This window comes from Adiantum capillus-veneris, chromosome 6, assembly GCF_014529385.1.
Source record: "Adiantum capillus-veneris isolate H3 chromosome 6, ASM1452938v2, whole genome shotgun sequence".
Classification (NCBI taxonomy): domain Eukaryota; kingdom Viridiplantae; phylum Streptophyta; class Polypodiopsida; order Polypodiales; family Pteridaceae; genus Adiantum; species Adiantum capillus-veneris.
This window is the reverse complement of record NC_140936.1, coordinates 5472524-5616702: the sequence shown is the minus strand read 5'-3', so window position 1 is coordinate 5616702 and position 144179 is coordinate 5472524. Positions and strand designations below refer to the sequence as shown.

At 41.1% G+C, this 144179-nt stretch overlaps 1 protein-coding gene and 2 pseudogenes across 1 annotated transcript; 1 reads left to right on the top strand and 2 right to left on the bottom strand.

Moving 5' to 3' along the window:
• The first annotated feature begins 36132 nt into the window (after positions 1 to 36132).
• On the top strand, positions 36133 to 39649 carry LOC147455087 (ABC transporter G family member STR-like). Its single transcript, XM_086515195.1, has 4 exons — positions 36133 to 36878; positions 36968 to 37147; positions 37536 to 37804; positions 37891 to 39649. The coding sequence occupies exons 1-4, from the start codon at positions 36318 to 36320 to the stop codon at positions 39452 to 39454; spliced, it is 2574 nt and encodes an 857-aa protein (XP_086371321.1). The 5' UTR covers positions 36133 to 36317; the 3' UTR covers positions 39455 to 39649.
• A 12264-nt stretch (positions 39650 to 51913) lies between these two features.
• On the bottom strand, positions 51914 to 52336 carry LOC147455086 (guanosine deaminase pseudogene; annotated as a pseudogene).
• An 18282-nt stretch (positions 52337 to 70618) lies between these two features.
• On the bottom strand, positions 70619 to 128130 carry LOC147455085 (uncharacterized; annotated as a pseudogene).
• Positions 128131 to 144179: the final 16049 nt, after the last annotated feature.

Sequence of the window (144179 nt, the reverse complement as noted above, 5' to 3'; positions counted from 1 at the left end):
ACTGTCAAATTTTCCTATATAATGTGCGTTCACCACAATGGATTGAAAGTAGCCTTTATAGGCCTTACCTACACATGTTTTTGTAACTTTACAAGAATATAAATTCCCTTCTGTTGAACACATGTGCTATGTTACATATACTTTAGTGAACTCCCAAGGTCAAAGGCCTCACAAATTTTGTGCACTCAGAACATTTAGCACTAGAAATCAACCAAACAAGGAGCCAATTTTTACTTCCTTGTGTTCACCTCGTGTTCTTGGGAATGTTTTGGTTAAGCCATTTCTTTGGTATTTAAAACCACATGTGACCCCTATTGTTATAGTATCCGACCAAAGGTTTCTTGATTAGCAGTTATATAGGTTCGAGCGATACATATCTTCTATGTTAACAATGCATGTATCTATAATTTATGTTTACACTTTCTCTATCCAAATGAGCTACATAGTAAAAATTAAATCCGCAATTCAACAATTAAGTTCACAAGGTGATAGCTATTAGTATGATCTTTAGCAATACCAAATAAATAGCTACCAATAGCGAATGAATAGGGATATTTAAGAAGGTTTGATACCAAAAACTTGCCAACACTACTCAAAAAGGTGGAAACTCAAAGGCTTTATAATATATATGATGAAACAAGAATCAATAATAAGTCACCTCTATATATCTACACCTCCATCTCAAGTTGTCATTTCTCTAAGTCAAGCTTGGCATAGGCATAGTATGGAAACAATAACATTTTGGAAAGCAAGAATTTAGCTTTCTCAACTTTTGAAATGTTGCTATTGATATATATTCAACATCCCCAAATGAGGACATCTTGACAAAGGTTATGATCCACTTAATAAGAATAACCATTAGTGATTAAACTGAAATCAAAATATTGCATGAATTTCTTCATGGTGGAATGATTAAGACTTGAAACTTCAAACATCTTACAAGCAAATTAGAATATCCAAAAAAATCAACAATATTTCTCAAATCTGTATGAAACTCCACTAATCTAAATAAAATACTCTCACTCAGTGCGACACCATTTAACAAAAAGAAATATTTATATTGCATTTATAGAGGAATCCACCCTCATAAAAATAATTACAAATGGAGACAATGTTGTTGCTGTTAAGCTTCTCTTACAAGTATTTGTCTTTCTCATCTAGAGATTCATATACACGAGTATTTGTGTGTCTATGATACTAGGGAAGATAGTAGTACTATAGGGATGGCTTTTCTAAGAGCTCCTAGAGAGTACCTATTGGTTCAAGATTCTACAAAAATCCTACTATTCTTATCAAAATATTTTAACACGGTAGTGAAAGGTTCCTCACGGAACAAAAATAGGGTGATTTCCATCTCTGCACATGGTTGCTTGCTCATGTCCTCTCAAAACAAGTTGACTCTGTAAGTAAACAACAGATTATGTGAGCACAAAGTTATAAAGTACAAAATGATATCATTCTAATAATCTAATGACAACTATACAAAGAATAAATTATAAGAAAAATCTTTGATGACTCTCCATAGATAACACAACTTACTTACATTGTGAGACTCAATCACATGCTACAAAACTATAGATGGCGCACCAAAGCCATCAACAAAATAGCACCACCCAATGTGATGAGGTGTGAAGCCTAAACATTGAAAGCCATAAAGAGGTTAATTCCCTCCAGCATTATAAACTTAAAGATGGATATGATCTTATAGCTCTGAATGTAAGCTACAAGGGTAGTTTTCTCACCATTCTATCTTTATGTTGGAGATGAATCCTTGCAATGCCCATGCACTATTCACACCTCCTATTCTTGTGGTATGCAAGTCATGTGAGTTGATGCTTTTTCCACCTTCAGGAGTAGAGGTTTCCATGTAGTGCGAGTGAATGAAAGTAGAAGGAGGAGAATCTTGTTTCATGCTGTAATGGAGGTGAGAGAAGAGAGAGGAGCTAGCTTGGTGTGAAACTATGTGGTGGGCAAGGGGAAGAGATGGGGGAGAAGCTTGCTTGGTGCTACAATGGAGATGGGAGAAAGCTAGTAGAGAGATAATGTTGGACTATAGGGGGTGCATGTGGTTGTTGCAGCCATGGAGAGCTTGGAAAAGGGTTTGTAGAGAGAGAAAATCACTTTTAGCTATAGAATAAGTTTGGAAAGACTTTAGAGGGTGGAAAATGATTTTTTGAATATTTTTGAAAAAAAAAGAATTTTTTGGAATTTTTTAGTGCACGTTTTTGACTTTTGGAGATCAAAAATACTTTTTTGACCATGAAATAGGTTAGGGAACCTTTTAAAGAGGGAAAACTTGAAATTTGAAATTTTGAAATTTTTAGTGTATTTTTAAATCCGGGCCAAAAAGTGGGGGAAAAAAGGTTAGAGTGCCCCCCCCCCCCCCCCCCCCCCCCGCCCCCCCCCCTCTCCCTTTCCCCTAGCCACCTCCCTTACCTTCTCACTAGGTAAGAGGCCATTAAGAGGTGTAAGGCTACCTTGTCCCCCTACTTTTTTGAGGGTATAGAGTGTGTCCACCACCCTCTTCCTATTGGCTGGCCTCTAATTAACCTTAATCCCAAAGGGCCCCTAGAGGGTTCATATTTTTCCTAATGCTTGAGGTGCTTGTCGTGCTTGATAACTAAGGTGTGTGCTTGACGACTAAGGTGCTTGAGGTGCTTGTCATGCTTGATGAATAAGGTACTTGAGGTGCTTGTCATACTTAATGAGGAAGGTGCTTGAGAAGCTTTCCATACATGGGGGGGTAAGGTGCTTGAGTCAAAAAGAGACCCTACAAACTTAATAAGGAAGGTGCTTGAGAAGTTTCCCATGCATGGGGGGGTAAGGTGTTTGAGTTAAAAAGAGATCCTACAAACTTAATGAGGAAGGTGCTTGAGAAGCTTTCTATGCATGAAAGTCCCAAAGTTAGGGGAATCTTTGACTTAACCTTCCACTCACCCAAAGGGCGTCCCTTTTCTCAAAGGGCACATGGGACACATGTCAGACTCTCCCTATGCTTAACCACATGGTGTGCTTGAATGCTATTGGTTGGGCTAAAGAGGGGTTCAATGAGCTTCTAGTTCCATCCAACAAATATCTAGATATTTTCAAGCTCTCTCTCTCTAAGGGGTAAGGAGGACACTTGTCCAAAGACTACCCATGTACTTGAATGCATGCTGCATGTGATTGGCTAGAGGGGAGAGGGTTCCAATGAGCTTGCAACATGTGTAAAAGCTACAACTCGCCCCAAGAAAGCAAGGGGGGTGCTGGGGGGATATACACCACACACGTGACACACTCATTTTGTGGATTCATTCTCACTTGGTGAAAGTTGAGGAATTATACCTCCTTCTCCAAGCTTGTGAGAAGTGAGAGCCTACACCAACACTCTTGGCTATGGAATGCAAATCCAACCAAGATCCATGCTCCAATGCTTAAGATTGCCATCTTCTCCATCTTCATTACTATGATAATATGTATGCTAGCAAGAAGAGTAATGATAAGTGAGAAACTATTTCTTTCTCCTATGGAATGTTTCTTCTTTCTCTTCCCTATCCTCATTCCCCGCTAGCTCTCTCCACCTTCGAAGGTGTTTGAGGCCTTGGGACTGAGGCTTGGGATAGTTATGCTTTCTACAAAGTTTATGTTATATTTGTGATGCATGAAGCTTTCCATCTTCATTGCATCACCTAAGTCACAAGGAACACAAATATTGTATTGTACCAAGTCTCTCTTGATGGAAGAAACTATAATACAAATGCCTATTGGAGGGGGGACCAGCTCCATATAAATCCGGTCCTCAACTATTGTCATGTTCTCTAAACTCTCTCTCTCTTGCAAAAGTATTGTTCATGCCAAGTTAACTAAGTACCACGTTTATGTTGCTACCATCAATTAAGTTCACCCGCTATGCTCACAAAATAATCTTACAAAAGTGCTTCACTTGATTTCCTAATTTCACTACTCTCAAAATTCATGGGCCATTTCCATTACATTGGTACCAGAGCATTTGGTTTCTCTTTTCTTACTTAAGAAGAGAGGTCCTTAAGTAGCCTATTAATGGTTGATTTGGTTAATTATATTAGGGTAAGTGGGACTAGGATCTATTATCGATTTTGTTGAGTCCACTATGTGGGATATGGTTCATACCTTTGGAGCTTTGGTCCGAATAATGGAGTCTTTTAGGATTGCCTACGGCCTTACCATTATTGATCCATAAGAAGTCCAAAAGGAGCTATCCCTCGGTAACTTCGCTATGCTAGACTCACTCCACTACTCTCTATTGTTTGGCAAACGAAGCTGCAGTTTCCAGAGAAGGAGTCACATTTTAGTGGGAAACCCTTGTAAAATTCTTTTGTAAGAGAGAATCTCTAAGCGGAGAACTTGTAAAAGAATTTATGATTATTTTTCTGGGAGCAATTGTATGATGGAGATCCAGTTAGAACTTTAAACCTTTTTGGCCGAACAAGCCATTTGTAAAGACCTAAACTATAAAGGTCAGTTTTGTAAGTTTGAACATTATCTTCTTTTATCAGAAGTTTAAGAAGACAGCGTACGTTTGAGAGCTCTATCTTGCTCCAACTCGTAATCTTCACTATGTGGCTACGATAATCCGAATTCATATTTGTTTATTGCATTGTGTTCCTCTTAATTTGCTCTTCCATTCAAGTGTAATCATTCAAGATTCGGTGTAGGTGTTCAACCACGAGTTTGAGACCTTAAATCATTGTTTTGAGTGCTTATATGCATATTTTATGTTGTTTTGACCCTAGGAGAAGCTTTAGGGACCCTAAAACAACCCTTTAGGATCACCTGTTCACTATTTTTGCTGACTTTGGGATGAACAATTTCGATCTTTGTACATCTCCAGAATGTTGTGACAGTGATAGGATAGATTCTAAATAGTCCCATGTAGCTCCCCTTCAAGTTTCGTGCGAATCCGACATGATTTGCATGGTAAACGGGCGTGATGACTGTAGAGCTGTGTAGAAGGACATAGGTAGATTACTTGGCTTTAGTGCGTATGATTTTCTTGCAGAGTTAGTAGTTGCATCTCATTGATTTCACTTCATTAGGAATGACACCCTAGTGAGTTTCCATGCATCATCGTGGTCGCTTCCCTTGTATTGATATTTTATGTTGATGCGAGAGAGCTATGCTATGGACGTCCGTCACGGCGACCCGCAAACATTGGCACCGTTGCCGAGGAATGCACCTTAGGTGATGAGTGATCGAGTGCGCAGCTAGCTTCCTTAAAAGAAGATCAATCCACAAATCCATTTTACACCTCAGTTAGGCTTCTAGACAGGGGTTTAGAGTTTAGTGGAGTCTAGAGTCTGTGGACCGGCTAGATCCTCTCTTAGGAGATTTAGGGAGTTGTGAGTGAGAGTGTTCAAAGCATTTTTTCTCTTCAATTTCTCTAATTCAATTGAGTACTGAAATCTCACCTGAAATCGATCTTGTTTGTTTTGTTTGATTCATTTCTTTATATTCTTTCATTTCTGTACTTAGGAGTAGGATAAGTAATTTGCATTCTAGTCAGATTTGGGGCAAAAGTTAGAGTCGAGAAACCAGGAAACCATAACTTTGGCAAAAAGGCCATAAGACTCTAAAATTTAGAAAGTCTGACCAAACAGGGTTGATATTGATTCAAATCACCAAGTGGTAGCATAAAACACTGTAAAACACTTGTCAGAGGGAGCAGACTAAATCTCATCAGATTTGGCTCTGGTACTACGATCGCGATTGGTGTACCTAAGTGCCATATTTTGACCAAATTTCATATGTGAGATCCTCAGGTGTATATAAACATAAAAGTATACAGGACCAAGAGCCAGAAACCTCAAAATACCTGTCAAATCATCTGAGTATTGATCCAAGTCGAAAATTAATATACTGACATAGAAATTGACTTTCATCACGATCATATACATCAAATTGGGTATAGACTATACAGAGGGAGATCCTGTACATAGGACAACCCCAGATAGCTTTCATATCCCAAAACAAACACCAAAATCAAGTCAAACTGAAAGATTCGAGAACAGACACTTCCAACCAAGAACTGGTAAAAGCTTGACTTTTTGGGGTTTGAATACAAAAGTATTTGGTGGATAGCCTTAAAATAGCCTAATGAACAAGCTGGTGAAGTTTCATCAAATTTGGGCACTGTACTACGATCGCGATCGGTGTACCCAAGTGCCAGATTCGACTCATTTTTTACATGTTCATAAACCTAGACTATTTAAGATATCAGGAGTTGTCAAAACCCAAATTGGACATACTGTCAATAATCTGCAAGCAAAACTGTGTTGAAGTCATTGTGAAATTGTTGAATCTGTTGAAAGTTGGAATGATACAGTGATCTCATAGCCATCAAGTGTATTCATTTGTAGAGACCGATTAAGTAACAATCCATGCAGTCGTGAGAGTTGGAAGATCACTCCATCTCCAGGTAAGAGGTTTGGATTCAATAGGTAAATTCCACTTTCTTCATGTTTTTGAGATCAAAAAAACAAATCAACAACCAAAACCAAAATTTAGCGGATCAAGCAAGTGTTTTATCAATGGAGGAGAGTGTAAACCAAGGTGTAGTACGACCGTTAGAGTCGATCCCTGAAGGAAGTATTTTCGATACTTCTTTAGAGAGATCTTACGAGTATGTCACGGAAAACTTGGGACATTTAAACCTAAGTGAAAGAGGAAACATGGCGGCAGGACCATCAAACCCTGCAGCCACAATGAAGCTATTGTTCATCAAGTATCAGTATGACAACAAGCAAGGTGCCAAGATCTACAAAGATGGTATGGACCACTACTGTGTGAAAATAGAAGATAGACCAAGTGAGTTCAAGGACTTAGTGCCTGTGAGCTATAGCGGAGATAGGTACCTAGATGACGAAGGTATCATGTACTTGGTAGTCTTAAATCCCAACATTGTGGACAAGTGGGGATTGATGGGCACGAAAGCCAAAGTAGATGAGGAACCTGAGGAGAAAGCACCAACAATGAGCTTCCCTAATGCGAGGTTAAGGTGAGAAAATGAAACTTTGGGAGTCAACACAGACAACATCTACATGGGGTTATACAAGTATAATAATGGAGAGGAAGATCTCTATTATAGATGCAAGGAAACCTACATCAGAGAGTTGACGGAGCGGAAAAGACTTTATGTCTTCACCTACACAGAGGGATCAGAAACAAAAATCGTCGCATACGACAAATATGGAAGACGATACGCAGCAATCGATAAAAAGGAATTGGAAGGATATACGTACTTTGGGGGACCACTCCACCAGTCTTATGTCACTCCAAGCCCACAAAGACCAGCACCTACAAATGTCATGCCAGACCCGATGGCAACAGGTGGAGAGAGGACTCATGTAGCTGATTCTTTCAGTCGACCTCAGTATTCTTTGCCAAACCCCATGGGAACACTACATCCCAAAAAGTCAATGGCTATGAATCGGGGTACTGCAGTTCCTATCTCTACACATACCGCAGTAGGTCTGACATTCGCAACCACACCATCACATTTGCCTCCTAGTAGTAGATTCGTGGTAGGGGAACCAACGAGAGCAACCCACAACATCCATGATGTACGAGAAGGATTAAGTCGAGACACGGGAGCATTGAGATTGGTCGCAGACCATAGACAGATGAGGCCATCCCAGGTAGCGAAGTGCATGCCAAAGAAGTATAGCGGATCAGGGGATCCATATGCCCATGTGTCGCTCTTCAAGCAAGTCTTAAGAGCAGAGCAGATCGCTGATTTTCATACTCAATATGAGGGATTCGGGCTGACCTTGGAAGGGACGGCCTTAACATGGTTTCAAACTTTGAACCCTGAAACTTGTCAAATATTGAACATGTATTGTGGGAGTTCGCGGAAGAATTCTCAAAATGGGGTATAAAGCATAATACTGTATCACAGATATATGATTTTAAACAAAAGAAGAACGAAAAAGTGAAGGAAGCATCCTTGAGATTCAAGCAATACATTGAGAGGTGACCAAGGAGAGAATTACCGCAGGACGAGAGATTGTCTGTGCTCTTCATTGAAGGACTTAGAAACGAAACCTTGAAAAAGTACCTTCACTTTAAAGCCTATAGCACATTTGAACAGGTTACAATGGAAGCGTTATATCTTTTTGATAACTACAAAGCATATGGGGAAGTGTCATAGGATACTAATTCAGTAACCAATGGCTCTTCATCTATTAAGAGTGAACCCTCTACCAAGAAAGATGCTCAGGCTTCTTTGATGCCGACAGCTGACCAAATGATAGAGGAAGTAACGAAGAGAATGCAGCAACATATGAGATCGAATCCGGTGATGAGACAGTCTCAGACTAGGAAATGTGACATATGTGGGGGGGATCACCCGACGCCGTGGTGCACACAACAGCCGAAAGCACCAGTTGCAAATGGACGAGTACTGAAATGGTTCGCAATAGAGAAAAAATGGACGAACCATGGCACGGATGAGTGTTTTTACAACAAAAACTATGTGAGGGAAAGGTCGTATGGACCTCCAGCAGGACCACCCCAGCCACCTCCTCCAAGATATCAAGTTGGGCCAAATGTGAATATGGTAGCAGGAGAAGACAGACCTCAACCTGTGTTGGGTCAACAACCTCCATTACCACAAGAAAATAGGGCCATGATTAGGTATGCTCAACCTTATGAAGCATCACTAGGAACAAATAATACACCTCAAATTTCTTATTACAAGGAACCGAATGAGCCTTACGTAACTGAACCTGAACCACATATGTACGCAGACGAAGCCTATCAAACGTGGGGAAATAACGAGGGTATGGCACCACCAACATATGTAGCACAACCTTCGAGAGATCAATATTCGATTGACGAAAGAACGCTAATGTTCATTGCGAACCAGAACTACAAACCAAGAGGATATCCTAATAGGGCGGGACAACCTATGGGACCACCTCCTCAAAATCAACCACCAATTGGACCATGCTATAACTGTGGAAGTACAGATCATTGGGAGCATAGTTGTCCTTTCAAAGGCAAAAGAGTGAAAATTTTTGGGTTTTGTGACGGTTGTGGTGTGAATCACATACTGCCAGATTGCCCAAGGAATCCGAACAACAAGGGAAAAGCAACTATGACTATTGTGGGGGTGTTACCAAGTGCAAGCAGTGGATCAGAAACCGAACCCATGATCTAGATCAATGCGGTAACCAGAGCCCAAGCCAAGGACTTAGACAAAAACAAGCCATTGGAAGAAAAGGTCAAGTTGTCAATACCCACAGAAAGCGAGAGTTTATCTGTGAGAACACAGCGGAAATCCTGGAAGGCGAAACGACACAGAATGAAAGCAAGAAGGATTAAAACCCAAATTTCCATGCAAAATGGATTACATGAAACGAAAGAGCAACTGAAACAAGAGAGAGATAGTAAAACTGCTGAGGACAACAACAAGCCGAGGAAAGCATCCTCAGGGGGATCAGTCTTGGTCGAGAAAGTGCTAGAGCCTTTAGATGCTCTATTACAAGCGTATGAAGCAAGGCTAAAAACAAACCATACCTTAGAGAGGAGATGGTCGACTTATCCTCAACCAGAAGTGGAAATGAAGCGTTTGGAAATGTGTAAACACCTTATTGAAACACCCCAGGCATTGATGGAACCTAATGCGATTAGAACCCCAGAACAAGAAGTGTTGATTCACAAAGAGCGAGAAAATTTGAAGATCGATGAGTCAGAACAAGTAAACGGACCCAGGCCTGAAACTATATTGTCATTGGATCACCGAGTTGTGCCGAACACAACTAATGATGCTAAGTCAATGACTATAATCCCAATTCCAGAAGTGGAAGAACCATGGCCACAACACTTATGGGAAACCATTAGAAATAGAAAGAACGGAAGCGCGATGTTACAGTCTGCACCAATTCCTGAGGTTAACATGGACAACGAATTTTATCCAGGAGATATACAATCGTTGTATGGAGACGTAGGAACGGAGGCTTCGATGGAAAGCAAAGCTCAATCCTTGAAAACCCTGTCTTCATTTATAGATGAACACGAGGCACAATCGCAGATAAGATTAGTTCCATCCCAGATGAAAGCTGTTCCACAAATGATTGACTCAAAAATTCTTCAAGAGATGTTGTCGACACCTGTAACATGCACAATCACATTGTCAGAACTCTTGAGAGTGAGACCACACTTATGGGAACACATGGGAAAACATTTTGAGAACAAAGGAATAAAGATTCCTCTTCAGACAAACCCTACTGTAGAAGAAAACAAACGGGAAGGTCAACCCAAAGCCCAACCTGTGCCCATAAACAAGGTCAGAGATTAATGTGAAGGTGAGGAAGGTAATACAAGCTTACCTGTCAAATATCAGGATATAAAGACGATAGCTATCCTAGACAGTGGAGCGGGAGTTGCGATTGCTACAAAGCAAATCTGGGAGAAATGGGGCAGTCCGGCTCTGAGAAAGACGAGAATGCAATTGCAACTCGCAGATGGGTATGTAGAGAGACCATTGGGAGTCCTGGACCAAATATTTGTAACTTTGTGTGGAATTAACTATGAGCACACCTTTGCCGTGGTAGACTTCGGAAAAACAAACAACTTTGACATTATTTTGGGGCGACCTTTTATGCGTCAACTCAAAATGATACAAGATTGGGGGTACGACCAAATTTACCTAGGGCATGAGGAGCTAATAACAAAAATCAACATGAAGGATCACAACTATAGAGACGTTGCAAAAACACCAGTGCAAGAATTTGATTCAACCACAGTGAATGAAAAAGAAATACCTGCGTGGTTACAAACGAAAGCACATCTCTGGATATGTGGAGCATCTGATTGTGGAGACTTAATCAAAGAGGAATGTGTGTTGGAAAGGTCACAGTAGAAGACGAGGCTTATCTCCCAGAACCTTTCCCTGAACATTTATTTGAGCCATTTGGGTGGACTCAAATATTGTCAGCCTTGGATGTATGTGTTAACGAATGCACACCTACAAAATTTTGTGACGATGAGGGATACGACCTATAAACGTTGCAAATGGCTAGCGTCATCCTTGAGTCAGGATCAGATAGCAAGGAACAAGAAGAACCACTATGTGAGACTGAGTGTAAAAGAATATTTGATGAGATATCTGTATTGGACGATAGGAATCGAACAGAGGAGGAATTCACAGACTCACTAAGCGATGAACTTCCATCACTGGGTTATGAAATCCAAATGATATATGTTGATGACGAAAGATCAAGTGGATCAGAGACGAATAGGAAGTATATGTTGAGACCAGACAGGTTTTATGAGTTTCCTAACCAAAAACCTAGTCGACAAGAGCGGTATAGATCAAAGACAACAAGGAAATCAAGAGCGAATAAGCATAAACCCATGCCTCTTGTCAATGAAAAAACGGGATATCTAAGGCTTGTAAAAACTAATGATTGTGTCAAAGACAAGGTCACTGGCTGGTTTATCAAAACTAAACCATGGAAAAACAACAAGAGGAACAAGCACGAAAAGAAAATGACTGGGACACATAAGGAGGGGGAAACAGGGTTTAGAATGACCAAAACAAAGAGGAAAACATAGTACAATAAGCTCAAATAGACCCTCCAAGACATCTGGATAGCTGAAATGGAAATAGATGAGGACAAGAAGTCTGACAAGATGGATGTGCCGTCCCATTATAAGAAATATACCATACACGATAGAAAAATCATAGTGCAACAATCGATGAGAGAATTGAAGGAACCTGGTACATCATACGACGGTTCTGAAAAAGCCAAACGAATGGATCTAGCGGAGCCAGGAGAAGATCCAAAACCTGCATATATTGCCACGGATCTTACTGAAGAGGAGGAAAAGCTTTTGATAGCTACTCTAAAACAGTATAGATATGTGTTTGCATGGTCATACAAAGATCTTAAGGGGATGCATCCAAGTATCTATCAACACATAATACCCCTTAAGAATGACGCCAAACCAAGAAAACAACGTCCTTATACTTACAATGAGACGTTTGCAAGGAAGATCAAGGAGGAGATAGATAAGCTGAAAGAGGCAGAGTTTATTTACGAAATTGAGCACACTGACTGGGTTTCACCGATTATGGTGGTCCCAAAGAAAAATGGAAAGTTGAGAGTATGTGTCAATCTCAAGAAAGTAAACACTGCTACAATTCGGAACAACTATCCCCTCCCCATTACTGATCATGTAATAGAAAGAGTGGCAGGAAAAGAAGCTTACAATTTCTTAGATGGCTTTTCAGGCTACAACCAACTCGCAATAAATCCAGAGGATCAGCACAAGACGGCTTTTGCAATTGAATGGGACATTTTTGCATTCAAGGTAATGGATTTTGGCTTAACGAATGCACCAGCCACATTTTAGAGGCTGATGGGTCATGCTTTTAAAGAATATCTAAGACAGCTCTTAGAAATTTACATGGATGACTTGTGCATTCACTCTCTCGTAAGATTGGAGCACATAGAGCACTTAACCAAAGTGTTCAAAAAATGCAGACTGTATCGAATTTTCCTGAATCCAGAGAAATGTGTATTCATGGTAGGACAAGGCAAAATATTGGGACATATAGTGTCCAAAAATGGTATTTCGATGGACATGGAGAAGATCAGCGTAATTGTTGATCTACCACGACCAGTAAAGGTAAAGGAGGTACAGGCATTTATGGGCCATTGTGGATATTATCGCAGATTTATCTACTCATACGCTATAATTGCGAAACCACTTTATGCGTTGATAACTAAATTTGAGTAGACAAATGAGTGCGAGAAAGCTTTTCAAACTTTGAGGCAAAGATTGATATCCGCTCCAATTTTCAAGGCTTCGGATTGGGAAAAGATATTCCACATCCACGTAGATGCATCAGCATATGCTATAGGATGCATACTTGCACAACCTGGAGAAAACAACATGGATTTTCCAATCATTTACTCTAGTAGACAACTAAACAATGCAGAGAATAATTACACAACAACTGAAAGGGAGGGTTTGGGTATGATCTATGCTGTGAAAAAGTTTAGACATTACTTACTTTCCAATAAATTTGTATTCTTCGTTGATCACCAAGCACTGTTGTACTTGGTAAACAAACCTTACAGTACGGGGCAGATTGTATGATGGTTCATCATACTGCTTGAGTTTGACTTCATGGTTGTAGTCAAAAAAGAAACTACACACCAAAGAGCGGATCATTTATCTAGAATGGTGCATGGAGAAAACCCTATAGGAGTTGATGCCAATTTGCCAGATGCATATCTCTTTAACATAGAAATGGTTCCAAGATGGAGTGAGGATGTAATTCCTTTGTTGACTATTGGGTCATTGAATTTGACAAGACAACCATCTACCATTGCAGCATCTAGATCATTGATAATGCTACATGGAAGGCTATACAAACAGGGATCGGATCAAATCCTTAGGCTTTGTGTTTTATCAAGTGAACAGGACTTGTATCTAAATCAGTCTCATGTACAAACAACGGGGATTCACAATGGGCATGCACAGACGTATCAAAGATTGATGAGAATGGGTGGATATTGGCCGAAAATGCAACAAAGTGTTCATAAGCATATCAAATCATGTATTATCTGCACTTTTCAAAAGCAGATAGAACACGCGACTCTATTCAAATTATCTGTAGCGATGGAGTAACTACATTGTAGAATACCTCACCACCGGGATACTGCCTGAAGGGATGAGTAGATAACGTATCAAAACGATCACGAAAGAGGCAGAAAACTATGTATTGATTGAGGATAATCTTTACAAGAGGGGAAAAGACAATCAATTGAGAATGTGTGCGACGGAAGAGGAATACGTTCTTATCTTAGAGCAAGCACATGGCGGACAAGTAGGTGGACATTTCTCCGCTGACAAAATGGCCAAATCAATTCTTATTGCTGGCATATGGTGGCCTACACTATTCATGGACGCCGAAGAGTTTGTGAAACGATGTGATGATTGCCAGAGGACAAAGATTCCTAGAGCACGAGATGACATGCCCTTGAGACCAATGATGGGGTCAAGAGCGTTTGCAAAATAGGGAATAGAGTTTGTAGGACCGATTGTGCCTCCTGGATATAAAACACACGCTCAATACATTATTGTGGCAACAGATTATCTAACAAAGTGGGTTGAAGCGAAAGCAACAACAAAAAATGATGCAAAAAACGACAGCACAATTTTTGCATGAGAACATTTTCACCAGGTATGGCTTACCAATAGAGATAGTGAGCGATAGAGGGACTCATTTCGTCAATGAAGTGATCGAATTCCTATTGGAAGAATTCATGGTAATTCATAAGAAGTCAGCTCCCTATCATCCACAAGCTAACGGCCAAGGAGAAAGTACGAACAAGATTTTGGTGACAATTCTCACAAAAATTGTTAGTGAATCGAGAGCCGAATGGGATCAGAAGCTGCATTCAGCTTTATGGACATATAGAGTAGCGTACAAAACCTCAATCGGGACGACTCCGTTCAGCATGGTTTATGGAATTCAAGCGATTTTGCCACTTGAATTTCTTATCCCCACACTTCGGGTAGCTAAAGAATGAATTATCCAATCAAATAGATATCTTGTAAAAACTGGATGACACTAGATTGAGAGCAGTTGCATCAATCTACGTGCAAAAATGAAACATGAAATCAGTCTTTGATCAACATGTTATCAGCAAGGAATTTTCTACGGGGGATTACGTCTTAATCTATACCCTGAAACAACATTTCCGAAAACTCAAAAAGCGAGGCAATGGACCCTATGTGATTCATGACATATCATCTAGCGGTGCCATTAAGCTTGCGACATTAGAGGGAGAGGAGATGCCTAATTGGATTAGTGGCTGCAGATTAAAGAAGTACAACCTACCACTAACCTCAAAGATGCTTGCCAAAATCCACGCTGCGAAGGAGCACAAGAACAAAGCAAATGAGACAAAGGCTCAAGCACAGGAGGAAGCCAGAATCAGGATTTTAAAGCGAAAACAGAAATTACAACAACAAAGACTTCCTCAACCAGCAGATACGGCTCAAATTCCTCTTTCTATAATTCACACTGACGAGCAATGGGAAATAGGAATGGATGTTTGCATCAATGTTAGACTTCCGAATGGCAGATATCAAAGAGCATTGATTGACACAGGGACAAGAGTCGATGTGGTCAACTTCTCCACTTACAAGATGCTTACCGATGAATCCCTAGTGCAATCCACACGAGATTTACAAGCCGCAAACGGGGCAAAAATACCAACATTGGGAATAGTAAACTTACCAATCAATATTGATGGAAATAGTTGTCCTCATCAATTTCTTGTAATAAAAGATAAAGGAATCAGAGAATCACTATGTTTGGGAGTTCCATGGATGAGAATGTACAATGCAGTTACCGAATGGTCAGAACATGCACTGATGTACACACACAACTCTAACACGTACATTACTCCATTCGCCAAAACAGATCACTCGTGGCCGATTATCCCCATCGACAAAAATCAATCAGCTCATCAGCCAGAAACACTGAAAACGGTTGTTCGGAAAGTATAGATAAAGAAAACCATCGTACAAAAAAAACAGAGACAACTATGGCTACCCAAGTCACAACTCCCGACAACAGCAACACCATATCAAAGACCTTCAAGAGCTAATCCAGAGTGCAAATGGCAACCAAAGCTGGCGACAACCAAAAATTCAGTGCCAAAGATCGAATGGAGACCAAAAAGTCAACCCAGGAAGCCTGAACTAACAAAATGGCAATGAAAACCTAAGAAAATTCAAGAACCTACATTAAAATCTGCAAATATGAAAAAAACTGAATACAAATGGGTTCCAAAAATAGTTGCCATCAAAAAACCAACAATCAAGGAGAGAGCAATTACATTGCAAGCCCTTCTGTTCCATAAACAGCTAGCCTCGCCATCCAAAGCCACTGAAAATTACATTCAGTCCCCACATCTTGCACAGCACTTTGTTTCCCAATGCATTGTCTCAAACATGAGGATAGGGCCACATTACACGGCCGTGCATAGACACAGATTTCAAAACCCATGCACATGCACACAACCTTCGTCCGGGACAACTCAGTTCAGGAAGGGGGGAGTAACTGCTGAATCTAGCAACAGTCAGGACCATTAAGGGGTCGAACGTGCATATATATACATAATGCGTGTGTTTTTTTTTCATTTTGTAGAGTTCAATTTCGAACAAATTTGATCAAAATCTGGCATTTTTTAGTGTTTTTATCATCCAACCAGCATAATAATGAGCTGTAATGACAAAATCTGGATCATTGGGATGCTTCTAGTGAAAATATATGCTTAGGGGTCGAATTTCAGCTTTAATGATCATGACCACATTTCGCCAGAATCAAATGGTCATACGACGCCAGAATGACGAAGGGTTCGACCAACAGATGGTATGCAGATTATATCGGGATCAAAGGTAATGAAAATAATACCTATGTCACGAAAACCTTGGGAAGATATGGGTCAGGTAGGCCAAATTCTAGCTCATTGATCATTTTCACATTTTGAGAGAGAAGAAGAGAGCTTCTTGACCTAGAGCGAGCTGCCACATTTCTACCCCATACGGACGTTCGGAGCTAGCATTTCATACCAGATTTCACAGGTATGTTCCTTATCAAGTAAAGATAAATTCTATTACGCATGCAAGCACGAATCACTGCACAAACGGGCGAATGGATCAAATCAAAGACAGATTAGGTCGGGTAGATCTAGGGCCCTTAGAGGCATCAAAACAAAACTTTTTCAAGCACAGAACATATCAATGTGTTCCCCACAATGTCAGGAACCAGACCATATGATCAGACCTCAAAATGGTGGTGGTACACCGATCACGATCGGTGTACATCACTGTCCAATTTGGCACACAAATCGCAAAAAGCATTCTCTCAGCTTCGCCAACAACCTGCAGGTGATAAAAATCAATTTGGGCTCTATGGAACGATCGCGATCGGTGCCCCCAGGATCAAATTTTGCAAATTTTGGCTTGGCCCAGGCTTAGAACTCAGTGAGGGATACACTCTCTTGAATTTTCATGAAAAATGCACAAATTTTGCTCATAGAATGGGCCAAATTTGTCAAACACACCCGAATCGGGAAAATTGACCTACAAACACCAAAATTCAACTGAAAATTATGACGGATGGTTTGAAAGGCATACCTGTCCGACTAGGAGTCAGCACGATAGTAGAAAACCCTGAATGGAGCTCAGAATATCCTACAAGGGCGGAGATGACCATTTCAGTCTCGAGTGATCACACAAGGGAAGAATTTGGCCGAACTAATGTCAAAGACTAAAACGCGACTTAGAGATGCCCAATTATCCCATTGGTATCCAAAGAATGCCTGAAAAATACCCAAGTCTGGAAAATATCCAAAGACGGGGTAAAAAGTGCTTGATCAAGTCAGAATTAGACAACGGAGTGGGCTGGTGATAGCAACACATCATGGAAGCAGTAAAAGCTCAAAAACTAACATCACCTAACTCCATGCTCCAACCAGAATTCATCAGGCAAAACCAAATATGGTTAGACTTAGTAAAATAAGGTCAAACAGTGAAAAATTGCTCTAATTTGTTTATTTTAAGTCCAAAACTTGAAAATAAATCATCAGTGGACTAGGCAGGCATAGGAGACTAAAGCCATTTAGTTTTCACCCAAAAAAGCCCAGGTACTACGATCGCAATCGGTGTACCTCAGCATCAGATTTTGACCAAAACCTAACAGATCCCTTGTACACATCAAGTTTCAAGCCAATTGGACATCAAAAACCAATGAAAAATCAAAGTCTAGTCCAAAACTTCCTTGTAACCCAAAATTGGGACTTATAGACTCAAAAGTGGTTCAAATAAAAGATAGAGTGGACCAAAATGACCCTCTGGCTATCAGCAAACCACTCATGTGATCAAATGTTATTTTGGCCTCTGTACTATGATCGCGATCGGTGTACCTCAGGCCCAGATTTGGCTCAGATTTCAATCAGTCATAGCTCTAATCTTCCTAGTCCCACTAGTGAAATATGGACAAGAATGGATGAGATTTGTTCAAGTTATGATTTGTTCAAGTTATGATTAGTTTTAACTTTTGAACTGATTTTTACTAAAAGTCTAAATGCTATTGGTTGCGAAAGGAAAATCCTGACAGCTTGTGATTCTAACGACACAGAATGCCTCGCCAAAAGTAAGCAAGGTAGTGGACAACAGCACCATATGAAGTGGATGAGCTCTCTACAAACGAAAAATCTCACATCTCGGATGAACACTAGATCAGATCCCTGCTCACATTTTCATCGCGAAGTTTAGGGATGCTGATGGTGACATGGTAAAGACGACTATCATGCCACGGGAAATATGGAATCTCCATCGAAGTTCGGAGGTCACCGAAGCCATGCGGGCTATTCATTTGGAGCAGTTTTTCAGATTGCAGCCATGGGGAACAGACTCCATGAGGGCCCACGATCTCATGAGCTCGATACAGTATGATGGGCAAGCAATGCTCATCGACAAGGATGGTTCAAAGGTAAAAGTAAAGATCACAAAAGACATCATCAATGAAGCTTTGCACTTACTTCCAGGACAACACGACTTACTGGCAAAGACCAAGTCACTGGACAACGAGAAGGCCTTTATCAAAGCAAAAGGAAACAAGTACAAGTACAATGATATGATATACGGTGAGCTGGAGTTGCCAATGAGGTTGATCTCTCAACATTTCAGGGTACAAAATCCTCCTCGCTACACCAAGCCGATCCTGCACATTGCAGTGGTCATGGCTCTAGCAACAGCTGAAAATAGAACCATCCGATGCGATTATGGTTCTTACATCTTAGAAAGCTTGGTCGAAGCAAATTTGAAGGGCTCGGCAAAAAACAAAAGCTACATGAGCGCTGGGCCAATGCTAACAAGAATAGCATACCAAGCTTTGGGAATGATTGAAGACCTGCCGGAGACCAGTTCTCAAGCGGCCTTGATTCAGAAAGCAAAGCTAATTGCTCACTCAGTAAGGACAACCACTACCGCAACATCATCGCCCTCGGTCAAGGCATCCAACGAAAGCTCAAGTGATGAAGAAAAGACAGAGACTGAAGATGAAGGAAACTCTCAAGGGTCAAAAAGGACCATCTGAATTTGAAGAAAGCGAGGAGGAAGACACCACCACACCGCTCGGGAGAAGAAGAAGGGAAAGAAGTACAGTGCCGCAGTCCGGACTTCAAAAAGTATATGCAAAGGCCCAACAAAGAATTGAGGAAAGAAGGACAAAGTTGCGGGCTGACAGAAAAGCAAGGGCTGTTGCAACACAACAAACAGAAAAACGAAGATTCGAGAAGGAAAGACAAGCAAGAATAGAAGAGGCAGCTCGAATACAGGCTGAAAAACAAAGGATAGCCGCGGAACAAAAGGTTGCAGAAGTGGACGTATCTTCTCATTCCACTGAAGGAACAAAGGAGAAAGATGTGGCTGAAGACACAAACCAAGCAGAGCAACTAAAGAAAGCTCAAAGAGAGAGAAATGTGGAAGCACGACAGGCGGCAGAATTGACTCGCTTAAGAATAATTAATCTTTTAAAGAAAAGAAAAACGGACGCGTTTGTTTCACAGCAAAGGGAAGATGCACCAAAGAAGAGGCACGTACAAGAAGTGGAGAAATCACCACCTCCTCCCTCGCCGAAATCACCTCCTCCTCCTCCTTCTCCATCAACCCAAAAATCACCTCGTCCTCCTCCTCCTTCATCCTCACAAAAAGAGTCTATGCCTCATACGGAAGCAATAGGATACCAAGAAGCCTGTCAGGCTATGGCTGATTTTGACTACAGGAAAACCTTGCAAGATCTAGAAACACAGTTCCGATGCCAGCACATGGTGCTAGAAGAAAAGGAAAGGCTAGTACAGGAGGCTCAACACATGCAAAAATCTGGGCAAGAGGAGTTAGAGAGCCTGCGGGCACAACTGGAGCTCACAACAAAGGAAAGAGACATTGAGCGACAATAGGCTCAGTCTCTGATCAGAAATCTCGTGGATGTCAGGACGGAGTTGACATTCAAGGAAAAGGAATTCCAAGATTTGACAGCAAGGGTAAAGAAAGCAACGGAGCAGCTTGAGTACAAAGGTGCACGGTTCCAAAGAGTGACAAGCTCATACAACACAGTAAAAAGCACGCTTACCACATTGCTGAAGAACCAGGAACCTGCTGGAGCATTGGTCTCCACATCAGACAATGCTGCAGCAGAGAACACCCTAGCGGCACTAAAAGAGGAGCTAGATCAAGAAAAACTTCAAAGACAGTTGCTCCTCTCGGGAATGATGGCCCAGACGGCGGCCAACGAGCAAAAAGTAAAAGAGCTGGAACAGCAACTCGCACAAGCAAGGGCCAAGTTAGAGACTCAGAAGAAGATTAGTGACACATTGCTGAAAGAAAAAGAAGCATTGAGTTCTCAACCGCAAATCAGAACAGAGGAAGCCCAAGTGCAGCCGCAACTGCTTCCAGGACAAGGAATGCCTGACTTGCTTGAAACATCACACCAAGGAGAACAAGAGCAAGGATTAGCAGAGGCAAATCTGGAGATAGGAGATGAGCTAACTCAGACCATCAAGGACATGCCAGAGGAACCAGCAAAAGATTACATGATATACAAAAAGAAGATAATGGAGTCAGTGGCCCTGGCGTTCTTATAGCCAGAAGAGCAGGTGGAGGGGTTTGGCCATGAGTACCTACCTTTTCCCTTGATATTCCACGAAGCAATCCTATGGAAGGAGAAGATGCGGCCGACCCTGCCACGAAACAGAGACGGGGATTATGAAGGTGTAGCACTGACAGCTGAAGAAGCACGGGTACTCATAGACGACCACCCAAAGTGGAGGTAGAAGTGGCTAGACAAGCGTCCACAGGATCTAACCAACTACCACAACGCTCCTCAACACATTCAAATAGATCCTACTTTTTGCCTAGTCCCTAGAAGACACACATGGAAGGAGTTTGCCACATGGAAAGGCTCAAGGCGGCAAAAACTCAACTACCCAGTCTTGACAGCGCAAAACCCTCCTACAATAGCATATGTAGTGAACACTCTCAATTCAACCATCACTTTGCTGCGGGATGTCCCCGACGTAGCCTGTCAGATGCTGGTAAAGATAGCCTGGATGATCGTCACCTACATCCACGTGTTCAAAGACACTGAAGGCGACGATCATCCGTGGAATCTGTTCCTGGAAGGGCATAGAGGGATCTGCTGGAATATCCAAGATTTTCCGCCACGACATATTCTGATGGCAATGTACTCAAGATTAATGTACCTTCCTTCACATTACTTGCTGACGTTTGAAGAGGCCTTCGTCAGGTTTCTTCAAAATCGACTCAAGGATCTTTCATCCTATGGCGGAGGATCTCAAGGCACGCTACATAGCATACCAGCACACAGTAAGTGAAAACTCTTTCAGACAGTACCAAGAAGACCTGGAGGCTGTACTCCGCAATCAAAGCTTTTCAGCAAAACTTGCCTCTTTGGAGCCCCATCAACGACCAAAGCTCTGAACATGCACGAGGATGTGCAAGGATAAGGAAGGGGGGAGTGTTTGGCGGACGAAGCTGTGGTTTCCAGAGAAGGAGTCACATTTTAGTAGGAAACCCTTGTAAAATTATTTTGTAAGAGAGCATCTCTAAGCCGAGAACTTGTAAAAGAATTTATGATTATTTTTCTGGGAGCAATTGTATGATGGAGATCCAGTTAGAAGTTTAGGAATTTTTGGCCGAACAAGCCATTTGTAAAGACCTAAACTATAAAGGTCAGTTTTGTAAGTTTGAACATTATCTTCTTTTATCAAAAGTTTAAGAAGACAGTGTATGTTTGAGAGCTCTATCTTGCTCCAACTTGTAATCTTTGCTATTGTGGCTACGGTAATCCAAATTTAGATTTGTTTATTGCATTGTGTTCCTCTTACTTTGCTCTTCTATTCAAGTGTAATCATTCAAGATTCGGTGTAGGTGTTCAACTACAAGTTTGAGACCTTAAATCGTTGTTTTGAGTGCTTATATGCACATTTTATGTTGTTTTGACCCTAGGAGAGGCTTTAGGAACCCTAAAACGACCCTTTAGGATCACCTGTTCACTGTTTTTGCTGACTTTGGGATGAACGATCGCGATCTTTGTACCTCTCCAGAATGCTTTGACAGTGATAGGATAGATTCTAAATAGTCCCCTGTAGCTCCCTTTCACGTTTCGTACGAATCTGACATTATTTGCATAGTAAACGGGCGTGATGACTGTAGAGCTGTGTAGAAGGACATAAGCAGATTACTTGGCTTTAATGCGTATGATTTTCTTGCAGAGTTAGTAGTTACATCTCATCAAGTTCACTTCATTAGGAATGACACCCTAGTGAGTTTCCATGCCTCATCCTGGTCGCTTCCCTTGTATTGATATTTTATGTTGATGCGTGAGAGCTATGCTATGGATGTCCATCACGGCAACCCGCAAACATCTATAATTAACCAATTCGAGCCGTGGGTGTAGATACTTAAGTGCCTATTTTCAAAGGCTAAGAGGAGTAGCAACTAAGGTTTTGAAATTGCCAAAGAATGCACTAAGTAAACATATAAGTTGAATTAAATAACCAAGAGAGTTGAATGAACATTGATAACTTTGATTTTGCAGATGAAGGTGCTAATGATGATGCCCCCATGTTTGTTAATTATCTTGTCACTAGGTTGCAACAAGATATGGGCAACCCCGCTTTGCAAGCCAAAGTTACTCAACAACTTCGTGCTTATGGGTTTTCCTTTCCTCTCCAAGATCAAGGAGAGAGAGCTTAGGAGGCCTCTTGATGAGACCCCCAAAAGAAAACTCTCTCCCATACAAGAGGAGGAATCCAAAGAACGAGAAAGTAATGACCCCCTAAGTTCCTCAAAAGATGTGGCTCCATGAAGACGGCGGTCTAGACGATTGACAACTCCTCCCAAGAGGAAATGGTCAACCCATAGTCCTTCTCTTTGTCACTCCGAAAGGGAAGAGAGGAAGCAAAGGAAGAAAACATGAAGAAATAGGTCACCCTCTTCTTCTAATTCTTCACCTTCCTCCTCTTTCGACAAAAGCTATGGCTATTCTCCTAGAGAATACAAGAGGGGGAGGACATCGCAAATCTTACCCTGCATGGTGAAGGTAACAAAAGGTCAAGAAGTTCAAAGAGGGAGGAAAGAGTATCTCTTTTTTTACCTATGATGGCACCTTTTGTGCTATCGACAAAGTATTGGCCTTCATCCAACAATCTGATGCGGCCTTTGGAGACGAGGGCTTCACGGAGTCCTCCAAGCTATGCCATGTAGCTATGCACTTCCAAATATCGGCTCATCAATGGTGGGCTAGCCTTTGTGGCAACGACAAATCCCCAAAGACATGGAAAACCCTACGAGTTTCCATCATAAAGTAATTTCTTGCAAGTGATGCAAAGGACAAAGTGCTTACCCAAATGTTCAAGTTTAAAGCTTCTCTCTCCTGAGTCTATCCACAAATATGTGGACAAGTTTTGGGATTTACATCTCAAGGCTACCATCTTTCAAAAGATAGACTTTGCCAAGCAAAAGCAAAAATTCAATGCGGGATTACATAAAGAGATGACCGAGTATGTCAACTCTCGACGGACTAATTCTATCACCAAAGTAATCCACTACACTATGGTTGCTTTGTGCATCAAATTTCCAACAAGGGGCTAGATGGAATGTCAAGCCCATGGAAAATAAAGACAAAAGCGATGCCAAGAGGAAAACCAATGCCCAAAAATTCTTACCAAGGCTATTCCAACAACAAAAACAACAATTGGTCCAAGAAGAAGGGAGTTTACAAAGGTAAATATAAACTCTCTCCTAAAGAGCTAGAAGCTTTTCGTAAGGAACACAACATTTGTAAGTGTGGGGAGTAAGGCCATGTTTATCGTCCTTGTCCCAAGATAATTGCCCGCAATGAGACTTCTAGAGCCTCTATGTTTGAAGCTCCAAAAGAAGATGCTCATTGCCAAGGTTTCTCCTTTCCTATGCTTGGGGAAAGATGCAAGAGCATGATGCCTTTATTTTGTTTGACCTAGTTCGACTCACCACTTCATATCCATGGAGTTGACCACTAAGCTAGGCATACAAGCCCACAATATGGGAGATGCATTGAAAGCCAATGGAGCTATTAAGGGACAAGATGTCTCAGTTACTTCCTTAATTGGAAAATTAAGGCTTCATGTCCAAAGCTATGTGGAAAAAAAGGATTTCTTCATCTCCCCTCTCAAACATGAGAATATTATCGTTGGGGCACCATGGTTTAACCGCATGGCTTCCAACATGAAGTTCCCTAAAAGGAGAATCTACTTCATCTAAAGGGAAGAGAGCATGTACATAGATGCTAATGAATCAGGGAACACCATATCCTTGCAATAAATGGAATCAAGAGGAATTACAGTTGTCTAATTTCCTAAATGGATCCCAAGATGTTTTCATTGATGACATCCCTAGTGAGCTACCTCTAAAATGAGGGATGATGACCATGCAGCTAAGCTCCTACCAGGAAGCTCATTGCCTAGCAAGCCTCCTTATCGAGTTTCACAAACTCAACAAGAGGAGATCATGAGGCAAGTGCATGAATTGGTGGAAAAAGGGATGGTGAGGTCTAGCTCCTCTCCATTTTGTTCACCATTGCTTTTAGTGCAAAAGAAAAACGACACATATCATATGTGTGTCGACTATAGAGCACTAAATAAGATTACTATCAAAAATAGATTTCCCGTGCCGTGGGTAGAAGATCTATTTGATCATTTACAAGTTTTGGCATGACGAATGCTTCAGACGCATTCAAACTCATGATGGACAAAAATCTTCAGGCCATTCAAATTCTCTTGAGGAGTACAAGCAACACCTCCAGGTAATCTTTCAAGTTGTGAGAGAGAATAAGGTTTTCATTAATCAAAAGAACAGTGAATTTTTTCTACAAGAGATTCAATATTTAGGTCACATTATCTCTAAAGATGGCACTCGTATGGATCCAACAAAGTTAGAGATAATAAAAGGAGGGCCTAATCCAAGGAATCTACAGGAGCTATGAAGCTTTATAGGTATGTGTGCATACTATAGATGCTTCATAGAAAAAATTCTCGCTAATAGCAGGCCCATTACATGACTTAACAAAAAAATAACGTTAAGTATTCATGGACTGCAAAAGTGCAAGAAGCTTTTGAGAAGCTTATCTCTCAACGTGTGCTACCACTACTAGATCTCTCAAAGCCATTTGAGGTACAATGTGATGCTTGTGGTGATTACCTTAGAGCTATTTTTGCTTCAAGAAGGGCATGCCATAGCATATGAGAGTCTAAGACTCGACTTCGATAAGTGAGTATTGGGAAAATACATAAAAGAGCTACTAGCTTTTCTATATGCCCTAAACACATGGAAACACTATCTTTCGGGGACTCCATTCATCCTACAAATGGATCACAAATCCTCAAGAACTTCATGACGCAAACCAAACTCTCCGACAAAAAAATGAGGTGGAAAAATTTTCTTTTGAATTTAAATTTCATATTGCACACATTGCTAACAAGCACAATCAAGTGGTCGATGCACTTTCACAACGACCAAGGGTAAATGTGGTGTCTATAGCAACTCACAATGATCTATCTTTTATGATAGATGAGTATGCTACTAACCGAGACTTTAAGTGTGTAATTACAGCCTTTGCATTAGGGAAGAAAAAAGAACCATTCACCTTGAGGGACGGTTATCTTCCAAATGGCAATAGGCTATGTGTTAATCACCCATACAATAAGAAAGTTGTGTATGAATCCCATACTTCTCCTTATGCGATTCAAAGAGGGATTCCATAGTCTACTCTTCGAGGAGTAGAAATGTATTTTTATTGGTCTATCATGAAAAGTAAACATACAAGAGTATGTTTCAAAATGCATGGTATACCAAAAGTTGAAATTTGATCGAGGGAAGTGACTTGGATTCTTTTAGTCGACATGCTTAGCAAGAAAACACACTCTATGCCCCTCAAAAGGACTATTAAGGCACATCAAACGGAAACCTCTTCAGATCTCAAATTTTCAAGTATCATGGCTTGCCAAGATCGATACTATCGGACAAAGAATGACCAGTATTTTCTAGAAGGGTCTCTTTTGGAATCTAAGAAGTAGATTAAATTTCTCTTTAGGCCTATCATCCACAAACGGATGACCAAAGTGAAATAACTAATCGATTCTTGAATCTACTAAAATCCTATGTCATGGAAGTAGATCAATGTTCTCAGTGATAGAAGTACCTACCTCTTATAGAGTATGCGTACAATGACATTGTACATACTTCTATGGAGAAAGCACCTTCAAAGTTAAAGAGGGAAGATCCAAAGACCCCTTACTACCACTACAAGAGGTTGTGTGCTCTTGTGATGCTGTTAGCGACGAAAATACACTGGGTTTTTATAACCCCCGGCGTCGCTAATAGCGTCGCTATATGCGACGCTATAGGCATCGCTATATGCATCGCTATATAGAGACGCTCATAGCGACAGTTATAGCGACGTTTACACAAAAGTCTATAGCGACGCTTATAGCGACGCTCCAGAGCCATAAATAGCGACGCCCAAGAGAAAAAAATTTTGGTGGCAGGGCATTCAACATATTGTACTTGATTCACTTTTTAAAAAAAGTGCAAGGGTAGATAATAGACCCAAAATAGTCACCCACAAGACGCATTGTTTGCAAAATTGACAAGCGTAAAATTGACAATTGTACACATCATAGGCAAAATGAATTGATTGGAAAATGTAATAATGACAATTGTATAACATCAATATAGGCATAAAGAATTGATTGGCAAAATGAACTGCGGTGACAAATGTAATAATATACATGGTTCAAAAAGACGTATAAAATCCGTCTCATGATACATAAGCTATGAGACACCCTAAACTAATGCTATCTAGCTATGGCTAAACTGACGTCATCTAGTCAGACGTCTCATCGCGTCCAAGCGGCGTATCTGTCGGATTCTGCAAAAAAAGACAATAAGACAGCTTTCAGTAAGTATAAACATATAACGACATTTATAAAACAATACAAAAAATAGAAAAGAGTAAACCCTAATACTAACCATGCCGCCGCGAGAACTGAGAATGTCCATTAGGGCATTTAAGCCCTTCCTGCCTGCGTACTCGCGCTCGTACGGTGTGGGATCACGTCCTGTCATCGACCACTGTCAAAACATACAAAGATTTCATTATGTTAGAATTAAAAAACTCATAAACCCTAAAATATCGAACATAAAGAGCAATGCAAAAACACTTACAAAATCGGCCTCAAATGATGCCCATCCACCGCTCCCCAAGTGGTGCGAGCTCCTTGCCTCTACTCGCGCTCTGGCTGCATCCTTTTGTTGCTTCCACTTGTCGGGATTCTCGCGCGCTGCTTTCTTTGCATTCTTCCAATCTTCTTTGGCCAACCAATCTGGCATGTTCCACCCATGCTTGATTGCTTTTTGCACTTCGGAACGCTTGTGTTTGCAGTATTCGCGCATTCGAATCTTCATCAAGTCTTCATTGAAGCGCTGATCCCGTGTTGGAACGAGAAACTCATCATGAAGTATGCTGATGACTCTGGCCTTTAATCACTTGGTAATTCACTCCATTTGTTTAGTCTGTAGTGTCTAAACAGCTGAGAGCAAAGACCACGCATGCGCGAGATCACCTTCTTGTCGTCATCATCCATGATGATGCCGCCGCTGAAGTCGACGGAGTAAGGACAGCCCTCTGGCCGGTGACGCGTGAACCTGGGTGTCCCGGCAGGGGTCTCTAGCAGCGTGTCGATGGGGGTACGGACGTCAGGTGTCTCCACCGGTGTCTGGGCCCCGAAGCGAGGAGTGTCGAGTGGGGTGGCTCCTGGCGGAGTAGGTAGAGGTGTGTAGCTGCTAGGAACAGTCAGCCGCGCAAAACCTGGCGTAGATGGCGATGTTGTGGCTGGTGTGGGGGCGGGCAAAGAAGGGGAGGGTAAAGAGCCTCGTCGAACACGAGGCGTTGTGGAGGCATCGGCGGCGGAATCCCCACAACAACCGCCACCGCCACCACTAGAGCGCCAGTGTCTAGACGAGTGTGAAGATCATCTCGTCGACACCGAAGCTTCGGAGCGCGCCGAATGCTCCGAAAGAGAGGGAGATGCGGATGGAGTAGGAACGCGCGATGATGCGCCAAAGCGATGACGCTCCACGTACCACTGTCTCTGCTGCGGTGACAAAGAAGAAAGAAACTCCTCATCATCCATACCTGCATTAAACACACGAATATTTAAACTTAATATTGAATGAATAGAGTAGACAATGATGCAAAGACCACTAAATACAATGACGTAATGACGCATATAAATACAATGACGCAATGAATTGAGTGATAGAAGGGGCAAGTCGAAAACTCAGAATTTTCAATCAAAAGATGTGAGCGCGAGTAGAAAAGAGCGTTATACACCATGGAAGGTACTTAGAGAGCCAGAGCTTTTACAACACGGAGCAAAATTGTTCAAATACAATATTTGTGGCTTTAAGAGATCTCTCTCTCATCCTCGCATAACTCAGCATAACTTCCTATATCTATATAGAGCTCTCCGTTTAAACACATATCCTCTGTTTCATTTTGTAGCTCCTCTGCATGCACCCCATATAGAGTAGTAGCATCTTGATGCTCGTCTGGCACCACCGCAGCGGCTTCTAATTGAGCATCTTCTCTGATCTCCTCCATTGATGCCGTTGTGATTGGCACATGGTAGCCTTCATACGTCCTTGCACTACGAGGGGCTACCTCTATGACGTACCACTAGTTTGATGTAGACTTTGTAGGATGAAATATTACCTGCCAGAGCCACATAACTTACATGAGAGCTTTCAAGCACATAACTTGTAAAAGGGGGATGTTAACTATTTACATACTTACTTGTTCACAATGCTCGAGTAGTACGAAAGTGTCTCTTAGGTCAGTCCATTTCTTAGTAGAATCCACCTCAAGAAAACCAGACTCTCCTCTACGCACAGTAGCGTTGCGACCCTCCATGATTATCTTGAACCATTGCACGTCGAACAAGTCGACAAAAAATCCTCTGTAATCGATCCTCAAAATCTCTTGTAGCGTGCCGAAGTAAGTGAGTTCCGCCACCACAGGATCTGCATCAGAGGAACGTCGTCGACTAGACTGTTCAAATTTTGCCATGATTCCACAATCTTGAGTAAAACGCTTTTTGTCGATCCGTTCCACCCTAAAATGTCGACCTTTACACCATGCTGTTGTGTATAACTTATACTACAACGAACAAAGATTATGAGTGGCCGTTCAAACGTTTAGAAATAAAGTTACTAGCTAGTCGTACATTGCAAACTTACCTTGGTCGCGCAACCCCGAGAGTACTCCCACTCTTCCTCAACCACTTCGTCACCGCATTGTTGTGAGCTTTTCAATTGGTTGTGCAACCATCTTAAGCTCATGAATGTTGGTAGGCTCTCCAGAACCGTCGGATAGTGCATCAGTGGTCGTCTTCCCCGTCTCCACTCGATTCGTGCCCTTTGTCGCTCTTGCTTTGCATCCTCATATTGTGAAATCCACTTTTGCATCACTGGATTGTGAAGCATGCAAAATCGGTTGATTTTAGCCTCTAGATCAACCGAGATTGCACATGACAATCTCAGATATGCGCTCATCATCTATGGTTCGCCATAGCGTGTCCCAGGCTTTATCAAATCCGTCTAGCCACTCTCCAATGTACACTAGGGACTCTGATACCAACCAACCTTCTGCCATGCTACCCTCCGGACGTGCCTTTTGACGCACATATCCCTTAAGCGTTTTCATGAAACGTTCTAAGAAGAACATCCATCTGGAATGAATTGTGCCAGCTATTTCCACCTCATCAACTATGTGAACAAGAAGATGCACCTGAATGGTTAGCATGGTAGTAGGAAAATGTTTCTCAAACATGCACACAAGCTCCGCAGCATTTAGTTTGGCGAATGGTATGGAGTCTACGTTGATCTCCTTTTGTGAGATCCATTGCACCAGCTTTGCAAGTTTGTAGATTGTGTTACGGATGTCGAGAGACAAACATCCCTCAATGGCAACCGGTAAAATAAACTGTAAAGTATGTGCAGCAATGATATTAAAGTCCACATTTTATACAATGATATTAAAGTCCACTATGAACGTACATGACACATTTTATGCCAATCGTGTGACTTCAAACCGGTAAGCTTTCCTTCTTTACTAAAACACGTTCGGAGCGAGTGCATTACGCCAGTGGGGGTCCACAAAGATCGAATGGTCTCTTTTACTTTGCGTTCTTGGGCTCCTGTGAAAATCCATGGTGCTTTAGCGAGTTTTATCGATCCATGAGACGCTGTTTGCGGCCAATATTGCTCCATACGATCCACATTTCTAAGGTCAACTCTAGCTCCCAAAGTATCTTTCTTGCCGGTCAGATGGTCCCATAGTAGATTACCCACATTCTTGAATATGTGCATTGGATCGAGCAAGTGATTGATCATGAGTCGGGGCCAGTATGGTAACTCGTACCATAGAGATAGTCTCTTCATCCCTGGAGGCAATCCGTCATCGCACATCTCCTTCTGCTCTAACCATGCTTGTGCAGACATCCTTGGTGGCTCTCTTCCCAAAAAGCCGTCGCGTAACACATGATTCTCTGGAAGATACGCTTGATGACCTTCGTAGATTTGCTTCTTCAGTGAGGGTGTCCTACGTGTATTCAGTCTAGGTCCACATGTGACACATGCTCTGTATCCACTTGTTTGAAGCCCTGCATGTATACACATGATAATAGATCAACTATGGGAAAAAACAAGATTTACAGTGTCTGAGTGAGGAGTGTCAATAGATCACCTGAGCATTCTGTTAGCCCGGGATAGTCATGCATGGTCCACATTAGAATGCCTCTGATCAAAGCATTCCGTCGTCCTGTGTGTCGGCTCATATCCACCACCTCTATGCCAATCCACAATTGTTGTAGCTCTCCCAATAGTGGACGAAGATACACATCCATATTCTCCACTTTATATCGCCCTGGCACAATCAAGCTTAGCCATAGGTGCCCCTTCTTCGTAGTCAACCACGGGGGAATGTTGTAGTTGACGATGACAACGGGCCATACACTGTGAGATGTTGATCTTTGACCAAATGGATTTACGCCATCCATAGCCAGGCCTAAGCGCAAATTTTGAGCTTCCCTGGAAAAATCCGACCATGTTTCATCTATATGTTTCCAGGCTGCGCAATCTGCAGGAATTCGTAGCACACCATCCGAAGATTTATTCTCCTCATGCCATGATGATAGGGCGGCCATGGACTTACACTTGAAGAAATGCTTGATGCGAGGAAGCAGAGGAAAATGTCGCAAAACCTTTTGTGGAATTTTTGTCCCGTGGAGATCTACTCGATATCTTTCGGAATCACATTTCGGACACTTCTCCATGTCTATGTATTCCCCTCTGAAAAGAATGCAGTCATTAGGACAAGCGTGGATAGAATTGTAATCCATCCCCAAGTTTCGCAAAATCTTTCTTGCTTCATCTCGGAAATCTGGCATCACATTGTCAGCTGGTAGTATGTGCTCTTTAAGCAATCTACACAACATAAAAATACGATACAGTCGTGTAAAAATCTATCAGATCATTATACATTTAGAGTTTTATTAAAGTAAACTAATTGTAATAGATCACCTGAAAAGCGCTGTGACGCTAGTGTCACTCCATCCAAACTTTGCCTGCATGTTGAGAAGAACCAGGAGTGCTTTCAATTTAGACATACGTGCTCCATTATACAATGGCGTATCGGCTTCACTTTTCATATCATCATAGATAAGCCTTTCTGAATCCATGATCGTCTCGATCATTTCATCAATCTCGGGCTCAAACATTGCCTCGTTGGGAATGTGCTCTGCATGATCATCCCCCGAGCTGTCAGAGGCTACATCTTGTGGCCTCACATATGCTGCTTGACCAAAGCGCCTGCGAACACGTCTATTGGGTTGCAAGATTGCTGCTTGTTGGCCAGCGTCAGAGTCCGACGAGTTATAATTGGCAACAACTCGATCTATAATAGATGGATCGAACTCGCTAAATTCGCGAACGTGCTGCAAAGAAACATGTCTTGTCCGTCGCACATCATGCTTGCATTGATTACAAGGACATAAGACCCTCGTTGAGAGATAGGTGTTTCGGTTGGACGGTCCCACATCCTCGTCACTACTCATAATGAGGATAAAAATCTTATAACCTGGACAACAAATTTAATATTCTATTGGCATTCTTCGTCTTATCTCTCTCTCTCTCTCTCTCTCTCTCTCTCTCTCTCTCTCTCTCTCTCTCTCTCTCTCTCTCTACCTCACATTCTCTAGTCATGTCCAATCCCCGCACACCTCGGTCTAGAGGTGCACGGAGATCAGAACCACTGGGTTATAATCTCGTCTTTATAGGTCAATACCTATATTTGTGGGTACAAGAAATCTACAGACCCACGTCTACATGATACTGCATGTAGTGGACAAAACCCCTTTGCCTCTTCTCTAGCTGTAGCACTTCACAGCATCTTAACATCTTTTCACAGTAGATCTTTTCACTGTTCGTCTAACTCTAAACCCTAAACCGTAAGTAATTCTTGCGTGGACTCGATCTAACGTAAATAAACGTAAATCTAACTAAAAATAAACCTAAATCTAATTTAACGTAAGTCTACATCTAACCTAATCTTTAACGTCTTTTGGGATAGTTTCCTACGACGTTAAAACTCTCTTCTTCTTGTGTGTGTGTGTGTGTGTGTGTGTGTGTGTGTGTGTGTGTGTGTGTGGGTAAACCTAAATAAACCTAAGTCTAGCTAATCTAATATAACATAAATCTAAATCTAACGTAAATTATGTTATATTAAAAACAAAGAATTAAACTAACAGGGATTATAAGAACCTTAAAACTGATTTAACACATAATTTTTCACATAACTCGGCAAGAGTTGGCATTCTCATCACTAAAGATGTGAGAGTTAACTTCCGGCGGTGACGCTGCCTCATCTCCATCCACATCTGACGACAGCAATTGGCCCTTTGGACCGTTCTTGCTCGACAATGACCATCTAGACAACCTCTAGTCATTCAACAGCAACTTCAAAGTTGTTACTAACTTTGAAGTTGTTGTTGAATGACTAGAGGTTGTCTAGATGGTCATTGTCGGGGATGTAGTGACTCTTGCCGCCCTGAAGATCCACCTTCTTCCTTATCTTCTGAAGACATTTCACCAGTACTTTTGGATCGACGGAGCCCACCATGAGTGAAGGCAGCAATACCCTATATTCCATTGAGGGCTTTCTTCACCCGCTTCATGCAGGCATCGCAGTCTATGGAGACCTAAATCTAATCTAATATAACGTAAATCTAAATCTAGCGTAAATAAAAGTAAATCTAACTAAAAATAAACCTAAATCTAATCTAATTTAACGTAAGTCTACATCTAACCTAATCTTTAACGTCTTTTAGGATAGTTTCCTACGACGTTATAACTCTCTTCTTCTTGTGTGTGTGCGCGTGTGTGGATGTGTGTGCCAATAAAAAGAGATAAATGGTATAACCTTTCTATCACCCATGCCAAGTATGATAGATTGGTTATGCCATTTCCCTCTTGAATAATAGGTCTTGAGTTCAACTCCTCGTCGGCTAGATCTTTAGGACTTTTAATTTTAATTAGTTTACTACGACGTTAAATTAGTTTCTCTCTCTTTCTCTCTCAATGTGTGTGCGTTTTTTAGTTTATGCATGTTTTCTCTCTCTTTTCCTCTCTCAATGTGTGCGTTTTTTGTTTATGCATGTTCTCTCTCTCTTTTCCTCTCTCAATGTGTGCGTTTTTTGTTTATGCATGCTCTCTCTCTCTTTTCCTCTCTCAATGTGTGTGTGCATTCTTTGTTTATGTATGTGTGTGTGCGTTTTTTGTTTATGCATGCTCTCTCTCTCTTTTCCTCTCTCAATGTGTGTGTGCATTCTTTGTTTATGTATGTGTGTGTGCGTTTTTGTTTATGTTTGTACTCTTTCTCTCTCTCTCTCTCTCTCTCTCTCTCTCTCTCTCTCTCTCTCTCAAAAACACTGTGTATGTGTGTGTGTGTGTGTGTGTGTGTGTGTGTGAGAGAGAGAGAGAGAGAGGGGGAGAGAAAGAGGGGAAGGGAACATGAGAGTGAGGAGAGGGAAGGAGCATACCTGGCTCTCCTTCCTCTCCTCGTGTGTGTGTGTGTGTGTGTGTGTGTGTGTGTGTGGAGAAGAAAGAGAGAGAGAGAGAGAGAGAGAGAGAGAGAGGGAGAGCGTTACCTGCTCCTTGTTTGAGGGCGCCGAAAAACTCAGATCTGAGATCTGAGTTTTTGGGCGCTCTCTGTTATTTTTTTTAGCCCAGCCGGCGTCGCTATGAGCGTCGCAAATTTACTTGTAAATTTGCGACGCTCATAGCGACGTCGGGAAAAAAAAAATTGAGCGTCGCTGTGTGAGCGTCGCTAATATGAATAGCCTCTTGTAGTGTATACTTAAAGTACATGGGAAGATATTCAATACTGAAGAATATAGCCGAGACCTACAAGAGTCTTTTCCAAAGATTAAAGGGGTTATCTCCATCTCACAGGACAGGCCAAAAGGGCTGCTACTAATAAGCATAGAAGAGCCTTAGCCTTTAAGGAAAATGATTGGGTCTTGCTAAAGTTGATCTCAAGGCTCATCTGAGGCATACTAAGAGTCCTACGAACCACCAAGAGTATGATGCTAAAGTAGCAAAAAGATACTATGGTCCTTAAAATTCTTAAGCCAGTTAATGAGATGGCTTATCAATTGGAGTTGCCCAACCATTGGCTCATGCACAATGTTTTCCATGAGAACCTACATAAGCCTTACAAAGGAGCACCATCATCAAAAGAAGCAATAGTTGCAGACCCTCTAAAAATTGAAGATCAAGAAGTACTTCAATCCAAGTCCGTCCTATGACATGAAGACAAGGTATTGAGAAACAGTAAGATTATCTGACGATATCTTATTCACAGCTCTCGGCCATTTGGAGCTTCCAGTTTTGATTCCCAGCTACTACAAGTTGAATCTAGTACTCCCACAGGTGTTGCCATTTACAGTTCAGGACATCTTCTACGGTGTTTTGGCTTGCATACCGATCACGACACAGCAAGTGTCTTGAGCTTTTGCTTTGTGTATGCTTTTGTGGGATAGTGGCTGGAGTTTACTCGCCATAGTTTGTGATCGAGCTTAGCTCTCACATTGGCAGGTTTACAGGCAGGTTTGAGGGTCATTTGTGAGCTGAATTTTTCAGTCATCGTTTCCTCTTTGCAAGTGCCTATTTACGGCTAAATTGTAAGCTAATTTGCGGCACAATTGTGAGGCCGCATGATGCAACATAGACTTTGGGCAAGACGGCCTGATGGGGCAGCATGAAGCTGATGCAATGGAGGGCGGCACAATAGGTGGTTAACGTAGAGGTGGGACAGATGGTCTTTTAGAGCAAACAACCATGTGTGAAGGGGGAAAAATAAGCAACACGTAAGGCGCAATGCAAAGAGAGAGAGAGAGAGAGAGAGAGAGAGATCAGCAAGCCTTGCTTGAAGAGGCCTCCTCCTCTGACATATGTCCTGCAGGCTGCAAACGCCGTCTCTCCATGCATGCTGTTTCATGTGACATGTCTACAACAATAAACTGTTTTTTCCCAATCATAAGAGTTAGAAATTTTCACATTGAGCTGCCTCCATCACATACGTGGCACTTTCCTCGACCCTTTCTCTCCATTATAATAGTTAGATTAGATTAGACGTTAGATGCAGCAATTTTGGAATAATTAAAAAAATAATGTTCCAGCAATTTTGGAATCACGCTTGGACCCTGCATTGGGGAGTGCTCTGAGGCTTTGATTGCTTCGCCCTCTCCACACTACTCTCTTCTGCAGCGCAACGGCGATCTCTCGATTGCAGCCCTTTCTTGGACGCTTCCTTCTTGTCAGGTCGTAGAAGGGGGCTACCTTTCCTTCCAAAACAACCTTGCGACCCTTCCCGCAATGCGGGAGCCAAGCAGCTATGAGCGCGCCCTCTCCCTCTCCCCGACACACACACACACTTCGTGGGCACTTTTAACTCGGCAATGAGTCGCTAGATATCTTACCCTGCATGAAGTCTGCCAGAAATGGAGTTCTTTGTATGATACAATATGCTGCAAGCTCCGCTTGCATAAGCTCTAATTTCCTACATCAGTGAAAGGGAAGCTTTCGGCACCATGTCGTTCACTCAAAGTTATACGCATAATTCATATCCAGGACCAGAGGGGCTACATCACGTGGAGCCGTACATACGCCATCATGCACAGCATCCTGTAAATCCTCAGCACAGCTACTTGTATCAAGATGGCCATCATAGCAACTACTCTGCGCATGAAGATGGCACTGGTTATGATTTTCGCCGTCCCCAGCCGCAACCTAATTTTGAGCATGAGAATGATGAGAGGAACTTGCAGACGTTGGGGACCATGATTACTGAGAAGAATCGGTTGCCAAGCATGTTTGAATACAACCAAACGCATGCACCACAGGGCAAGCCTGGAATGGGGCTTGAATTTTGGGACCTCTCTTATGCGGTCACCAAGAAAGTGAAAAAAGATGGCAAATGGGTAGGCAGGCAAGTGAACCTCTTGAGTGAGATTACAGGTCAAGCACTGAGGAGCCAAGTGACGGCTGTTCTTGGGCCTAGCGGCGCTGGCAAGTCGACTTTTCTCGACGCACTTGCTGGTCGCATTGCAAAGGGAAGCTTGCATGGTAGTGTCAGTGTGGAGGGGAAACAGGTCATTGCTTATCTTATCCGACCATCGATTCTTTTATCGCATCTAGAATCCAATCACCAGATTTAAGCCCATTGGTCTCTGCATTGCAGGTTTCCACCAGCCAAATGAAGAAGTTATCATCTTATGTCATGCAAGATGATCAGCTCTTCCCCATGCTTACTGTGCTCGAGACCTTGATGTTTGCTGCAGAGGTGCGTCTACCTCCAAGCATGTCACGGCTGCAGAAGAGAGAACGAGCATATCAGCTGTTGGAGCAATTGGGTTTGCAGGTTCTCTCTCTTCTGACTGAGTTCTTGTGTGCAAAGGGCTGCTTGGGATTGTACGTGCTACTTGATTTTGTCAGGTCTGTACTTGCAATTACTATAGTCAAGAAACCGACTCTTGCCAGACAAAAGATCTATATGAGATCGTTGATTTCCTCTCGATGAGGTGGTTGATTGTTGTTGCTGTTGTTGTTGTTGTTGTTGTCATTGGATGGTCCATTTCTTGCAAAAGTTGGATTCCCTAGTCTAAAATTAATGTTGAACGCATGCATTGAGTGGACATCAGGACATACTAGTTGTCATGATTCCAAATTGTTAATGTTCCATTTGCAGATACAACGTATATAGAGTTTTTTGGGTCATTTAACTGAATTTGAATGTGAATGCATTGCAGAGTGCAACACATACATACATTGGAGATGAGGGAACAAGAGGTGTCTCTGGCGGAGAAAGAAGGAGAGTCTCAATTGGAGTGGACATCATTCATGGGCCATCCTTGCTTTTCTTGGATGAACCAACATCAGGACTGGACTCAACAAGCGCGTTCACCGTGGTTGAAAAGGTGAAAGACATTGCAAAAGCAGGAAGTATTGTCGTCATGACGATCCATCAACCGTCCTACAGAATACAGGAGCTCCTGAATACTATGGTTATCTTAGCAAGGTGTGCCACTATTTGTAATTGCATGAAGATTATCAAATGCTATGATATGATTGGGATGCAATCATTGCTCTATTGTATTGTGGCAGGGGAAGGCTGATATATTTAGGTCCGCCATTTGAGCTAGAAAACTACTTGGGAGAATTCGGCCGGGAGGTGCCCGAGGGAGAGAATGGTATTGAGTATTTGCTAGATGTCATCAAGGAATATGATGAGTCTACTGTCGGTTTAGATCCTTTGGTGCAGTTTCAACGCTATGGCAAGAAGCCTACAGAGGCCATGAAAACCCCTGTTAGACGCACTCCCCTGAATAGGCGTACCCCCCTGAATTGGCATGGGCAGGATTTTGGCAATGCTGCAGTTCCATCTCATGGGGCTACTGATACCATTGTTTTCTATGAAGATGAAGAAGAGGAAAACTTCGATAACTCGCTCGATCGTCGCACTCCTCTCAATAACTTTCGAGATCCACGGCTCGCTTCAAGCTTCTACAGGAATTTTTCGGTGTGGCTATACAATGAAGTAGTGGAGTCTGTTCGGGGTACTCCCGGTCGACCTAATTGGGCACCCCCCTTGATGACCGCTACTCCAGGACGCACACCAATTGGCCCCACTCCACATCATAACCCTCCTGTCTATCCACCCACACCAAGTGAGTTTGAGTTTCCAATCGAGGCTGATGCTGAGGCAGACATTGGGTCCTATTCTCTGCCTTCCGAAACAGAGAGTCTCTCTCTTTCCCATGGACCCAAGTTCGCAAACCCCTGGCTCCGTGAAGTTTATGTTTTAATGTGGCGCAACATGCTCAACATTGTCCGTACACCAGAACTCTTTCTCTCTAGAGAGATAGTCTTTATTGTGATGGGCCTCATGCTCTCCACTCTATTCAAGCACTTGAACGGAGAGAACAACTTGGCAGCGGCGAACAATCTTCTCAATTTCTTCATATTTGCTGTGTGTCTGCTATTTTTCTCCTCTAATGACGCAGTTCCGGCATTCATACAAGAGCGCTACATCTACATACGGGAGACGTCACACAATGCATACAGGGCCTCCTCGTATACAATTGCTAATCTTCTTGTCTACCTACCCTTCTTTGCAATTCAGGCGATGACGTTCACAGTGCTGACATTCTTCATTCTGAAGCTGCGCGGAGAATGGTGGGTGTTTTGGATCATTCTCTACGTGTCTCTGATCACAACACACTCTTTTGTGGTCTTTATATCGGCAGTCGTTCCTAATTTCATCACAGGGTACTCCATGGTAATCGCAGCAACCGCACTCTTTTTCCTTAGCTGTGGTTTTTTTCTGAAAAGAACTCACATTCCTCCTGGCTGGATATGGTTACACTACATGTCAACCATTAAGTATCCCTTTGAGGCTCTGTTGATAAATCAATTCCACCCTCATGATGGGTTTTGCTATAGTAATTCATCCTTGCCTTTAGCAGGCCCTCTTGGGCAGGTTGTGCAGGCAGAGGGTGTCACTAGGCCCGAAGGCTGCGTCACAATCGGAGAAGACATACTGAAGACTATGGACATCAACCAAGAGAACATTCTCTTAGATATGCTTATTCTCTTGGCTTGGGGTGTCTTCTACCGCCTTCTCTTCTATATAATCCTGCGTTTCTACTCCAAGAATCAACGCAAGTAGCTGCCATAGTATAGAGACAGTATCCATTTCTGCCCTGGCAATTCAGTTTAAGCTTCTCCATGATGTGAAGCCTCAAGTGCTTGCATCTCCACCTCCTTCAAAGTGCTTGTATCTCCACCTCATGTGACATCATGGTAACACATTTAGTGTCACACAGGTGTTAAGTTTTTTTAAGGACTTTCCTCAACTTATAGAATGAAATGTATGCAAGAATACAAGCTCTCCTAGAGTAATACCCCACCCCACCCTTCTCTCTCTCTCTCTCTCTCTCTCTCTCTCTCTCTCTCTCTCACACACACATATTGGCTGCCTTTCTTCATGTCCCACTTTGGCATTTAGTAAGGATGTGGTCATGGAAGGTCATTATCAATAAGTAAGTTGTTACTGATACAACTATGCCAAAATCAGCATAGTTACAAAAGGCTTTGCATAGTTGCATATAAGACAAATAAGTAATGCACTTGTCACCATGCATGAGGCAACTATGCATCATTGCTTGACCACTGCCTAAATCCCTTTTATGAGGAAACTGAAAAATAAGATCTTGTTGTGTGATAACAAGTCAAACTTGAAGGACAACTATAGAGCATCACAGTTCCCTTACTTTATATTGTGAAAGTTTGCCTTGACATGGTACCCTTGAACGGTAACAAGAAGGGCAACAATAAGCGGGACAACTATGCTAATATCTCATGTAGCTAGCTCGACCTCAATGCCTCCAGCAAACTGATCATACTCAAAGTCCATGTGCTTGAGGAACTCTAGGTGGATGAAAGTGTCGGTGGCTCTTGGATCAAAGAAGATAAGTGCCTTGTGGCCACGGATCTTTCCGTACGCTCTACTTAATTCTTTAGAAGCATTGGGTACGAAAATGGAATGAATATTTGGAACAAGTCCCATGGAGGTTTTGCCCTTCTTGGCGGGAGGTTGCTTTAGAGGTTTATCACCTTTGTGGAAAAAATGTAAGAAGTGTACCCCATGTAGAAACATTTGAAGCGTCTTCCCTCTTATTGTAGAGTTTCTCATTGGCAGGAAATTGTCGCCAGTTGGTCATCAATTGTAAATTCCAATCCTCCCTTCATGAGTTTGTAGCCAACCCCAGCATGGTCCAACAGCTCTTGGATAGTCGAGACTTGTTTGGATAGACAATATTCCTGAAGTGGTGACGGCAGTCCCATGGTGTAGTGCTCATAGTGGTCCCCCAAGTTTATGAGCTTGAAGAAAGAGACTAGAAGGTAGATGTTTGAAAACTATAATTGTAGCTTTCGGTGACTAGCATTTTCAAGTTCCCCATCTTCCACTAGAAGTTGTACTTCAAACAAGGAGTGCATGTAACTTTGCACAAAAATATTCTCAAAGCTTTGTTAAGTCCTTGGAGGGTGAGGCTTTGTAGCTATAGAATTCCACCATTGCATAGCATTGTGTTTGAGAAAAGCATCTGCTTGAGAGATTTTGTTTTTTGTGTAGTTCCCTAGTGCATAAATATTGTCGAATTGTTGAAGGAACTGCAAAGCTTTCTTTGAATCTTTCAATCCAAAAAACGTGAAAAACTTTATTGTAGATCCACGATCCTTGAAGTCCATGGGTTGATTTGGTGCACGACCCAAAGGTGGATAATAGAGGTAGGCATATGGGCTAGTGCTAAACATAGGTGAAAGTGGAAGAGGTGGTCACAAAGGGGGTGGCACAGGGTAGAAATTCGATGGTGCAACCATAGTTTTGAAAACTCCCCCATTCAAAATAGAAGACTATGTCATTTGTCAAGAAGAGACCCTTGCACTTTCTAGTGCCAGAGCATGAAAAACCGAAGGCAAGAGAGGTGGCCACATGTGGTTTAGAACCTGCTAGAAGTTCTGTAGAATAGGTAGGTTCAGCTAAGGAAAGTGATTGTAATTTTTTCCACTAGAAAATCATTAGATCTTTGTTCACTTTTTATTTATGCAAAACTCGGGGCTATGGGCTTCGAAGCTGTATCAAAATTAGACAATTTGCCCGGATAGGTCACTTATTTTTTAAGCAGTTTTAATCCTTGTACATATAAGACCCTTAGCGGGGGTATAAAAGGAAACTTTGTAAAGTTTTGAACACACAATTTTTATTACAAAAAATAAGCAGATAAGGTTTTCTTTGTACGTCATGAACACTCTCTTGCTCTCAAGATTTCATCTCTTTGCACTGCACCACACGATTGTTAGATTTCCAAGCCCATAGGAACAAGCCTCATAAGGCATGCACATAAGATTCTCTTAAAGATGAATTGTGCATGGCAAATTTTGCTTTATATATGTTGTAAGCTTTACAAAGCATAATATACATCAATAATAGAGTGATTATACTGCAGTGTCGAGTTCTCTCTCTCTCTCTCTCTCTCTCTCTCTCTCTCTCTCTCTCTCTCTCTCTCTCTCTCTCTCTCTCTCTCTCTCTCTCTCTCTCTCTCGCGTTTTGCTGCATCTTGTCATGGCACCTACAGACCACCATCCACCATAGCCCACCTAACACCTGGTATCAGAGCTTTGTTGAGGGCCTAAAACTCGAAACACTTCGCGAGAACTAGCGCTTGCGGAGAGGAAAGCCATCCTGTCGCTGTGTAGAGATCCTCGCAAAATCGGCACCAAATGAGTCGCCTAAGCATGCATGTGAAAATTCGACACATCACTGTCTGCTACTACCGCTCCTCAGCCCGCGGTGAGCAAAACTCATTCAGCGCAGTTGGCCTGCGTCGCCTGTATTCGCTGCCACAGAGAGCTTGTTTGTTTTTATTTGGTTCGTATTCACACTGTCTTTACTTAAAGATGTCCTACATAATTTAACCCTTCAAGCAAAAGGGTGTTCACACCCCGCAGTCCGGCGCTCGTCGACTAGCAAGTGCTCTTGGAAGCTATCTGTCAAGCTCAACAAATTGTAAATTTCTAGATTGGCAGCATATTGCTAAGTTGTTGCTCAGAATTTACAAGCTACAGCATTAAAATAGAAGGATATCTTAAAAGTGACTCGCAATTTTGACAAGCAAAGGTGTGGCGAACTGCTACAAACTGCTACTAGTTCAAGAACATCTTGAGATGCTTCAATTGGCTTGGCAATGGTAATTGGACCCAACCAAAGGTGCTTCAATATGGCATCGAAAGTGGATAAGTTTAACAGATCCGGCTTCCACACCTGGCAAATCAAAGTAAAGGGATATCTAATGAGCAAGAATTTGTGGAGCGTTGTCAAGCCGATGTCAGCCGACGAATCAAGCACATCCGCTACAGTTACCAGAGCATTATCTGCCGAGCAACAACGCAAGGACGATCAAGCATTAGGTATAATTCTGACATCTCTCGAAGATGATTTTATTCATTATTTGGATGACATGCAATCTGCCAACGCTGCGTGGATACAGCTAGAGAAGGTTTTTGGTGCTAAAGCTAAATATTCAATGATGAGTCTAAAGATGGAGTTGTATTCTCTTGCTATGCGTGCTGATGAAAATATTACATCCTTAGTTAATCGGCTGAAGAGTATTAAAGCTCAACTTGTTTATGTCGAAGCCCTAGTACCAAAAGAAGATCTCATAGCCGTTTTGTTAAAAAGTTTGCCTGACAAATTTCATCAGACTGTTACTGTTTTAAAGGAGAAAGATCCATGCACTCCTTGGATGGTATCATCAATTCATTGCAGGAAGAAGAATGAAGGGTACCTAGTACCAATTCTACTATTGTTCCCAGTGCATATACAGTCTCCAATGCAGTATCCCCCATCAGTTCTTCTGATACTTCCAGTGCCTATGCAGTCACTAATTGTGCTGCTACCTCAGCTTCATCTCGACCATTCAGTGGAACCAGATCTTGTGCCATTTTTGGGCGCAACAATCATCAGACAAAAGACTGTTTCAAGAAGAATCCTTGTGTTCAGTACTGTGGTAAAACAAATCATGCATCCGTCAAACAGATGCTTTCAAAACATTAAAAATCAAATTCATACGATTGAGGGAGACATCGAGCCTACAATATATTCTGCTGACAATGATGTTCTTTATTTAAACTCTTTTCATATTTTTTGTCAAAATAAATTGTGCGAGCTCTAGACACTGCCATACATGAGTGGTAAGACCTCCCAAATTATCAGTTTTTTGTTCTCAAGTCCTATTCTGTTCTTGCTTCTCACATGAGGTTACTGGGTACACCTTAAACCCAAGGTTTGGTAGTGAACAAAAACTCCATCTATTGGTAGCTAATTTTTGACCTACACCCTATCTATTCAGGGGGGTTCTACTATCATAGCACCACGTTATGGATACCCCAGAAATCCTTGGTTGTGAGAGAACCTAAAACTCATGGTTGACGAGTACACCAAAAACTCAAGGTATCATGAGAGGGTCTGTCTTGTTCTTAGTTAAAGATGAGTTGTGCATGGAAAGTTTTGCTTTATATATGTTGTAAGCTTTACAAAGCATAATATACATCAATATGCATCTTGTCATGGCACCTACAGATCATCATCCACTATAGCCCACCTAACACCACGATTACTGTATCGACAAGCCGACAGCATCAGGTTAGCCTCAAGGAGCTCTTCACATCGAATCTACATTGCAAGAGTTTTGCGAGATCTGAGCGTCGACTCCCATGAACTTCCTAGTGACATATCTCATTATTTGAGTATTATTTTAGATTTTGTTAGTTGCATTAGATTCCCAATGCTTAGGAGTATCTATTAAGTGTGTCCAACATCAGATTCAGTGACATGCAATTGTGTTGTCGGGGAAAATCATAATTTTTCTCTGTGTGCCGATTTTAGCTTTGATGGTCCACAAGTGTTCTTGACGTAGTAAGGATTGTGCCTACCAAGTTTGGCGTTGATTGAAGTTGATTTGCTACTGGTTTTTCATGTGGATGTGTGATTGGATCAGAGGGGTAGAAATCAGGTTTTCCATAGTTAGAGAGTTCATGGATTGTTTTCACGGTGTGTATTGTCTTCAAAGAAGAAATTGACAACCTCTTGGCATGTCTCCATGCTCTAATAGAATCACTTGTTCCCTAGGATTTTCATTTTAGTCTTGGGACCATCTCTTTGTGAGATATGTCAGATGTTGTTAAAGCGCCCTCAGAAATTGGCATCATTGTTGGAGAACGAGTACCTAAATTAGTGTGAACACATACAAAAACGAGCAGAGTTACTTTAGATAGACTAGTTAGGTAGAGTAGGATAGGAGTGGAGATCGATGCATCCTTGGACTTTGCGTTTTCAGTGGTGAGTTTCTCGCCATAAGAGTAGTTAGAAGATATCGTAAAGTGTTGGGAATAGGTTTAGAGCTTAGTGTGTAGCTTTGTGGCTGCTATAGCAATGAAGTTTGCATTAGGCTGAAAAATGCAAGAAAAGAGATTTCAGAGTTCTTGCAATAAATTATTATTTTCAGATTTGTTTTCTCTTGCTTTAAGAGTAGGGTAAGCAGATGTATCTCTCGATGAGGTTTATCCGCATTTGGGCTGAGATCTGTGTTAGCATCTACCTCATGTGAAAATCAACAAAAAGGAGTATACAAAATTTTGCTTGAGAGGTTGAGTTCTTAGTGTGAGGAAAGAGGAAAATTCACCCAAGGAGTTCAATTTTTGTTGAAATTTTGATTGCTTCTGACACATTGGACCTAAAGTGATAGTAACAACCTGTGGAAAATTGAAATTAAAAAAAAAACTAATATTTTGCCTCTGCTGACAGGAAAAAATCACGTTTTACTCTTGACCTAAGATTCCAATGCAAATTTTTCAGTGAAAATTTTGCATAGAGCATCCACTGACCAAATCTAACACACTTTGTAAAGTCAAAAGTTTAAAAATCACTCCAAAAGTCAACCCTAAGTGAAAAGCGCGTTTTTCTTCCAGTACATACTAAAAAAAGAATTTTTGGCCAAGATTTGTTTCAGTGGGAGGCTTTCATGCAAGGATCGCCTCTATCAAGTCAAAATTGAAAAAAAGAAATACCAAAGGCAGAAGTAGAGGAGAAAATTACGTTTTTCTCCCAGGTACCAGCTACAAGAGACAAAAATTGATGACGCCTAGAACATAGATTCTTCTTAACCCAAGAAAGCAAGCCATCAAATCAAAAGTGAGTTTGGACTCATAGTATGAGTTTGAAGCCAAATCTCAGCTTTTGGAGTCAAAAAATTGCTAAAAGTGAAACCAGTTACCCAAACATTTTGAAGTTTGGTGATGTACTCTTGAAAGAAGGTAAAACACTTGCGAATTGGAAAAATATAAAAAAACTTTCCAAAAGCAACAGTAGAGGAGAAAATTGCATTTTTCTCCCAACTACCTACTAGAAGAAGAATTTATTGCCAAGATTTGTTTCAGTGGGAGGCCTTGATGCAAGGGTCACCCCTACTCAAGTCAAAATTGAAAAAACTTGTCAAAAGGAGTAGAAGAAGAAAATCACATTTTTCTCCTAGCAACCTGCAAGAAAAAGAATTTTTTGCTAAGCATTGGACCAGAGAGTACCTCACACTCATCAAGAGAAAATGGAAATTGGGAATTTGCATATCATGTTGGACCAAATCTCAGTCAAGAGTGCCAAAAAACGCTAAAATTGGCCTAAAACACTCAAAAGGGGGTCAAAACATAACCAAAATTGGTAGGTAAGATCTACAAAGAGTGGGGAACCTAACTAAATATAAAAAACTACATTTGGACAACTCTGTGTTGATCTTAGGAACAAAATTCAAAAATAATCATGACCTCGAAAATAGCTGAAACTTGGTGTGCTCATAGGCCTTGGTGTGAGAAATTCACTCACCTTTTCAAAATCTTGGATCACAGGTTTAACCTCAAGACAGTGTTAGAAAAGGACTTTGAAATTTCCAACCAGGGTTTATGAGACCTTATGAAACTCCAAATTGAACCAAAATTGGTGAGTAGGCTATTCATAAGGTGAGGAACATAGCCCAAGTGAAAAAATTTGAAAAAAGTTGTCAAGAAAGTATCTTGAGAGAGAAAATCGCATTTTCTTCCAAGTACTCCAAAACTTGTGAACTTTGTTGTGCTCATTCTTAATTGCATTTCAAGCTCATTGGTCTTTTAGATTTTGATTTGGACATTTTGGTAATAAGTTGTGTGTATATTAATACCAAAACAAACCAAAAATAATAAAGAATTAGACCCTGTGGCCAAAGAAAAACTCCAGATTGTATGAAACTTGAACTAACGAGTGTACTAACCCTACTGAACTAGAGGAGATTGAAAGAAAGTTTCATGCTGACCATTTTAGGAAAAAAATTGCTTTTTTTTTAGTACTCCTAAAGATTGTAAGATTGGCTCAAATTTGGTGTGCTTGTAGTATATGATGTGTTAAGTGCACAGAGTGTCCTTTGGCATTATGAAATTTTGGAGGTCTTTTGGAGGGTTTTTTAGAAGAGAGAGAAAAAAGAATTATAATGAGAGAAGGGCCAATGTTATGTAGAAAAATAGGTCAATATTAACAAAAAAATAAAAAAGACATCACTTTCTCATTCAATGATCCAACGGTCCTTGGAAACAGTCATCTTTTCATTAAATGCAAGTGTCTTTTTCATGAGGTAGGCGTGACGCTCATTTAATATGGCTTTGGTCATCAGTGAAATGAAACAAAATCACAAAATTATTAACTAATGTGGAAATTTAAAGATTTGGACACCGCCAATGCGTTTGAAACATCCAAAAGCCTGAAAATGGAATGTTTATTTGCCCTGTTCTGACACCCGAAGAGGGAACGAATGCCAAAAAATCAAAAAATGGGTTTTTGCCAAAGGGCATACGAGGGCCAATCTGATTGGGAAAAATCCATTTTCTCTCTCTCTTCAATGTCCGAACAGCCAAGTAGACATTCGATTTTTAAGTTTGTGGGCGTTTCGGGTGCACTAGCAGTGTCGAAATCTTCAAATTCTGAGTTGATAGTTTGGTGACTTTCTCCATTTCAGTGATAATGAAATCCATATTGCACGAGCTGTGTCAACCTAAAAATACACTCGCATTTAATGAAAATGTGACCGTGTTCAAGGAAAGTTGAAAAGTTAGATTCACTTTTTAGAGTATCTAATTATCATTTTGGATGTACGCAATAAGTGCAAATGCATTTTAAAAAAATTTTCTAGGAAGAGAAATAGAATTTTCTTAAAAGGCCCTCAAAATGACCTCTGAAATCTTCTAGTGATGCACATTGGGAGTGCATAATACAAGCAAAACAATCTGTCAAGACATGCCAAAACTACAATTTTCTGTGTTTGCCTTGACCAAAAAAGACAACACTTGACAAACAGGATATACTGAGAGTGGGGAACCAAGTGAGCTCAACAAAACTAAAAAAAATTTACCAAAAAAAAAACCTTGAAAAAATCGTGTTTTCTTTCCACTACCTAGCTACAGGAGTTAGAACTTGACAAGACTTGGTGACTTTGTTGTGCATGTCATGTTCATTGCAGTGACTAAGCGTGGTCCAAAAATACCCAGCAGAGTTCAAGTTACAAATATTTTTGTGTTGCAAGTCAAAACTAGTTTACACTAAAAAGGTCATAACTTTCACATACGGACTCCAATTCCAAAACTTCTTGTATCAAAACGTAGCTTGAAAGTGGCTCTATAGACCTTAAAGTAATCTTGACCTAAAGGCATTCCAACAATATCTCTATAATTCAGGGGTTTGAAAAAACGTCATTTAAGACCTCAAAATTCCATTTTCGTTCACGGGTGTCTAAAACTAGCTTTTTGGCAATTCTGGGAGAAAACGGTCAAAGTTTGGGACATAGTTTTGAATTTTTTCAATCTTGACCACTTGGAACAACTGTGATAAGACCTCAGGAACAAAGCAGAGATGAAGTTTCTAACATAACACTACCTAAAGACATACCATTCAAGAGTCGGCAATTGCAACTTGAAAGAAGAGCTGATTTTATGGGTTGGCTTAACATTTTTTATTGTTTGAGAGTATACACAGATTTCACATAGGTTCTAGACAAGAACACAAGATTCAAGGAGCTCAACAGCTTTTGAACAAGTTGAAGAGCGTTTATACAGTTTTTGGAGAGAAGGTTAACAGGTAACAAGTTGGGTTTTTGCAAACAATCAATTTGTTTTTTATTTCATGCTTTCAAGATTTGGTAAATTTTATAAATTGAAGGGTAGTTTAGAGAGAGAGAGAGAGAGAGAGAGAGACTAAGAGTAGAGCCTCATTAGATGAGAGCATCAATTAGAAACTTATAGCAGAACCTATGGAAGTCCTAGAACCTAACATTGAGGACTACGTGTCTGATACGACTTCAGAGTCTTTCGGTTTCTATATGTCTTCTGATCTATGTGAGAAAGAACATGAGATAGCTAGTTCTAGAAGAGTGCCACTGAAGGTGATGCATAACAACATGACTTTAGTATACCAATTTGGTTGTCAAATTGGTAGAACTAGCTATCTCTATAATCAATTCGACAAACAAAGTGATAACAGAGATCTCTATAATCACTTTGTTTGTCGAATTGATGATCGTCCTTTGATGGGATTCATTGAAGAGCCAATGTTGGAAGATTCCAACAAAGATTCAGTTTATCCTATCTCAGATGTAATTGTAATCGTAATCCCAATTGATAATGACACCGCTCCTACAACCTGTCTATGTTACCCGATTGTATTTTGAAGTTGAAAAAGTAATTTCTGATGCGATCATGGCAAATCTAGCTTTTGTACCTCTTGTAATTCACTGAATTTATGCGTACATCAAAGACCAATTTATTTCAACTCCATCTATGTTCAAGATTTTATTGAGTGTTGTACAAGGAGGAAGACTGGTGAAAAAGAGGAATTGGAGTACGGAAGAAAGCACAGAGGATCTAAATTATTCCACGTAACAAGTCAGGTTTGAAATCATAAAGTGTTCATGTTCTTGATATCAGAAGCTTGGTACCAGTCAGGTGTCAGATTACCCAGCGACCAAGTGAGTAAGGGATCCACGGAAGAGAGTGTCAACCAAGTGAGCCTAGAACCCATAGCAATTGTGCAAGAGGAAGTGGTCTCTGGACACTTCTTCTGAGCTAGCCTTCGAAGCTAAACTTCCCCTCACTAAATAGTTGTACTACAAGTATACTGATGGTAAGGGGGGCATAATCTATGTAGACATCGAGCATAAATGCTATGTAGAGGACTTGGGAAATCCTAAATTCCGAGAGCTAGTTGAGACTGTTGACTATGAAGACCGATGTATTGATGAGAGAGGGGTTGCCTATCTTAGGATGGATATTCCTGACCTTGTTGATGTTATGGGAATGATTGGAACCAAAGATAAAGTTTACGAGGGGATCGAGAGACCTCCACTAGAAAATGATCCAAGAGCTAGATTCATATCCGTGAAAGAGTTGGAAAGAGTGCTTGTAGATGATCCTACGGTGGGATTGTACAAGTTTACGACTAAGGAAGGGGAAAACTATTACATTAGGGAAGATGTGAGTTCTATGGAGCTTCTCGACATAAATAGATGTACATGTATGTCTATCAGTTCAAAACAGGAAAACATCCTATTTTGGTGGATCTTAAGGGACATGAGTATAGATATACGTATATGGTAGACATGGAAAATCTTTCCTATTGGGGAGAACCATTTTCTTTCATCTACTTAAACCAAATGGCCCGCAAAAAACCGATGGACACAGGGAGGTGAGTTTTATGGACCGAGTCTCTGAGATTCCACCCCATGTGGAAAGTGCTTGTAGAACAAGACCAATCAAACCAGAAGTTCTAGATCCATGGATGAGAAGGGGTAGCTTGTCAAGGGGTAGCTTGTCAGAACCAGAGCTTATCAGAGGTGGCTATATGACCGTTACAAGGTCATCCAAGCCACACCATACTTAAAGGGCAAGGGTAGACATGCATATGAGAGAATAATCAAGGGCTACACCCAGAATGACATCTCCTATGAGGAATATTTTGTAGGAGCTCCTCTGGAATGGTGAGATATGTCAGTGAGCCAAGACCCGTGAACCCTTCCAACGTTGCGAAATGCATAGTTTTGAAATACAATGGATCAAGTGATCTCCGTGCACACTTAGCATCTTTTAAACAGGTCTTGAGATTGGAATACATCACATATTTCCACATCCAGTTTGCAGGTTTTGGACTAACCTTGGAAGGCACCATCCTCAGTTGGTTCCGATCCTTTGAAAAAGGAAGACTATGGGAATAAAGAAGTGTTGCTACAAGATGTTGTAGAGGAGTTTTCCATGAGAGGAATCAAGCAGAATAAAGTGTCTCACATTCATTCTTTCAAATAGAAAGAGGGTGATAAATTTCAAGAAGTCGCTTTGTGATTTAAGCAAGACATTAAGAGGTGTCCACCATGTGAGAAATCGTAGGAGGATGGTCAGGTAGTATTGTTCATAGAGGGGCTCAAGAACAAACACCTCAAGAAGAATTTACACTTGAAAAAGTGTATGACATTGAATGAGGTCACAAAGTAAGTTGTCTACTTAGTTGACAGCTGCCAGATCTACGGAGAAGTGTTGAGAGACGCAGATGTGAATTCAGCGGATTTTGGATCTACAACTAGTGAACCAAGCACTAGGAAAACAACACTGCAACAACAAACACCCATGAACACCGAAGAGCTTGCGGAAGAACTTGTGAGGAGAATGGGAAAAAAGTTGGGTATTCAAAACCAAAGAATACCACCTTTGAGGCAATGCTGTTGGGAAAGAAGCTATGGAGGATGCAGCCTTTGTGGAGCCATGGCGTGCCGGTGCAGCAGGACAAGAAAGAGAGAGAGAGAGAGAGAGAGAGAGAGAGAGAGAGAGAGAGAGAGAGAGATAAAGAGAGAGAGAGAGAGAGAGAGAGATTCGATACTCAGAAAAGCAACAAAAGAACACTCTATATTGTTTTATTGTTTGTCACTTACAATATAAAGCAATATTTGCCATGCAAACTAAAAAGATAACTAAAGTTGCATTTGCATGCTATAAGCAGGGTTCCCACAGGCTACATGACCACAACCTGGGCTTGAAACCCAACAATCTACCCCTCAAGCCCAAACCACTGACAATGGACTCGAGAGAGCAGACTATGGTAGAGTCCAATCACCTGAAACCATGAGTAACGTCCCCCCCTTGACAATAACATAGGTGTGTGTGTGTGTACTTCCCTCAAACAACTATCAGTGTGAGACATACCAGAACTCGACCAAACAACAAAGGGTGGTCTTACCACTTTTTATGTGGCAGTGTCTATAACCCGTACAAAAGGGACATGACCATGATTGACAATTGACAAAATAAAACAAAGCTTTGACAAAATATAGATGATGATATAAACAAAATCATTAGATGATGATATAAACAAAATCATGGAAGACCTATGAGACTAAATAGGTAAAACTAATTTTGAACTCAGCATATTGTTGCTTGAGCAGGTTTTGGAGAAGTTGTCGATCTTTGATGTCATATGTGAATCTACAAAAGAGCGTGAAGATGAAGAATACTGTCAAGCATGATTGGTTCGAGTATCTTTAAACACCTTTTCTGCAATGAATTCATCAAAGCCAATTGCAATGGTTGCTACACCTTGAGCTCCATAGATTAGCGGCTTGATTCCAGAAAGATGTATAGCACCCAAATATATCGGGTAAGGCTCACACAAAGCATACATCTCGCAGTCTGACAACTTGATGCACCGGAGCTTTTTACGTGCCTCTTGAATGGTTGTGACCTTTGCATGAGCTGTTGGATCCATGTATTTAAGGACCATGTTGTGACGGCTAACAACAATCTCATCCTTCAACATCACCACTGCACCAAAAGATCCTCCATGGCCGCAGTTCACACCTTCATAGGCTTCCTGATTGCAATCCCTGTCTTGAACCTCCTCATGGTGACCAGAAAAGGTTGAGGCAACAATATCATCCATAGCTCCGCTTAGAAGAATAGAAAAGAGAACCTTTATAGTCGCTTTCCTCCTAGCACTTGCAGCTCACGATGTTTTTTTGTTTAGGCTAGTATGAATGACCTCTTCGTTGGCCACTATTTCAAAAATAGTGTGAACACAAAAGGGGAAAAAAAAAGAGCCATGTATGCAACAATGGCACAGAACGACATGTCGAAGGATCTTCTGGCTCGCAGCAGGCATTCGCTACCGAATTTGAAGGCGCTCAAGGAACGAGATCTCACTAGAAATCCAATACGACCCTGTTGTTGTTGATTATGAGAAAAAAATGTGCAGTCGGTCTCCTCTTGTCTCTCTGCATAAGCATCCGCTCCCGCCCAATCTTCGAGTCAAGCACAAGCCAGATGCCAAGCTCTGATACCATGTGTTGGGAAAGAATCTATGGAGGATGCAGCCTTTGGGGAGCCATGGCGTGCCGATGCAGCGGGACGAGAGAGAGAGAGAGAGAGAGAGAGAGAGAGAGAGAGAGAGAGAGAGAGAGAGAGAGAGAGAGAGAGAGAGAGAGAGAGAGAGAGAGAGAGAGAGAGAGAGAGAGAGAGAGAGAGAGAGATAGATAGATAGATAGATAGATAGATAGTTCTATTATCGTCCTGGGAGGTCAAATATGACCTATGGGACCAAATGAACATGTCACGTGGTGTGAGTGGAGTTCATAAGTGACTCTCGATGCTCAAAAATGGCTGAAATGAGCGTCGCAATAGAGAGTCCACATCGTGGTTGGGAGAGGAAGGTATGTAGGGAGAGCTCATGGCTGAATATATGGGGAAAAGAGGACCTAATGTGGTCAAAAGCTGAGCACTCAAGTAGTGTGTGGTACTCACTCTCTCGCACTTGACGAGGGCATAAGGTGCAAAGTCGATGACACTCCTCGCCAGTGCCCCAACGTCCTGTCTCGCAGCGTAGAGAATGGGAGCTAAGACGAATGGAGGCAATGGTGCGGATCGCACTCAACGGGATGGGCTCAAGGATGTAGGAATGGGTTCGGTTACCTCGTTCTGAGAAGAAGAGAGATTTGTAGTTTGGGGCAACGTGTGTGGTGTAATGGCTGAAGCGAGAACCTCCGGATTTCTCCCAAGCCATGATACATTGGCGTTGTAAGAAGGCCTCATTAACTTGGGAGTCGATCGACACATCCTTGACCAAGTGACATGCATCCCATCTTCCAAACCATTTCTTGATATCAAGCATCCACCCCGAACTTAGTATTTTGCTCTTGCATGTCTTTTGAACCTTTTGACTTGCTTCATATGCGATTCTAGGAAGTCGATGCAAAGGGCTACGTTGTGTCTTACGCATGTACTCCACAACCCTTTCCATGCCCAAGACCTCAATGGGAAGCGATCCGGACTCAAGAAGTAAGAGCATGTAGGGTGTTTGTGTCTTGACTTGGAGAAAGTTGGTGAGAAAACGCTTTTGGACATTCTCAAACTCTTTCCAAGTAGACTGAGAGAGAGACATTTGATACTCAAAAAAGAAAAAAAAAAGAACACACTATTTTGTTTGATTGTTTGTCACTACAATATAAAGCAGTATTTGCCATGCAAACTAAAAAGATAACTAAAATTGCATCTACATGCTATAAGCGGGGTTCTCGTAGGCTAGACGACCACAATCTGGGCTTGAAACCCAACAAATGATTAACATGTGGAGGAGATCATCGGACACCACAATATATTATACTGCTACAACCATATCTTAAGGAGAAATGGTGTGCCGCTTGTTAGTTAGTAGACAAATCATGCCATTGAGGAATGCTACTAGGACAAGTTAGGGAGTGGCTTTATCCACCTAATGTTCAGTATCAGTAGAACATGCCATCAAACCCTGGGTATCAACCCAATAGACCAGCAGCACCAACGCCGAGGTATGCCTCAGGACCAATGAACCCACAACTAGGAGCAGAGAGACTAAGACCGGTGTGAGGCCATAAACCACCACTACCAAGAGATGATCAAGCAATAGTGAGGTACACATATTTAGATTAGTATCTTGAAGAGTGTGCTTTGGTACTAGTAGAGGTGTTTCACAAGGAGGAACACCATGGACACTGTCATCATAGCGATCCCTATCCACCGACATTCATGGAATCATACGACTAGGAAAGTACTCTTTCGTCCTCTAGAGCCTTAGAGCCAATGACGGGCAACTTAAAGCAAGGCAGAGGGTTTACCCTAAGTCAAGGGACTCTGATGTTGATAGCTAGCCAAGGCAATTCTAGACCAAATCCATATCCTCAGAGACCATATGCATAGTGACCTAAACAACAGAGACCTCTAGGAACTTGTTTTAGGTGCGGTGGTGACCATTGGGCTAGATATTTCCAAGAGGATCAACTAAATGTGGTAGACGTCAGCACTCCTCATGGTAAGAAAAGTGAAGGAGTATATTGTGGAGGTTGCAAAATTGAATACTTATTCCCAGATTTTCCTCAAAACCAAGAGAAAGAAAGGAAAGGTGACGATGAAAATCGTGGAGGTTTTACCATCTTCGAGCGGATCCGATTCAAAAACAAAAATACCATTGAAAGCGGTAACGAGAGTGCAGGCAAAATAAAAAACAACAAATGAGGAGGGTAGCGACTCCCACAAATCTATTGATACAAAATCGTTTAGAAAAAAGCCACACGAGAGAGAGTGGGAGCCGAGTACAATAGGAAGCTAAAGGCTATTACCATTGATCTATCCCAAGCTTGAGAGCAATCACAGCAATCAGCAAAACCCAAGTCTAGTGTTGTACTAGAGGAAATACATGAGACGAAACTGAAACCAAGTGAAACCACGCCAAGAGAAGTTAGTTATGGAGATTCGATGCTAGTTGACAAAAAAAGTGAACCATTGGAAGCAATTCTAAAGACTTACGAAGCAAGACTAGACAGTCGACAATGGAACATAGATGGTTGACTTATCCTAATGCGGAATGGGAGAAGCTCTAGTTGGAGTGTGCAAAAAGTTGATTGGGACACTACTCAAACTCTTATGGTGCCTCCACCGATAATTCCCACCCAAGAGAGGATAGTTCTTCAACCATCTGCATACTTGAAAGACCCTGAAGTTCCAGTTATAAATAAAAAACAAAAGGGAAAAGTAGACAAACGAGATGAGGAGAAGGAGTCAAAACACCATCTAGAAAAGGAATGAGGTAACACATGTCAAAAGGATGTAACAAATTAAGTATATGAGAACACTACAGATAATTCTACTTAGCAGATACCTCCTAACGTGCCAGAGGTTAGAGACAATTGACTGGAAGAATTGTGGAAGATATTCAAGAAAGCAAGAGATGAGAATCAAAAGGAGGGGACATCACCCATTGCAAAAGACCTTGACAAAGGCATGATTGATGTCAACATTTAGTCAATGCATGGTGATCAAGGTACAGAGAAATCAGAGTATAGTCGGGAGGACTTCTTTAAGAAGTTACCTCCCTACTTGGGTGTTTACAAAGGAAAATCAGATGTTATGATCCTACCATTACAACTAGGGACCTTACGACCAATCATAGATTCTCAAGGGTTGTAAGAACTTATGTCCACACCATTGAGATGCACTCTAACGATGGAAAAACTGCTAAAAACCAGACCACACATATGGAATGATGTCAAAAAATATCTGGAGAAAATGGGAATTAAAAAAACAGTCAAAGCTTTAGATCTTGAATTACAAAAGTGGAACCAACCCAAAAAGAGGGCCAAAAAAGTTCTCATAAACAATGTTGGGGTTTATTCCAAAGGAGAAGAATGAAATACCACACTGCCCATAGAGCACCAAGGAGTAGAAACCATTGCTTTATTAGATAGTGGAGCGGGGGTTGCCATCGCTACAAAATTGATTGGGAGAAATGGGGAAAACCTACCCTTAGGAAAACCAAGATGAAACTGCAATTAGTTTATGGCTATATTGCAAAGCCTATTAAAATTTTGGAACAAATAGTGATGACTTCTTGTGGAATCGAGTATGAACATTCACTATAGTAGATTTCAATACTGAGAATAACCATGATTTTATTCTAGGATGGCCATTCATGTGCTAGTTAAACATGGTTCAAGACTGGGGTTATGATTATATTTACTTACACTACATGGAGACCATTACACGCATCAAACTAAATGACGACAGCTAGAGAGATATATGAAGAACACCTGTAGAGTTTTTTATTCTACAACTATTATAGAGTCTAAAGTATTGGTGTGGTTGAACTATGAAGCTCACCTATGGATATGTGGAGCTTCTGATTGTGACAGTTCTGTCAAGGACAAAAACAAGACAGCAAGACCATGTGAAGATCCAGACTATATACCTAAACCTTTTCCTGAAGAGAGAATGGAGCCCTTGAAGTGGACTTCAATTTTGGCTGCCTTATATGTGTGTGTCAATGAAATCACACCCACCAAGTTTTGCAAAGATAATGGTTTAGACTTAGTTCCCTTATGTACGATTAGAGTGAATCCAAACAAACTTCACCATGAAACAATCAAGATTGGGGAAGTGAAACCAAAATTGGGGACTGAAGTGCAATGTTTGCGTATCTAGGATGAGATTTCTATTATAGAGCTTACCACCATGAGAAGTGATTCAGGCCACACCTTGGAGTAAAATAGGGAGTCAAGTGATTAATGCTATTATGACACCCTTGATTCTCACAGATATGAGGATCTTAGTGCAAATGATGAGAAATCAGAAGGTCAAGAGAGTAATTCTGAAACCAAACCTGAAAATTTCTTTGATTTTCCAAGTCAGAAACCTGAGAGACAACAATGCTACAAAAACAAACGCGCAGCAATCTAATGTCATAAATCTGTGGGAAACAGTCATACTTGCAACTAGTGAGATCCCAGGATTGCATAAGAGACAAGGTAACTGAAAAGGCGTCAACACCTTCTCAGCCAAACAAACTAAAACCAAAAAAAGAACAACCAACTAAACTTCCTAAAGATGCATCAAAGACAAGGGATGAGGCTAGTGAACCTAAATGGACTAAGGTTGAATGGAAAACAAAATACAATGAACTAAAACAAGCATTAAAAGAGGTTTGGACAACAGAAATGGAAAGTGACAATGAAAATGGGAAAGAATCAGGGAAAGACGAAATGAGTGCACCCTCAGATTACAAGAAGTACACTATTCAAGACCGCAAAATCATCATTGAACAGCCAATGGGGGAGAAAGTTGAGCGAGGAAAATCTTATGATGGACCCGAGGATGCTAAAAGGAAAGACCTTGCAGAATCGGGAGAAGAGCTTAAACCTGCTTACATTGCTACGGATCTATCACCAGATGAGGAAGAGTTGGTGATTCAAACGCTCAAGGAGCATAAGGACGTGCTTGCATGGTCTTGTAAGGACTTGAAAGGAATTGATTTTGCCATTTGTCTCAGCATACAATTCCTCTAAAGCTTGATGATAAGCTAAACATAAAACACCTTTACAACTACAATGAAACTTTCACCAAAAAAAAATCAAAGAGGAAATTAACAAACTAAAGCAAGTTGAATTCACCTATGAAATTGAGCAGAAGGATTGGGTATCCCCAATTGTGGTGGTACCTAAGAAGAATGGCAAATTAAGAGTATATTTTAATCTTAAAAAAGTGAACGCAACACTAGCCACGGTAATTATCCTCTTCCGATCACTGATCGTGTCTTGGAAAGAGAAGCAAGAAAACATGCATATAGCTTTTGGGATGTATTTTCAAGTTATAATCAATAAGCAATTAAACCGTAAGAGTAGCACAAAATAGATTCTGCAATTGAATGGGACATTTTTGCTTATTGGGTTATGCCTTTCAAGTTGACAAATGCACCAACCACCTTCCAAAGACTTATGGCTCATGCTTTCAGAGAATACTTGCGTATCTTTTTAGAAATTTATATGGACGACTTATGTGTACTCAATGTTAAGAGAAGACCATATAGAGCATCTAAAAAAGGTAGTTGGGAAATGTCGCACCTATCGGATTTGCCTAAATCCAAAAAAATGTGTTACATGGTAAGACAAGGCAATATCTTGGGTCATACTTTGTCAGCAAACGGAATATCCACGGACATATAAAGATCAAGGTGATTGTGTTCCAAGAATAGTAAAAGAGGTTCAATCATTCATAGGACATTGTGGATACTATAGAAATTTTATCTACACGTACTCAATTATTGCTAAGCCTCTCTATGGTTTGATTGTAACCTTCGATTGGACAGAAGATTGATAGAAATCGTGTCAAAAGTTGAAGCAGGCTTTGGTATAAGCATCGATCATCAAGGCATCACATTGGAGTAAAATCTTTCATGTTCATGTAGATGCCTTTGCATTTTCCATTGAAGTAAAATCTTTCATGTTCATGTTCATGTAGATGCCTTTGCATTTTCCATTGAATGTGTCCTGGCACAACCTCGTGAGGAGACTACGGATTTTTCAATCTGCTATGCTAGCCATCAAGTTCTAAACAATGCCAAATAAACTACACAAATACAGAAAGGGAAGGATTGGGGATGGTGTATGCTGCAACATTACCTCCTATCTAACCAAATCATTTTCTTTATGGATCACCAAGCATTGTTGTATTTGGTCAACAAGTCATGCAACACCAGTCGGATAGTGAGGTGGTTTATCATCTTACTTAAATTTGATTTCACAATTGTGGTTAAAAAGGGGACAACTCATCAACGAGTTGATCACCTGTCTAAACTACTAAACGGAGAGAATCCAAACAGAGTGGAAGATGATTTTCCAGATGCATATCTCTTTCACCTAGAAATGATACTTTGATGGAGTGAGAATATAATTCCACTCTTGTCTATAGGACAACTATTGATAGACCAGAACAAAATAGCTGATAGATGCTTGATTGAGCAAAGCAGTCCTTTCCAACTTCTTAGCGATCGACTATATCATAGGGGTTTGGATGGCGTATTGCAGTTATGCATAGAAGCCACTAACATTACTTTGTACCTAAAGGAAGCGCTTGTCACCATGGACTTCATCCATCACAGGAAAATCAAAACATATCAAAACTTGATGAGAATGGGAGTTTTATGTCCTAGTATGAAGTTTGAGGCACATCAGTGTGTTAGAAATTGCAAATCGTGTGGAGGCAATATCCCTAAGGAGTACGCTACATTGTTCCATGTGAACATGGTACCTCATTGGAATAAGTATATTGTGGATTATTTAAATCAGGTTCCTTTCCCTGAGAACATGTCTAAAACAAGAATAAAGGAAATTAAAATTGACACACAATCATACAAATTGATTGGAAACCAATTGTATATAAGCGTTGCAAAGATAATCAACCCAAACTTTGTGCAACAAAACAGTGAGAACATATAAATCTTGTATGAAGCACATTCAGGGTAAGCAGGAGGTCACTTTTCAGTGAATAAGAGGGCTAAGTCTATAATTTATGTCGGAATATGGTGACCTACACTCTTTATGTATGTTGAAGCATTCATGAAGCAATGTGATGAGTGTCAAGGAACAAAAGTTCCAATCAAAAAGGGTAAAATGTCAATGAGACCCATGATGTGAGCACGCACGTTTACCAAGTGGGGTCTAGATTTTGTGGGCCCCATAGCATCGTCTACTTACAAAACTCATGTGAAAGATATCATTGTAGCCACAAACTATTTGACCAAGTGAATTGAAGCTAAAGCTACACAAAAAAATGATGTGCGCACCACAACACAATTCTTGTATGAAAATGTATTTACACGATATGGCTTGCTGATAGAGATTGTGAGCGATCGGGGGACCCCATTTGTTAACAAAGTCATTGAATGATTTCTTGGTCATACATAGAAAATCAGCTCCATATCACCCGCAAGCTAATGGTCAAAGCTGAAAGCACCAACAAAGTTTTGTGCATGATTCTCACTAAAATTCTGAACGGCAATAGATCAAATCGGGATCAAAAGTTGAACTCTACCGTTTGGGCTTATAGAGTTACATACAAGATGGTTTAAGGGACCACACCTTATAACATGGTGTTTGGACTTAATCCAATATTACCCATAGAATTCATGAGTCCAACATTGCAGGGATAGCCAATAAACTTGAATGGACATGAATGGTTTGACCGTCTTGATGAGCTAGAAAAATTTGATGAAATTAGACTAAATATTGTAGTCGCAATATACGCCCAAAAACCACGCATGAAAGAGTTTCATAACAAACATGTGAAACGCAAAGACTTTGCACCAGGGGATTATGTGCTTGTCTATACTCTTTAGCAAAAAACAAAAAAATTGAAAAGGCGAGGAATGGACCCCTTCGTTACTTCATTCCATATCACCGAGTGGGGCCATTAAGCTTGCTACATTGGATGGACAAGAAATGCCAAATTGGATAAGTGGGTGCAGACGTCAAAGTATAATTTTTCGTTGCTGACACAAGAGATGCTTGAAAGGACGCATGCAACTAAAAACAAAAAATAAAGCCAAGAGCTTGAGATCCAACAAAGCACAATAGGAAGCAAGGGAACGAGCAACAAAGAGGAAACACAAAATTTATCAGATTACCAGCATTGAGGAAGACAAAACAAATGTGGATCCATGCATTGCTTTAAAGTTAGAAGTTGGAATGTTATCTATTCATGCGCTAACTAACTCTGGGGCTCAAATGGATACGATCAATTGGAATCTTTAGCGATAGATGCCATAATTGATCTTACACCCCATGCAAAAGACATTTATAGGATTCAATAGAACTATCAGCATAGCTATAGGTTTTGCGGAGCTCACAATACACATCAATGGATATGAATGTCCCTATAACTTTTTTGTGCTTCCACAATATGTGTCGACTAATCAACTAATATTGGGCACCAATGTGTGTATCCAATGGGCCGACAACTAGGTACATGTCACATTGAGGATTCAAGTAATGTATGTTGATTTTGCTTTTAGGGAAGATACCAGGTCTCTTCTTGACAAAATATTGACAAATACAAGAATGAAGCCAACAAGGTAATCCTACAAAGCTTTTGTAGGACACATATTAAGTACATAAGTAGCACACCTACTGGCCTCAAGCCAAGACAAATGTGGCAAAGCTTGACTCTTGACCATAGCTTGTGCCATCTCCATTGTAATTTCCTAGGGATGGAGTTTGCATAGACCCACAAACATCACTATGCATAAGTTGCAACCAGCATGTAGCCCTTATTGAACCATCCTTTGGTAACTTCAAATGGCGCATCTTACAAACATGCTTCACAAGTGCCTCAAGAGGCGATAAAGAAAAAAACATATGAGTTTTTTGCAAACATGCAAGCTGGTAAAATTCATTTGCCAAAAACATGCATGCCAAAGTTTTGTATTTGAAACTGCCTTTGAATCCACAATTGCATGTGAAAAACTATACCCACACTTGTCATACAAAGTGAGCTTATACAATCCATGGCACAAAATGCCATATGGAACAATTTCATCACCAAAATTAAGATCATGGATATGTCATCCACAACTTTCACAACAAGACCAAGTTTAGCAAGTGTATATATAAACAAAAGGTACATAAAGTGCATCAACAAGTGTGAAAGAACTACCATTTGTAGCAGCACAATTAGCAAAATCTTTCCAACTTCCTTGACCGGATAAGAGGTATTGTTGGCACAAGTGATTGTATTCTCATGAGGGACAGCCTCGGGAGGGGTGAACGAGTCACAATGTGAGGTAATGTGCTCCGTAGCATCACTATCAAAGTACCACATGTGTGAATCTACAACAACTGACATACATGCATCATGGATAGAAGGATCATAAGTGCATTTTACTAAATGCCCACTCTGCATCTACAGTAGCATCACAATCTCCTTTCACAAAAGATTCTAAAATATTTGCACTTGTAGTAGAGGTTGACTAACACACCCCTAACTTCAAAAGTCAATTTTGGGTCACAAGAAAAACCCTGCAAGAGAAAATCACATTTTTTGCCAACTGCCAGAATGAATCAAGATTTGACCAGCAACCTCAGGGTATCAAAGTAATGAACTTTGGTAAAGGAACTTGCATAGATGGGATGATTTACAAGGTTTCTCAATGAAAAAACTCTCGTAACACAAGAAACTGTCAAAATCAATGAAGCAATAATGGGATGATGAAATGGGCAAAGAAAGTACAGGGAGCTTCTAAAGACTATTCCCAATCAATGGGAGATGATGCACTGTACCACACAAAGCAAGATAATCGGTTGTCAAGGTCAGAGGATCCTTCCTGAGGACATATTGGCCCTATGGTCCACACGACAATGGGTTAAATGATGGATCACCTTAAAAATGCTTGAAACAAGTGTATAAGTGTGTATGAATCATTGCTTGGTTGAAAAAGTTTTTTTGTGTTATATAGGAAAAAAGTCGTGTTTTTTTCTCTCAACCTTGCACCACCTGGGATTTGGAATTGTGAGTTTGGCACTCATGTCCAACTTAGGGTAAAAACCACTTTTGATGAAGATCTTAGGCTTTGGAAGTCTCCATGAACTGTATGACAAAAATCTCAACTACACAAGCCATAAAACTAGTCCCACGCTAGTGAAAGTGACTCACAACCCAATACAAGATCATCTACTAGCTCACGACATTAAGCACAAGATGTTGCACAAGTTTCACCTTGTTTGAAAATCAAATGTGGGAACAAGAAGAAAATCACTGGCAAAGTCAAAGTGCTATCAATTGTGGAATTTGAAGCTATACGTGCAGAACCATATCTTATCAAAACCTATCCAAGAGGTTTCATACCCAGTGGAAAAGTGCAAAACGCTCTAAGAAAACTCCATGCTTAGCTAAGTGACTAAAGTTGACCTAACCCATGCCCAGTTAACCAAATTTAGAATGCAAATGGAGAATAATCTCTAACCAATGTGAGAAGTGCACCTACCAGGTTTGGTGTCTGACAGAGCTACAACTGTGAAAAAAGTGGAAAACATTGCAATTTTTTCCCAGGAGAGAGTAATCATCAAGTTCAAGGAGGAGTGAGCCATAGGCAAATGTTTGGGGAGGTATATGGAACATATCTATGTGGCCAAATTGGAAAAAACCTACACCTACATCAACCATAGTGCCAAGCACTTGAAGCAGATGACTGAAACCTCGACTACAACCAAACCTCCTATCCAAATCACACCAAATCAAATTGGCACTAGAAGAGTAGTGTACATCAGGTCCATGTAGTTAGCACTTAAAAAAACTCACCGGTGTACAAGCATGAGAAAAAAACATGATTTTTTCTCTGTTTTGCATGAAAAATGAATTTTTTCAATTGTTGAGATTCTGCTTCTTTTATACATGAGTTTTGAAATGGGTGACACGTTAATCAGCTTATTAGATACATGGAAATTGAAAAAGCATCACTTCAGCATCTGACTAATCTCCGATCTACTACAACTATTCACATGAGCTATGAAGTCCGAGGCTAAAGGCAAGAAGAAGAAATGGGGTCTCAAGAAGAAGCTCGATCAGATTCCACCGTTTAGTTTGCTTTGAGGTTCTCTAAAAGAGGCATCCACTTACATTGAGAAGGAAAGGCTTGATCTCAAGGGAGTAGTAGTCTACAAAGCCACCTACAGGTATTCAGAGAACAACATGGTCACAATCCCCATGATCCCCTAGGAAGCCTACACCTTTGCAAGGAAGCTGCCCGTTGAAGAGGCATTAGAGAAAACATATATGCTCAACTATTTCTAACTACCCCCATGTGGAGTTGACATCTAGAGATCCCATGAGCTCTACACCAGCATCACAAAGGAGGGCACAACGGAAATCTCTATCCTCGAAAATGATAAAGTCCAAGTCAAAATCACCTCAGAGCTGATCGCAAAAGCCCTAGGTCTATCGGATAAAGGAGCCATCATGAAAGGAAAGAAGGACATGGGAGTGGAATTCTTTGTGAAAAATGGAGTAGCGGTAGCCTTTGCAAACATGGCATGACAGGAAGGGTACTTTTCCACCCGTATGTTCATGTAGTTCTTTCACATTGACGATAAAAGACCAAGCCGATACACTATGCCCAATCACACATTGGCAACAACCTACACCTAGGCTTACCAGTAGAACACACTGGTGACCATAGACCATGCCTGATATTTGCTTGAATTTCTTACAAAGAATAATAAACATACAAAACTCACCTACCTGTCAGCTCCAAAAATTTTAACAAGAATAGCTTATCAAACTATCGGAGCATCTCAAGATCTTCTGGAAGCTCCCATACAGAATGATTGGATTCAATTTCAAGAGGAAGAGATCAAGGAAGATATGGATTCAATTTCAAGAGGAAGAGATCAAGGAAGAGATGGAAAAAACAAAATTAACTTAAAGCACTACCCAAACATGCTCTAAGAGGAAAGTACGCAAGTCCGAGTCCTCTGAAGGAGAGCAAGGAGACAAGAAAGGTAAAAATCCCATGCCGATGCCTCAGCCCGGGAGAGAGGAAAATGCTTAAAGGAAAGCTCGAGAAGAAAGGTTAGCATAAGAATTTTAGAAGGAAAGGGGAGATGAAGGAGACTTTGCAAAAAAATGGGTGCCACACAGGGTTCGAACCAAAAACCAATCAATAGCTCCTATCGATGCAAAATAGTTAGAAGAAATGTGGGTGCAAATGGAAAGAGCTAAGCTTGCAGAAGAAGAAGCCCAAAATACCACAGAGGAAACAAAGAAGATTGAGGAGAAGCCTGACACAGATAGTTCAATGGGGAGTTCCCAATCTCAATCAGAGAAACATTTTTATGAAGACTATGGAAATGATGTGAGTACGAGAGAAGTACCAAGAGTACACCCAGAATGGAATCACCTCCTTATGAGAAAGCTTTTTCAAGAGCTCCGAGACTGATGAGATATGTCATTGAGACAAGATCCATGTGTCTGTCTCGAGTCGCAAAATGCATGGCATTGAAGTATAATGGATCAAGAGATCCCCATACACATTTCGCATCGTTTAAATAGATATTGAGTGTTGAACACATCACAAATTTCCACATTCAATTTGAAGATTTTGGATTAACCTTGTAAGGCACAACCTTACTTGGTTCCAACCTCTAAGAAAGGAAGACTATGGAAACACAAAAGCGATGTTACAATATTTTGTTGAGGAGTTTTGGACGAGAGGAATCAAGCACAATATGGTGTCACAGATTCATTGTTTCAAGCAAAAAGATGGTGATTAAGTCCGAGAGGCAGCCTTACAATTTAAGAAATACATTGAAGGTGCCCGCCACGTGAGAAACCTCAGGAAGATCGCCAAAGATCGGCAAGTAGTTTTGTTCATTGAGGGGATTGAGAACGAGCACCTCAAGAAGGATTTGCACTTGAAAAAATGCACAACTTTAGACAAGGTCATAAAAGAAGTTGTCTACCTAATAGAAAACTGTGGATCTATTGAGAAGTATCACAAGATGTGGATGTTGTCTTGAAATCAATAGCTAACGGATCAAATATGACAAAATCGACTCCACTCAGCAGACAACTATGAATATGGATCATCTTGCAAATAACCTATAAAGAGAATGGATCAAACTTTGAGATTCCGAAACCAGAGAATACCACCATTAAGACATTGCTCATCATGTGTAGAAGATCGTCCGACAACACATTAGTGTCCCCTATTGCCATAGCAGTATCCTAGACATAAGTGGTGTGCCATCGAGAATAAGTGAACAAATCATAACATTGAGGATTGTTACTACAATATGGGTCAAGCTAGGAAAAGGAATTATTAGCCTAACCTAAAATACCAACCTAAATCACCATTGAATCCTCATATCAATAGAATAAGCCAACACCAGCACCACCAAGATATGCTTATGGGCCAATCAATCCTTAGCTAGGATTTGAAACACCAAGACCAGTGTTGGCCATCAACCGCCACTACCAAGTGAACCAGGCAGTGGTGAGATATGTGTATCCAAACCAATACCCAGAAAAGAATGCCTTAGTGTTGGTACAATCGTATTACAAAGAGGAAAGCTATGGGTATCACCATGCATATGATCCTAACCCACCACTTGTTATGGAGTCATATGACCATGAGAATATCTCTTTATCCTCTAGTAATCCTCACTTGAAAATAGGGAGTGTATTTTAGAATGAAGGGTTTATGTTGAGCCAAGGAACACTAATATTCATAGTCAATCAAGGAGAGGCTAAACAAAACATTTATTCTAAAGATCATCTGCCCAGCAACCAAGACAACAAGGAACTCTAAGACCTGGTTTCAAGTGTGAAGGAGACCATTTAGTTAGAGAATGCCCAACTAACTGACCTAATGTTGTAGCCAATACTCCTTAAGTGAAAAAGAGTGATTGTAGACATTTTGATGAATTTGGAATTAAACATGTGTACCAAGATTGCCCTCAGAACCCAAATAAGAAAGGAAAAGCAACAGTGAACATTGTAGAGGTTTTGATTTACATGCAAAAGTTGCATTGAAGGCAGTAATAAGAGTGCAAGTGAAACAGAAAGCGACAAGTGAGAAAAGCACTGATGACTCTAACAAGTTTGTGACTGTGAAATCAGCAAAGAAATCTGTGAGAGATTAAGGAAGAGCTCACTATCATAGGAAGCTAAAGGCTATTACAGTTGAGTTATTGCAAGCTTGAGAGCAGGTACAACAATCAACAAGGTCTTCATCTAGTGTGATACTAGAAGAAACACCCAAAAGCGAACAAGAGCCAAGTGGAGTAAAGCCAAAAGATGCTAGTTCAGGAGGTTTGGTCTTAGTCGATAAAAAGTTTGAGCCATTGGAAGAAATTCTAAAGGTGTATGAAGTGAAAAGGTTGATTAAGACTACAGAAGCGCTTATGCAATCTCCACCATATATGCCAGCTGAGACTAGGATAATACTACAACCACCTGTTGATTCTAAAGAAACAAATGAGAGAAAGGAAGAGTGCTTAAATGACACAGCTGAACAAGTTCTGATGAAGGAAGCTAAGATTTTAGTTGACGACAGGGTTCACAAAAAGAAGTCAAACAAGAATGGTGAGAAAGAGGATAAAAGAGGGATCCTACATCCTCAAGGGATTGGGAATGTGACTACTTGTGGAGAAGGAGTGATTGAACTCATAGTAGAAAACAACAAATGAATGTGTTACCATATACCTTCTACCATGCCAAAAGTCAAAGGTGATTGGTCTGAAGAATTTTGGGATGTAGTTAGGAAAGCTAGAAATAGAAACCATTTGTGGGAATCGGTACCTACTATAGAAGTCGACCTCGACAAAGGCATGATGGAATTTGAGATGCAATCCATGTATGGTGACCAGGGATTGGAAAGATTAGAGGATAGTAGAGAAGAAATCCTTAAGGAGTTGCCTTCCTACTTGGGATCTTATTTGGAAAGATCTGATGTTATTGTTTTGCCATCTTAGAGAAGAAATCATAAGCCAATCATAGATTCTCAATTATTGCAAGAATTTATGTTAGCACTGGTGATATGCACACTGACAATAGCTACGCTATTAAAAGCTAGATCTCAGATGTGGAGGGATGTTGGAAGATGTCTTAAGAAAATGGGAATCAAAAGTCCTACCGAGACAATAGATCAAGAAGTAGAGAATTGAATCCAACCCAAAAAGGATGCAAGTTATTTCCCATAAACAAAATTGATGATTATTGCAAAGGTGAAGAGGGGAACACCACATTGCCCATAGAGTATCAAGAAATTAAAACAATTTCTATTTTGGACAGTGGTGTAGGTGTGTCATTACCACTAAAGTAATTTGGGAGAAACAGGGAAAACCTGTCCTTAGGCAAACACAGATGAAATTGCAAGGCTATATTGCAAAACCTAATGGAATTCTCTAGCAGATGGTAATGACTTCTTATGGACTTGACTATAAGCACACATTTGTAGTGGTAGATTTTGGTATTGAGAATGACTATGATGTTATTCTAGGAAGACCATTCATGCACCAGTTAAAAATGGTTCAAGATTTGAGCTATGACTATATCTACTTATGCCGCATGGAGACCACCATGCGCATCAATTTAAAAGATTTACGTAATGTTAGGTAAAGGCAATGTGCCTCACCGTGCTTTGCCACGTCCGCTGGCCAGTGTCTGGCCGCCCACATTTATCTCCTTATTCTTTATACATACAAAGAATAAGGAGCTCTCACTGATTCTCACAATGTGCTCATACAGTGAGGTTTCGGAGATCCACCCCACATCCTTGTGGCATGCTCTTTCTCTCTCTCTCTCTCTTCTCTCTCCATCTTTGCTGCACACACACATGCCTTTGATCTATTTTTTCACAATTGGTATTAGAGCTTTGGCTTCACGACAGATGGAGTGCTACAGAGAGGTGAGCTTTCAGCTATGGTGAGCTCATTTTCAGTGGAAGCTTGAGATTGCCTACATGCCTCCACAATGCACAATGCCATTGTTGGTCATCGCACAACTGATAACTCCCACTGCAAATGCACCAATCACATAAGCAAGATCAGGTCTTGAGACTAAAGGGTCAGACATGAGAGACCCAAAATCCAGCAAAACATGCATTATGTGTGCCAACCTATCCCTCTCAACAACCTTAGTGCCATATGCATCCTCATCAGGAACCACCTCACTATGCATCACCATGTCAGCATCGTCTGGCAAAGGCATATCTGTTAAGAACAATTGCAAAACCAAAAAATCAGCACCATTGCAATCATACACAGCTATCTGAAGGAAATTGGCGCCCTCAAATGTATCGGACACATCATAAAACAATGCATCGATCTCTGGCTCAACTGATGTCGCCTCAACTGATGACTGACCAAGATATGCATCCCCAGAGATACCACTGTCTGCATGAACATCACCACAAGACAAACACACAACCTGCTCTCCATGCAGCACATTTGCAAAAGAGACACGCCTTGTCTCTTCCTCCAAAAATGGCTGTAAATACATAGAGACTACATCGCCTTGTGTGTCTGAAATATGCGAAGGGTATACCAGACCACTCCTAGCACCTCTCGCTATCACCAAAGATCCCCTATGCATCTAAAATGACCACTCTCCAAGCAGTACACAATGTCCACTACTTTGCAACTGACGCACTGAAATGAGACTCTGGCTTAGTCCCGGTACATAATGTACATCTCGTAGTGTAAGGAATGCACCGCTAGGTAATGACATGCATACATCTCCAACACCCTCTATGCCATGTGTTGAACTATCAGCAAACTGCACACAACCAAGTTTCCCACTAGAACAAATCATGATGTGGCATCATGTGAAAAACTATATGCTCGTCTAGTAGAAAACGTGTAGACAATGTGCTAACCCTAGACACAAAGGAGTCTAAAGGCAAGCTAGACTCAAAAGTGACATGCCCGTCACAATGCATACTCTCTAGCATCTGCCCTCATAGTAGCACCATGCATCTTCCTCTTTTGTTGCCCCATACGCCTAAAGCAACGGTGCCTAATATGTTCGGCATGGACATGGCTGCAGTGCCAACGTCACTCATGATCGTGAGTGAGAACCGCCTCTAACCTGAAGTGTCTCCATATCCATGCCAAAACTATTGCAAACAATGCTCGAGATCACAAGACTCTCTCACCCGAGAGCAAACCAATGTCTCAAGAAAAAAAGGTGAGCAAATGGTCAAGCTTACTAGCCTCTGCAATAGGCATACATACCTTGTAAAATTTTGGCAGAGTCTCCTCTGTAATTGGAGCAAAAAAACTCAACAGTAAATCACAATGGAGGAAACAACAAATTACAGAGTCTCCTCTGTAATTGGAGCAAAAAACTCAACAGTAAATCACAATGGAGGAAACAACAAATGCCCAAATGGCCAATCCGAGAATGTACTCGTCCGGAATCACCTCATAAATTCATACATTGAGTCAACCACTCTAGCCAAAGTATCACTCAATGATGCCACAAATGACATACATATGTGAGTGAAAAAAGTTGCTGCCAAAATGTGTCAATGAATGAACAATGTGCCAAAAAACCATAGCATAGACAACCTGTTTAAAAGTGGAGTCAAAACTAAACCACTATCAAGAGTAACAAGAATTGTACTTGTAGAGTAACACAAGTTCCTATATGGCTGAAAAATATGGTTCTAAATCAGTCCCAAAACAACTCCAAATTAAACTCTCAAATAGCTAAAGAAACAGGTCACAATAGTGCCGCAAATTAGCTTACAATTGAGCCATACATAGGCACCTGCAAAGAGGAAATGATGTCTGAAAAATTCAGCTCACAATTGACCACCCTCAAACCTGCCTGTAAACCTATCAATGTGAGAGCTAAGCTCGATCACAAACTATGGCAAGTAAACTCCAACCACTATCCTACAAAATCATACACAACACAACATCTCAAGACACCTGCTGTGTCGAAACTGCTATACAAGCCAAAACAATATAGAAGATGTCCTCAACTACAAATGGCAACACCTGTGGGAGTACTAGACTCAACCTATAGCTGGGAGCCAAAAATTGGAAGCTCCAAATGGCCGAGCACTCACAACTCAAGACCAAAACATGCACAGTAAAATACGCTCATGATGCACCACCCAAAAGGGAAAACATTGCATGAAAATCTTGAGTGCTACAAGCAATCTCAATCTTCATCGCACCAACGATGTGCATAAAACTGCTAAGAAAATGTCACCAAAGTTTTGTCAGTAAAAATGGCTACAAAACTAGTAATCAAAGTGACTGCATACTCAAAACCATGAGCAACCAAAGCGCATCAAACCTCACTCCAAATGCATGCACCAAACTCCACACTTTGCATACATCATTGCAAACACCTGCAAATTTAGTACACAAATACCTGCTCTACCTGTGACTGCCAAAAAACATGCTTGAGGCATACATTACTGAGCTGAAAATGCAATCACACGAGTCTACCTAAGCATCTGACCACATAGATCATACATCATATCCTCCCATCTGTGAGAAAATATGCAGCCAATACCACTCTCGCATCCAAGAGCAAACCATGTGTGAAATCCTCGATACACAATAAACAGCTGCTGTAGCAAAACTTTTAGAGGTCAAATCAGTCCAAATAGACATTGCCATTGTGTTTGGAGCATGCCAAAACCCTAGGTTACACCCTCACCTTACATAAATCGCATTTCGTATGCAAAAGCTGCGCAAAAAACATTGTTATGGAGCGCGAAAAATGACATGCAGAAATGAAAATTTGCATTCTTCCTGCAAGTATGGCTGCAAATAAGCATACGCACTTGTAATACACCCTTCTCCCAAGCTTGGGAATGTCCCTCAAGATTCCATGAACACAGATCTGGTGGTTGCTCACCAATATCGATACCGGCATCAAGAGTGTCATCGTGGCTCTAGCCCTAGTGGTATGCATGCTGCATTTCCACTAGAGCGGTTACAGATGCACTCATATGTTTGGAGTGAGCCAGTGGCCATAGGTTGAGGGCCGTCTTCTCTCACCTCTTCTATATACTAGTTGTAGGCTAGTCTTCTCATCACTTATCGGCACATAGTCTTTAGTGGGAGAATTTTAAGTAAAGGTGGTGTGCCTCACCGTGCTTTGCTCATGTCCGTCGGCGAGTCGCCCACATTTATCTCCTTATTCTTTATACATACAAAGAATAAAGAGCTTCCACTGATTCTCACATTGTGCTCATACAGTGAGATTTGGGAGCTCCACCCCACATCCCTGTGTTGTTCTCTCTCTCTCCCTCTCTTCTCTGTCCATCTTTTCTACACACACGCATGCCTTCGATCCATTCCTTCACACTAGAACTTTTATAGAGGAATTTGATTCGGCTATACAACTGCAAAATCTAAAACACCAGCATGAATGAATTCTAAAGCTTATCTACGGATGTGTGAAGCTTCTGAATATGAAATCCTTGTAAAAGAGGAGTGTAATTTAGAAGTAGGTCATTTGAAGATTCTAATTATACATCTGAGCCTTTTTTAGAAGAAAAAATGACACCCCTAGAGTGGACGCAAATTCTAGCCACCTTAGGTGTGTGTCTCAATGAGATCACTTCTATAAAATTTTGTGACAAGAATGGTTTGGGCTTGATTCCATTTTGCATAATAAGCGAGATTCAAAAACAAGATGATCAGGAAGGCAAAACGGATCAAAGCATATATACATTGGTCAAAAAACCAAGTGTATTTCACTACAAAATTGCTTACACAGAAGATATCAAGTGACAAATAAAAGAAGGATTCAAAGGATATCTTCAATGCAATAGACACATAACAAAACATTACAATTGTTATGCCAAAAACAACACCTAAAAATCTACTGACAATAATAATGGTACATTTGTAGTTGATTCACTCCCGCCAGCACAAGTCTTTGAGAGAAAGCTACTTATTACAAATTTTGTGTCAGCTATTGAAGACCCAAGGACATCAAGATAGATCACTCAAGTCAACCATTCCAAAAAAAATTGGATACCAAAGAAGAGACATGCCAAGGTCACACCAACACAGGACCAAACACTCTCAAGGTGACAAATATGGATACTGAAGGGTACCTGAAGAATTTATGCAAGCTTCATTTGGCTACCAAAGGCCCAATTGCAAAGTTTATTTCAGCAAGTTCTAAGTCAACCATGGTAGAGATATGATGGGGACAAAATAGCATATTCCAATGTAGAGTGGCCTCCCTATCTCTCCTCTCACTCTAACCCACATATATATGGCCTGATCATCTCTTTGAACAATGTCAATGAGGTGTTGAATCTCCTCCCCGAATAGGATTGCCAGACCTCCAGACCCCCATCCTCTATGCGCTGATCTCACATCCTGTCTACAAGTAGTTTCCCAATGGTATGCAGTCACTCTAGGTAATGTGCCCCAACAGTGATGCATTTTTGAGTAAAAAATAATGTCTCTTCCCTTAAGCTGTCCTCAAATGCGCCTACATCTAGCTTCATTGATCCATTACAATTCCATGCTGCCGTTTCACCCACAATTACAAAGGAAAGACAAGCAACCAAGCGTGATCCACTACTAGTCATCCATACTCCAAAGGTCAAGAAAACACAAGTAGTCAAATACAAACAGGTATGGTACCTAAGAAACAAGTTACCACCCAAATATCGACACACAAGCTATGGATTTTGAAAAACTAAGTTCATATTCGTCCCATGGAGACCATAATCCCCATAATTGCTTCAAAGACACCACAAAACTTAGCAAAGTCAAAACCCACTATAATGGTGTGGCATCCTAAACTTCCGACACAAATTCAATCCAAGAAGTAGTTTCAACCTTCATCAATTCAACCAACTTACAACACTTGTTACATGGTATGTGCTCATTAATGTAGGACCAAGTCAACCTCATCGTCGAATGCCCTTAAGCAATTAGCTTAAGACCCACCTCTTGCACATCATTAATTTTTCCATGCCTATGAATTCCTAAATGTATTGGACTTATCCAATGCCAAGAACTTGCTTATTTCACCTTGCGAGAAGTCCAAAAGTGGTAGAAATCTTCCATTGGAGGCCACATTTATGGTACAAATAGTTCCGTACCCTTAAAAAATCATGGGAAACATGCCCAAATGCTGGAAGTCAATCAAAGTTGAGATCTCCAATTCATGGGAAAGAATCGTGATTTTTTTCCCACAAAGGCTAATCACACACCAACAAAATTTTCAAATCAATAGCCACTTTGGTAAGAGCCCATAAGCCCCCTTTATGAGATCAAAACTCAAAAGGGTCTTAGAAGTTGTGTACAAAGCTTGTTACAATGTGTCACACTTGTTGATGCAGTTTATGTACCTGGGATCAAGAAGAATCTTTTGTCTATATCTGCACTTGCTAGACTTGGACTTGTAGTCAAATTTGTGGATGACAGATGTACAGTTCATGATCTCAGTATTGGTGATGAAATTGTTGCATCTGGGCTTTTGTGTCATGGGTTGTATAATTTCACTTTGTATGAAAAGTGTGGACAAAATATTGCAAATGCAATTGCTAATTCAAGGGCTATTTCAGATGCAAAACTTTGGCATACACGTTTTGGTCATCTGAATTTTGCCAATTTGTTGCGTTTGCAAAAATCTCATATGGTTGCTTCTTTGCCACCTCTTGAAGCACCTATCAAAAACGTTTGTGAAGGCTATATTTTGGGTAAGATGCAGCGTTCAAAGTTTCCAAAGGATGGTTCAGTTAGGACCACATGCAGGTTAGAGCTTGTGCATACTGATGTTTATGGGCCCATGCAAACTCCATCCTTGGGCAATTACCTTTACGTCGTGACTTTTATTGATGATTACTCCAGGCATACATGGGTATTTCCGCTTAAAGCGAAGTTCAAAGTTTTTATATGCTTCAAACAATTTTTGGCTATGGCTGAAAATGTCTTGAAATGTACTATGGACACCCTCCGTTCCGATCGAGGGGGGGAGTATATGTCTCATGAATTTAATGCATTTTTGGCTAGTCGTGGGATAAAACACCAATGTACAGTGCCTTGTGAACCTCAACAAAATGGTATTGCTGAGAGGAAAAACAAGTCACTTACGCAAATGGCATGATGTATGGTCAAAAGTCAAGCTTTGCCGCATTCTTTTTTGCTTGAGGCCATCATGTGTGCCACTTATGTACTAAACAGGTGTCCTACGAAATTTTTGCACTCTATCACTCCATATGAAGCATGTCATGATAGAAAGCCTTCTATTGAGCACATGCGTGTTTTTGGTTGTTTAGCATATGCTTTGGTGCCACAAACACAACGCAAAAACTTGGATGATAAGGCTGTCAAATGTATTTTTGTTGGTTATAGTACTGAAAGCAAAGGTTACAGGTTGTATCATCTACAAACAAAGTGTATTCTGGTTTCACGGGATGTAGTGTTTGTGGAAGATTCTATTCAGCCCTTAGTGTCATGTACTAGAGACAATAATGTAAGCTCACAGGACATTTATGACACTTTGTTGCCTTTCAGTGGTGGAAATACAAAAGTAAATCCCAATGAGACAAATGTACAGCCTATGGGGGTTTCTGAAAATGCTACAGATCAACCTATTACTGATGCAGATGTACATGATGTACTTGATGAGGAAAGGGCTGAAAATGAGTAGGCTAGAGGTATGCCAAAATGGCTAGTACATACACTGTGTGATAGTAAATTTTTGATGCACCTTTGTCTAGTCGTACTCATTCAGGCTCTCGCTATGCATCTTATGCATCAGATTGTTATGCTTTGGCTGTGTCTAGCTTACATCATGTTGAGGAACCTCTATCTTTTGATAAAGCATAGAATTTAGAAAATTGGATGGCTGCCATGCAATCAGAATATGATGCACTTATAGAAAATGACACATGGACTTTATGTGATTTGCCTCCTGGAAAAAAGGCCATTGGTACGAAGTGGGTTTACAAGTTGAAACACAAGTCGGATGGTGAGATCGATCGCCATAAGGCTCGACTTGTTGCAAAGGGTTATGCACAGCAAAAAGGCATAGATTATGAAGAGACTTTTGCTCCCACTTTTTGTATGACTACTGTGCATTTTTTATGTGCATTGGCAGCTCATTTTGGTTGGGATGTACATCAATCAGACATTGTTACTGCTTTCTTGAATGGTGACATGTTTGAGGAAGTTTATGTAACGCAACCTCACGGTTTTTTCAAGAAAGGACAAGAGGAAAAAGTGTGCAGATGTAAGAAGGCTTTATATGGGTCAAAGAAATATCCTCGTGCTTGGTATGAGAAAGCTGACACTCATTTGGTCAAACAAGACTTTCATAACAGTCCAACAGAAAGCATATTGTATGTAAAGCATGAGGGTGATGTACTTCTCATTGTGATTCTTTATGTAGATGATTTGCTCATCACTAGACCAAATGAGAGACATATTGCTAAATTCAAGGCTGATTTGAATGCTACTTTCAAGATGAAAGATTTGGGACTGTTGCATCATTACTTGGGTATACAGTTTAAGCAGTGTGATGGTGGTATTGCCTTGTGTCAAAAAAGTTAGATAGAGACATTGCTATGTAAGTTTGGACTTGAGGATTGCAAACCCTATTGCCACTCCTATGGAAACAAGTTTGAAGTTGAGTCTACATGATGCTGGCGATCTTGCTAATGTCACTCTTTACCAAACTGTTGCTGGATGCCTCATTTATGTATGTAACATGAGGCCGGATATTCAGTTTGCACTCTCACAGGTCAGCAGATTTATGCATAGCCTAGGGTCTAAGCATTGGCAGGCTGTCAAGAGGATTTTTTGCTACCTTAGTGACACTTTACATCTTTGCTTGTTTTATCCCAACGGGGGATCATTGCCACCAGATTTACATGCTTTTTTGGACTCAGATTGGGCTAGTTGTTTTGACACGCGAGTGTCCACAAGTGGTTTTTATTTCATGCTTGCCAGTGCATGTATATCATGGTTGAGCAAGAAGCAACCTACTGTGGCCACTTTGAGTTGTGAGGCTGAGCTACAGTTGAGTGTGTATGGCTCAGACGCCTTACGGTTGATTTGGGTGTTGGACAGGACACTACCAACACTATCTAGCCTCACAGTCAGAGCGCATTGGCAGTTGTGAGGAACCCAGTTTTTCATGCTCACACAAAGCACATTGAGATGAATTACCACTATGTCAAGGAGAGGCTCTAAGCAGGAGAGATCAGCTTGGCTTATGTGCCAACACAAGACAACCCTGCAGATATTTTTACAAAGGCATTGTCTCGTGAGAAGCTAGAAGATTTCCATAAATCTTTCGGCTAACTCCCCTTTGTGGACTGATCATGTCCTCAGGGCATGGCACTTCTCTTTACTCATGTGCCAGCTCTCGTTCACCGCATCACTCCAGGGGGGATTCGTTACCATGTACATGTGGTAGTGATGTGTGTGAACACACTAGGACCGTCGGGGCATTTTTTCCCTCTGTAGGAGGTTTTTTCCACAGTGCATTGTATATACGCCCATCACTCTAGGGCTATCTATCTTTACATTGCACAATAAGTAACACACTCTCTATTGTGTGCCTTGAGCTTCCTTTGTCTTCTCCAAGTTGTGTGAGTTTCTCTGCAACCCTAATTCCAACAGCTTCATCTTCCCATGTTGTGTTTTCTTCAAGATAGTGTTACCACTGGACAAGGTGTTCTCTAAATTCTATTACGAAGGATGTTCTCTTGAGATTCCAAAATTCTAGAGGGTTGGAGCTCCAAGATGTTTTGGTTTCCATGAAAAAAAATTCATCAGTCAAGGAGCTAGTCATGACTAGGAATGGGCTAGGAATATAGGGTTTCAATAAGCCTGCACGGAATACATTATGGACTTTGAGATGAACGAGAAACTTCAGCTTATAATCTTGAGTACTTATACAATAGATGAATTCATAAGGACCATGATAACATGGGCTAAGCATCTTGTACCTCACAAGTGATAAGCTGCTTCACTTTGAGCATATTCAAAAAAAAACTTTGTCTCCTTCCTTGAATTTTCTTTCAAATCTCTAACCATCAATATACTGATTTTGGAAATCTTGAGCTGCTTAATTATCCTTTTGGATGGCCTTATTTTGGTTTTCCATAACTTTGAGCATCCTCTTACAAGCTTAAACTCTTATTGTAGAAAATGAAAAGTTGAGTGGAGAGACACGTTCTTTACTAGATAGGGCACAGAACGTGTGAAGCATTGTAAGTATACTCCACTAAAGGTAGAAATTAAATTCATCACTTAGGATCCCTGCTACAATAAGCTTTGAGAATATCTTCAATGATTTGGTTGAGCCATTCAATTTTCCCATCTAATTAGGGATGGTATGCATTACTAGATTTTAACTTCTTTCCGATCACTTTAGAGAGAGAGGTCCAAAAACTCAAAATAAAATTCGCGTCTTAATAACTTACCAATCCATCTGGGAAATTCATGCAATCTAAAATCTCCTTAACAAATAGTGATCCCAATGTTGGAGGTGGTAAAGGTTGTCTTGACAGGAATGAGATGTGCAACCTTAGTGAGCAGGTAAACAGCCACCATAAGTAAACTATATCCTCCTTGAACCATAACCAATCCAATGACAAAGTCCCTCCTTATGTACTCCCACTTCATTAAGGGAATTTCAAGTTCATCTGGGAGTTTAATTCACTCTACCTTAATCCTTTGGCATGTCAAGCATTGGTGAACATAGCATAGCACATCCGCCTTTTTTTCAATTCAATAGAGGCTTTTGTGCACAACATTGAAGCTTGTTGCATACCATGAATATTTTAAAGAAGGACTATCACGGACCAGCCTCAACCAAGATAGCCTCCCATAGGTTAGTATCCTTTGGTACACATAACCTATCTCTATAAAAGAAACAATGGTCATCATAAAGTGTTGCGTTAACAAGCAAATTGCCTTTGATACTCTATATTTAATGATGTAGATTCCTTGTTGATCCTTTCAATGATTAGGTTGTTGGGTATAGATATGAGGCTGAAAAAGAGTTTTTGACTAAGTGAAGCTGCAAATAATTTTTCCTTTCCTGGGTCATAGGTAATGTCAAAGTCATATTCTTGTAGAAGTTCTACCGAGCATCTTTGTTGAATATTCAAGGTTGGTTATGTGAAGCTCCACTTTAAGCCTAGATGGTCCATTATAAGTTGGAACTTCCTTCTCAATAAGTAATGCCTCCATAGCTTTAAAATGTTGAGGTGGTCCGGGGTGGGCAACAAGACAAGCGACCTTTAAACACTCCTCAAGGCTCTTGTGCGGTGGATGAGTGGTTAGAGATACACGATGTGCATATTGATTTAACGAGGTGTATAAGAAGGATACGCCACGGTTCACTGAGGGAGGCATTTAAAGAGAACAATTCCAATATGCTACATAAGTATCATTATATACCACCGCCACTCCTAGGTCAAACACATCTTTTCTGTCCTGCAATGTAATGTGTGAAACTTTTATAACTTCAATGTTTTTTCTTCATACAAAGCCACCAGACGATGCAGCATAATGATCTCTATATATTAAAAAAATCTCTAAACAAGACACCATTTTGGGCTATGTCTACCAACAATTTCCTTGGCATGATTTTCTTGGAGACTTAAATATAACCAGATTCTAAGTAGGTGCATGAACACCTACCTATGTAGTTGGATGCTAGCTTGAGTCATGTGTTGGAAAGGATTACAGAAGCGAGAATGCCTTCAATGATTGATTCTTATGTTTTTGACTCCACTGGCTTGAGTATTGCAAGAATTGAACCTGCTAGTAGATGTCAATAGCCGGCAAGGGCTAGTGTGTATCATTGCAAACATCACCCATGGTAACCTGTGATAATACTCTAATAAGATCAGCAGCTACATACAAGTAAACAGTTACCACCAATGTGTGTGTGTGTGACGAAGAGAGAGAGAGAGAGAGAGATAGCGAGAAAAACCAAGTGGCGAGGGCTAGACACATACTGCATGGGCTACCTTGCTTGCTGCTCGAATCTATGACTGATAATCAACAATCTGTGACTGATTGTATTCTCTTTGCTGATACTCAACAATGTGTGAGTGTGTTCTGAAAGCATTCTACAATCTCTGTGTGTGTGTGTGTGTGTGTGTGTGTGTGTGTGTGTGTGTGTGTGTGTGTGTGTGTGTGTGTGTGTGTGTGTGTGTGTGTGTGTGTGTGTGTGTGTGTGTGTGTGTGTGTGTGTGTGTGTGTGTGTGTGTGTGTGTGTGTGTGTGTGTGTGTGTGTGTGTGTGTTTTGAGTGGATCTACCTGTGTGAGTGAGTGTGTGTGTGTGTGTGTGTGGCGGGGGGGAGGGGGGTGTTGCCTACCAAATCATGAGAGACACATAGAGGTGGTGAGAAGAACACGAACCAGAACTGCCGATTATGGACGACCATCAATAAGGCTTGCAGTGAAGAAAACGTAAGGGTTTGTCCATAGCCACATTTTCACCAAAGAAAGGGCCATCATAGAGGGCTTTGGAGCATTCCTGAGCAAATTGAATAAGCTATGAAGCACAAGCCAGCTCCCGCATGTGTGTGTGTGTGTGTGTGTGTGTGTGTGTGTGTGTGTGTACCAGATCCCACGAGGGATAATAGTGCTCAAGCTCGCATGAGATTGCAGAGCCCGATCCTTCACGCGGTGGATGAGTGGTCAGAGAGACACGATGTGCATAATGATTCCATGAGGTGTTTAAGAAGGATAGGCCACGGTTCACTGAGGGAGGCATTTAAAGAGAACAATTTCAATATGTTACATAAGTATCATTACATACCATCGCCACTCCTATGAGCATATTATAGCATAATATCCTATGAGCATATTATAGCTCATGTACCATGATAATGTACAAGGGATAGTGTTAGAGAGAGATCGAGAGAGATCGAGAGAGATCGAGAGAGAGAGAGAGAGAGAGGGAGAGAGAGGATTTTAACATTGTAGGAAGCTATCCCAAGAGACCTCAAGGATCTATCTGAGAGAGCTAAGTAATGACTCCTTATTGATTGCCTTATTTTTTGACAAATTATATAAGCAAGTATGAGTACTATTCAGGATGGTACCTTAGATCCTCATTGTGCCCTGTTTTTATACAAGCTTGGTAAGTATACTAAGAGAAATCCTAATTTGAAGCTCTAGATAAGGCAATAACATCTAAAAGCTTATATAGGCAAGTAGGTATGCAGGTCACCCATACACAAAAAAATCCTTTGTAAATGTGTGTGTGTGTGTGTGTGTGTGTGTGTATGTGTGTGCATGTGTGTGTGTGTGTGGCCCTCCCCTGAACCAGTTTCCAAACTAAACAGTTTATGGATAAAGTATACCAATGCATTCAAGCTTTAGCTATAGCCGGCCAAGGTTTAGCAAAGGCACTGCCGTCAAGATAGCGAGAGTGAGTTACCAAAGAGGTAAGAAGTTAGCCAAGAGTTAGTCAAGGAATTGTCAACTAGATAAGTTGTGTGTGTGTGTGTGTGTGTGTGTGTGTGTGTGTGTGTGTGTGTGTGTGTGTGTGTGTGTGTGTGTGTGTGTGTGTGTGTGTGTGTGTGTGTGTGTTGAGTGGACCTCCCCCATCCTAGAGGAGAGATCCAGTTGCTGGAGGATGGTCCACCAAGTGGACCAATCCCCCAACAATTGTAGTAAATGCTTCTTAAAAATTTCCATGTTTATAGCTCAATCACATGTATTGTGTTAAAAAGGGTTTAGATGTGAAAATAACCATTTGTAACGTGTTGAATAGGGTTTAGATGCACGAATACCCAATTGTTGTATGATAAAGGGGTCCTCCAGGGAGGAGAGTATGGTACTATGAAAACTACATACCTGACATCTCATGATTTTGGTTGATGTGTCACCCCAAATTTATGAACTATGTCGTCATGGTGGTTACTATACAATGCTCAGATCCTGCAAGATAAAGACCAGTTGAAACTACACTCCTGCTTGAGGGTGGACATTGATTACAGTATACGAATTATATGTAAGCATGTAGGTGCTTAACCAATTTAGGAGCTGAGGGCCCCAACCCATCCCTTTGTATTGGGTGGATCAAGCTAGTAATAATGTAACTTGTATTAACTTGACCAATTTAGGAGCTAAAGAGCCCCGACCCATCCCTTTGGATTAGGTGGGTCAAGCTATTAATAATATATATTAAACGCTCCAATTATTAGGGAATAATTATACCAGAGAGCAGGAAATCCAATTCTTAGGGTATGAATACCCATATCCTGGCAGAAACTGTTTGAGTGAAGTCAGGATAAATTGGAGTAGCTACATTATTATTTAATATATTATATAATTCCAATTGTTAAGTATGGCACTAGTCCGACCAAAGACTAGTAGGGAAAAGGAGTGTGTGTTTAAGCATGAAAATCCCCCCATAATTCAACCATACTTAGACAATTGTATTAAATAATATATTAAATAACAATCTTTTAAAACAAGATCTCATAAAACTCCATTAACATTTCATATATACCAATACAACATTATGTATCTAATGGATAATACAGTCATTTAGATCAAAAATTTGATCTTTGATCATTACAAATTGATATCTTGATGTTGTATCTTTGTGTGTCCACCCTTTGGGTTGAGTTTCCATTACATCTAGATGGAGAAGGATCCAGTTGTTACCTGCATCCATACAAAAACATTTAGTTAGAACTGGCTATGTTTGTGTGTTTTGCAGGTGTCAACACTGGATCCAGTTGTCATCCATGTCACACCTGTAGACCTAGTTTACACCTTACCCTTAGGATTGACTATTAAGTTAGATTCAAGTAAGATCACCTCGAAATGTATATGCATGTGTATCCCAATAATCATCGAGTTCTTTGAAAAAACTACTAGTGTTGATTACCATATATGATGCAAATACGTATGTATTTCTAGGTTATCTATCAATGTAGAAAACCTGGCAAAAATTGGATAGCACCTCCTTTGTAATTCGAGTAATATTTCAAAAAACTCAGTTTATGCCATCTCCCAACAAGATCCTCCACATGAGTTTTACTGCTTTAAGAACTAACATATATCTCATGTGTCAAAAACTAGCAGTATATCACATGTTACTAGCTCAAAAATATGGTAGCATCCTCAAAACATATTAGAGACTAATATACTTTGCAAGTAATTCCTTTTGAACATCTTGTCATATCACATATGTTCAATCATGAAAGAGAATCAATAGTCCTCACAAACCCATCAGTATCAATGATATTTCAGCTTATGTAATGTCAATCACCATGCCAGAATATGAATGCAATTTCTATACCCTTTCCACCAATTATCTCAATAAAAACTAAGTGTGTATTTTTTGTTCCAAAACATTGGTTTTTATGTAAGAAAATCTAACCAATTTAGGGCATCAACTTGCTGCAACTTGAAATTGCTTTCTCACAGCTCTGTGAACTCAACCTCTCTTGAGGCACTCAACACAAGAGGATTAGGTTTAATACAAAAATCATAAGTAGTATCAAATTTACCAAAGATTCTGTCTATGATTGGTCTTTGCCACCATCTATACAACTCCATCATTGTCACTTTAGTAGGAGTCACTATGCTTTTCTAAGTAGGAGTCACTATATCACTCCAGCTTGAATCAAAGAGACCAAGGTCTCAATAGGTACGGTTTACATTACCTGCCTAGCCAAAATCAAGCAGCATCTTGTTTGTAAATCGAACAAATTTTCAAAAATTCAGTTTGTGTCATCTCATAATGAGACCCTCCACGAGAGGTTTACTGCTCACCATTCATGGATTATACCCATTCCTTCTTATATTTTGAAAGCAAAAGTCATTAAACCATAGATTTCTCAATGCATTTAAGTTTAGAAGTTTATGCATGTTATTTTTCAAAATGAATTGTTGTACAAAAATCCAGATTGCTATCTTTCTCAAGACACACTAAGATTTTAAGGCTAGGTCAAACACATCTTTTCTGTCACTTGCAATGTAATGTGTGAAACTTTTATAACTTCAATGTTTTTTCTTCATACAAAGCCATCAGACAGTCCAACATAATGATCTACATATATTAAAAAAACTTTAAACAACACACCATTTTGGGTATTTCTACCAAAAATTTCCTTAGCATGATTGTCTTGGAGACTTAAATATAACCAGATTCTAAGTAGGTGCAACCTGTGTAGTCGATGTTAAGTATGGAGCCTGATTTACCCTTGTAATTTTCTATGGGAAAAACGCACATTTGTAAGGCCCCCATTATGAGGAGAAGCCATCGTGCGTGAAGGAAAAACACTCACCGGAAACCAAAATTTTCACGGACAAGAATCAAGGGCAACTTTAAAGGCCTCGGGGGCGGAGGCCCCCGGGAATATTCCTTTTCGCCGGAATATTATAGCCGGACGGCGGCCGGAAAGTGGTCGGAAAACAACCGGTCGGTTGGCCGGTGGCCGGTAGTCAATGGCCGATGGCCGGTGGCCGGTGGTCGGAAGTCAATGGCCGGTGGCCGAATTCAAAAGCAGACTTGTCTTCTAGAGGGCGGCCACACATGGGCGGATTGGAGGGTCCGATTTGGACTTATTCACACAAGGGCGGCTACACATGGTTGTCTCTCATAAGAGAGGGCAGCCCTTTTGGCCTATAAAAGGAGGCCATTTCTACACACATTTCATAGTGTGAAGTTGATGCAACAAGGTGAGTGTGAGGTGGTGAGAGTGAAGCAAGGCGGGAGCTACATTAAGGGTATAATCCCTTTGTAAACTACTTCTTGTTTTGAAGTACTAAAGCCATTGAGTGGCTGCTTTCCCGTGGACGTAGCCCACATTGGGTGAACCACGTATATCGTGTGTACTCTCTCTCTCTCTCTCTCTCTCTCTCTCTCTCTACTCTATAATCTCGTGTATATAAATCTGTCTCTCTCCATTAAGTAATCTACTCAATTATCTATTTAGCTACGTCTTATTTTCTTACAATTGGTATCAGAGCAAGGTTTTCTCATAGCTAAATTATCTCAAGGAAAGGATTCCTTGAATTGAGTGGGAGTTATGGCGGAGGAAGGGAAGCTCAAGATTGAGAAGTTCAACGGCAAAAACTACCAACATTGGAAGATGCAGATTGAAGACTATCTCTACCAGAAGGACCTCTATTTGCCACTAGGCGGTCTTGCGAAGAAGCCCGCAACCATGGCAGATGAAGCATGGATTGTCCTTGATCGAAAGGCACTGGGAACAATCCGGTTAAGCTTGGCATCAACGGTGGCCTTCAATGTTTCGGAGATGAAGACCACGGAGGACTTGATGAAGTCACTTGACGACTTCTACGAAAAACCATCGGCATCCAATAAGGTATTTCTTATGAATCGCTTGTTCAATCTAAAGATGGCAGAGAATGGTTCAGTTGCAGAACACCTAAATGACTTTAACACAAACATAAGTCAACTTCGATCAGTGAAAATCAATTTCGATGACGAAGTACGAGCTCTCCTTATACTATCGTCTCTACCGGATAGTTGGGACAGCCTTGTGATGGCTGTAAGTAATTCTATCTCTGGTACAAATACTCTTAAGTTTGATGATGTTGTGGGTGTTCTCCTAAGCGAGGAAATGCGAAGGAGAAGCACAGGAGAATCGTCAAGTTCTGCACTATCAGTGGAAACAAGAGGAAGGCTTAAGGAGAGGTTCAAAAACCAAAAGGGTTGTGATCGCTCAAGGCGGAGCAAGTCACGGACAAAGTCAGTTCTTGAATGTTGGAACTGCGGCAAGAAGGGCCACGTCAAGAAGGATTGCTGGTCCAAGAAGAAGAAGGAGACAGAGTCTCAAGACAACAAGCCAACATCGGAGGCCAATGTGGCAGGTAAAGTAGAGCAAGATGCTCTAATTCTCTCATTAGACAATGTGTCTAATTCCTGGATAGTAGATTCTGGGGCTTCATTCCATGCGACACCACACAAGCAACATTTCCAAGACTACACCAAAGGTAATTTTGGGTATGTATACTTGGGAGATGATGAAGCTTGTGAGATTGTCGACAAAGGTACAGTTTCTGTCAAAACTGCTAACGGAAATGAATGGAAGCTTAAAGATGTTAGGCATGTTCCTTCTCTTCGCAAAAATTTGATCTCTACAAGACAATTGTACGATGAAGGTCACAACATTGCATTCGGAAACAAACGGTGGAAGATCTCAAAGGGATCTTTGGTGGTTGCCAAGGGAGAAAAAGTCGGTACACTTTACTTGTGTACTGTTAGCACGCAACCTTCAGCTTGTGCAGCAACTACAGAAGTTGACAGTGCGGTGTTGCACTACGGACTTGGGCATATGAGTGCCAAAGGAATGCAAATCCTTCAAACAAAGAAGATTCTACCAGGTTTGAAAGAAGTGGACTTAGAGTTCTATGAAGATTGTGGTTATGGTAAACAAAAGAGGGTAAAATTTCAAAAATCGGGAAATGAAAGAAAAAATAAAAAACTTGAGTTGGTTCATTCTGATGTTTGGGGTCCTGCAAGTACACCATCACTTGGTGGCTCATTGTACTATGTAACATTCATAGACGATGCGAGTAGAAAAACATGGGTTTATGTCATGAAGAATAAATCCGATGTATTTTCCATATTTCAAAGGTGGAAAGTCTTTGTGGAAAATGAAACAGGTACCAAGGTTAAATGCCTCAGATCCGACAATGGAGGCGAATATTGCAGCCAAACTTTTGAAAGCTTTTGTGCTAGCAATGGCATTTGGAGGCAAAGGACAACCCCAAGGACACCTCAACAAAATGGGATTATGGAAAGGATGAACAGGACAATCATGGAATGAGCACGAAGCATGCGGCTACATGCAGGCCTACCGCTTGAGCTTTGGGCGGAAGCTGTAAGTACGTCTGTGTACCTAATCAATCGGTCACCCTCAACGGCATTGGATGGGGGAGTTCCAGAAGAGGCATGGACAGGTAAACCGGTGAATTATGCATTTCTCAAAGCGTTTGGGTGTGAGGCTTTCATGCACATAGATAGAAGCCTAAGATCAAAGTTAGATGCAAAGTCCAAAAAGTGTTTCTTCATTGGCTATGGAGAAGGAGACTTTGGGTATCGCCTATGGAATTCTGAAGATGGTAAAATCTTAAGGAGTAGGGATGTAATTTTTAACAAACAAAATATATACAAAGATTACTTGGAAAGAAAACAAACAAAAGAAACAGGTGATGAGTACATGGAGCTTGAGGAGGGTGAAGACTCAAGGACTGTAAACGGTGACAATGTGCAACAACGTCAACCAAATGAGGAGCCTCAACCTATTCCCCGAAGATCTACAAGATCCAGTAGACCTCCAGAAAGGTTTGTTCCTTCCTTCAACCATCTCTTGATCTCAGATTCTGGAGAGCCGGAATCATATGAAGAAGCTATGCAACATGAATCCAAAGAAGAATGGACGAAGAGCATGCAAGTGGAGATGGACTCACTACATCGCAACCAAACATGGGAGTTGGTTGAGTTGCCTAAAGGTAAGCGGGCACTTCAAAACAAATGGGTGTACAAGCTCAAGGAAGAAGAAGGTGGGAAGAAAAGGTACAAGTCTAGGCTTGTGGTAAAAGGTTTTTCTCAAAAGAAAGGTATTGACTTCAATGAAATATTTTCTCCTGTTGTAAAAATGAACTCAATTAGGCTTGTCTTAAGCCTTGTGGCTGCTCATGATCTAAATCTCGAGCAAATGGATGTAAATACGGCATTCCCTCACGGTGACTTAGAGGAGGAAATCTACATGCTTCAACCAAAGGGGTATGAAGTAAAAGGTAAGGAGAAAATGGTTTGCAGATTAAAGAAGAGATTCTATGGTTTAAAGCAAGCATCAAGACAATGGTACTTGAAGTTTGATCAATGGATGTTGGATCATGGATTCACAAGATGCAACTCGGATCACTGCGTCTACACGGAGAATTTTGGGAGATGGGAAATTCATCATCCTAATGTTGTATGTTGATGACATGTTGATTGCAAGTGCTAACATGCAGGACATCAAAGACCTAAAAGAGGAGCTGTCCATATCTTTTTCAATGAAAGATTTAGGTGCTGCAAAGAGGATACTTGGTATGAAAATATCAAGGGACAGGACGAAGAAGACAATAAAGCTACCTCAAGAAGATTACATCAAGAAGGTACTAGAAAGGTTTGCAATGCAAAATGCAAAACCAGTTTCTACACCTTTGGCTGGTCATTTTAAACTAACGAAGGATATGTGTCCGAAGACACAATAGGAGATAGCCTATATGTCTAAAGTTCCATATACTGCAGCGGTAGGTTCTCTAATGTATGCTATGGTCTGGACAAGGTCAGACATTGCACATGCAGTGGGAGTTGTGAGTAGGTTGATGCAAAACCCAGGTAAAGAGCATTGGCAAGCTGTGAAGTGGATACTTAGGTATCTAAAAGGGACAACAACAAATGCTTTGTATTTTGGAGGAACTGATATTTTTCTAGAAGGGTATGCTGATGCAGATATGGCAGGTGACAAAGATACTCGAAGGAGCACTAATGGCTATGTGTTCACGGTTGGAGGCACAGCAGTAAGATGGGCTTCAAAGCTGCAAAAAGTGGTTTCACTTTGTACCACGGAAGCAGAGTATGTAGCAATAACGGAGGCAAGCAAAGAAATTATGTGGCTTCACAGATTCTTAGAAGAGCTTGGATTCAAACAAGACAATTGTGTCTTGTACAGTGATCAGCCAAAGCGCTATCCATCTTGCGAAGAACTCAGCCTTTCATTCAAGGACAAAGCACATTGAGATGAGATATCACTTCATACGCACTCTTTTGGAAGAGGGACTACTAAAGCTAGGAAAGGTGATACAAGTGAAAATCCTGCAGACATGTTTACAAAGGTGGTCAACAAGGAGAAGTTGAGCTTTTCCTCATCTTCAATCGGCATTCAAGGATAAGAAGCCAGAATGGAAAGCAGTCACAGGTTTGGTTTGGAGATCAGTCTCCAAGTGGGAGATTGTTAAGTATGGAGCCTGATTTACCCTTGTAATTTTATGTGGTAAAAGCGCACATTTGTAAGGCCCCCATTATGAGGAGAAGCCATCGTGCGTGAAGGAAAATCACTCACCGGAAACCAAAATTTTCACGGACAAGAATCAGGGGCATGTTTAAAGGCCTCGGGGGCGGAGGCCCCCGAGACTTTTTTTCGCCGGAATATTCTGGCCGGACAGCGGCCGAAAAGTGGTCGGAAAACAACCGGTCGGTTGGCCGGTGGCCGGTAGTCAATGGCCGATGGCCGGTGGTCAGAAGTCAATGGCCGGTGGCCGGTGGCCGAATTCAATGGCCGGTGGCCGGTGGCCGAATTCAAAAGCGGACTTGTCTTCTCAAGGGCGGCCACACATGGGCGGATTGGAGGGTCCGATTTGGACTTATTCGCACAAGGGCGGCTACACATGGCTGTCTCTCATAAGAGAGGGCAGCCCTTTTGGCCTATAAAAGGAGGCCATTTCTACACACATTTCATAGTGTGAAGTTGATGCGAGAAGGTGAGTGTGTGGTGGTGAGAGTGAAGCAAGGCGGGAGCTCCATTAAGGGTATAATCCCTTTGTAAACTACTTCTTGTTTTGAAGTACTAAAGCCATTGAGTGGCTGCTTTCCTGTGGACGTAGCCCACATTGGGTGAACCACGTATATCGTGTGTACTCTCTCTCTCTCTCTCTCTCTCTCTCTCTCTCTCTCTCTCTCTCTACTCTCTCTACTCTATAATCTCGTGTGTATAAATTTGTCTCTCTCCATTAAGTAATCTACTCAATTATCTATTTAGCTACGTCTTATTTTCTTACAGTCGAGTGCTAGCTTGATTCATGTGTTGGAAAGGATTACAGAAGCGAGAATGCCTTCAATGATTGATTCTTATGTTGTTGACTCCACTGGCTTGAGTATTGCAAGAATTGAAGCAGCTAGCAGATGTCAATAGCCGACAAGGGGGGCTAGTGTGTATCATTAAAAACATCACCCATGGTAGTCTGTGATAATACTCCAATAATATTAGCAGCTACATACAAGTAAACAGTTACCACCGATGTGTGTGTGTGTGTGTGTGTGTGTGTGTGTGTGTGTGTGTGTGAGAGAGAGAGAGAGAGAGAGAGAGAGAGAGAGAGAGAGAGATAGCGAGAAAAACCAAGTGGCGATATGAGCTTGAGGGCTAACCACATACTGCATGGGCTACCTTGCTTGCTGTTCGAATCTGTGACTGATTGTATTCTCTTTGTTGATACTCAACAATGTGTGAGTGTGTTCTGAAAGAATTCTATAATCTGTGTGTGTGTGTGTGTGTGTGTGTGTGTGTGTGTGTGTGTGTGTGTGTTTGTGTGTGTGTGTGTGTGTGTTGAGTGAATCTGCCTATGTGAGTGATTGTGAGTGTGTGTGTGTGAGTGTGTGTGTGTGTGTGTGTGTGTGTGTGTGTGTGTGTGTGTGTGTGTGTGTGTGTGTGTGTGTGTGTGTGTGTGTGTGTGTGTGTGTGTGTGCTCCCTACCAAATCGTGAGAGAATCATAGAGGTGGTGAGAAGAACACGAACCAGGACTGCCGATTATGGACGACCATCAGTAAGGCGTGCAGTGAAGAAAACATAAGGGTTTGTCCACAGCCACCTTCGCAGCAAAGCAAGGGCCAGCATAGAGGGCTTTGGAGCATTCTTGAGCAAATCAAATAAGCTGTGTAGCACAAGCTAGCTTCCACATGTGTGTGTGTGTGTGTGTGTGTGTGTGTGTGTGTGTGTGTGTGTGTGTGTGTGTGTGTGTGTGTGTGTGTGTGTGTGTGTGTGTGTGTGTACCAGATCCCACGAGGGATAATAGTGCTCGAGCTCACGTGAGATTGCAGAGTCCAATCCTTCACGTGGTGGATGACTGGTTAGAGAGACACGATGTGCATATTGATTTGACGAGGTGTTTAAGAAGGATAGTCCACAGTTCACTGAGGGGGGCATTTAAAGAGAACAATTCCAATATGCTACATAAGTATCATTACATACCACCGCCACTCCTATGAGCATATTACAGCTCAAGATTAATGAAAAGAATACAAAAATGAATTGATCATGTGCCATGATACTGTACGAGGGATAGTGTTAGAGAGAGACCAAGAAAATGAGAGAGGATTTGAACGTTGTAGGAAGCTATCCCAAGAGACCTCAAGGATCTATCCGAGAGAGCTAAGTAATGACTCCTTATCGAATGCCTTATTTTTTGACAAATTATGTAAGCAAGTATGGGTACAATTCAGGATGGCACCTTAGATCCTCATCGTGCCCTGTTTTCATACAGGCTTGGTAAGTATCCTAAGAGCAATCCTAATTCGGAGCTCTAGATAAGGCAATAACATCTAAATGCGTATATAGACAAGTAGGTATGCAGGTCACCCGTACACAAAAAACATCTTTTGTAAATTTTTGTGTGGTGTGTGTGTGTGTGTGTGTGTGTGTGTGTGTGTGTGTGTGTGTGTGTGTGTGTGTGTGTGTGTGTGTGTGTGTGTGTGTGTGTGTGTGTGTGTGTGTGTGTGTGTGTGTGTGTGTGTGTGTGTGTGTGTGTGTGTGTGTGTGTGTGTGTGTGTGTGTGTGCGTGTACGCGTGTGTGTATATGTGTGGCCCTCCCCTGAACCGGTGAAACTGAATAGTTTATGGATAAAGTATACCAATGCATTCAGGCTTAATCGATAGCCACCCAAGGTTTAGCCAAGGCACTGTGGTCAAGATAGCGAGAGTGAGATTACCAAAGAGGGAAGAAGTCAGGCAAGAGTTAGGCTAGACCCAGGTTTCCATCGAAATGGGTGCAAGAAATCCTTTATTCTGGAACATCCATAGCCTGTGCTCTACCCCCAAGGATTCTACCTCAATTTGTCGTGAAGGTAAAAAAGGAAAGGCCCTAGAGACTTTCGGTACCATGTCCAAAAGCGAAGCTTCACTGAGTGAACAAAGGTCATTTTGAAATTCTTTACCGCTTCTAATGCAGCTGCATCTCTACAAAAGAGGCTATTTGGTGGAGGGACTATAGGCGTAGAGGGAGCCGTAACAAAGATGGGACTAAGCCCGCAAAATTTTCTAAGAAGATTGGAAAGTTCAGAGCCTTTGGAAGAAAATGATGCTAAGTCCTGAATATGGGCTTTGGAAAGACCAGCCAGATTCGAAGTAAACTCCATCAAAAGGTTGATACCATCAGATTTATTCTTAACAAGGAGAGCTAGTACTTTTACACATAGGTCAAATGAAATAAGGTGGACAAGAAACAGACTAGAATCCTTCGAAGCATCGTAAATTAAGGCAGAGGCTTCTCTATCTTGTATACATTTTAGTACAAGAAGAGAAGCAAGGGAAAGGGGTTCCACAGGTAGAGCGAGCCCTTGGGAAAGGGAAACAATCTGCAAAATTACCAGTAGGTAGAATTCCATAGAATTGGAGGAGAACTGTAGACCTGAAGATCTAACACATAGAGTTACATCTTTTTGAATTTTACAGCCCTATGTAGATAAGGCCTAATCCTAAGTGAGATATTAGGGAAGGTCTTTTCTATTTCTTTAGCGAGTCGTAACTTCTCCGAAATCAGAGCTCTTTTTTCTGGGTCAAAGCAGACTTTAATTCTTGCAGTGAGCTTTCCCAAAACCTGGTAAATAGAAGTAATAGCTTGTGAAATGATAGTATTTAAAGTAAAGTGAGAACGAGAATCATGAATATAGAGTGGAGTGGTAGTGCTAGCAACCTTTCACCACTCAGGTTAAAAAGAACCACCGAGATTGTGTGATAGCACCCCAGCCTACTAGAGTATAATAAATTATACTATAATAGGCGATTATTTCTAGAGTCAGAGATCAACAACCAAGTCAATCTCTCTTTTGCGTTTATTGTGTGTGTAGCAGTTCTAAATCTATATATATACGCAAACGAACACTAATTGTTCACAGACCAACAATTCTAGAAAAGTACAATGGATTTATACAATAATTTATTTGCAGTTGAAAATAAATTTTGTACAAGGTAATGAAGATAACAGAATATAGCTCGGGAAACCACAAGCCCAAAGTCTGGGAACTTTTGCTTCACATTAAGAGATCCTCCATATGTTAAGGACCTAATGTTTTAATCAAGGAAGGTAGCCCTCACCTGCACCCATAGCCACAAGAAAACAATTCGTTAGCACGTGATTGTACGCAGGTGATGCTGGGCATCCCAGTTGTTATCCATGTCACCATAAAAAAAACATAGTTCTTAACTTGTATTTTGTTCTTTTAGATAAAAAAGTTTCTTGGCTTTTCTGCCAATCTAATACGGAAGGTGACAAACCCCATAGAGCAGCCATACAACTAGTTTATTTCTTGATTATATTTGTTTTTATATATATAAAAAACTTTCTTTATCAATCCTTAAGATTTTAGGAGATTATCAAAATTACATAGAACTTCATCCCTAAATAGATTGGAGAGAAATACATTCTATAGATTTATGCACAAGCAATCTTAAGCAAGACCTAAGTTTATCAAGGACGACCCCTTCCTTGTATATTAAAAAAAAATTGAAACTGATCCTATTTTTGGAACCAGTTTTATAACCAAGCTGAGATATCTCCCAAAAAAAGTAAGTATTTACCAATTTACAAACCTGAGATACCCCCTTCTTAGATAAATTCACTACCTTTATCAAGAAATAACCTTGTTATTAAGTCATGTACAACATACTGCTACCTCGAGTCAGCTATAAACTGTATACCAAAATACCCTAGATGACTCAGTCCCCTAGAGCCAGCTCAGACACCGTCCGAGAAAAGAAATAACTAAAAAGTCTCCAACCAGGATCAGCCAAAGGAAAAAATTATGACATATTCATTGTCTCAAGCACCTTTTTAACACACCTACTAGAAGCATTTTGTAGAATATACAGCAAGATGTTAGAAAAAGACCAGCTAATATATACTTGAGTGAAAATAAACAGCGAGCCGACATTGGCAAGCAAATTTTATAGAATAATCGAGGGTCCCCCGAACTATGGCCAGTAGAGATCAGTGCCTATGTTGACTTGGTGAGCAGCAACCAGAAACTTTCACTAATATTCCCAGCTTGTGAAGTACTATAGTAAAAAAAGTCCAAGTAAATTTTAAACAAGCTATCTACCACAATCCGGTATATGATGCCACTTATTTTCTACAAAATATCCGAAGCTAGGGCTACACACCCGAAGTATTCAGTAATTCCAGAACAACTTTTAGTTGATTCAATAAAATAGACGTCTGTTCTAAAAAATCAGTCCAAGATCTGCTACATTACATAGAGTACTACAATTCAATTTGTATTCCAACTTACCAAGGTAACTGAACCATCCAACTCATTGTTTTAAGTTAATTTTTCTATGAAATTCCAGCATTTATTCAGAGCCCTGAAGTATCCACTTCATAAGTGCTTGCTGAGAAGTTAAAAAAGCTCATAGAACTATCAAATTCCATTTAGACACCATGCCATCTAGTAATCACTACAGTCATTCATTAACTGATCCTCGAAACCTGGCCGTTTTTCTTACCAAAGGATATAATCTCAACTAAAAACCCATTTTTAGAACCCTGACTTTATTCGCCACACCACTTATGCCACGGAAAACTAGACATATGACATTCCTTATAGTATAAAGATCCTTTTATACCAAACCACTAGAAGTCTTTAGTTTATATAAGTAAAGATCAGATCATATAAACTCGAGTGAGAAAAAAAATCAGTTAATGATGGTAAGCATATTTTATTTGAATATCAGAGGGTCAAACCACTAATGGTCAGTAGAAATCTATCACTACTCAGAATCCATGAAAAGCACCCGAAACCTAATCTCCCAGTAAGTGATGTACTATGGTAAAAAAGCCGAGTAGATTTGAAATCTGTAATTTACAACTACAATCAAGTATGTGATGCCACTCGAATACTACAGAATATCTGAAGATAGGGCTACCTATCTGAATACAACAGATTTAAAATAACTTTTTGATGATTTAATAAAATAGGCATCTACACTAAAACAAATCAGCTTAAGATCTGTCAGCTTATCTAGAGTGCTTCAACTCACTTGAAATACAACTTACCAAGGTAACCGAACAATACAGTTCACTGTATTGAGTTTATTTTAAATTTTCTGTGAAATTCTGGCTATATTCAGAGCCCTGAAGTATCCAAAAAGTGCTTACCTACTATTGAGAAGCTAAAAAAACTTCCTAGACATACAATTTCCCATCAGACAACACGCTATGCTGTACTCAGTTCAGCCATTTATTTAAAATAATCTCGAAACCTGGCAGTTTTATTTCAAATAGGGACATATATTAACTCAACCAAATGCCTTTTACATAACCCGGAATCTATTCGACACCCGCTTATTTCATGGGAAAAGCCAGCATGGAGACTCAAAAAAATCTCAGTGATTCATAGCAATATGAGTTACATTCCATCCTTCCCATAAACCAGAATGAGATCATATTTAGGAACCTGGTTCTTTTATAAAAGGATGGACTAAATAATGCTTATTTACAAACCATTTCACTAAAAAAAACCAGTTACTTTCAGCAAAGCCTCATATTCCGGCTTATAAAACCTTGCAACAGATTCGAGAACAAAACAGACTGTTGTTAACCTGTAGATTAGGAGCCGACGAAGCCTCCACAATCACCTTCTCAGAATTTTTTGGCATGTTGAGCTCACGGTAGTCAGCAGATATTCACTCACACAGTTTTGAACAGACACACACAAAGAGGTGACAACAGAGCACGCTGCTAAGTGAGTATGAGAACTCACCTTATGAGTTCTTTATACATGTTGACGCCCATCTGCAGACGATGCGACACCAAGTTGTACATGTCACCTAAAATCGAGGTCGCCAATAAGGGCAAATCCTCAGGGATTATCCCCAGCCCAAGATCCGGAGTTTACAGGCCATATCGCGCAACATCTGCTCCCCTATTCGGATGCAGACCCCCACCCTAGTACAGGCGATAGCGTGCAGTAGGAGGCACGACCCATTAATGGCGAGAATACCAAAACCACTATAGAGATTTTTTTACAATGTCAAAATGTAAAGATAGTTTTAATGTAAAAAGCAAGGACAGGACATATTGTCCACCACATCCCATGGTAACAAATAGAAGTCTATTCCCATAGTCGATATCTGGTCCAATTTGTTGTATCTAGCATTGGATGATAATCCACTGCAGTTTACATATACTTCCACAAACCCTACAGTAGGCTCGTGACATACAGCTATCCACTAGGATAAGATTTTCAAGTGTTGATTTTACAGGTGAGAGTTTAATCAAGATTGGGTAGTCTCTACTATTTTTTCCAATGTGGGTCTATAAAAGATAAGTGTTATTTTACAAAAACCGAGTCCAGAGTAACTTTTCCGGAGTAAGAAACACCAGCTAATTTGCTCCCCGGGTGTATCAAACATATTATGGCATACAGTCAAGAATAGGTTATTTCCATAGCAACTGCACATCTTTATCAGTCAAGTGACTCTACTCGGAGAGCAACATTACTCCATTATGAACTTCATCTATTTCCGCAGTTAGGAACAACTGTTTCCCAAACTAAGTGGTGGACATATCAGGACCAAGTGACGCGTGTGACACTTTGGGGTCGTGAGCATTTCAGAAAAAATATCAGATTGGTGATGGTTACTGAGGCACTGGGCCTAGGGCCATAGCATTGTTACATTGAGCATTCAATAAAGCTAGGTTTTTCAGATCGGTTATACCTACTAGCCCAGTTTCTACCTCCTCATAAGATTTTCTTGTATCGTAGTTATGGTCATCAACTAAGAGGGTATTTTAACAGTACTCCCCGCACTCGGCAGTATGGGGTAGCCTTGGCGACTCGTATCCTACCTTTAACTGAGCGTCCAAACACCTTCTTTTACTGTGACAGTTGTTTGTGTGATCATGTAATGGGCGGCTTAATAGAGATGTAGATGAAGGGCTCCTGAAATAATTATTAGCTAAGCTTTTTTGTCCAGTGAAGGATTTTGTGTGTGTGTGTGTGTGTGTGTGTGTGTGTGTGTGTGTGTGTGTGTGTGTGTGTGTGTGTGTGTGTGTGTGTGTGTGTGTGTGTGTGTGTGTGAGAGAGAGAGAGAGAGAGAGAGAAATGGATTTTTTGTAATACTTGGTTTGCAATTTACAAAGTGACGTTGTTTGTTATGATGCGATCACAAATCTTGCATAGAACTAAACAATGCTTAGTGAATGCTAAGCATTGCTATCACACACACATTGTCTTAGGGTTTTAGAACATCTCTCACCACATATACCCTCTCACAATCAACAAGAGTTAGGCAATGAAAACACATTAGAAATGCTATCACAAAAGGCTTAATTGACACAGCTGTAAGATCCAAATCACCTTGAACTCTCCAAAGCACATTACACAAGTGGAGGGACAAAGATTCTAAATCCAAAGCACGCCTTTGAAGCATCAAAATCTCAACTTTTTGATAATGGAAGAGAACATACAATACTGGTTTTGAGATGTGGAACTCATGCTCTCTCACTTTTGCAATAAGTAGCATCAAAACCTTCCTCACGCCAGCAAAGTCGTTGCTATACCTGTAGCAGGGCTATATCACTCACGTAGGATAGGCAATTAGTGTCAATTGGTCACAGTTGGTCAGGAGTTCACATTGGATGGACTCTTTATTGGGCAATGACACATGGCAAGTGTTACGGATGGTGGTCTACTGAACATTGTGGCCAGGTCACCACCACCTCAGTTTGGAGATAGGCTTAGCTAGATTGGGATATCTGCTAGCCGTGGGTTGATCTTTAGGAGATAAATATGTGTGGTTGGTGCCACTCAAAGAATACTCTATCACTCTCATCATCTACTTTGTATGGTCAAGTTTTGTGCCTTGAGTCTAGAGTTCATGCGCAGCATGTCTGCACCATCCCTGCACATTTAGACCTCAACACCCCCATTGTACCCATGAGTTTTGAGCATGGAGTTGAGTGTGTTTCCATGCTAGGGTCTCTACTGGTTTGTTTGAGTTAGTCACATCCCATGATGTTCAGGTTCTACTTTTTAGTCATTGTGTCGCTCTATTATTGATTGTTTTTAGAGTTTTCATTCTGTTGCAGTGAGATTTCATGCACATTCCACTAAGGAGCACCCACTGTAGAGAGCACAACACATTATCTCCGTTTTTACAGGTGCTCTCATTTTTGGAACGCCCGTTGGGACTTCAACTGAAGTCTCACTCTATCAATAGTTGAGTCAAGGAGATAATTGGTTTAAGCTCTCGCATGTGCTAGTCTATTATTTTTTATCAATCTGGTCCAGCTTTATCTTGGTCTCGTCCAGCTTCCCCTAGACCAGCTTAGTCCTTGACTAGCTTGTCTAATCTCTTGTCCTCGTTTGGTAGTCTCTTGTCTAGGTCTAGGATTACTGCATGACACATACAGGGTAGTCAAAAGAGCAACAAAGTCCACTACTGAATCCTCTGAAGTACTACCATTGAATACGTCAATGCTTTGTGCCCAGTAGAAGTCTACCAACCCCGTTAGCTCTACCTTCCTATGTGGATACCTCCACTCCCTCAACCAGTTCTTCACCTCCTAGGTCACCTTCCCCTGTATTTTTCTCAACTACTATGTTACAGCAACCTCTTGAGCAACAGTCTCAGGAGAAAATAGCCATGGAAGAGCTAACAAGCATTCTGGCTAAGGTAAAAATCAAGTTCTCGACTTTCAAAGGTCTCTCCACACAAGATGTCGATAACCATGCTCAAAAATTCGTATCTCTCTGCATGGTTCATGGCCTCAACAAAGAATATGCCTACCTAGCACTCTTCCCATCCACCTTGGTTGAATTAGCAAATAAATGGTACAATCAATTTGTCGAGAACCACTTTACGACTTGGCCACATTACGACAACAGTCATGTGAAGCTTTTTTACTAGGGTTCTCTCCAAGATTGAGGTGTCCTCCTCATCCCTTAGTTACTTATCACGAGTTTCAAACTAGACTGCTTGGCCCTTGGTTACCATGGCTTTAATTTATTGCTTGCTTGGAATCAAGAAAGATATGTATCATTGTTGGCCATAGCTACCTTGTGGTCAAGTGATTGTGGAAAAAAATTCTTACCTGCAAAAATGTTTCCCTTGCATTGTATGTAGGGTGCTCCTTTGAGCCTGGACCCAACGGTCACGTGCAAGCTATGAATACTCCAAAAGAGCTCTTTTGAATTCTGTGCCAAAATTTTCTTGTTGAATAGTTGTACCCTTGTCTAGGCTATGCTTGGAGCAAAGGGTCATGCCCTAACCTTTTGAACTTGAACCCCATCAAGCTCCTTGGCCATACTCGAAGCCCGTCATCACTATCATGGTTGAATGTGTTAAAGAATATGATGTTAAAGAATATGCCCATTGTGCTATGGGCGGCTGGACACTGACTATACTATGTTGTAAATATACTTTGGATAATAGTTCAAAGAAGAAGAAGAGAAGAGCAGCTCGTTGAATGGCTGCTACAGGGTAACGATTGTGTGTGTGTCTCGATTTGTGTTGGTGTGTGTGCGTAGTCTTCTTTCCTACCTTCTCCATCACCTGCGCACTCTACAAAGTGGTATCAGAGCTCAGTTTGAGGAGCTACAGTCAATACACAGGTTTCCGCAGCTCCGGAAAACAGCAAAAAAGAGAGGTTTTTTTGTCATAACTCCCTCACCCGAACTCGGAATACAGTGATCCAGGAGTCTATCTTTATGTTTTTGGGCATTCCGGACGCATTGGCATACTCAGATTTGCCAAAATCTGCAATTTTCTGCAGCAAACAGCCAGTTCACACAAGCATAGGAGATGTCGAGTTTTGCACTCGGCAGTAGATTTACAGGTTACAGGTGAAGAATTCAGCATTTGCACAGGTTTTGGAGAGCGACATAGAGCTTTTGCATCATGATATTGTGTTATCGAAGATTATGTTTGGTTGTTGTGGGTCCGTTATGGACAGCCGCCTATGTAAGAAAGGTTGTGGGAAGAAGTTGAGGCGGTTATATTGTCAGATTGAGTACTTTGTGGTTATGTATGGATATGCGGTCAATGTATTTTGGAAAACTGCAGCCTTTGTGAGGGTCGAGTGAGGTTTTTTGAAGCCTTGCCTTGGGAGCTTTGGTACCTTGGCAAGGTGGATTAGGTACTGGAGCGAACCCCCGACTGGCCCCGCGAAAGACCTCATACGTCGTTTACGACTATGGGAAGAAGGTGGATGTATGGATATGTGGTACAGGACAGCGTATGGATTGCATTTGCATACAGGTCCATGTGGACATTGTTTTAGAGTATTTATGCATAGTACTGAGTCAGTGGATTTTCCCTTGGCAGTGAGAGATTTTATGTCAGTGTTTATGAGTACTTTGGTTGAGATTGTCACTTGAGATATTGTCCAAATACAAACGAAACTCTGCCGAAATTTTGTCAAAATCCTTTGAAAGAAATTGAGAGAGTGAAGATGGCAGAAAGTTCAACTCAAGTCACACAGATTGTTGGAGAGAAGCTGACCAGAGAGAACTACAGCATATGGTCTTACAGGATGGAGAACTTTATCATGGGCAAAGGTTTATGGGATTATGTTACAGGTGAACAAGAGTGTCCAGAGGTTGGTTTGGAACCAAATAGAGAGAATGTTGAAGCACATAAAACATGGCAAGCAGGAGTAGAAGCTTACAAGAAGTGGATCGAGAATTCAAGGAAAGTGATGCATTGGATTTCACTATGCATTAGTGACTTCTTTATACCACATGTGAAGAAGGCTCAATCTCCAAAGGAAGCATGGGAGATACTAGCAAGAATGAACAGCTCCAATACAGAACCACGAAAAGTTCACTTGAAGCAAAGGTTACATTGTGTATGGCGAGGAAATAGATCCATATCAGATTATGTGACAGAGATAAAGCAAATACAGGAAGATCTTGCGAGCATTAATGTTGAAGTTCCAGATGATGACTTAGTTTCAGTGACATTGAATGGTTTGGGACCGGAATACAAGTCATTGGATACATCTATATCTGTTCGAGGACACATGCCTGATTTTGAAGAGTTAGTAAACCTTTGTTTGCAAGAAGAGGTGAAGTTAGGAAAGTCAGGTCCTTCTACATCAAATAACAATTCCAGAGATCAGGTTTTTTACTCTAGAGGTCGTGGAAACAATAGAGGTGGAAGAGGAAACTATGGTCGTGGAAACAATGTTGGAAGAGGTCAATGGCAAAACCAACAAAGTCAAAGTTACAATGATTATAGCCAAAGAGGCAGGGGGAGAGCCCGAACTCGTGGACGTGGAGGTGGACGATTTGTACATCCTCAAAGAGATGGATATTGTAACAGATGTGGCATTTATGGTCACTTTGAAAGAGAATGTTACACAAGGCTAAATCAAAATCGTGATCGTGGTGGAAGAGGCCGAGGTTATGGCAGACATGGAGGAAACTTTGCTGGATACAATCCTCATGATCAAAATATATATGACAATAGGTCGAGTGGACATTTATTTCCTATGGAGCATGTTGTTGGAAGCATGGTGGAGCCACATCATACAGATGATTGGTATTTAGATAGTGGTGCCACAAATCATATGACATATCATGGTGAATGGTTTGACAGAAAAGAGAAGTTAGAAGAGGATGAGTTTGTCGCTACAGGTGATGATACTATGCATCGGATTACACATGTTGGTTCAGTTCCATTGCTAGAAAAAGACGGGACATACAACACATTGGGAGATGTTCTATATGTGCCTTCAATCACAAAAAATTTAGCATCAGTTGGACAGATGACAGATCAAGGGTTGCAAGTCCGTTTTAATCGTTATGGCTGCTTCATAGAGGAGTTTCACAACGGCAAACCAGGCAAGATATTGGCACGTGGAAGAAAGAAAGGCCGCTTGTTCTCATTGGAAGCTGGAGATCCATGTTTACACAGTGGTATGTATGCAAACAAATCAGCCACTCAAGATGATTGGGCAAATTTATGGCATAAGAGAATCGGTCATGTCAATTTTAGAAGATTAAAGCATATGCAATCAAATCAAATTGTACGTGGATTACCAAAGTTTGGCAGATTGAATTTTGAACATGTTTGTGAAGCTTGTCAATTTGGAAAGCAATCTCGTTTACCATTTCCAAAGAGGGGGAGAATTAGCCAGAGTCCTTTGGAAATTGTTCATTCAGATATTTGGGGACCTTGTGATCATGCTACACCAAATGGTTGTCGATATTTTATCACATTTACGGATGATTACAGCAGAATGACATGGGTTTACTTTCTAAAGGCAAAGTCAGAGGCATTTGAGGTATTTTTGGAGTTCAAAGTTATGGTTGAGAAAGAGAATGGTTGTCAAATTAAATGCCTACGTACAGATGGAGGGGGAGAGTACATGTCACACAGTTTTGATGATTACTTACGTGAACAAGGCATAAGAAGACAGATTACTTGCAGATACACACCACAACAAAATGGAGTTGCTGAGAGAAAGAATAGAGTCATAGCAGAGATTGCAAGAGCCATGATGAATGAGATGAATATGCCATTAACATATTGGGCTGAAGCAGTTCATACAGCAGTACACATTATGAATCGAACACCAACAGCTGCCATTCATGAAATTTCACCTTATGAGAGACTTTATGGGATCAAGCCAACAGTCTCCTACATGAAAGTTTTTGGATGTGTTTGCTATGTTCATGTACCAAATGAAGCAAGAAAGAAGATGGAGCCAAAGGCAGTGAAGTGTATATTCTTGGGCTACCCAGTTGAAAAGAAAGGTTACAAGTGCTATGATCCTACGACAAGACAAGTTTATGTCAGTAGAGATGTCAGATTTTGTGAGCATGAACCATGGTATAAACCAAAGCCAGTGATGATAGAAGATGAGTATGAAGAGCAAGAGAATGTGCGTCATGTTGTTGATAAGCCAGGACCATCAACAAGAACTATTTCAGGACCACATATGGCGGAGGAGAGTACAGGAAGTGTCAACCCATGGAGTGGTCGTTTGCGAGATAAGAAGCAAGACGAGAAAGGCAAGAAGAAAGTGGTTGAAGAGAGTTCTGGAGATGAAAGCCTCGATGAAGAGCATGATTTACCACATTTGAGGACACCTGGAAGTAAGCATATTGAGAAATATGTACCCCCATATGCAAGAGTTGAAGAGAAGAGTGCACCACAATTGAGAAGATCAGAGAGGGTGCGTTATCCAGTTGATAGATTGACATACAATGGTTACATGCGTACACATTATGCATACATGGTTTCACGTGTGCAACATAAAGAGCCTACATGTTTTCAAGAGGCAATTGGAAAATCAGAATGGGAGTCAGCTATGGATGATGAGATGGATGCTCTTGTGAAGAATGACACTTGAGATTTGGTTCGCTTGCCAAGTGGAAAGAAAGCAATTGGTTCAAAATGGGTATACAAAGTCAAGTGCAAGTCAAATGGTAGTGTGGAAAGATACAAAGCGAGGCTTGTTGCTAAAGGTTATGCACAAACAAAAGGTCTTGATTATGATGAGACATTTAGTCCAGTTGCAAAGATGACAACAGTCAGATTGGTGATAGCAATGGCAAGTATGTTCGGTTGGAAGTTACGGCAAATGGATGTAGATAATGCATTCTTGAATGGTGACTTGGAAGAAGAAGTTTATATGATACAGCCAGAGGGTTATCAACATCCAGAGTTTCCATATTATGTGTGTAAGTTGAAGAAAGCATTGTATGGTTTGAAGCAAGCATCTAGAGCTTGGTGTGAAAAGATAACCAGATTCTTAAAGAAGATTGGATTTAAACAATCTATTGCTGATCACTCATTATTTTTGAAGCATGTTGATGGAGAGATCGTCGTTATTGTTATCTACGTTGATGACTTAATTCTCACTGGAAATCATGCTGAGCAAATTTTGCATGTCAAGAAGAGTTTGTTGAGAGAATTCAACATGAAGGACCTTGGTGAGTTGAGATATTTCTTGGGAATTGAAATTGTCAATACTTTATCAGGAATTTGGATGATACAAAGACAATATGCATTGGATATGCTTGAGAAGTATGGAATGACAGCATGCAAACCGGTTGATACACCTCTTGATCAAAATGTGAAGTTGTTTGATGATGGACATTACATTGAGGATGTCACTATGTATCGCAAGATGGTTGGAAGCCTTATTTACTTGACAATAACAAGGCCAGATTTGAGTTATGCAGTGGGTGTTGTGAGTCAATTCATGCAAAAGCCATGTAAAAGTCATCTTGATGCAGTGAGACGGATTATGAGATATGTGAAAGCCACTGTCAGTTATGGAATGTTTTATGAAAAGAATGGGAAGCTTTGTCTTTATGGTTACACAGATGCAGATTGGGCAGGAGATTTTATGGATAGAAGATCTACAAGTGGTTATGCATTTTCCATTGGCAATGGTATGATAAGTTGGAGTAGCAAGAAGCAATCAACTGTAGCATTATCAAGTACAGAAGCTGAATATCGTGGAGCAGCTTTGGCAGCATGTGAAGAGTCATGGTTGAGAGTACTTATGGTAGAATTTGGTTTTGACTATCTTGACAGTGTCATTATATATTGTGACAATATTAGCAGCATCATGTTGGCAAAGAATCCAGTCTACCATGCTCGCACTAAACACATTGAGGTACATTATCACTTCATTAGAGAAAAAGTTTTGGCAAATGAGATTGATTTGGTGTATGTGAAGACAAATGATCAAGTTGCGGATATATTCACAAAAGCTCTTGGAAAGGAGAAGTTTTGCTACTTTCGTGAAGCATTGGGAATCCATCATATGCAAGCTCACTCTGAGCTTGAGGGGGAGTGTTAAAGAATATGATGTTAAAGAATATGCCCATTGTGCTATGGGCGGCTGGACACTGACTATACTATGTTGTAAATATACTTTGGATAATAGTTCAAAGAAGAAGAAGAGAAGAGCAGCTCGTTGAATGGCTGCTACAGGGTAACGATTGTGTGTGTGTCTCGATTTGTGTTGGTGTGTGTGCGTAGTCTTCTTTCCTACCTTCTCCATCACCTGCGCACTCTACAGAATGGAGTCCATCAAGCGTGCTTTACTCAATAAAAAAATCCTATTTTTATTTTAAAACTGCCTTGTCAAAAATGTATGTCAAGAATATTATTGCCTTGCTGGGATTTTCTATAAATTTATTGATTGTAGGGAGGTTGCAAATTTTAAGGCTGAAGCTGGTGCACGAACAAAGTTTGAGGGCTTTGCCTTGGTTTTGTATTGTGATGCGAGGTTCTTTTGTGAGGGAAAAGGATCCTTGGCCACCTCAAAAGACCCCCAAATTTTGAGACGGTGGCCTTAGGGTGTAAACCCAAGGTCCACACAATTGACCATTGTAGCAATAGGAGCTCGCACAAGTCGAAGAAGAGAAGGAATTTCCCGGAGGGTTTCTCTAAACCCAGCTTTATAGAGATGACAACAAGCCCTTAGGCCGATGCAAATCTACCAAGAGCACTCAGGCTTGAATTTATGTAGGTCGCTTGCAAGGCTTGGGTGTGTACTAGGGATGGGTAGGAGCTCTCTTTTGGGCCTCATCTTCCTCCTCACAAACATGCACAACCATGTAGTCTCATGGAAGGTCCATGCAAAAGCAGCCACAACTTTTCCCCGAGGTGGTCACTTTTTAGAATGTGTATGATATCACGTGAGTTAACCGGAGAGGATTATTAAAAGACCAAAATGTATAAAAATGTATACATACAGAGGGGGGTGGGGGTTTTTTAAATAGGCTCACAATGTAAGTATAGTATGTATATTGGGGTATTATTAATTACCTCTTGAACGCACGTGATATCAGGGTCTTTTGATAAGTGACTACCCCGGGAACTTTTCTTGCTTCCCAAACTTGTAACAATTGTGATACCAATGAAAGTCCATGGGAAGAATGGGAACCAACTTGCTTCTCCTATCCTACCTCCTCCCTATATATACCCATGTTCCATGTTCCCATTGAAAGTCCAATCAATTACCCATTTCCAAATCAATTGATAAAATCAACCTTTTCCAAATCAATTGAAAGTCAAATGTGAAGCATGGTTTCCTTCCTATATATGGTTGTATATGTGGTAGGATGTGTTCCTAGTCAAATAGATGCATAAACCTTCCAGTAAAGTCATGTTCCCATGTATTTTTTGAATGGTTTACAAAAATACCTCCTTGTTGCAATTAACATCCACGTGGTTCCGATTGATTATAGTATTACACCCTTTTAGCTTTTCTGTGTTTAGCATGAGAGATGGCCCCACTAAGAAAGAGAACACAAAGATCCAACGTTGTTCCTGAAGCTCTAGCAAACCCCCAACCTATGGCACCAAAGAATGAAGATATTGATGGCCAACCCCAACCACAGGTTGTTGTTGCACCCACTGCTACATTGGTAATTTGACCCTAGTATAGGAAGCCTAAGATGTTCCAAAAACCACCAAGAATGTGTTTATCATCATGAGAGACGAGCATAAGTTTTTTGAATTAATTTGAAATAATTGTTTGGTTCAAGGAAATTTTATTTGATCACTATTGAAAGTTGCTTCTTGAAAAGGAAGTTAATGAATGTGTGTGTTCTTTCTAGATGTAGCAATGCAATTAGCGAGGAAAAACTATGGCTAGCAGAGAATAAGCTATGGTTAGCAACAATTGCATCTCACAATGAGCGAGTATCCTTAGGAGTTAGTTATAGGGAAATTTTTGATTGTCGGCTTAACAGTTAGCAAATAAGAAGACCTTTACAAAGTCTCTATAGGTTTGACGAAGAAAGTTCATGGGTAGTAGCAAACTCATGATATTGGATATTTCTTTTTGTTAAAAGATAGGACTATCTTCATTGTTTTTTGTTCGAGAAAGAATTGTGTGGGTGATGTTTGATGGGCTATAAGAAAAAAATTGTGACTAGAATTAATGAAGGAACCGTAATTTCATATGTAAAACAGTGTGGTAGTAATTAAAAATCAAGAGGAACAGGTGAGTGTGGTGTGGAAGTAGGACCCTAGTATCCAAATGGAACTATATCTATAGAGAGGTGGATTTGATTAGTTGAGTACCTTTCAGAAGTTTTATTGTTCGTTAAGGATAATTCTCATACCATATCTAGGATTTTATGGATGTTGGCCATGCCTCTGAAAGGTGGCTCTTAGCTAAGGATAATTCTCATACCATATCTAGGATTTTATGGATGGTGGACATGCCTCTTAAATGTGGAAAAAAAGGTGGCTTTTATAGATCCTAAGTATATTGAGATTTTAGTTTGATGAAATAAAATTTAGCTCTCATCATATCCTTCAGATTATTGACGTGGATTGTAGTGTAGGACCCTTATATCCACGAACAAAAAGCATAGAGGCCTCCCTCACTTTTATCGCTCATATCCTTACTTCTAAGGTGTCTTCAATGAAACTTAAGAATAAAGGAAGGCCAACTATCAGGGCACCCCAATCTTTGGGTTAGGGACCTTACAATTGGTATAAAAGTCTTGGGTTTAAGGTTTGGATTTTCAACATTATGCACTCTTCTTGGGTTTGAATGCATCAATTCATGGATTGACATTGTTATCCCATTTTTCTTGTAGCACAAATTTATGGACAGTGGTAACTGCTCAACCGTGATTCTAGTAATGTACCACAATGTTGCCAATCACCAAGATTTGACTTTCAAGGGAAAGTGTTTCTTATTCTCGATAGGTTTTTTGCACTCCATGTGAATTTGACCGACCTAACACTTGATTCTATATAAGTCATTGGGCTCATGGCATGATCTTTTCCATCAAAGCATGTCACATTGACGGCTTGGAAGTTGATATACACCAAAGGTTGAAGAGCTGAAGTTATTATACTACCAATTCCAAGAAGCCCCTCTAATCGTTGTGGCCCCTAATGGAGTGACCCTTAGCTTACACTCAATATATGTGACCAATCCCTAAAGCCAAGCATACTATCATGCACCTCTATGTGCATGGATACAACCTCCTACACAAGAATCACTAACACATGCTACAATTTATAGCCACATGCTACATGCTATAGCCCATATGCTATTTTCCCCTTTCCATTTGTGGTACATATCCCTCTTACCTTGAATTACACCTTGTATCTTGAGACTATTAAAGCTACATAGAATCCCTAACATATGCTACAATTTATAGCCACATGCTACTTTCCCCTTTCCATTTGTGGTGAAAATCTCTCTTACCTTGAATTCCACCTTCCATCTTGAGATTATATAAGGCCACTATGCTAAACTTGTAAAGTCTCTCATTACAATCAATCAAGCAAGTTTCATTTCATTGTATTTACGTCATTCTCTCTAATCTACTCACTCCTTATTGTTATGATGCTCTCATAATGATGAATACCTCATTGGTCCATCCACCATAGGCATTATATGTGGTATTAGAGCTAAAACGCATTTAGCACCTCTTAGTTACAACACTTAGATCCTTATGCTAGACTTAGTGCTCTCTCTCTCCCTCTCTCTCTCTAAGCACTAAGTTGTATCATAACTCTATAGGAGTAGATTAACTAAGCTCAAGTCTAATTATATCTCTCCTTGGATTTAGGTACGTTTAGATGGCCACTTTTGAGATGCCACTTTAGTGGAACTAGAAGATCCATGGGGGGAAAGGCCATTTGAAGAGGAAACGGTGAAAGTCACAGACACATCCACCCAAGTGGACCTAACAAACTCGGGTCTGTTTGCAAAATCATGATGAGGGTGCGAGTCCACTCTTGAATTCCTTCAACAGCTTTCCCTTCTTTGCATTGGAATTATGATCAAGATGGTGTGAGTCCATCCGAACCACTTGTTCTAGTGTTAGTTGGATTGAGTCTTGGCAAGGGTCCTGCCACAACTATAGGATCTATACCATCAACTCTCAGTTTTGGATCCACTTGGACCAACAAGATGACCAAATGAGGATATGAGGATTCTCATCCAAAATTTTGGCGGTCACAATTGTTCTTGTTCCAACTAGATTGACAATACTAGAAGCTTCCGATATGGCAGGGCCTGATAGTAAGCATCATGGGCTCAAGTACTAAAAATTTACAAGTAAATGAGATGAAGATCCAGATTCACACGTATGATCCTTTGAAAAGTGGTATGCACTACTAGATGGCAATGGTGATGTGGTGCATAAAGAAGTGATATTCAAAACCACCCTCAATGGGAAAGCTTCAAAGTGCCTTACGAAATATCCGATTGATTATTTCAAAATATTTTTGGGTATTGTCACTGCGTTCATGAAGAGATTATGTACGGAGAAAATGACTCCACATATGCTAGAACGCTTACGGTTGTGCAAGCAAAAAAGATCATATGTGGAGACTTATATGGCTAAGTTTGGCATGCTACTTTAGAGGACATGTCTAGCGGATGAGATCTTGATTTCTTGTTATGTCTGAGGATTGTAGAAGAGTCTCCCAACCACATTGGATATATTGAATTGGAAACAGTATGATTGGAAAGGGTCCTGTTGAGCGCCCGGAGAGATCTTTGGGGGTACACTTGGTTAAAGAAATCCAAGAAACACTCAGCACAAAAAGTGATTCCGAAGGAGACACGGATAGTGAATCAGAAGAGGATGAGATATTGGATGAGGATAAAGATCTTCCTGCACAATCAATAAAGACCAAGGAAGCCAAAAATAAGTCACTGGTAACAACGACTGGAAAGGGGAAGAGCTCAAAAGCGAATACCTCAAAATTGCACTTTACCTAATTCAGTTGTTGTTGGCTCATTTGACTGAGATAGTGCACCTTTTGATTGCAACTATTGAGCATTATCTATCTGCATTTGAGTAACTTTTGATCTTAAGAGATCCATTGTACTTTTTGACATAGTTTTTCTCTTCGGAGGAGATGTTAGTGGTGACCTTTGTGTAGCCTTTTGAACTTTAGGTTCTATTGAATTTGACCTATCTATCACCTGTTCTGGCAGCTTGAGGCTTTGCATCATCTTGAGATAATCTTTGACTTCAGTTTTACAATTTGTAGGGGCTTGTACAAGATCATGAACCTAATGGTATTCATTGCCATCTGCATCTCAATATGCATATGTGAGCCTGGTCACATGCAATTTCTTGAACACTATTGGGTTGCTCAGCTTTTGACTTTGACTTCTGGAGACCAGTTGAAACTTTTGCCCTTGATGATATTCATAGAAGCATTTGTCAGGTAATTCTGATGGAATTTGGGTCAACTAGAAACTTCCAATAACCATATGATCCTTTAATGGTTTCTACTTTGAAGAGGTCTGGCTAGAAGTTCTAGGGCTCCTAAGTGCTATCGCATTTCCTGGTACAAGAGCTCAGTTTGATGAATTTACAGCTCCCCCCTTCCTAGAGTGATCACTAAAGCTTTCTCCCCATGATCTGGGCTCAAGACTGTTTGACTTTAGTTTGATCTCACCTTTTGGGACTGTGAAGGTACACTGTGGGTACCACTATTGATGTTTGGCATCTGTAAACCTTTTGCAGAGTTTCCTATGTACCTTCATGAAACATTACAAATGATTCCCCAAATCAAGCTGCAGATAGCATTATCTTCACCCTAATATTTTCTATCACATGGGTCTCCTATGATTTGAGATTATCTGGTTTCAGGACCCAAGGCATCATAGATCTTAGACTCTCATCTATATCTACATCGATTTTGGTCAAAGTATATGCTCGTTTGGTCACAACATCAAAGCTTTTCCAATGGATGAGGGTTTGGCTTTGAAGAGATTTTTGGGTTCATTCGGGTAATATATCATTTAGCTCTAGAGAGGATGGGCTATAATAGATTCTTTCCTCTAAAATGAACCATCCTTCCTTATCTATCATTGGTCACAATTCTATGAGCTGGTATGTAGGCCTTTCAAACATAGGTTGACTCTTTTTGTACAATTTATGTGTGTCATACAATGCTAACAACATTCACTTTGATGTGTGCCTTAGACTCATGAATGATTGCACACAAGCGGCAATGGATACAGAATCATTTACAAACCTAACATTCTTTTCAACCTTCGACGATAATTGGACACTTTGACCAAATTCACGAAGGAATTTGTTGTTCAAAGGATCAATTTTAAGCTTTTCACGTGCTTGTGCATCTTCATGCAAATTTTGAACTTGTCGTGCTTTTGATCGTGCTTCTAATGGTAATGTCAGAACATTTGATTGCACCAAAAATGATGAGTTAGATGCACTTACATTGCAATTCTTTTTTTCAATTTGCTTCATACTCCGCTTTGTGGTTGCTACATCCCTGCTCTCCGGATTTCTTGGGCAAGCCTTTGGAAAATCTCCACCTTTTCTTCCACAATCTGAGCAATACACCATGACTGGTGGTATTTCAATTGGTTCATCCGTCTCAATCTCTTACTGCTGATAAGGTTTTTCTTTTGTGCTTGCCAAGTTTTTGACATCTTCTTTCAGAACGCTTAGCATCAGGCTATAAAATGCCCCATCTTGACCTTGTATTGTGTGCGCGTTTGTCGCACGTGTCAATGCAAGGGACTTTCTATACACTATGTGAGAGCCACAAATGGCTGCAAGCACACAACCAGACTAATCTAGCAAGCTCAAGAGAGCAAGGGTGTGTCACTCATCACCCTACACTCGCCTTCATGGAGGATTCCTCACCACAAAAAAGAAGGAGCTACCACTATGCCGCGCTCAACCGCCTTGAGATCATCGTGCTGTCGTCGTAATGCTCGATCTCTCTCTCTCTCTCTCTCTCTCTCTCTCTCTCTCTCTCTCTCTCTCTCTCTCTCTCTCTCTCTCTCTGTGTGTGTGTGTGTGTGTGTGTGTGTGTGTGTGTGTGTGTGTGTGTGTGTGTGTGTGTGTCATGCATACACACACACACAAGGAGATGAAGAAGAAGAAGATGGAGATGGAGCAAGAGCACTCTTCAATTGCACAAATGAGAGAATGAATGATTTTTAGGTTTAGATGACTTTTATATGAGCTCGCCCATTTACCCTTGGGCGCCCATGCAAAGCCATCTAACCCTTGAATGTTGTAGTTAGAGTGCACCTCTCATCGGCGATCACTCTTACCATTTTCCTATTGGACCGACAAGCCTGGTACCTGACTCTACCAAATAAATAATACGATGTTTGTCGTAGGTGACAAGAATGTGCATGAGGGTTAACATGCCCCCCTTCTTGATGTAGATTCCGTCCTCGGAAGCTACTGAGTTGAAGCTCGTTCATCAAGGTGGAAGAGCATTTGAGATGAATGTCCTTAGCCTTCTTCAGTCATTGCAAAATCAAGCAACATTGGCACAGTAATTGCATTCTCATATACAATTAAAAAGCATATGCGGTTGTAGACAGAGAAATTGACTGGTAACAAAATTTTAAACCATTTGTCAACAATAAACATTAAATTGTAATATAATCAAACGCATAAACAGTTGTAAAGATCAAAAGCTAAACAAGTCTGGGGTTGCTAATTTAACGATCGAAAGACACTAGAGGTCAATTATTAATACCATGGGCAAGCTTCTCGATTTTCTCTAGTCAATTAAGTTGTTTAATCACGAGAGCCAAGTATTTCATGTCCGAGGGCTGACTAGAGTTTGTAGTTAAGCTAGGATAAAAGGAATTGCTCATGAAATTATCGTCTGACTTATTTCCTTTTCTTTGACCCCCCAAAGTCTTTTCACAATGATCCAATTTTGATGTGTATGCTTATTTTATATGCCTTGGATTTTTTTCTTTTCAAGGAAAAGCGCCCACACTGGGAACCTCTAGGGCTCTAATACCATAGGCGATACATGTGAGTGAAGTACCAAATCAAGCTCAGCTTTCTCTTCCAACTTAAGATTTTACATTGTGGCACTATGAATTTTTTTCATTTTATTTTTTGCTCATTTCCAGCATTTTAAGTTTGTAAATTTGGGGGTTCATATAACATTGTTACCCTCCCCAGGATCATCACACTTGTAAACTCCCTTTATAATACTTAAGCTAAAGGTCAATAAGGACTAAGCCCGCTAGAAAGCCCTAGTACATTGCACACAATGCTGCCTAAATCGGATTAAGAACCTAATTAACCATTAATTATTAGGAAGGCATTCCCCATGGTATTAAGAGAAGATCTCTAACGCCTAGCTTGGTCAAACTAGCTTAGTCGGACTGCTTGATCTTTACACCTAGACAAGTGATTATGACAAAAAATTACATTGAATTTAATGTTTGATACTAAGCAAATGCGCTAAATACTATGCTACCAATCACAATTAAAGCAAACAAACATGGATGCAAAAAGATAATGGGGCAATGCTAATGGACAAGAAACACCTATTTGCGTTGATGATCGCGCTTGATTTGAAGAGTGAATGAGAGAAAGATTTCATGAAGGTCCAAATTCTAACAACAGCAGCACATTCCTGTACACACTAGCAAACACAAAGAATACCTCTAGGAGGCACATCACTGGGAAGATGTACCAACCCTTATTAACACAATTAAACAACATAAGGAACCCTAACCTAATTATTTGCACTCCCCCTAGAGAGTCAAGGGAATAGGATATTGTAGAGATTGTGGGGGAACCCTAAGGAAAATATTACACGGGTCGTATCAAAAGGTCGTGTCCTTGTGCATAATGTGCTTTTATGATTTTGTGTTTTGTATAGAACTTGTAAGTTTCCACATTATTGTTTGGTGGCTCTTGCTCTTTTATTTTTTTCTCTTGTTTTTGTGAGTATAAGGCTTTATATATACATTTCCTAGGATTGGATATTGAGAGGTCAAGGAGAATGGTTGAGAGGGAAGCAAGTGAACGACGGATGTCAGCAAACACTCCCCCCTTCCTTGGGTAGATCATACCTTTTGGAATGATTTTGTCACCTTTTGAAACAAGTTGTCATGGGTGAAGTCTTTAACCAATAGTTTTCAACCGCCCTATGTGTTTCATCTAGTTGCAAGGGTGGTAAGGTACTCTCCCATGATTTTATTTGCAACGTTGTTGTAGGTGGTGAACTTACTATAGGAGGTGCAAAACTCTTCCTTGTTTGTATGGATATGTACAATGGTAGGTGGAGGTTGTGTTGAAGCTTTTGTTTCCATATAGGAACTACATGAAGAGCAAGAAGCTTTATTTGACTCCCATGTTCCTGAGCTAGGTGGAACAAATCGTTCTTTCTTCGGTACCCAAACTAGCTCTGGAGCGGGTGTGTAGCATTCCATGATTTTTTTCTTTCCGCGATCTTCAATTCTTTTAGAGCCATGGGATTGGGCTCACATGGACTAGGTGACAAGTAAGAGCACAATTTACGTTTTGGCACCCAGATTTAATCATTTCCTTCATAGTAGCCTTGAGCTTCCAATAGTTTTTTAGGAATCCAATGCAGCGTTTCTTTACATTTCTTGGGGCAAATGGGACGTCTCTTACCAGGCTCCTGTCTTTTAGCACTAGCTATGGTCGCTAAAGAAGCTTTAGGGACCCACTTGTATGTTTTCTTTGTTATATTGGGATGGGTCTTGTGAGTCTCAAGCTGTATTATTTCAACTACATCAGTTGAAGCTCTAGAGAGTTGGGCTATGGGGACATATGGTTCAACCTCTTGGACATGCAATGTTTTGGGTTTTATTTCCTTAAGAGGCAATATCTTAAGGACTATGGCTTGAATGGTAGGGCTAAGAGCTGGTTTCCTGTGACACCCTCTGTCCCCCAGTCTATAGTGCATTTGGTGGCTATCATCCACGTGCGTCCTAAGTTTATATTACCCTCCATAGTTCCAGCAGGCATGACCAAAAAGTCTTGAGCTACAACCCCATTGTCATAACTGACAGAAGTGTGCTAGATTCCAAAAACCGCAATGTTTTTCTTGTTGACACCCTTGACTTGGATGATACTCTCAGAAAGAGGTGGCTTTCCTAACTAACAACACACCCCATATGATAGTAGATTATACTTAGCACCCGTGTCCAAAAAGGTGTTATATAGCACTTTTCCATAGGCACTATTTAGCTCAATAGGGTATCGTAGAGGTGTGTTAGAGTCCAACCAATCATCCTCCATTTCAACGTGGAATGCATCTGTAACTCCAAGTTTGGCCTCTCATTGGCGTCTCAGACGTTGTTGTCGCTCTTTAGCCTCAGCTTGAGCTTGTATCTTTTTCAGTTCTGTTTGTGCCTTGGCTGCCTTTTTTTTATGGATGGCACGTAGCTCTTCCTGCTTTAGAGGATCATAGTACCTTTTGAATTTACTTCCATTGAGGAATCCAATGGTTTCAACTCCATCTAGAGTCTCCACACAAATGGTTCCTTGTGGGGTGATTTCACATACTCTATATGGTCCTTTTCCCGCATATTTCAACTTTTCCTTTTCGTTATGCACTCCATACATAAGAATTTTATCACCAACATTTATATCCTTGTTCTTTAGATGACGGTCAAACCATTCCTTCCTCCTATCTTTCTCCACAAGTACGTTTTGCACAGCCAATTGCCTTTCTTCATCTAACCTTTCAAGGATATATAAGCGCTTAACTAAAGGGTTACCATCCCAACCTTCTTGAGAAGCTACTCAAAGACTAGGAACAACAAACTCCCATGGCATAACTGCTTCTTGGCCATACACCATCTTAAATGGTGTGCACTTAATGGAAAGTTTGTACGCAGTACAATAAGCCCATAAAGTCGATGTAAGCTTTAAATCCCAATTTGTACGATGAGCTTCAACTATCTTTGTCAAAATGGAGATGAGAGTTTTGTTGGTACTCTCAACTTGGCCATTTGCTTGTGGTTAATAAGGCGTGGACTTGTGAGCTATCATGAAGTTGGTAGTGAGTTCTTTCATCACTCCATTTATAAAATGAGTGCCATTTTCAATCACAATCTCAAAGGGACAACCAAATATTGTAATAATGTTCTCAAAGAGAAACTTGGCAACTGACCTTACATCAATCTTACATGTCTCCCTGGCTTCCGCCAACTTTGTTACATAGTCAGTGGAAACAATAATATATCGAGATTGAGTGCTACAAGCTGTTGGACTAATTGGGCCTATAAAGTCTAAACCCCATTCTTCAAATGGTTGAGTCACTTTAACAGGATGTAAGGGCATCCTATCTTTTCATTGCCTAATCTTGTAATGTTAGCATTCATCACATCCTTTTGCAAAAAGTGATGCATCTTTGAATAAGATAGGCCACCAATAGCTTGATTGGAACACCTTTCTAGCTATTAGTTCCCCTGAGAAATGTTTTCTGGCTATACCTATGTGGGCTTCTTGTAGTATGTATAAATACTCATCCTCATGTGCACAGTGTCTAAGAATATCATCCTTCTGTAGCCTGTAGAGAGTTTCTACAATAAGAGAATAAGGTTCACATTCTTTTAACAGTTTTCGAGCTATGTCCTTATGAAGCTCTTTGGGTGGAAAACCATTAACTAGAAAGTTCACAATCTTCTCACTCCATTCAAGTATGGTTTCGACTAGGAATAGAGAAGTATCAAACAATTCATCCTCGACTCCAATAGGGGCTTCACCATTGGGTATGCGAGACAAATGATCCACCATGACATGTATTTTACTAGGTCTCACCACAACGATAAAGTCAAACTTAAGGAAAATTAACAACCATCATGTAATTCTTCCCGTGGAACAAAGTTTATTTACTAGATACAACAAGGCTTGATGATCCACATAGAAAACAAACTTGTTGGCCAGAAGATAATAGTGAAATTTCTTCACTGCATAAATCATACATGAACCTTCTCGCTCTGTAGTTGTGTAGTTTCTCTTGGCATCATTCAATTGACGGCTTGAAAAGCTAATGGCGTAGTCCAATTTATGTTCTCCTGGTGGAGCTAGAATACACCCAATAGTGAAGTTTGATGCATCAATATGCACATGGAAAATTACATTCCAATCGGGCACTTGTAGAATAGGAGTGCTAGTTAAGGTATTTTTCAATGACTCATAAGCATGGTCACACTCCGCGGTCCAGTGGAACTCAATAAGAAGTTTGTACAATGGACGAGCTATCTCGACAAAGTTTAAAATAAACCGTCGGTAATAACCAACATGGTCCATGAACCTTTGAACTGCTTTATAGTTTGTAGGTGGTGGCAATCCAGCAATGGCTTTAATTTTGCTCTCATCTGTGGAAATCCCATTTTTGGACACTATATGCCCTAAGATGACTCCATGTTTAACCCAAAATTGGCATTTGAAAGGGTTTAAGGAGATGCGATACAATCTACACTTCTCAAACACTTTTTGTAATCGTGATAGATGTTCTTTCCAAGAGGAATAAACACAAAGGTCATCTAAGAAAGCTTCGCAAAACTCCCTCAAATATTCCCCAAAAGCAGTGTTTATTAATCTTTGAAAGGTTGCAGGGGCATTGGTTAAGCCAAAAGCCATAACATGAAATGCAAAGACTCCAAATTCGGTTATAAAGGTTGTTTTAGCTTGGTCCTCTAGCACAATTGTGATTTGATTGTAGCCAGAGTACCCATCTAAAAAGCTATAAGCTTCCTTCCCTGCAACTCTTTTCAAGCACATGTTCTGAATATGGCAAGGGGTAACGATCCCTCCTAGTAGCGGCATTGACCTTCTTGAGATCCACGCACACTCTAAGTTTCCCATTCTTTTTTGGCACAATCACTAGTGGAGACACCCATTCAGAGTGCTCAATAGGGTATATGAATCCACATTTCACAAGCTTTTCAATCTCTTCTTGAACAATCTTTACATATTTAGGATTCATTGAGTAAGGTCGTTGTTGAACTAGTTTCGCCATGCTATTCATGGGGATTGTGTGTTGCACCACCGAAGGTGGAACACCTTTCATATCATGATATGTCCAAGCAAATATATCCCTAAATTCCTTGAGAAGTTCTTTAAGTACACACTCTTCAATCTCTATCAGATCTTGGGCAATGAAAACAGATTTGGACTCTTCTCTTGGGTCTGCTAGCTCTATTTCCTTAACTATCACTGTTGCACCATCATAGACTCCATTGCTTCCATCGATAGGTTTTCTTTGAGCCTTTTTATACACAACCTTACGTTCCTCTCTGGTGTAGGATTTGAAATGTTCAGGTGGAGGGTGTAAGTCTGTGGGGTCCTGTCGTTTTGTGACTGTGATTTCACTTTTGATTCCTTTCATTATTGAGCTAACTCTTGATTTTGGTCATCTCCTTACGGTACAGCTCAACTTTGGCTTCTCTGTAGCCTCTAGTTGTGTATCTTCTACCAAACTCCTTAATTGCTTGACTTGCTCGATCTCCTCTGTAGGGTTTGGATAAGTTCCAATCTTCTTCTTGGATCTGGCCATTGTGGCTCATGAGGATCTTCCTTGTTGGTTTCTTTCTTAGTGGTCATTTTGGTCTTTATGGTTTCACCTGAATGAGAATCCTCTTCAGCGTCGTTCATATATACGGGGTCATCACCAGTCCCTATGTTGGTCTTTGAACTGGGTCTGACTTCATTGCTTTTTGCGATCTCTTCTTTCGTGTTTTCTTCTTCTTTTGAGATTGGGCAATTGATGCCGTGTCTCTTTCTTCAAGAATATAATTTTGTTTTTGAAGCATCAATCGTGTGAGTATGTTTACTAGTACCACAGGTATACTTTGTGATGGCTCCTTGGTAACCTCAATCAAGTTTAATGGCATAATCTTTGGTGCATTTGGATTATCTGGACATTGGGCAATCAAATGATCTATGCCACATCGATTACACATGATTATCAGCATTGTAGATGTGCTCTCTTGACTGATTTGCATTAGTGTGGTGTTCTTTTGTAGCCAAATAAGACACTCGGCCACACGATGTGGACCTCCACACTCATAGCAATGGAGGTGGTCTCTTAGTAGTGTAATTGATATTTTGGCCTCTTGCAGCAAGAGCAGCTACTTGATAGACAGGTTTGACTTGTCCCCAATAGTCCTCCATGTAGTATTGTGGACTTTCTTCAAGCGCATCCATCCCATAGGAAATATTAGGGTGTATATCCTCCTCACAGCCTTCCAAACAAGCAATAGATAACTCACAACCCACTTCATTCACAGAGTTGATTCTCGGATGTGGTGGTTGCGGTCCTAGCACTGGAGGTGGTAAGGGTGTTGTTTGAACAACATTTTGGGCCCTAGGGACCATGTGTTGTGAAGTTTGTTCAAGAGGTGGGGACAACATCAATGCAGGCACTCGAGGTGTGTCTATCCATGCTAAGGTTAGTATATTGTCCATCGCATGCTTAAATACTATGCAATCCTTAGCTTGATGACCATACCTCCCACAGGCATTGAAATTCCCATTGAATTTCACTCTAAAAGTAGAGCATTCACTAGTATTATGCGGACCATAGCATACTGAGCACCATTGTTGCTCCCTTCTTGGATACATATGATTGTTTTGCGGAGCACGATTGTCTCTAAGACTCTCTTGAATGGCCTTGGTGAGATCTGCGAAAGTCATCTCAAATATCTTTGGCTCCTTAGCAATAGGCTTTAGGGTCATTGGTTGATGCCCCAATGCTTGCGAGCTAGTAGATTTAGACTCAATAGATACTCTTTCTCCTTGAATCATCAAATTATCCTCCAATTAGATCGCATTGGTGGTGACCGCTTCCCAAGTGGTGATACCTCTAATGACTAGGCCATTGTAGATATCCTCATGTCGTAATCCCCTAATGACTAGGCCATTGTAGATATCCTCATGTCGTAATCCCCTAATGAATCTATCAAGCAATTGATTATTATTGAAGTGCTCATTTGGATTACAACGAGAATTCAAATGCTTCAAGCGACTCATAAGGTCTCTCACCGACTCTCCTTTCTCTCGTTGGGCTTTCTGGAGCTGAGAGGCTACACCCCAAAGCACTCCCTCTTGTATGTATTCTTTCAAGGACAGTCTCCTAGGAGTAGGGTAAATCATGTTTTCTTCCACCCTTAGGGTTCTATACCAATCCCCAGCCTTCCCACTTAAGGTTAGGCTTAAAGCATTACTCTTATGTAGGTCATTGTGTTCTCCTAGAAAATCACCTATTTGTTTAAACACTTCGATATGCTTTCTCACAACCCCGTCTCCACTAATTTTTTGTGTGAGCTTGGCTATTTGTATTGCCTTACTTCTAAACTCTCTATCAGGCGTGTTACGCATATTCTCAGCAATAGATCGATCGATATCTTGAGCAAATGTTGCCAAGTCACCTAAGTGAGCAGGCACTGTGGGTGAAGACGCTCTAGAGACTACATGTGGAGTAGGTATTGGCATTGTGCTTGCCGCATAGGAAGCCCTTGGGTTCCATGTTTGGTACGGTGTTGTGCCACCACATTTCATATGTGTGTCCCTAGGGATAGCAGGGGCCGAATATAACAAGCTAATGCTAGCCGGTATGGTCCCATGGAAATAAGAGCTTGGGTGTTGTGGTTGTGAAGCATAGGTTGTTGAAACGATGGGAGGAGTAGAAACTACATGAGTACGAGGACCAATAGGTGTATACAATTGGTACACACTTGTAGGTATTGTGCAGTCATTGAGGTACCATGTAGCGGTGCTTTACTAACAAATGAGGTCCATGGCATGCCCATCATTGGGGTAGGCATGGTAGCCGTGGTGTCATCAAGGAAAAGATGAGCTAGACTTGGAAAGGTAAAGCTATCACTTGTGGGCTCAGATTGCACTGAGACCCCTGGCAAAACAACATATGGAGGATCCATTGGACTTACTGAGGGAGTCTCCATTTGCGATAAGGTTGGTTGTTTAGCCTTCCCTGTATCCAAGAATCTCATGAGACCCGTTGAAGGCATGTGGATCCCCTTGTTCTGTCTCTCTAACTCAATAACCCTATGGATGACTTCACAAACTCTTTGTTGTTGATCCTCCACACTAGTAGCACCCATTGTGGATTGTAAGACATTTAACCAACCCACATGATAGGCGTGACCTGTGTATAGGTCGGTTAGAGTTTCCCTTTGTAGTTCGTACTCCAAGTTCTTTTTTAGGAACGCTCCATCTAGGATTGAGGTGCTAGAGGTGTCCTTTGAACTAGTTTCCATGTGGCCCTCTATGGGTTGACCCTTAGTGGTCGCTAATTTAGGAGCACTAGATTGCTCTCCTAGAAATGATATTGACATAGGGGCTTTCGCTTTTAACTCTCTTCGTTGATCTGCCTTGCGTAAGCTCTCAATTTCCTTTTCCCTAGCCACAATGATATACCGCTCAACTTCTTGTACTTCAGCAAGGCTTCTGCCATCAGGTAATATAACCTCGGAGGGGATTAGCTTTGAAGAGTCAGGGGGTGCAGTAAATGGAGTATTCACGTGCACACTCTCTAAGGGCATAGGTTCTACGTTGGTCATGAATGGCGAATTTACCCCCCCACCCCCCTCATTTACATCGTTAGCTCCATGTTCGGAGCGAGTGGCTCTACTAAAGGTTTCCTTCAAGCGGCTAAGCATGCCCAGCCCGAATCGCGGACCCATGGCATGCATGTCTTGGCTTGAGCTATTAGGATTAGGCATTGGGGCATTGTAGTCATAGGAAGAGTCACTAGACGCTATATGCGGGGCCTGAGTGGTACTACTTTGGGTTCCCATCGAGGGCCCGGAACCTAAGGTAGGTGGGTATTGAGAACTCGCGTATGTCAAAATGCTCGCTTTGCCTCTAGCACACGACCAGAGTGCATGTGCATGTGCCTTTGGCACCCTACAAGCGTCAATGAATACCCTCGAAAGTTAATCGCTTGATTTTTTGGGCGCATTGCACCTCGTTTTCACTCGTTTTTTGATGGTGTTTTTTTTTTTATGATCGCTTTTTGGATTAGAGCGTGTGATAGCTCAAAACGAGCATACCGCTTAGAGGGTTGTGGTGTGCTTTCCACCACAGTGTTCGATTACCCGAAGCTATGTTGATTCTCAAAATGATCGATCTTTACTTAGGCATGAGGCTAAAATAAGTAATTCTAAAGGGTGACTAAGCCCTAAGCCTAAGCGTGGGCTTCGGCTTGGGCTTGGACTTGGAGAATATTCCCGATCCCGATCCTACCTTTAAATTTTTTTATTTTTGATTTTTTTGGGGATAAGGTCGCTACGGCCGTGCTACATGCACGAGCACACACACACACACCTAACCTACCTACTTACAACTAATAGAGCTACTGTTACACACTAACACAGTACTATAGCAATTCATTAGCTCTACTTACTATACTTTACACAGAGCTAGCATTATAGATCTACTACCTTAATTCTAACACCTTATGAATAGAGAAAACACAAAACACAGTACATTGCAACACCTTATTAACAAAAACAGTACACTACAGTAAAACAAAGGTCACAAACCCTTCTCAACAAGCCACACGTCTTCTTTCTCTACCTTTCTTACATTTCATAATGCACCACAAAGCAGCATAGAGTGCCACTCGAGCTTAATGCAGGACATTTTTCTCACAGCGGCACCAAAAATGTGCGCGTCTGTCGCAGTGTCAATGCAAGGGACTTGTCATACACTGTGTACGAGCCACAAATGGCTGCAAGCACACAAACAGACTAATCTAGCAAGCTCAAGAGAGCAAGGGTGTGTCACTCACTGCCCTACGCTCACCTTCGTGGAGGATTCCTCACCACGAAGAAGAAAGAGCTACCGACGTGCCGCCCTCAATCGCCTCGTTGTCGCCGTGCCATCGTCGCAATGCTCAATCACTCTCTCTATCTCTCTCTCTCTCTTTCACGCATACACACACACAAGGAGATGAAGAAGAAGAAGATGGAGATGGAGCAAGAGCACTCTTCAATTGTACAAATGAGAGAATGAATGATTTTTAGGTTTAGGTGACTTTTATATGAGCTCGCCGATTCACACTTGGGCGCCCATGTAACCCTTGAACGTTCTAGTTAGAGTGCGCCTCTCATCGGTGATCACTCTTACCCTTTTCCTATTGGACCGACAAGCTCAGTACCTGACTCTACCAAATAAATAATACGGCGTCTGTCGTAGTTGCCTTTGACTTGGTTCTCCAGTTAGATTGGCTTCTATTGGTTGATTTATTGGTTCTTCCATTTGTGGCTCTCAACTATAGATTTGACCATTGTAGTCCATGTACAACGATCATGATTGCATATACACCAGTTGTATGGTTTGCTATCTTGTGCAGATTTTTGGATAAACACTTGGGTCAATTTGTTAAACTTTATTTGCACTTCATCTTTGAGCTTGCAATACCTGGCTTCACTAAAATCTATAACTAGCTGGGAGTTTCTAGATCTGGTTTTACTCTGATCAATGGAATCTTGACTCCTATGTTGCTTCTATTGCTCATTCACTATGGGAGAATGGTGCTGTTACCGCACAACATTACCGCATAAGAGGAGAGAGAGAGCTCCAAGAAAGAGAGATAGTGTATGGTGCAGATCCGCTGACGCATTTCCCTGTTTTACCGTCGTATTTACCGCTAACATTACCGTACATATTACCGCACAAATAAACTCACAGATTGCCGCACTCGGAAAAGAATCCAAGTGACCCCATTCCTCTCCCACTTTTCCCTTTCTATAAATCCTATTCTATTTTGTTACTTTTCATAAATTGGTACCCCCTTTTTGCATGGAGTGTAAGAAATCCCATTCTCACTGGGATTTTTAGTACCTCTCTTCTCTTTGCTTGCCTCATCTATTGGTATGATTCTCCTACTCTACTCATTTGTACTCCCTGAGATTCTATATCAAAAAATATTTTGTTTCCACTTCAAAATCTTATGTCAACTATGCATTCATATGAAAATGGCAAGCGAACGATGATCAAAATTGTATTGTCACCCCCTTTTTGCACGGAGTGTAAGAAATCCCATTCTCATTGGGATTTTTAGTACCTCTCTTCTCTTTGCTTGCCTCATCTATTGGTATGATTCTCCTACTCTACTCATTTGTACTCCATGAGATTCTATAAACAAAAATATTTTGTTTCCACCTCAAAATCTTATGTCAACTATGCATTCATATGGAAATGGCAAGCGAACGATGATCAAAATTGTATTGTCTTGCGTTCATAAACAAATAGTCCTTTTGTACAGCATAAGTAGAGAAAGAAGTCAAAATCCAAAAGATATTTATTAATTTTCATCCTCCAAGAGATCTCTACAAGTGCTTACATCCATGTCCAACCCCATGGTAGCTAAATCAACAAATAAATCTATTGATTCATCCTCTATAGCCTCTCCTATTGAATCATCATCATCCTCTCCATCCTCATCCTCCTCCTCACTATGGTTGGTTATTGGGAATGGTTGGTTCTCCTCGACCTCAACTGCATCATCGTCATTGGCGTCTTCTTGAAATGGTATGGTGGGATCTGTCAAAGTCTCTATGTTTGTATCTGCAAAGATAGATCTGCTCCATGGTGTGACTGGAATAACATACCATAGTCGTCTTCGATACATACAAGGCACATAAAACACCTGTAGGTCATAGAGCAAACATCAACATGAATGTAGTTTTGTATGTATCATATAATGTTTTAGTGAGTTGCACATGGACTTTACCTGCTCACAACTACTAGGTTGCATCAAGTTGTCGGTCTTCCCGCGATGAAATTGCCCGGAGTCTACCATATAGAGTCCATTCTCATGTCTCTTAACCTCACCCGCAAACCATCGGCAGTCAAAGAGATATTTGTGAAATGTTCTAAAGTCAACTTTGATTATCCTCTCTATTGTTCCACATTCCCTCACCTCTTGTGTTTTTGTGTCAAAGTTGCCCATAACTCCACTATCGTGAGTGGTTCGACGCTCATCTATCTTGCGGGTTTGAAAATGACGTCCTTCGGACCACATAGAGTTGAATGTGAAGGCCTGCAAAAACCAATCAAGATAGATGAGAGAGAGAGAGAGAGAGGTGACACACATACACACACCCACCCACACACACACACACACACACTCGCACACACACACTAAACACATTGAGTATATTACCCTTGGTCGACATCCTCACGCGTACTCCCATTCTTTAGGGCTTATTTGTTCTCCTTGTGCCTTGGCCTTGGTCATGGCATTGTGTATCCACCCAACTGGAATTAGATCAGGGTTTTTGGAAAGCTCTTTAGGAAAGGGAGGTGCTCGCTTACCGCCATGCGACCTCTTCCATGCTTCCCTCTCCCTTTCTCTCGTTGTACGCACCTCCACATACATATCCACCCATTTGCCCATGATGGGAGCATTGAGTAGACAATGGTTGTTGACTATGGCTTGAAATTCCCTATCCAAAATCAAGAGATGACCTTTCCCACTTGGAATGTTTGCATGTTTTTTTGGATCCTCTTCCTCCGTCTTTAAACGAGGCAATGATGGGTCTATTGTGAAAAGATATTGAGAGACATACACAAAAGCCTCTTGTACAATCCAACCCTCTACCATGCTTGCCTGAACACATGTACATGAAACCATTAGTGATTAAAGTAACTAATAAAAAGCGTTGTGAATACAATCCAATCCTAATAAGGTTTAATGCTTAAGATCGATGAATACCTCTGGTTGTGATCGTAGCTTTACAAAGTCTTTCAAGGTCTTTAGGAACCTCTCAAGAAAGAACATCCACCTTGAGTGAACCACACCATAAATGGCTATCTCCTCAACAAGATGCAGCAATAGGTGAACTTGGCTAACAAGGATAGAACGTGGGAATGCATCCTCAATAGCACAAGTTGCTTCAATCGCTAGAAGTCGAGCTGTTGGAATGGCTGAAACTTCGATTTCTTTGGAACTCACAAACCTATAACCAAAAAACCCTTCATAATCTTCATAGTAAAGTTAGTCTTCAAAGTAAAGTTTAGGAGGGAGGATCAAATGTTCTATACCTGATAAATTCTCCCACCTTGAATATTGCAGTCTTTACCTTCATGTTCGCAAATCCACTAATGCTAATTGGAAGCACAAACTATTGCACAAACAAAAAGCCTTTTTAGTATCCAGAACCCTAAACCACATACACACACACACACATTACCTGAAGAATCTTGTGCCAATCATGGGATTTGAGCCCATACAGTTGTGTGGATCCTCCTTTCTTAGTTTTAGTGAAGGCACCCTTGAGTGAACGCATATAACCTGTTGGAGTACGGATGGATGCAATGACTTGTTTCATCCGCTCTTGATCCACCCTTGATAGAATCCAAGGTGCCTTTGGAAGAACCATCTTCCCCCGAGGCCCCATGCGAGGTGTGGCCGAAGGAGGGAGCCTCCTTATGGCCCTCATGTCCTCTCTAGCCCCCAATGAATCTTTCTTGCCTACTATGTGATCCCATATAGCTTGGCCAACATTTTTGAACACATGCATTGGATCCAATAGGTGTTGGATTTTTAATGAAGCCCAATAGAGTAGTGATAAGAAAATAGAGTACCTAGACATACCCCTAGGTGGATCATTGGGAGGAGGCAATGTGCTATGATGCTCGTTCCAATGTCTTGCCCAATCGGCCATGGTCCAATGGAGTGGCTCCATCCCATTGCACGGCGGAGCATAAGATGGATGTGTGGACGGCAAGAAGCGATGGTTATTGGGGTAGATCACCTTACCAAGTAGAGTGGGTCTCTCTGTCACGAGTGAGGGTCCACAAGTTGGGCATGCCCTATGTCCAGATGTCGATAGTCCTACAAAAACAAAATACATAACCGCATATAAGTGACCAATGCAAAGACATTAAAGAGCGTCACAAAGTATAAGCTTACCAGAAATCTCTCCAAGCCCGGGGTAATCATGCATGGTCCACATGAGAATGCACTTGATCATTGTGCATCGATCACGAAGTGGTCTTGATACATCAAAAACATCTATGCCGTTCCATAGCTCTTGAAGCTCTTCAATCAAAGGTGCTAAATATACATCCATGTTCTTCACCTTGTGTTTTCCTGGGACTAGAAGAGAGAGCAAAATGTTCCCCTTCTTCGTTGACTCCCATGGTGGAATGTTGTAGTTCACAACAACCACTGGCCAAGTACTCCATGAGGTAGACCGATGCCCAAATGGGTTTACCCCATCACTAGCCAGACCAAGCCTCAAGTGACGAGGCTCTTCTCTAAACTCTGGCCATGTCTGCTCAATGTGTTGCCATGCCGGCGAGTCAGCCGGCACTCTCATAACCCCATCGGTGGAGCGATTTGTCTTATGCCATGTAAGAAGCTCGCTTGTCCCTTTGGTGCTGAACATGTGCTTGATGCGGGGAATGAGGGGGAAATGACGAAGAACCTTGCGAGGTATTGTGGTTCCTTGCATTCCCTCTTTGTACCTTGATTCTCCACACTCGGGGCAAGCATCAAGGCCTGCATGTTGATTGCGGAATAGCACGCAATCATTGACACATGCATGTATGCGATCATAGTCCATCCCAAGCCCTGTCACCACCTGTTGTGCCTTCCTTCGATTTTCTGGAAGATGATTGCCTTTAGGCATCATCTTGCCTAATAGCCTATGACATAATTAAGAACACTCGTTATTGCATATAACCACGAAAAAAACTCACAAGTAATACTTATTACAATTAAACATACCTCAATAGTGCATCGACCCCTACATTGCTCCATCCAAACATTGCTTGAATATTCAAGATCTCAAGAGACGCTCGTAATATGGAGAAGGAGCATCCCTCGTAAAGAGCAGTTTGTGCTGCCTCTAGCAATGAATCTTTGGTTTTTTGGGCGGCTTCTTCACATGCACACTCAGGCTCACACTCATTCGCCGCCTCACGTGCAAGAAGATCCTCAACCATATTGTGCAAATGATCTTCCTCCACCTCCATGTGGGGCGGGGTGGTGGGGAGATCCCCATATGTGGTGGATGTAGGATGCGCATGCGCTCGTGTGGACCCACCCACATCGGACGGCGGGTGTGACCCCCCTCCCATGACTGCTTCCTGGCGCAATCGCTCTTCCGTCCTTCTCCCGCCTCTGCCCCCGATCACACTCCAATGGGGAGCGACATCAATGGATGCCAAAACCCTCGGATTGCTAGTTTCCATTCGAGCGCGTTTTCTCTTATCGTCCCATAGCCCATAATCATCCATGTGAGCCAAGCATATACGTCGAAGCCGTGCAATTGCACGCTTACATCGCGTACATGGACATGGTAATCGCTTGCTCAACCATCGAGTTCGTTCCACGCCAACCGGCGGACCCACGTCATCCCAATCGTCCTGCACACACGACCACACACTAAATAAGAAAAAATTCAATAAGAATAAGAAAAATCAAGAATGTTTGTACTGACATGACTGACACTCATTAAAGATAGAGGTAGTGGGTACAACAGGTCATGCAGTCAGTCAGAGTAACCTTAATGTCCTGTCATAGTGCGGTAATACTGGCGAAAATCTGCGCGGTAATAACCGCGGTAAAATTTCAAGCAGATTTTTTTATATACAGGGGGCACCTGCATGCCCCCGCGAAATTGAATGCCAAAATTTCAAAATCGACCTCCTCTTCTGCACGGGACTGTTTCCCTCTCCATCCCCAAGCTACCTCTCCTTCTCCCTCTCCATCTCCATCTCCAAGCTCCCTCTCCATCTCCATCCCCACCATTTCCAAGAGACCGAGGTCACGAATGTAAGTGCTCAAACTCTCTCTCTTTCTTCTCGTTCTTCTACACATACACACACACACATAATGCATACACATTGCACACACACACACACACACAATGCATACACACACATGCACTAACATGCACACACACATTGTACACACACGCGCACACACACACACAATTTTGTGCACCATCACACACTAATGCTAACATGCACACACATGCACACACACATTGTACACACACGCACACACGTACACTATTTTGTGCACAATCACACACTAATGCCCGCATTAGTGCGTGCATGCATTATACACACACTAATGCAAGCATTAGTGTGTGATTCTACACAAAATAGTGTGCGAAAACACACTATTTTGTGCACAATCACACACTAATGCCCGCATTAGTGCGTGCATGCATTATACACACACTAATGCTTGCATTAATGTGTGATTGTGCACAAAATAGTGTGTGAAAACACACTATTTTGTGCACAATCACACACTAATGCCCGCATTAGTGCGTGCATGCGTTACAAGCACACACTAATGCTTGCATTAGGGTGTGCTTGTGCATGAATTAGTGTGTAAACACACTAATGCATGCACAAGCACACACTAATGCAAGCATTAGTGTGTGCATGCATTAGTTAGTTTTTACAAACTATTTTGTGCACAAATTACACACTAATGTCGCACTAGTTAGTTTTTAGGGTTTATTTTGTGCACAAATTACACACTAATGCCGCACTAGTTAGTTTTTACACCTTAATGCCCGTATTAGTGTGTGCATGTATTATACACACACGCATTAGTTAGTTTCTACACACTAATTTGTGTCCAAGCATACACTAATGCAAGCATTAGTGTGTGCATGCATTATACACACACTAATGCCTGCATTAGTGTGTGATTGTGCACAAATTAGTGTGTTTTCACACACTATTTTGTGCACAATGCATGCATTATACACACACACACTAATGCTTGCATTAGTGTGTGATTGTGCACTAATTAGTGTGTTTGCACTAATTGTGCACTAATTAGTGTGTGCTTGCATTAGTGTGTGCATGCATTAGTGTGTTTCCACACACTAATTTGTGCCCAAGTACACACTAATGCAAGCGTTAGTGTGTGCATACCTCTCTAGCACACACTAACGCTTGCATTAGTGTGTGCTTGTGCACTAATTAGTGTGTGAAAACACACTATTTTAGGCACAATGCATGTATTATACACACACACACTAATGCTTGCGTTAGTGTGTGCTTGTGCACTAATTAGTGTGTGAAAACACACTATTTTAGGCACAATGCATGTATTATACACACACAAACACACTAATGCAAGCATTAGTGTGCATGCATTAGTGTGTTTCCACACACTAATTTGTGCCTAAGCACACACTAATGCATTAGTGTGTGCATACCTCTCTAGCACACACTAATGCAAGCATTAGTGTGTGCTTGTGCACTAATTAGTGTGTTTTCATGCACTATTATTGTGAGCATTGGTGTGTGAAAAAATTGCACACACTAATGCTTGCATTAGTGTGTGCTTGTGCACTAATTAGTGTGTGCTTGGGCACAAATTAGTGTGTGGAAACACACTAATGCATGCACACACTTGTGCATGCATTAGTGTGTTTCCACACACTAATTTGTGCCCAAGCACACACTAATTAGTGCACAAGCACACACTAATGCAAGCATTAGTGTGTGCATGCATTACAAGCACACACTAACGCTTGCATTAGTGTGTGCTTGGACATGCATTAGTATACCAAAACATACCTCCATTAGCATTAACAATATACCAAAACATACCTCCATGTGGGTGTGCGATGAAGTTGATTGAGACCCCAATGGTCACCGAGAAGCCCAACGGTAGATTAAGGTCCAACACACACACACTAGATTAATTTCTTTGCCACACACTAACACACACACACAATAGATTAATTAGAAGCACACACACACACTCTAAATGGATGCAAAAAAAATAAGCAGATAAACCATTTCTTAAATAGGAGATAAAAGGAATCTTATGCAAGGAGGAATCCTATGCAATAAAAATTCTCACTTTGACTAGAATCCAATGTTAATTAGGGTCCCTTTTTTTGTGAAATTGTAGGATATGGCATCCTCTTCCACACCCGGCTATCAATCCATAGAGGACTTTCTCGCCGAGGGCCTCTCTTACAAGGATGTTTGTGATGCTTACTACTCGCAGTCTTCCTCCCACCAGTCACAATCCATCTTCGGCTTTCGATGGTTCCGAGATGCAGTACACGACCCCGACGTCGAGAGGGCATACCGCGCCTAGGCAGAGTGGCTATCCTCGCAGCAGAGTCTTCGAGGGCGGTATACACCAGCACAGTTGGCTGCCTATGGGCTCTCACCGCTTGCGACACCGGGCGTCGGCACTCCGATCGTGCAGAGTGTGCCTCCCAGTGGGCCTCCCTCCATCTTACCCTCGACTTTCCCGTCACCTGTAGCTCCCTTCACCTTGCATTCGCAGCGATCCACGCCCGCACCGTCGAGTTATCCGTCGCCTACACCACCCAGCGGTTCGGGCTCGGGCCAGCGCTCTTCGGGTGGCCAGCGCTCTTCCCGTAGTGGTGGCTCACGCTCTCCTCGAGGTAGTGGCTCTTGCTGCTTTGGTGGTGGAGGGGGTAGTGCTACAGATTCACCTCCTCTTACACCCCGACCTCCTCGCTCACCCCTTGGAGCTCCACATGAGGATGAGGACCGCGATGCGCCCGCCCCGGACGCTCGTGGCTACTACTATTATATACATCGTGGGGGGGAGGTGGATCTAGGTTCCTCTTTGGGGAGGACATTTTGAGGGCACCTTAACCAGCTGATCCACTCGACATACCAAGATTGTTTTAAATCTTTCAAAGATCAGGACCCAGCCGACGTGATGTACATTCACACGACATTGCTCATGCGGTTCCCGAATCCGCAAGTGGAAGAGTTCTCCTAGCAGTGGCTCATGGAATACATCAAGAATTTTTTGAAAAATAAGAAGTCCAATGTGCGGAGGGCGACAAAGCGAACATTTGAATCTGAGGGTCACAACTATCGCCCTGGAAATGTTTACAACGAGGAGTGGGAGAAAGCCCAGGGCAAGCTGGAGGACGAGAGAGCGACAGGTGCTAGGGCGCACACTCGACAGGTGGAGGCGAGGGCGCAGCAAACGCCCACACATTACGGCTCGGGCAGAAAAGCAGCATGGAAAGATAAATTTGTGAGTGTGCGGATTTTCATTTGAATTGATTTAATTTGTGGTAATAAGGTTAGGTTTGTGATATTTTTTAATTGATATACAGCAAAATATTACTATGACCCGTCCAAGCCGAGAGATCCAGAGATACAGAGAGAGCCACTCCGAATATCAGACATGGTGCTGGCTGTATGAAAACAACAAAATCAATTGCGAAGAATTTGAAAATGCATGTCGTACACTACAGCCTGTAAGTGTGAACTTTTTTTTTAAAATCATTGCATGCAGCTTTATGTATTCATTTGTATTAATTAAAGGTTTTGTTGTTTTTTTCTTTTCCAGAGTCAAGGAGTCCCTCGGGAGGTCCCAGGATCAGAGTAGCTCAATCCTCCAAGTGTTTTTGGGCCCGCGCGCGCGTCTTCTTTTCGCCATAGTTGTATAGCCCCCATGTATCGCCTATTTGGGCAATTTTGTAATATCCAATATAATTAAACACTTGATTTTGGCCCAATTGTTCTTTCGGCCACAGTTGTATAGCCGCCATGCATTGCCTATTTGGGCAATTTTGTAATGAACAGTTTCTCCAATATAATTAAACATTTGAATTTGGTTGGTGCAATGAAATTGTTATTTTTGAACATCATTTGATTTTGGTCCGAAGTTTTGGTGCAATGAAATTGTTGTTTTTTATTTATTAAATGTATAGGAAAAAAAAGGTAAATGACTATTTGGATGGGTCCTACCATCCAAATGGTCATCTGCTTTTTTGTTAAAATACTCTCGGTTGCGGTAATCTTCGCGGTAATAATTGCGGTAAAGACTGCGGATATAAATGCGGAAAGTTAGCCGGGAGTATTACCGCGACAATTGCTGAAGGACCATTACCGCGCCTATTGACTCCCGCATTACCGCTCCCGAGATTTTTTGCCTTCGTCTTTTCCTTTGTTTTTGTGCGTCTATCTGAGCGGTAATGTGCTCCAAATGTCATAGTGATTACATACCTATGGCCTTCTAAATATGCATACAAGACTTTATCTCCATTGTAGCTATATACCTCTAAAATTTGCTTTATTGCACTCGTGCTTGTGTTGCCACTAGTACTAGCTAGCTCTGATGTACTTGACCTCTTGGCTCGACTTGAGTCCATGTTTGCTTGTTTTGTAAAAATTGTCTCCTAACAGATGTTGATGTTGCACCATCAAATTTCTCTTGCTTCGGCTTGACAAGACTGCTTTTGCCAAAGCAATTTTGCAGTTGACTGCTCTTTAAAGTCAAAAGAGTTAGGTAACTCTAGCTTGAATGTGGCAGAATTAATTGCAACCTTTGAAATGATATGAATATGGGCTCTAAATAGCCTATTCTGCAATTCAATGTCAATTGTACTCCTGTTCGTCCGATCTTAAGCCCAATTGGCAATGCAATTGTTTGCACTCGCCAATTTTTGGCAAGCACGACCACTTCTAGTTGATTGATTGAATTGTGGCCACACTATCCACAATCCGCTAGAACAATGATATTCTTGGTTGAAATGATTAAGTCCCGATTCCCAAGGGTTTTCCCTGATTCTAGGTCAAGATTTTGAATCCGGGCGAGTTTTACAACTCCGATTTTTGCCAATTTTTACTAATCTGCTAGCCTCACCCCCAATTCGCAATTTCTACGTGTGAACAATGCCCTAACGGCCCAAGTTTACTCAAAATTTAGTCTTGAATTGAGGTTTGTGTGAACATTTCCTAACCAGTCAGCATTCGACGGAAATCCGATTTCTCGATTTTGCTCTTTTTTTACAAATTGTAATTCTTGCGCCTCACGAATCGCTTTGTTTGATCTTTTTCTCGCTTTTTTTGTCGTTTCCAGCTTTTTCTCCTCGACTCTTTTACTCTTGCGGTACATGACTCCCTTGGTGACTTTTTTACATTTTTATTTTCCTTTTTTGACTCCTCCCCTCTTATTTATATTTTTTGTGAAATTTTTGAAAAATAAAACTTTTCAAAAACTAGTAATAATTTTTTTGGGAATTTTTTAAAATTATATAGATTTTACTATGAATTTTCCATTTTTATGGATTTTTTGAGAGTTTTTATTAAATTTTTGATTTTTTAATGATTTTTTGGTGACTTTTTTCTTTTTTGGTGAATTTTTTAAACAATATTTTTGATTTTTTTCCTCTTTTATTGTTTTTTTGGTTTTTTAATCTTATGTGCTATATATTTTTTAAATTTTCTTAAACTTTTGTGTGATTTCTTCTTTTATTTTGAGTTTTTGTGGTTTCTTAATTTTTTCGATCTTTCCATCTATTTTTTATTTTTTGGGTATTTTTTAAAGATGTTACTCTCTCTTTTTTTTTATTTTGAATTATTTCTCCTCTCTTTTTTTCAAAAAAGATTAAATAAAACAAAACTAAATAACTATCTAAAAATAACTTTAAAAATTAAAACCTTACCTTACCGATGGTGTGGTGACAAAGGCGGGATGGAACGTTGACCTGTAGCTCTGATGGCAAAGGCGATGATGTGGGCAGTGCGTCCAGGGCGTCTACAACGAAGGAGCAGAGAAGAGGGAGAGAGTAGGTGGCGTGGCGAGGCAGACAGCGATGATGGCGGTTGTCAGCGTTGAAGGTAGAAGCTTGTGTGTGGCACGTACGACATCAGGGAAAGAAGAGAGAGAGATTGAGCCCACGGCTAACTCTGCTATCAGCCACCGCAAGAGAGAAAAGAGAGAGAGCGTGTGTGGAGTCACGAGTAAGAGAGAGTGGGAAAGTGGCATCACGACTGCTTGTCGACGCTTAGAGGGAACATGGCATAGAGAGAGAGAGAGAGAGAGAGGGTGTGCTCACGCTAGCAGCCAATGAACATGACAAAGGGGGAGTGAAAGTGGGAGAGAGAAAAAAGGAGAGAGATTATCTTCGACATTTGGACCAAGGGAGGGAGAGAGAGAGAGAGAGAGAGAGAGAGAGAGAGAGAGAGAGAGAGAGAGAGAGAGAGAGAGAGAGAGAGTGTGTGGGGTGGGGTGGGGATGAGAGAGAAAGTCCAAGGGAGAAGAGAGCATTTTAGGCATGCCCAAGATGGCTTGGGGGGGGGGGGGGGGGTTAACTTATTTAAGCCCTTAATCAACTCAAAAGGCGATTCTCACCTACACAAGCCGCGTAGTCCGTTTTTTGCACCGAAAACCCGTTGAGTCCGCACGAACATCAAAAACTTGTTGGAGCATTTGCCCAAGCTCGTGATCAACCGTCGGCGCCCGTCGAATGCAATTTTTTTAATTTTTACTTTTTGAAAGCTCGAAAATGCAACATTTAGCCCAAACATTTGACAAAAACGCTAAAAATCACTTGGAAATCCAAAAAAAAAAATCCCAAAAAATCCCACAAATCTTAGAAAATCAATGGCAAACACGTTCAAACACTTTTGACATGCAGATTTTACCAAAATTGCCAATTACGACAAAATCAACAACTCGACCCTCAAAAATAGCGAAATGCACAAAGCTCGACCAATGAGGGCACAAAAGGGCTCAAAATCACGCCATAATTATGCATTCAAAACAACTCATCAATTTCAATGGAATTAATCAAAAATTAATGCAAAATTATCCAAAAAAATATCCTTTTTTTCAATATTCTCCACACATAGGGGATTAGTGCAGCCAATCATATCGATTCAATTACCAATTAATGATGATAATAAAAATTAAAGGTAGGCAATTCAATTGGCATTTTTAGCAATTGGAGTGTGTAAATCCTTGTTTTGAGCTAAAAAAAACGCAGCAACTAACCATTACACACATCAAATTTTCAATCAAACATTGGATTAATCATGCACGTTAAGCACTTTTTAGGCACATACACACACACACACTAATAAATGGCATTTTTTACGAACTTTTAGGTGCGCACACACGAGAAATAATCATGTCAAATTTGCAATTTAAACACACAAATGTCTAATTGGGCATGACCACTACACAAATCAATAATTAAATTAGCAAAATATTTATGCACACATTGATTTTTGTTGGAATTAGGGTTGCAGAGAAACGCACACATCTTGGAGAAGACGAAGGAAGCTCAAGGCACACAATAGAGAGTGTGTTACTTAGTGTGCAAATGGAAAGATAGATAGCCCTAGAGTGATGGGCGTATATACAATGCTCGGGGGAAAAAACCTCCTAAATGAAGGAGTACGAGCGGAAGTGCGACGCGAGAGAGAGTACGAGAAGAAGAGCACGACGATATGGTGAACTCGCTCTACTGTAATGTGTAGATCACAGTGAGTTCTTATTAGGTTTTTACAAAAGAATATGTGTACATACCTGGCGGCCCGCCCACTTACCTGGACGACCACATTGGGCTTTATACCCCAACAACCTCCCACTTAAAGTCCAATGTGGTACTTTAAGTGTGAGAGAAGCTACTATACAAGCTAATATACAAGAGATGTAGAGAAGTGATGTACTACCCTACACCTAACTGCTTGCGAAAATGCGCAAAGCTCTCTGAGGGAAGTCCTTTTGTAAGTAGATCAGCAGGATTTTCTGTGGTGTGAACTTTGACAAGCAGAAGTTGCTTATCCTCGAGCATTTCCCTGATGAAATGATACTTCACATCCACATGCTTTGTCTTGGAGTGATAAACTGGATTGCGAGCCAATTGTATAGCACTTTGACTATCACAATATAACACAGGCATCTCTTCTTTGATCCCCAAATCTGTTACTAGTCGATTAAGCCAAATTGATTCTTTGCATGCCTCTGATGATGCAACATATTCAGCCTCTGTAGTAGACTGAGTAACACAATCTTGTAATCTAGAACGCCATGATACTGCTCCACCAGCCAATGTAAAGACATACCCTGACGTAGACCTTCGGTTGTCTAAGTCACCTGCATAATCTGAGTCTGTAAAACCCTTTACACTTAGGTCCTGACTCCCATAGCATATATGCATACTCTTTGTAGCTTTCAGGTATCTCAATATTCCTTTCACTACCTCCCAATGTTTCTTGCCTGGGTTTGACATGTATCGACTTACTACTCCCACTGCAAACGCAATGTATGGGCGAATAGCAATCATTGCATACATTAAACTACCCTCTGCAGACACATATGGAATCTTATCCATTTCAGCCTGTTCTTCCTCAGACACAGGACAATCTTGTTTGCTAAGTTTCACATATGGTGGCAATGGAACACTCAATGCCTTTCCCTTCTCCATATTGAAACGTTGCAAAACCTTGTCAATATACTCTGTTTGAGATAACCAAATCAACTTTTTGGATCTGTCTCTCTCAATGCGCATACCAAGTATATGACTTGCCTCACCCATGTCTTTCATGTCAAACGATTTTGCCATCTTTGACTTCAAAGCTGAAATTTCTTCCAAGTGCTTGCCAGCAATCAACATGTCATCCACATACAAAATAAGGATCAGCCAACTGCCATCCTTAGCCTTCTTTGTATATAGACAGTGATCGAACTCACTACGTTTGTAGCCTTGAGAAAGCATAAACTTCTAGAATTTATGGTACCATGCCCTCGGTGATTGTTTTAAGCCATAAAGACTCTTTAACAACTGGCATACCCAATCTTCCTTGCCTTTCTCAACAAACCCTTCTGGCTGCTGCATGTAAATTTCCACATCTAAATCACCATGCAAGAACGCTGTCTTGACATCCATTTGGTGCAACACCAAATCTAATATGGCAACCAATGCAAGAAAGCATCTCACTGTAGTCATCTTGACCACTGGAGAGAAGACTTCATCAAAGTGAATGCCTTGTTCTTGCTTAAAGCCCTTGGCAACAAGCCTTGCTTTGTACTTTGGCTGACTTTCATGAGCGGTGATCTTATACCTGTAAACCCATTTACAAGGTAGAGCCTTTTTGCCCTGTGGTAATTTAACTAGCTTCCATGTCTTGTTTTTATGCAGAGCTGTCATCTCTGACTGCATGGCCAATTGCCAATTCCCGGAGTCCTTCATTTGCACTACTTCCTTGTAACATGAAGGCTCATTGCAATCAGTCAACATGACATAGTTCATAGATGGAACAAACCTATCAGGAGGTCGCGTGACACGTCTAGATCTACGCACAATAGGTGGCTCAGGCTTAGCCACAACCTGTGGTTCCAATCTATCCTATCCTTGCTCCTCTTGAGCCGTGACATTTTGTCTTGCACGTGCAGGTCCATCTTCTTGGAAGACAACTCTTCTAATCTCCTCAACCCTCTCTGGTTTAGAATGATATTTGGATTCATTAAAGTGAACATCATTGCTACGGACAACCTTTCTGGATTCAAGATCCCAAAGTCTGTACCCCATCTCACCAGAATTGCCATAGCCTAGAAAGATGCACTTTCTACTCTATGGCTCAAGTTTGTTCCTAAATTCCTTTGAAACATGAGTATATGCCTCACAGCCAAAGACTCTGAGATGCTTGTATGAGGGCATTTTGCCTGACCATACCATCTCTGGCACTGAATCCTTTTGCAAAACCTTGCTAGGAGATCGATTTACAAGATGAACAGCTGTTGATACAACTTCAGCCCAAAACCCATTTGGCAGCTGTGCATTAGACAACATTCTTCTGACCTTCTCTTGTATGGTCCTATTCATCCTCTCAGCAACACCATTTTGAGGAGGATTGTAAGGAGCAGTACGTTCACGTTTTATACCTTTTGACTCACAAAATTCCTGAAAGGCCTTTGAAACATACTCTCCACCATTGTCAGTGCGTAAGCATTTAAGCTTCTTGCCACTCTGATTCTCCACAAGTGTCACAAACGTTTTGAAAACGCTAAACGCTTCATCCTTGTGCTTGAGAAAGTAAACCCATACTTTCCTCGAGTAATCATCTATAAATGTCATGAAGTAAGAAGCTCCCCCTAGAGATAGGTTAGGCATAGGTCCACACAAATCACTATGAACAAGTGCCAACTGTGTATCTCTTCTACTGCTTCTATGCTTATGTGGCTGTTGTGTTTGTTTACCATACAGACAATGTTCACAGAATTCAAAATCACTAAATGAAAAACCAGGCAAATAACCAGAACGAGACAAGATTTCCATTCCCTTCTTGGACATATGTCCTAACCGGCTATGCCACAAAGAAACATTCGGTTGCTCGGTTACATTGATTACATTTTTAGAGACATTTGATACATAAATCATGTAAAGTCCTCCAGACTTTACTCCATGTGCTACTGTCATAGGACCCTTGGATATCTTCCACATGTTCTGTCCAAAAGTGGTGACGTAGCCAGCATCATCAAGTAAACCTGTGCTGATCAAGCTCTTTGTAATTGCGGGAACATGTCTCACATTCTTTAGCGTGAAAGAAGAGCCATTCTGAAACTTCAATTGAACATCTCCAACACCTAAGATCTCACATGTCTGCCCATTGCCTAGCCGAACATGATCTTTAGTGGTCACATAAGAGGTAAACCACTCCTTGTTTGGAGACACATGAAGTGATGCCCCTGAGTCTATAATCCAGTCACTCAGTGCATTTCCATCAGATGCTGTAAGAAGAGCTGAGTCCATTGTATTCTTCAAGAAGTAGATGTCTCCTGACACTAGACTGTCATCCTCTGCAACAGTGTTTGTCACATTTATTTCTTGAATCTTCACTGAGGACTTGTTCTTCTCACCATGGTCTTCAACTTTCTCTTTGCCTTTTTAGCTTTCCATTCTCTGCAGTCTCTTTTCATGTGACCTTTCTTGCCACAATGGTAGCATTCTATGTCACTCCTGCCTTTAGCACTGCGGGACTTGCTACGAGACTGATTCCTCTTTCCACCTTTGTACTTTTCTTTGGTCCTTCCCCTGACAACTAAGGCTGTTCCTTTGCCTTTTTCCATTGTCTTTCTATTGGTTTCTTCAGTAAGAAGACTTCCTTCTACACCTGCTATGTTCAAACCATCTAGAGGTGCAGAATTACTCAAAGCTGTGCGAAAAGTGTCCCAACTTTCCGGCAATGTGATCAACAAGAACATAGCTCTAACAGGTTCATCAAACTTGACACCTTAAGCTGACAACTGACTGTAGATGGTGTTGAATTCATTCAAATGATTGGACATAGGTGTCCCTTCTTTCATCTTCAAGTCAACAAGCTTCTTAAGCCAGTATACCTGTGAAGCTGCACTCTGCTTCTCATAAAGATCACTCAGCTTTATCCATGCTTGATAAGCCGACATCTCGTCTGCTACATTGAAGTAAACACTTTCTGCCAAAGTCAGCATAATGGTAGAAAGTGCCAATTCATCCATTTCGCTCCATTCATCTTCGTCCATATCTTCTGGTTTTATCCCCTTGAGCTTTATAGGTTTTATCTGCTTCTTTTGTACCAACACGTGCCAAATCTGCTTCTTCCACAATGGGAAATTGGTTCCATCCAGCTTCTTGATATTGTAAAGAGCAGTGTCCTGTGATCCAGCCATAGCTACGCTTCACAGTGGTTTACTTTCCTGGGAAAAATTCAGCAGAGTTTCCCCTGTAAACTGACCTCTGAACCAATATCAACCTGTCAAATGAACCAAGAAAGCTTCAGATTCTGCATAAATTTTGGCAGAGTCTCCTTTGTAAAATGGCTCTGGTGTACTCAAAAAACAGACCAAAAACAGCTCAAAAACACTGTCTCTCTGACACTGTAAGCTGCGGGTAAACCTGTCCTGCACCTGTACTGTCTCTCACTGTCCTGTCATTGTCCTGTAAGCATAGACTGCGACAATGCCTCAACGGCAGTAAAGCAAAGATGCAATCCCAACTGTCTAACTCACAGTCAATACATCCTAGCTGCCTATCTAAGGGTGCTCGAGGGATCGCTCCAAGACCTGTATCACCGAAAGGATCTCAACATTCGAGAATCCCCCAGCTCAATAAAACCTCACTCGACCCTCAACAAAGGCTGCAGTAAATCTGACAGTACATAGACTTCCCACAAAGTCATACATCCACAAATTTCCCACTATATGCTGTAACCGTTGCGACAGTTGTTTGCTGCGTGACTCACAGCCAGCAAACCCTCAACAGACATACATCATCTCTGACAATACATCCCATGTGGAAGTACCTGCAATGTCAAGATGAAATCTGGAATATCAAGCAGCAAACACAAGCTACCTGATGAACTAGTGGATGTCGCCTACAGTCTGTGTGTAGATACGCCCGTGTCGTATGTGACACGCCTCCAAGAACTGTAAGCCGTTCTTCGATGTGTAGGCAGTCACAAATCAGCACTCTGGAAGTGCCAATATCCTCAGCACCTGCAATCGTAATCCAAAACCCCAAATTTGCAGAGTCGGATCTGCACCTGCCGAGACCACGTAGTCGAAAATGGCCTGTGCAAAACTCTGTCGAAGCCGAACGGTGGCCGAGATGACCTCAGAATGAAATTCTGAGAACACCTAGCCCTATGGGCTATCCCACAAGATTTGGGGCCCTGTCTTCGCCTGTTGAATTTCACTCCAATCTGAGCTGGTGACTATAGCCTTCTGCAGTGCTGCCCCGAGCCTCATTCTGAGCTCTGATACCAGTTGAAGGAGTACGAGCGGAAGTGCGACGCGAGAGAGAGTACGAGAAGAAGAGCACGACGATATGGTGAACTCGCTCTACTGTAATGTGTAGAGCATAGTGAGTTCTTATTAGGTTTTTACAAAAGAATATGTACATACCTGGCAGCCCGCCCACTTACCTGGGCGACCACATTGGGCTTTATACCCCAACACTAAAGAGGGAAAAAATGCCCCGACAGACCTAGTGTGTTCACACACATCACTACCACATGTATATGGTAGCAAATCCCCCCTGGAGTGATGCGGTGAACGAGAGCTCGCACATGAGTGCCATGCCCTGAGGACATGATCAGTCCACAAAGGGGAGTAAGCCCAAAGCTTTGCGGAAAGCTTCAAGCTTCTCACGAGACAATGCCTTTGTGAAAAGATCTGCAAGGTTGTCTTGTGTTGGCACATAAGCCAAGCTGATCTCTCCTGCTGAGAGCCTCTCCCTGACATAGTGGTAATGCACCTCAATGTGCTTTGTGCGAGCATGAAAAATTGGGTGCTTTGACTGTCAATGTAGATAGTGTTGGCAGTGTCATGTCCAACACCCAAATCAGCCATAAGGCGTCTGAGCCATACACACTCAACCGTAGATGTGAAGACTGCTCTGTACTTAGTCTCACAACTAGAAGTGGCCACAGTAGGTTGCTTCTTGCTCAACCCGGATATACATGAACTGCCAAGCATGAAACAAAAACCACTTGTGGACACTCGCGTGTCAAAACAACTAGCCGAATCTGAGTCCGAAAAAGCATGTAAGTCTAGCGGCAATGATCCCCCCTTGGGGTAAAACAAGCCAAGATGTAAAGTTCCACTAAGGTAGCAAAAAATCCTCTTGATAGCTTGCCAATGCTTAGACCCTGGGCTATGCATAAATCTGCTGACCTGTGAGACTACAAATTGAATATTTGGCCTCGTGTTGCATACATAAATCAGGCATCCAACAGCAGTTTGGTAAAGAGTGACATCATCATGATCGCCAGCATCATGTAGACTCAACTTCAAACCTGTTTCCATGGGAGTGGCAATAGGTTTGCAATCCTCAAGTCCAAACTTACATAGCAATGTCTCTATGTAACTTTTCTGACACAAGGCAATACCACCATCACACTGCTTAAACTGTATACCCAAGTAATGATGTAACAACCCCAAATCTTTCATCTTGAAAGTAGCATTCAAATCAGCCTTAAATTCAGCAATATGTCTCTCATTTGGTCCAATGATCATCAAATCATCGACATAAAGAACCACAATGAGAAATACATTATCCTCACGCTTTACATACAATGTGCTTTCTGTTGGACTGTTACAAAAGCCTCGTTTGACCAAATGAGTGTCAGCTTTCTCATACCAAGCACGAGGAGATTATTTCAACCCATACAAGCCTTCTTATGTCTGCACACTTTGTCCTCTTATCCTTTTATGACAAAACCGCGAGGCTGCGTTACATAGACTTCCTCAAATATGTCACCATTCAAGAAAGCAGTAACAATGTCTGATTGATGTACATCCCAACCAAAATGAGCTGCCAATGCACATAGAAAACGCCCAATAGTCATACGACAAGCGGGAGAAAAACTCTCTTCATAATCTATGCCTTTTTGCTATGCATAACCCGTTTGCAACAAGTCGAGCCTTATGGCGATCGATCTAACCATCCGGCTTGCGTTTCAACTTGTAAACCCACTTCGTACCAATGTCCTTTTTGCCAAGAGGCAAATCACATAAAATCCATGTGTCATTTTCTATAAGTGCATCATATTCTGATTGCATGGCAGCCATCCAATTTTTTGAATTCTGTGCTTCATCAAAAGACAAAGGCTCCTCAACATCGTGTAAGCTAGAAACAGCCAAAGCATAACAATCTGATGCATAAGATGCATGGCGAGAGCCTGAACAAGTACGACTACACAAAGGTGCATCCAATTTACTCTCACGCAAAGTGTGCACAGCCATTTTGGCATACCTCTAGCCTGCTCATTTCCAGCCCTTTCCTCATCAAGTACATCATGTACATCTACATCAGTAATAGGCTGATTTGTAACAATTTCAGAAACCCCCATAGGCTGTACATTTGCCTCATTGAAAAGAGGCAACAAAGTGTCATAAATGTCTTGTGAGCTTACATTACTGTCTCTAGTACATGACAGCAAGGACTGAACAGAATCTTCCACAAAAACTACATCTCGTGAAACCAAAATACGCTTAGTCTGCGGATGATATAACCTGTAACCTTTGCTTTCAGCACTATAACCAACAAAAATACATTTGATAGCCTTATCATCCAATTTTCTGCGCTGTGTTTGTGGCACCAAAGCATATGCCAAACAGCCAAAAACACGCATGTGCTCCATAGAAGGCTTTCTATCATGCCATGCTTCATATGGAGTAATAGACTGCAAAGCTTTCACAGGACACCTGTTAAGTACATAAGTGGCACACATGATAGCCTCAAGACAAAAAGAATGCGGCAAAGCTTGACTTTTGACCATACATCGTGCCATTTCCGTAAGTGACCTATTTTTCCTCTCAGCAACACCATTTTGCTGAGGTGTATAAGGAACTGTACATTGGTGTTTTATCCCATGACTAGCCAGAAATGCATTAAATTCATGAGACATTTACTCCCCCCCTCGATCAGAATGGAGGGTGCCCATAGTACATTTCGAGACATTTTCAGTCATAGCCAAAAAAAATTTGAAGCACATAAAAACTTTAGACTTCGCTTTAAGCAAAAATACCCATGCATGCCTAGAGTAATCATCAATGAAAGTCACGAAGTAAAGGTAATTGCCCAAGGACGGAGTTTTCATGGGCCCACAAACATCACTATGCACAAGCTGCAACCCGCATGTGGCCCGAACTGAACCATCCTTTGGAAACTTAGAACGCTTCAACTTACCCAAAATACAGCCTTCACAAACATGTTTGGTAGGTGCTTCAAGAGGCGGCAAAGAAGCAAACATATCAGATGTCTGCAAACGTAGCAAACTGGCAAAATTCAGATGACCAAAACATGCATGCCAAAGTTTTGCATCTGAAATAGCCCTTGAATCTGCAACAGCATTTGCAAAATTTTGTCCACACTTGTCATACAAGGTGAGCTTATACAGCCCACGG

Coding starts and splice junctions, on each gene's coding strand:
- LOC147455087 (XM_086515195.1), top strand. CDS start 36,318: ATGTCGTTCACTCAAAGTTATACGCATAATTCATATCCAGGACCAGAG. Junction 36,879..36,967: donor TCAGTGTGGAGGGGAAACAG/GTCATTGCTTAT, acceptor TCTGCATTGCAG/GTTTCCACCAGCCAAATGAA. Junction 37,148..37,535: donor TGGAGCAATTGGGTTTGCAG/GTTCTCTCTCTT, acceptor AATGCATTGCAG/AGTGCAACACATACATACAT.